The following is a 144179-nucleotide window of genomic DNA, read 5'->3' on the forward strand; positions in this document are numbered from 1 at the left end:
TGCCGTTTTCAGATCATGAGACGTATGAGCAAGCCATCAAAACAATCCGCAAGTCTAACAACACACCCTCCATACCAGTCTGCATGATGGCACGAACCCTTCGTGGGAAACCTAAGCCTATCAACTTTCAAGTCCCAACTAACAAAAGGGAACTCTAGGAGATACTGGAATACTTAACGGACAAGCTAGCTGGCAATCCAGCTGCAAACTTCAAACCACTCCAGGATCTCTTAGATAAATCCAAGTGGCAATGGACCAGAGTGCATGACTTAAACCTCATGTATAACTAGGCCCTAGTTCGTCCTGACCAACGACAAGAGATATACCAAGCCCAGGAGACGATGAGCAGTCTAATGAAGAGGATTCTAACGATGAATACGAAGACTGCCAATCCTTCAGTGATAAAAGTGAGGGTGAGGTAGATACCGTGGAATATGACACTGAAGGACAAGAAATAGAGCAAATATGAGCAGACTCCAAGCCGTAAAAAAAGAGTATCTTCAGGATAGAGCAAGGAGTCATGTGCATGGAATGTGATCGTGCCTAGTTGGAACACGTAGGAGCCATAGACCTTGAGCAAGCAGGCCTAGCCCAGCCAGGAATGACATCAGTGCTTAGGACAGAGTTGTCGTCCGAACAGCGCCCACCAGGGGAGACCACCTCTTCTAGCGAGGACGGGGAGTTCGACTCTGAGTCGGAGGTTAGTTCGCATAGTGATCCAAAAATCCCTAGGCCGCCCATGGCCAGACGCGCCAAGGGGGACCTACCCGTCCACCTGAGGCACAGACGATTAAGGCAGAAAAAGGAAAAACAACCTAGGGATACAGGAACGGAAGAACAGCGAAAACCGCAAGACCTCCCTAAACGATTTACGAAATTTAAAAAAGGGGATAGGATAGTAGTTCTATTAGGTGCCAAGCGTCAAGGGCAAACGAGTGAACGGATCGAGGGACCAGCCAAGGTCAAGGAGGTGAACCTAGCCCAGGAAGGGAAAAGACCCCGACCAGTCTTCATTGCTGATGACTTGACTGAGGAAGAAGAAACGAATCTTGTCGCTCTCTTGCAAGAGTACATAGACGTGCTCGCATGGTCCTTAGAAGAGCTTAAGGGGGTAGATCTGAGTGTCGTGACTCACAACATACCCATGATGCCAAACGCAATGCCGATCAAGCAGCGACTGTACCCTATGAATCCAAAACATGCTCATGCTGTCAAAGAGGAGATTGATAAGCTGATGAGAGCGGGATTCATTTACGAAATTGAACACACAGATTGGGTATCGCCCATAGTCATCCTGATGAAGAAGAATGGAAAAATCTGAGTGTGCATCAATTACAAGAAGGTGAACGCTGCTACTAAGAGGGACAACTATCCATTGACGTACACCGAGCACATGCTTGAGAGAGTGGCAGGCAAGGAAGCCTACAATTTTTTGGACGACTTCTCAAGGTACAACCAGGTGCAAGTGCATCCTGCAGACAAGCACAAGACTGCCTTCGCCACTGAGTGGGGCGTCTTTGCTTACATAGTCATGCCCTTCCGGTTGACTAATGCCCCTGCCACCTTCCAACGCCTCATGTGCACCATCTTTAAAGACATGCTTCGCAAGGAGTTGGAAGTCTTTGTCGACGACCTCTGTGTCCACTCGACCTGGATCAAACACTTAGACAAACTCCGCACAATCTTTGAGCAGTGTCGCTTATATCATCTCTCCTTGAACCCCTTAAAGTGCCAGTTTTGGGTAAAGCATGGATGCATCTTAGGGCATGTGGTGTCAAAGAACGGCATTGCCACTGACTTCTCGAAAGTCAAGGTTATTGTTGACCTTCCATCCCCGATCAACTATAAGGGAGTCCAATGCTTCTTAGCCCATATGGGATACTATCGGGAGTTTGTGCTAAATTACGTGTTGATGGCCAGACCTTTATACAAGCTGTTGATTGTCTTTGAATGGACTGAAGCATGCCAATGAACATATGAAGAGTTGAAAAAGACTCTAACCACAGTGCCAATTCTACGAGTCCCAGATTGGACCATTACCTTCCACATGCATATCGATGATTCTAAGTTTGCCGTGGGGGCAGTGTTGTGCCAACCTGGTGAACACAACTTAGACTATCCAGTGAGCTTTGCTAGCAGACAACTCACTGAGATGGAAATGAACTACTCGACGACAGAAAGAGAAGGATTAGCCATGGTGTTTGCTATGAAGAAATTCCGGCAATATCTATTGGCCACACCTTTTACCTTTTTTGTGGACCATCAAGCCCTGCTCTATCTAGTAAACAAACCTTGCGCTACAGGACTCATAGCTTGGTGGCTCCTTCTACTCTTGGAATTTGACTTCTACGTGGTTGTACGAAAAGGAAAACAACACTACATGGCTGACCATATGTCACGCATTCCCACCACGAGAGAAGCCGCTAGACAAGGCATTGTTGACGAATTACCCGACGCCCATTTATTTAACCTGTCCAGCGAGAGAGATTTATTTAAGACTGATCTAACGCCATATTAGGCAGATGACATAGTCCAAGTGCTTGAACACAGATTGCCTGATCAACCAATAGAAAAAGACCGACTTAGGCGATTAATCCTTTAGATCCAGCCCTATCAGCTCATCACAGGCCAACTCTATAGGCTGGGGCAAGATGGATTGCTGCGCAGATACGTATGCGAACATGAGATGCGTGATGTGCTCTCAGAGGCACATAGCGGCATTGCTGGAGGGCACTTTAGCGGAGATACGACAGCACGAAAGGTGTTGCAATCTCAACTGTGGTGGCCCACACTTTTCCGCGATGCAACGTGATTCGTCAAGCATTGTGACGAGTGCCAATGGACAAAAGTCCTAATTCGCAAGGATCAGATGGAGTTGACCCTAGTTATTGCACGATAACCCTTCGAAAAATGGGGAATTGACTTCATAGGACCCATCAGTCTTGCGGCACAGTATTCACAGGCCAAGTACATCATTGTGGCCACGGACTACCTCACGAAATGGGCAGAGGCAAGAGCGACACGAAAAAACGATGCTAGGACGACTGCCAAGTTCTTATGAGAGCAAGTGATCTCGCGATTCAACTGCCCCATCGAACTGGTTAGTGATTGACCAAGGCACGCACTTCATCACCGAAGTGATAGCGCATTTCCTATCCACCTTTCTCATCATCCATCGCAAATCCTCGCCATACTACCCTCAGGCAAATGGTCAAGCAGAATCCACAAATAAGATTCTTATCAATGTCCTGACCAAGGTGGTCTCAGCCTCACACAGCGACTGGGACAACAAGCTCATGGCAGCTTTGTGGGCTTACCGCACAGCTTATAAAACGGCTGTTGGTCAAACCCCCTTCAGGCTGACCTATGGAACTAAAGTGGTTCTACCATTAGAATTCTTCGTTCCTATCCTGAGAATAGCACTTCATGAACGATGGGAAGGGAAGGAGGCATGGATGCAACGCCTGGTTGAACTTGAACATCTCTCATAGACTCGCCTTCTAGCCACCCATGCGCTTATATGTGAGAAGGCCCGATGCAAGACTTGGTTTGACAAGCATGTCAAGCAGCATGACTTTGAACAAGGCAATTTAATGCTCCTCTACTCAGTTAAGGGGCATAAGTAGAAAATGAAATTTAGAGGTCTTGGACCTTTCAAAGTTCGTGCGATCAGCCACACAGCCAATGTCTAGCTCGAGACCTTAGACGGTGAGGGCATAGGCTTCTTCAATGGCAATCATGTCAAGAAGTACTACCCTCCCACCCATCCTTTGTACGAGCCCCCGATGTTAGAACCGCCTATCAAGATAGGAGTGGCCACAATCACTGAGATTGATGATGAGAATGAAGAGGCCGTAGAGCCCATATACCTCCATATCACAGTCACTGCAAAACAAACATGCGCTTTCAATGCTTTGATAGACGAGGGAGTAGACTTCAATGTCTTAACTCATGATCATTGGACTCAACTTGGCAAACCACCACTTCAACCCACTAATGCGAAATTAAGCCCATATGGGGCCCATTCCTATGCACTTCTTGGCAAGTGCAAAGCCGCCGTTTCTATCAAGTCTGAGACTGTCCCAATGATTTTTTACGTGTTGCCAAATGCTAAAAACGTAGGCACGGAGTCACTGTTGGGGAAAACATTCAAAAAGCAGACTCACTGCAATGTTGATTATGAGTCGCAACGCATCCACCTTGCAATAGGCAACATTCTCATTGGCACATCTTTCAGTAAGGGCTGCGCAACCTCATCACTGTCTGCAACACCACTGGTAGAAATATCTGTAACCAAGTCCAAGGAGGGGGGTAGTGCACGGCCGCCACCTCCCAGATTTCATGAATCACAACCCACAACAGCAAAACCTAAGGCCCAACAGCCTAGATTTCAATGGCAGCCTAAGCAGCCGCAACCGCCGCCTAGGAGTCGATGCTCGTATCCTCATAAAACAAAAAACTCTAAACCTAGAAGGCCAAGACGCAATCACAGAAAGTGTCACATGATCAAGCAAAGATGGGTCCCTAAACCCTCTTGCATGCGCAAGGCTACTACGTGGGCAACACCTGGCTGTGGATCCCTAAGGCCTACACAGCCAAAGGCACTACTCATACACCACCCTCAAGCTTGATCAACCCAAGTCCCATAAACCCTCCAAACCATAAGCCGCAGTGCTCTCCAAAACCATAGCCATCCGACTCATCCACGCCTAAACCCAAGAGAGTCACACAAGCCTATCGGCCCAAACAACAGACTCCGTCACAAGAGTCACCACCTGACCAAGTCAATCCGACTCCCCAAATCTAACCTGAAAGCAGCAGTCCCTCCGTCGTGGCTACTCCTAATCCACCCATAATCCAAGCAGCCCCGCAGACTCAAGAACACTCCCAACCACAGCTCTTTGTTGCCACAGGCTCTAGTTCTAGCAAACCTCGACCATCCATCAACCTTACGTCCTCCTATGAATGCAAATCCTTTTTAGTGCTGGCCGCCAACCTCGCTGAGGACACCGGGATGATGTGGTGGAATGCATTAAACGACTAGACACCACCTTCATGTCACTAGCATTAAGCTACGACTGCTTGGACTTAGGACTATTGGAGGAACCCTTTGCAACTGAAGTTAAAACGATGCCATGCTCCTAGGAGACCTTTGAATTCACATTTGTAAAAGCTTCTCGCTCCACTACTGAATTGCTCAACAGCAAGATCTCCAAGGAGCAAGCCATCAAACAGTGTCTCATCACGTCATATGATCAGCGAACCACTTCTACTATCACTGATCAAGAAATCATAGTGTTATCAAAGCTCGCTGATACTGACTCCCCGTTCTTGAGGCATTGGCACACTCTTAGGCTGCAATGGGAAGTTGAAGGGTGCCGCATAATGACCAATGCTGAGCAGCACCGCGCTATTAAAACAACGGAATACGACCCCACATATGTCGCGCCAACCTCGTATAGAGTATTAACCACTCTTCGGGGCCGACCCATGGAAGAACACATCAAAGGACACCCCTACCTCGATCGCTTGTTGACTGAGGAAGAGTTACACATTGCTAGCCGTGTCAGCTCTGGTGACTTCCTAACAGATGTTCTCACATACATCACGCAAGTGGAGATTCGACCCTTTGATCCAGACCGCAAAGCTCACTTAGAATACAACCCCCAGTTCTATGATTGGCTCCTTCACAAGTAACTCCTACACCACCATGTCGAACACCCTTGCCCTTCTGACCCTAAATCCTAGGAAGGATTCTTCTCAAGCTGGAAGGGGAGGGGGTAAGGTGAATCAAATCAAGCCAATTAAATCAAAATTAGTGAAACACATAAACATATATTATGAAAAATGGATGGGGTAGGAAAAAGGGCATGGAAACTTTGAAGTAGCAAAGTCAAAGTCTGAAAAGGAAAATCTACATTGGTTCTTAATGAATTCATTCAAAAATTATAGAGTTTTTCTTTTTCAACAATCAACAAATTACTATGTGGAAAGCACTAATGAAAATTACGGTTTATGACAGGAACATAAAATGTCGCAACAAGACCGTGCCCACCGACTCCCGTTCATGGAGGAGGAAAGAGTGCAGTATGGCATATCCCTAGAAAACCGCACCTACAATCAACTGAAGTTTCGGACCACCGAAACATTGAAGGAGTAGTGTCGAAGGAGGAAGCAGCCAAGAGAGTTGTCGAGCAGTGCAACCTCACCAAGTACCTAGAGAAATTTGCGCAAGATCTTGACCACACGAAGTATGTGGAGTTTCTCAGGACATACGATCCTGACCAGGAGTGCGGCACCGTGACAGTGGGAAGGGGAGAAAATGCTAAACAGGTATAGGTGTACTTGAACCTAGTTTTGGTGGAGAAGGCGTTGGGATTGGAACCGAAGATAGATTAAAAACAGAAAAGGGATATCTACACCATGCTGAAAATGAAAAGAGAGGAGGTGCTAACCAATGACGGTATCAGCATCCATGACACCCTGATGCTGAAGCCAGGCTACAGGCAAAGCTAGTGCACGCGCTCTTCTCTAGCCAATGCTACAACGCCTTAATGCATCGAATCAACATGCCTATACTGGAGAATGTAGCAACCCACACCTTAGATGAAGTCGACTAGAATGGGTATGTCTACAAAACCATCGACCAGGTGGCTAAAGCACTGACTTTGAGAAGTACGCCAACAGGTGGAGAGTCTCCAGCTTCCAAGGCCACAGAAAGGAAGAAGGCCTCGTCCAAGGCCTTATTTATCGGCTACGGAAGCATTTTGACTGCGCTCATCCAGGAGGCAGTAAAGGAGACATAGAATATAGAAGAAGGATAAGGAGAAATGCCAGATAGGTCGCCCCCTCACCAGGACAAAGAAGGGTCCACCGACAGATTTGAGACTGAGGAAGAAGGGGAAGAATAGGAAAGCAAGAAGACGACCAAGAAACCTAAGAAGAAAACAACCCAAAGGAAGAAAAAGGATGATGAAGGCCGCAAGAAGGAGAAAGAGGACTTGGAAAGGGCAAAAAAAGAATCCCTTAAGGAGACCAAGGAGAGGGAGAAGAAGAAGAAAATGAAAAGAAGGAATTACAGAAGGCAAAGAAGGCGTCAAAACAGGAGGCTGAGGAGAGAAAAAATAAGGAAAAGGAAGAAAAAGACAAAAAGGAGGAAGAATGCCGAAAAACAGAAGTGGAAAGGCAAAGAAAAGCCGCTAAGAAAGAAGAGGAACTAAGAAGAAAGGAGGAAGAAGACCTGGCTGAGGCTACACGCCGGTCTATCGAACAACAAAGTAGGGCAGATGAATTGGGGAATTTGAGCCCACAAAGAGAATAAGGGCCTGGTTCTAGCAGTCAGGCGCCGGAAATTGTGCCACCCGCTATCATTGAGGGCAAGGGCAAAGCCCCAATTCACCCGATTCCTCCCCTCATGGTGCCTCCCACCGAACTAACCACCATCACCCCCAACATCTCGACCAGTGCCGATGTTTCAAATTTCGTGGCATGGATGCAATATTTCATCAACAAAGAAATGGCCCAAGGACAAAGCACCGAAACTACGGCCACAGGGCAAAAGAGGCCAGTCACTAATGCAGAATCAAGGCAAGACCCTAAACGGAAGAATGTGGAAGCCTCGACATCACCAATCCACACAATGATGACACCATTAGCTAACTACGACGAGTACGTCGTCGAGCTACTCTCCCAATTGGAGAAAGCTAAGGAGGAACGAAAGATAGCTGTGGCTGAGTTGGCGGCTGAAAAGGAGTCAATAGCTACCTTCCAACTTAACAAAACTAGGATGATAGCCATGCAGAAAAGGGAGATCTCGGATCTCAAGCAAGAAGTGAAGACTAAGGACGATAGGGAAGAGCGCTGGAGGTAGCTACTAAACAATGAAACACAGGAACTTGTGAAAATGTAGAGAGAACACAAGCTCCTGATCATGCAGTATGAGGAGCTCATTGCAAAAACCACGAAAGTCGAAGCGCTTATGGGCTAAGCTCAATGCCAAGGACGAGGAAAGAAAACACAACATGGAGCAGCAGTAGAACGAGATCGAGTCCCTGACCGATCAGTTGAACTCCAAAAAAGAAGAACATGAGAAATTGGTCAAAGAATAGGAAGACCAAGAACAAAGGCTCATGACCCTGGCTCTAAGGCAAGGAGAGAGCCTAGAAGAGATGAACAAGAGAGCAAAGAAGTGGGCCACGCAGAATGAAAGAAGGGTGAAGACACTGACACGGCACCTTGCTCTAGTGGAAAAAGAGAAGATCATCGCAGAGAACAAGGCAGAAGCCGCCCACGTGGCCTTTGGTGCTGCCCAACAAAAGGCCTTCCTCAACACAATCATGGATACCACCCGCCCAGAGGAGGGAGAATTATTGGAGATGGCACAAAAGAAGCTTAACATTGCATGCAGAGCCCTGCATGCAAGACTGCAGATGCCACCCCAACCTGCGGAGGTTAGACTGAGCTTGGAAGAGCAAAGGAAATACCTACTGCTGGCCAGCCTAACCCCCCAAGAAATAGATGCCATAGGATTTGAAGAGGGAGCACAACAAGGAGACCAGCAGGGGAGGAAGCAGAACTCGAATTCGACATGGGCAGATTCAGAGAGGATGTGATCCCACAACCCCCCTCACCGTAGTCTCAAGAGCAACAACAGGAGGACCCATCTGCGGAGAGACAACCCCACTTAAAGAGAGACACAAGAAGCTAGTCGAAGAAGCTAGGAAGCAGTTAAGGGCCAAGCTAGCCGTGCAGCCATCTGCACCCCTCCCACCTTGCCCTGATGGCATCCCAGCTGGATTCCACGCAGAGCTAGTGGTTTGGGAGAGACAAGAAAAAGAAAAGGATCCATTCACCTTTAGCTTTCTCTTGCCCAACAGCCTACGAAGGGTCTTGCCGCTTAAGGTGATGAAGGAGGTGATCGCGATTGGTGACCAACTAGGGCAAAAGTGGCTAGAAGAGAGAGTGAAGACCCCCACCTCTTGGGGAACTGAAGAGGCCGACTACTGGCAAAACAAAGTTTTTGAAGTTCCACATACAATACAGGGCTATAAAAGCCAACCCCTGTGGAGAAGGCGAGTATGCGACATTAGTATGCTCACCTAGATGGCGTTTTATAATACGTTGCCCTTCGAGAGGAACAACCCCACATACATGGCATACCCTCGAAGGGTAGGTGTGGATTTTGATGCCACCTTCCACGGGCGTTACGACTTTCCCATTATCTATAACTCCAATGTAGTATCCTTCGAACATGCCCTCCTCTTTAACTCAGAAAGCTTAGATGATTCTATGATGCACTTCCTCGCATATTTCTCTTCATGCCCCTATCTAGCTTTTGTAACTACATGTAACTACCTTAGATTACTTAAGTTATTACTTAAGCAGGACCCGACTCCACAAGAGCACGGCTTGCCTCCCCTCTTCTTCGACCCTAACACCATTGACAGCTGTGCCATGGCTCGTCTAATGATGGGGGCTAGTCTCCTCCCCTCTTTTTGCCTAGCCCTCCTAAACGACACGAATGACAGCTAGTTTACTAGATGCAATCACCCTTTTCTCTGCACCACCTCTCTCCATGTACGCATGAATCTGAAAGGATACATGCAAAGCTACCAATTTTTGAGCAAATCCATCCGACCCCCTTCCCCTCCTCATTCAGATGAAGAGAATTAGGCCTTGGCTATCATTCCACTACTATAACTTCAAAAAAAAAAGTAAAGTAAAAGCAAAGAAAAGAACAACATGAAAGGAAAAGCACGAAAAACACTCTCCACTAACTGGACAACATAGCCCACTTGCAGAAGCACTTACCACCACATAAACCACGATCACTGCACCTAGGGGTTCTCAAGTTCGGCATGCCCGGTGGCTTCAATCGGCCGACTCCACTCCTAACCCCCTAGCCCTTTTGCTCCCTTGCTTCACGCTTAGGGCACATCAAGGGCAGGACATACCTAGGGAGGTAACACTCGCCTATGGTTAGACCTGTCACCCTAAGCCACTTGCACTGCACCTCCCTTGGCACAAATGGGGTCCTCAAGTGTGGGACATCACCCAGGCCTGCCTGCGGTTAGACCCATCTCCCCGTTCCACTAGTACGAGCATAATGCACTAACACAATGAGGTAGGCACTCCCCTTAGGAACAACACTGCACCTTCTCCTTTCAGGCATCACAAAAAGCAACAAACCACCAACTTCCGAGGCCCCCGTCAACCACGCAATATCCATTTGGCTTCTCCGACAAAAATCATTTCACAGCTTCCACAAGCACTTGAGTCTCCAAGTGGCCCTCACCTTTACACCACTTGGCCAATTGCCTGCCAACCTACAAGAACACAGAAGTGCCATGGGACTGGCACCCGTCTAGGAGGGGGGTAATGCTAACTCCAAGTCGAGATGGCGGAAAAAGGAAGGAAAAAGCAGAAAAAAAACATGGAAAAAAAGCAAAGATATGTAGGCGACCTCCAAAGCTAAGCCGGGGCAAAAAGCGCAATTTTAAATGAAAGGCGCCTCAAAAAACTTCAGAAACTCTTGTAAAAGAGTGCCAGGCTCCCTCCTGTGCCAATTGTAAAATATTAGACGGGTGTAGGCTAGAGGTATAAGGCTAAGAGAGGAAAATGGAAAAAGGACCTTCCCACAATGGCCGATCATGTAAAAAAGGGATGGACGCCCATGGGATTTTTAGGGTTTGTATATATAAAGTTCAAAAAGTAAATGGAAGCTCATTCTTTGGTGTGTGGCTAACAAGAGCTCTCTTCTTCTTCTCTTCTCCTCATCTTCTTGCTTGTGTGTGCTCTTGAGAGAGGGAGTGTGAGAGTGTGAGGGAGTGAGTGTGTGAGAGTGAGGGATCAAGAGGGTGAAGCTCTTCACCATCTCCTCTTCTCTTCTTCTCTTCTCTTCTCTTTTCTCGCACGCGCGGCTATGGAGGATGGAGCTTGGAGATGGAGGAGGCTTGAGGATGCTTGAGCTCGCATCTAGGATCGTAGAGCTACCGGGGTGTGCGAGAGAGGAGGCAACTCGTATCGGCATCAAGGTAAGCTCACTACATTCATAGGATCGACGACGCGTCGGCTAGGTGAGAGATAGCCATTAGAGCTCGCTTGAAACGCTTGAAGCAATAAGCGGTCCGTGGGTCTTGGCGGTTGAGCGTGAGCTCCCACTACATCTATGATTTATGCAAACTTGGCTCTTCCAATAGGCATAATTCATACCATCAAGCTTAGTGATGTTGAAGATAGCACCTTCAGTGGAAGAAGATGCCATACTGCATTCCAAAACAGTGCAAACAGTTCAAAACTACTTGTTGTTTTCTACTATAAACATCCGAAATATCACCAAAACCAAGGCAATTTGATCACAAACTAATAGCTAGTGATGCTACCCACCAAGTACCATCAAAGGTACATAAAATCAAGATGATTCATCATGAAAAATACATGATAGTCCATGCATAATTGCTTGCTGTAATATTACAACCAAGTACAATGAGAGCAAACAGTAGGCAAAATGAATGCACCAAGTCAACCACTAACTGTCAAAGCATAACCAGCATCAAGTGGGCATAAATCAGGATGTGACAATCATACAAACATTGAGAAAACACCCAAGCATATCAAATAAATTTGTCAGTAAGCCGTCACACCCTTGTGTAATAGAACAAAGTGTACACAACACTCGCAAGACCTGACACAAATACGTGTATGCTCAAGAAGTGCAAAGCCCAAATCAGCCTAAGTACATATGTGAGGATCATGGCATATCGACCATGCAACATCCAAGTGAAGATCCTAGTCTCAAGTGTTTGAATGTTCAAGTAGCATAAACCCACCTGCTCTATGTCCATCTAGCATATCAAGACTCTCACAATGGCACAAAAGCCGTAAATGTCAAGCAAGAAAGCTAGAACAAAGCATGTAAGAGTGCACCAGTGACAAGTGTCCAAGATCAAGCATCAATCAGACATCCCGAGCATATAGGCTCCGTAGCATCCATACCTAGCATCCATAGACATCAAGTACATCCAAACTGTAACTCTGGCAAGCCAATAAATAGCCAACGTAAGCTCCATATGGTCAAATGCCAAGCCCAAGTAAGCCGCAATAGCAATCAACTCCAAGACAATGTAACTAGCATGTATAGAGATGGCATAAGCCAAGCATGTTAAGACCGGTGTCAGACATAAGCAAAGTATATGCCATAAGTACATCATAGATGGAGATCCAAATGGTATGTCAAGTGAGCTCAAGCTCAACCAATGATCTGAGAACAAATCCAAGCTCTATGTCAATCCCTGAGAGTCACTACATCAATGTATACATCCAAGACATAGCCCGAATCCAATAGGCATATCCAAACATAAGCAAATGAGCTTCATCCCTGAATATTCCAGTAGCAAATAAATGTCCAAAATTGAGCAAAAAATGGCTCAATCCAAGCTCAAAACCATAGGCAAACCATAGGCATACTTTCCCATATGTATAGGCACCAATTGGGCATAATTGGGCATCAAATGACCATGTAGCATAAGTATAAAATGTAATGGCAAGGGGCTACCTGTGGACTGTGTAAAATAGTCAATGGTTGAGAAAATTCAGCCCCAAAAGAATCTCACATCATAGGCATATATTCTCCTAGCATTCGGGGAGTATTCTAGACCAACCGAGCAACCAATGTCAATGCCAAGGTGGTCCAAATATAAAAAGCTAATGTAGCACTATTGTGGCTTGTAAACTATGTATAATAGTCCCAAACATGAAGTAAATCACATCAATGCTCAATGCCAAGGCTCGGGATCAAATGCCAGCATGAACCAAGTGTATAGTGCCTAAATGAGGCTGCCAATGACTAGGATGAGCTGTCTAGGGCTACCATAAGCTAGCGCAAATTCATGCTGATTGTATGGGATTGCTGCTCACATTTTTGTGTTGAAGTAGGGTGGTAGAAGGATTCAATGGTTTCCAAGGAAGGCTCACATCAAGCCTTGAGTGCCCCACAAAGGCCTACGTCAAGATATGGAGCCAGCAAGATACAATGGTGCTACCCCCTTCTTCTTCTCAGACCTGTAGACTTATAACTAGCATGGAACCCTAAAGAAGATGAATGAATACATTCGTTGGAATGCCCTAAGGATGCTCAAAGGGGTCGGGTAGGTGCTCAGGAAGCTGGGGGTGACGGGAGCTCGAGAGAGTCGGCTATGGCTGCAAGGAAGGAGACCCAATGAGTTTAGGTAATCAATAGGAAGCTGAAGGAGTCACAAACCAAGTTGGAATGCTCAACCAACCATGCTCTGATACCAGTTGAAAGGTGAGAAGGATCCTTGCCTTGGTAGAGCTATGGCGGGAGAGCAAGACCAAGAAAGAGAGAGACACAAAATGGGAACTCGAATAGTCATAATGTGCGATAGGCCTTCCTTTATTCAAACTGTCACTAAAAGAGTAAAGAACAAAGTGACGATGGTGGGTGCCCACTACATACAGTGTGCAGTTGCGGGTGCTATCAGTGTAGTAATACACGGGCGGCTAGGCGGAGGCACCTTTACCCCCAACAAGTATTGAAATCCATTATGCATGAGGCTCTAGAGGAGAAGGAGAGAGAAGTGGTAGATGAAACCCTGAAGCCATCGCCAATTCACCTAGATCCATCACCCACCTGCAACCAAGAAGGAGCCCCTCTTGCAAGAACCAAGAGATTAGTAGTAGCCAATACAGAGTTACACCGAGGGGCCAAAGGTACCTCACTTAGAAGTATTAACCACTTTGACACCCTTAGCCATGCACCATAATGAAGATCAAGATGAACTGGAGAAGGAATTTCAAAGCCAACTCCACAAGGCAATTGAAGACAAAAAGGCAGCATTTGCAAAGGAGATGAGGATCTCCAAGAGTTGTATGATGAAGAGAGGGAGACTCGCATCTCCTTGGAAAACATATGCACCTCCAACTCCCATGAAAATAAATGCCTAGAGCTAGAAACAAAAGAGTTGAAGAGGCAAAAAGAACATGCTATGAAGGAGTTGTTGAGATATTGGCAATTACACCTGGCTTAGCCTCTTTGTTTGGAGCAGTGTGGGCTCAGGATGCAGAATCCCATATGCACAGTGATGGAAAGTGCATCCTAGTCTATTCCTATAAAGCATTGTCCTTGCTCTCATTTTTTAATGCAATGTCATAGTACTTTTTTACTTTTAGCAAAGTGTCTATGTCATTGTCAATACACAAGATTGTGTGTTTATGAGTCCAAGCTTCCATCTTGGAACCTAATTCACTTGTGTGGCATTTGGTCTTGATGTCTGTTACCTCATGAGCTCACTCTTCCTCTTTCAACCTCCACAGCCATGCTCTAGATCCGACATTTTAACATGGTATCAGAACCAAGTCAGGCATGGCCTAAGCTCAACTCAACTCCTCTCTTTACTCTCTCAATCTCTCTCAACCTTAGTTCAAGTCAGTGCAGCTCATGATTTCATCTTCAACTTTAGCTTTAACTTCCACCTTATGGCAGCCATAGCCAACATGTACCCTGTCCCACTTAGAGCCTTCATGATATCTCACTCTACATGTAATATTTCTCAGTGCTTTCTTCTATAGAGTTGTTCCTTTGCTCGAGTGCTAGTTCTTGGCACCTCAAAGTGCAACATTGGCCACTATATGCTCAAGTATTGCTGAAAATTGAGATCACTGCCCTATTGTGCCTATTGTTGTTTGTACACCTATTGTGATGCATGCAGACCGGGATCTGATTCAACATAATAGGGATTCGGAAGCCCATTACCTAAGCTTCATTTCCATTAAAAAAACATTTGGAAATGATTGAGTATAGAGCACACATAGAGAGAAAAACTAGGTCCATGTCCTGCAAACCCTAAAGCTCTATACCCAACTCACTTGAAGCTTCATCTTTACTTCATTCTCTCTCATGCCACTCAAACCAAACCTCTACCACTTGTATCCACTGATAATTGAAGCTTCTAGCAAGCATTTCCCATCAAATCAACAAGAAGGAGAGAAATCCAAGCATTAAACTCTCAACATCAAGTGCTTGAAAGCATAGTATCTATTGATACTTATCAAGTGTTATTTGACACTATATTCCTTGTGTCCTTGGCACAATCAAATCTTCTGTTGCTCAAATCTAAGATTTTTTTTTTGTGCTAATTTGCTGCTCCAACATGGGCAAAGACTCTCCAACCATTCAATTCAAAGGGGTCAGGTTTCACACTTGGCAAACCCACATCAAGCTCATCCTAATGAAGAAGGGTCTTTGGGCCATTACAAATGGCAAAGAGAAGAAGCCTCAAGATGCAAACCTTTTAGTTACTTGGAAAAATAATGATGACAAATCACAAACCATCATTAATCTCGAATTGGATGGTAACTACATCCACCATGTGGGTACCTGTGAAACCTCTAATGATACATGGAAGAGATTAGATACTTTGTTTGATGCACAATCAAAGTCATCTAAGTATGGATTATTGATTGAATTTTTTAGGCTAGATATGAAATCAATCATATCTCTTGCAACTCACTTAAACTACATGGAAAGTCTCTTAACTCAGCTTGTAGGAATTGATCTCAAGACGGATGAATATATTTGTATTGGTGTGTTGTTAAAAAGACTGCCTCCTGACTATAATAATGTATCAACTACATTGATCAACATGCCTAGTCCTAAACTGGTTGACATTAAGGCCTCCCTACTAGAATAAGAAAATAATATAAAATCCAAAGAAGAACAAAGCACCTCTAAAGATGAACCAATGTTATATGTAGGTACTAGGTACAAGGGCAAGAAAGATCAACTGGTATATGACTTTTGCAAAAGGATTGAGCACACGAAGAAATTCTGTCATGCCAGGAAAATGTCCCAAAAGGCCTATCTAGTTGCTATTAAAGAAGAAGAAGAACAACAACAACAAGAAGAACAAGAACAAGAAGAACAAGAACAAGAAGAGGAAGACCACTAGGACAAGGACAAGCCTCATCAATTCTTCTATTCTGATAGACTTTTTTAGCCTTGTATTGCCTAGCCCTAAAGCTTTTGACATAAGCTTGTAAACTCCTCATATAACCTTGTACTATAGCCTCTGTACACTTTGTGAGGCCCCTGTTACAGCCTCTAGATGTCCACCATATCTTTGGACCCACAATTATCCTTTTCTGCAACAGCCTTTGGTGTTTACCATGTTTGTGGTGTGCGCACACTTTGCAGGTGATTGCTCATTAAAGCCTCTACACACTTTGTACTTCTATGGTTGTGATTGAGGAGGGGTGTTGAGATATTGGCAATCACACCTGGCTCAGCCTCTTTGTATGGAGCAGTGTGGGCTCAAGATGCAGAATCCCATATGCACAGTGGTAGAAAGCGTAGCCTAGTCTATTCCTATAAAGCATTGTACTTTCTCTCATTTTGGAATGCAATGTTATAGTACTTTTGTACTTCTAGCAAAGTGCATGTGTCATTGTCAATACACAAGATTGTGTTTATGAGTCCGAGCTTCCATCTTAGAACCTAATTCACTTGTGTGACATTTGGTCTTGATGTCTCTTACCTTATGAACTCACTCTTCCTCTTTCAACCTCCATAGCCATGCTCTAGATTCGACATTTCAACATGAGATACAAGAGGCAAGGAACCAACGGGATGCGGAGAACAAGAGAAAACTAATGTAGCTACACAACCAGTTGCAATTTGTTCTCCACAAACAACACATACTTAAACAATAAGTGAAAAGAAGAACCTAAGAACAAGAGCAAATGCATACAGTGTGGCATGAACAAAAGCAAGTAATCACACTCTAGCTCATTACCAAAACCAAGGGTTAGAGCTGATGAAGGAAAAAGCAAAAGAAGGAGTGTCTCAAAACGAAGATCAAATCAGAAAGTTAGCCTATAAGTTGGCCCACGCTGAGAGTGAGTGTCTTCTAGCAAAAAGCAAAGTCACAGCTATCGAGACAGGAATGTTGGAGCAACAATGTGCATTCTTACAAACAGTTTTGAATGTCATGCAACACTAGGAGGAGAAGAGATGGTGGAGTAGCTCAAGAGAAAGTTAGAATTGACAAGGAGAGCTCTACAGCATGGACTCCATGGCAAGGCACTTAGGACTAGCACCAGTTTGGGACTAAAGGAGCAATGTACTCACCTACTCTTAGTTGGCTTAATTGCACAAGAACTCACTCTCCTAGGGCTTGGGGACCCATAACGGCCAATGCAACCACCACAATAGGAGCTACTAGAGCTAGACCAAGAAGGACCCGATTTCGAACTTGACCATCAAGAGGAGGAACAAATGCAGGAATCAAGCCCCCCTATGTAGCCACACCAAGTGCAAATAGGAGAGCAAGGGGAGGAAGCAGGGCTACCCAAAAAAATGGTGGAGGCAAGGCACAAGTGCAGGGAGCAAGTGGAACGTTGTCGGAGCGCTTGGGGTTGAAAGTCTACCATGGGGGTAAGAGACAGTAGGGTGAAGGGAGATTCAAGGAGAGGAGTAGATGGAAGAGAAGGGGTTTAAAGAAATAGAAGATGCAGAAGAATACTCATAGAGGTGAAGCCTATCAATTTATTTCTGCATCATGAGAAGATAAATCTCTTGCAGACAGAAACATGCATAAAACAATACCTTCCTCTTTGCTACTTAGACTGCTAATCTGATGCTTCCGTTGGCTCCAAACGGGGGGTAAACTCAACCAAAATTCTCCTAGATCACTCCTTCTTCTCCTAGTTTTGGAGTGCTATTCAGTGCCTAAAAACTACGACCACATGTCACGCGATCTTGCCAATTCTTTTTTTTGCATAAAATTTTCCAAAAATGATTGAAAGTCACTTGCTTTTTTTTAAAGGCATGTCATCCTATTTTAGAAATTGTCTACATTTTTTGGATATTTACAAGAGATAATATCTAAAATATTAAAAATTGGCTAAACTTGTCCAAAAATCTAGTATTTTTGAACCATCCACACTATGGACACTAACATTAATGACTAATATGGCATTGTCTCTCTAGATCAATAAGAAAGCTGAATGACGATGTACTCTAGAGTTTTTCACACTGTGACCACGTAGCGGCACGACAATGTGCAAGTAAAAAGTTTCAAGCTAGGACACCGCAAGCTCCTCAAGTGCCCATCCCACAAGGTGAGGAGTGTGATCCCGTCAACTGGGGCCATGAACTTGTGGTGTGGAAGCAATGGGAGAACCACAGACCCTCCGAGTTCTCTTTCACCTTCGCTCACTCATTGGATAGAGTATTATCTCCTAAGGTGGTGGAGGATGTCATCAAACTCTCATCTAGTCTGGGAAGGAGATGGCTAGAGGAATGAAGGAGACACCCCACAAGGTGGTGGTAGGAGTGTGCAAACTATTGGGAAGATAAGGCAATGGAGATACCCCAGAGGGTAGAGGGATATGATGCATAGCCAAGGTGGCACTGAAACATCTGGGACTCTAGCTTAGAGGCCTAGATCATGTTGTTCTACAGTGCCCTACCTTATGAGTGGGATGATCCTATCTACATGCCCTACCCCAAAAGAATTCAAGTTGACTTCAATCTGGAGATGCATGGTAGATACAACTTCCCTTTGATCTATAATGTAAACACCTCAATTCTTGAATAAAGAGCTTAATTTTTACTAAAAGGGACATGTGCCCATCTATAGCAAGTTTTCTTAATTATTTCTCCTCATGCCCTAATCCTACTTTCATCACCACATATAATTGCCTCCGCGTACTACAAGTATTTAAAGCAAAAACCTATTGTAGAGAAAGAGCATCTATTGCCCCTCTTTTTTGACCTCAATGCTGGGATTGATAGCTGTGAGATGGTGCGCCTCATGATAAGAGCCACTCTCTTGGCATCATTTTGCATTAACCAATTAGAGTACATGAGTGATAGTAGACTCATTGGGTGTAGCCATCTGTTTTTTTCATCCACTTCTCTCAATGTAAGAACCACCTTAAGGGGGTATTTGCAAAGTAGGGCATTCCTCAGTAAAGCCCTCAAACCACCATGTAGTTTGGCCCTTGCTCCACAATGGAATGCCTCTTAGCATGCTCCTTGAGTAAATTTGTTCATTTAAAAATAAATAAAAAGAAAAAAAAGAAAGGGTAAAGGAAAAAAAGGACGAGGACAAGATGGAAGGACATAGGAAGCAAAGAATCTAGCAAGGGAATCAACCATCTGTACCCTACGAGTGTCACAAGCACTGCACCTATGGACCCCCCTAGCCCATTCCCCACTGCACATACTTGGAGCACCTTAAGGGCAAGACACACCCCTAAGTCACATCCACAACACCAACTTGTGTACAAGAACTGGGTCCTTTAAGTGTGGAACAACACCTCAAGCTTGTGCCTAAGGTTCAACCCAACTCCCAGGTTCCACTGGCACAAACCCCATGCACTACACTTTGAGATAGGCATACCCCTAGGTAGTGCACTTTCTTTTCTTTTCAGGTATATTTGGCAACCCGTGATCAACCACTGGTATCAAAGGCTGCCATCATCCACTCAATCTATCCTCAACATCCACAACTCTCCATCCATTTTGATGTGTCTCTTCTCTATAGTCAACCTCCCAAAACCCCATCATCAACCCACTTGGCAAACCTTCAAACACCTGAGCCATCCGCTCAATCCATCATTGACATCCACAATTCACCATCCATTTTGGTGTGTCTCTTCTCCATAGTCAACCTCCCGAAACCCCATCATCAACACACTTGGCAAACCTTCAACCACCCAAGCCCTTATCAACAAATGCCATGGGATTGGCACTTGGCTAAGAGGTGGCCAATGTTACAACCCAAATGGAAGCCCAAGATAGAAAAGACCCAAAAAGTCAGAAATGAAAGACAGTCCAAGGCGAGAAAAGCGGAAAAGAAATACAAGCTTAGAAAAATGTAGGAAAAGCCTTAATACTAAAGAAAGTGCACAATAATGAGGGCACCGAATATTCTAGCAAAAAAAGTGTTGGGCGCATTGTAATTCATTTTATAAAAGAGCGCCAGGCTCTCTCCTAAACAATTTGTAAATGTAGACGAGCATGGGCAAAAGAATTGTGAAAAGAGGAAAAGCCTTAATACAAAAGAAATATGAAAAGAGGAAAAGCGAAAAAGAAATACAAGCTCAGAAAAATGTAGGAAAAACCTTAATACAAAAGAAAGTGCACAATAATGAGTGCACCAAATATTCTAGCAAAGAAAGTGTTGGGTGCACTATAATTCATTTTATAAGAGAGCGCTAGACTCTCTCCTGTGCAATTTGTAAATGTAGATTGACAAGAGTGAAAGAACTGTGAAAAGAGGAAAGAAATAAGAAAAGAAGATCTTGGCTAAAATAGCCGGTCATGTAAAAAGGGATGGGCAGCCAAAAGAGGAGGAGGGCATGTATAAAAAGGCATAAAAGGGAATGGAGAATATCATTCTTGTGTATGGCCAAAAGTAGATCACCTCCTCTTCTTCTTCTTCTTCTTCTTCTTCTTGCTCTTACTTGCTTGTGCTTGTGCTTGTGCTTGAGAGAGGGAGTGTGAGAGTGTGAGGGAGTGAGTGTGTGAGTGTGTGAGGGTGAGGGACCGTGGTGGAGAAGCTCTCCATTTTCTCCTCTCTTCTCTTCACTTGTCTCGCACATGTAGCAATGGAGCATCGAGCTTGGAGCTTGAGAATCAAGCTCTCTTGAAGCTTGCACTTGGATTGTGGAGCTATTAGAGTGCTTGAAGAAGGAGGCAACTCAGTTAGGTATGGAGGTAAGCTCACTACACTCGTAGGTGTGAGAGCATGTATGCCTATGTGAGAGGTAGCCATTGCACTTGGCTTGAAACGCTTGAACCAATAAGCAGTTCGTGAGTCTTGGAGGTCGAGCATGAGCCCCCATGAATATAAATACATGCAAGGACTTAGCTTGAGTGGAACAAGTCATCCAAGTAAAAAATATCAAAATGTGACATGTTTACAGAAAAGAAATGTTTACGACTATTGTAAGGGGGTTTTCACAATTTTGTTTGCATTCCCTTGTTAACGGATCTTTTTTTTGTTGTGAATACCTAGATGACTATATTTGGAGTTCTATGATAAATTTATGGCAGAAATAGTTTGTAACTAAGCACAATGCCGATACAAAAGAAAACGAACTCGAGAAAGACATTAAAGTAAATAGGGAGAAGATTGATTATGGTTGTTGGATGTATGCGAGAGGACTGAACGGAGAGTCATGGGACTACTGTGGACTACTCAGCTAAGAGATTTCACTTCGATGAGTGTTGTTTATTGCTTGCTTAGTGAGTTCTATCATGATTTTGGGGTGATTCTATTACGTGTTATGCTCCTTGATTAAGGGGTTTGTGAGGGTAGATCTAGGGTATTTCTTTCTCACTATTGTAGGTAATTGAAAGCAAGGATTTTGGCTGAAAACATGGATCTTTTGAAGGGAGGAACATGGTATTTGACAAATACAAGATACTTTGGTTTTGATCTAATTTATGTATGTTGGAAGTCTTATACTAGATTAGAATTACATTGTTTTGAGCTTGGGATGATGTATAACAACTTATAAATCTTTTGGACCAAATCAAATTGTGCTTTTTTGGAGCTATCATGTCAAATTTATGGTTTGAAACGGATTGCATATGTTACATTGAATTTGAGCCAAAGCTCAAATATGATAAATACAAATTGAAGTTGGGATCTTGACTATTCCTTGTGTTCTCGTCATTTCGATTGTTCTTGTTTTCTTCTTTTGTGGATTCTCTTGCTTTCCTTATCTTAGCTCTTCTTGCCAAAACCTCGACTGTTTAGGCTAACCACATCTAGTCTCTTGATAGCATTTGTTGCTAGCAACTCATGTACAACCTATTTTCACAGTCTACCAAGCAACGTCACCGTCTTCTATGTAGGTAGTTGCTATGGTTGCTACATACAGTCCCTTTATAGCCTATTCTTGCAATCTATAGTAGTCAATAGTCTTTCAAGGTAGCCAAAAGGCTACATTTTATAGTTCTATCTATCACATGCATCATCCTTATCATTCTTAGTCTACAACCCACCCACTATCTATGAGTTGGCACTACCTCTTTCAGCTTGATCTAGACCATAGATCTACATTTACAGCTATTGATTATTTAGAGAGGCTAGTTGTTGTGTATTGGGATCCATGTAGAGTACATCACACTCTCTAGGTTGTTTATTTGCCTCAATCCTTTAGAGAAATGGGAGTTCAAGGTTTTGTATTAACTTTGTATAGTGTGTTTATTGCTTTAAGCATTGCATTCATTCATTATTTATTCTTCAGTACTCATTGTCTCCTAGTTACTCTTCACCTCTTCGTTCTTCTATTACACATTGATGAATATTTATTAAAGATCATGGAATATTTCCTTATTTGAGGTGGTTGTGTGCAACATGCCTAAAAGACTCAAGAACAAGCTTATTGAAAATATAAAAGCCTCTTTGAAATGTGCATTATCACCTCTAATCACATAACCATATGAATTCCACTAGTCAATTAATCAAACCTTCTCATCAAAATTCATGAGTGGAAACTTGGAATGCCTTTACATAACCACTCCTTGCATTGTCTTGCCAATTAGGAGGATGCATGTAGATAGAGCAATGTCTTTTAGGTAGCGAAATGAAATGAATAGCTGGTGTGATAGCAGGCCATCAACATCTATCCCTTCAATATTGTTATTATCGTCATCATCACTTATTAATGTCATGTTTTTTCAGTAAGTGTTGAGCACAACCAAGCAAAAGGCAAATGCATTTTTGATAATTGCATCTATTTGAGTGGGGTAGGCATTTCAATCAAATGATAGAACCTTAGGTGAAAGGAAACAAATGAGTGTATAAACTATTGTTCATTCAGAAGACCCACCCAAGTATAGACATTCCAATGTGGAGGTTGTTGGCCATATCATGCGGGTATTGTTAAAAACTATTGAGATCATTATGTTTTTGCATGACATTTTTATTGATTCAATGCAAAGAGTGCCTTTTTTCATGTGGCATAAGCATTCCAAATAAAGTCGCGTATGCATGGTTGTGGGATGCTAATAAAATCCATTTCTCCATTTGCAAATGTTTGTTATTCCAAATCAAATAACTTGCTAGTGCTAATGCTTCTTGCATTTAACCAATAATCATCCTTCTATGTTGGTTGCATGACTTTGAAGGTTGGAATAAGGGTATTAATGGCCATTTTTGCAAGAGAAGAATTTTGCAATATATGACTTTGAAACCACATTGGAGAATGTTGTGAAGAGATCACAAATGTTGCTATGTCTTTGGAAAGCATGCATACCATCCTTGTGGCAAGCCAAATATAATGCATATAACTTGCAGGTCACTCTATTCTCATGATCTTCTATATACTAAAATTTCACTTGCAAGTTTGATGTGTTTGTGTGAACATAGATTGTATATTGGGAAGGTGCACACATAGTGGTAAACATTTGTCATCATTTGTGGAGGAAGGATTAGAAGAGGAGCATTCACAAGTGACTACAGAGGTAGTATTCAAAAGTCATTGCTAGCAAGTTCATGTCTTGCCCTTCATGAAGGATGTGGAAGCTCAACATCAATGAGTAGATTGAGAAGCATATGAGCATTGTTAAGTCCACAAAGCTCAGTATTGAGTTGTTGTTTGAGGGCATAGCAAGATTGTCTGATAATAGTGGAGTAGCTTGCATGACCATGGAGGACTTGTGCTGAAAGGCACAACAACTCAGGAGTCAACACATATTTTAATATTTTAACTTGAGGGGGGCTTTTGGAAAACCCTCATGTGATCTGAACATTAAAGTGACAACCAAAATTGATTGGAAGAATTGCTTTCTTGAAAAGCACCTCAGGGAAATGGGCTCCAAGCATTTCATTATAGGAAAGATGAGTTAGGTTGAATTCACAACAGGTTGAATGGTTGAAGCTAAATACATATCGTTGGAGTAGTTTGCTTCCACAAGCAATAGGTAGACAACAGAAAATGGTGAGTGACTTTCGTCCGCCGACTTGAGTTTGAAAGACTTATGCAATTGGCTGAAGTCTCTCCAGCCTGCAAATCTTGAATTGTTCCCTCTAGGTCAAGTTGGCCACAATTTTTTTTGTCCCCCGGACACTCTCTAGATTACACCCCGGGCTCCATTGCTCGTCCGTCCAGGTGTTTGAACTCGGCCAGACAAGAGAGAGAGAGAGAGAGAGAGAGAGAGAGAGAGAAGGGGGGGGGGGGGGGGGGGGGTGTGTCTGTCCGTGGGTGCAACTGTCATGGCGTCCATGGTTCCTTCGTCTTTTTCACGTCTTTCTCTTCTGTCTCCTCCTTCTCGGCCTCCCTTCTGCAGCCGCCCTGCGAGAGCTTGCCAGAATAATAAAGTACCCCAGCGAACGAGACCGGGCTTTTTGATTGGCTCCGCAGTCTCCATAACCACCGAGCTTCTTCGGCTTCTCAGCAAACCCAGCGATTCCGCCAGGTGCACTATATGCCTTAGCTGAGCTCACACCAGGTCTCTCGCTCCGCTTGCCAAGCAATTTTATGTCGCTCATTGCCCCAGTCCATTCGACTGTTACACTGTGCGTTAATGAATCTCACAAATAGCAAAAGCGTATAGGGGACTTGCTAGAAATTTGGCATGCTGATGATTCAGGCCCCAGTTCGATATGACATGCTGTTCTTTCCGATGAAGTTGACGGTTTTTCATACTACCGTGATCCATTATTTCATGCTCCGTAGCTTTATGTCATTCAAAAGTTTAGCTCCTAAGTAAACTTGCAAACAGTCCGATTATCTGCAAGATCAATGATGCCTCCGAGCACGTGTCTGAGGATCAGGGGGCGTTTTGAGCAGTTCTTAGAACACTTAAGTAAGAAGAGGGCTCATGCATCGGAACTATATATGAGCTTGATACATTGTATCCCAAATTTGAGTCCTTTGTCAAGCAGGATGTAGATGGACATCTGGGTATACCCTGAGAGATGTAACTCATTAGGCCCGATTAAGAGAGAGCTGCTAATATCCAAAATTATCATCGTTTTACACGGCAACCCCCCACATTAAACTCAACATGTAAGAGCACCATGCAACATGGAGTGCATGTTTTCTGTCATGTAATCTCTTTTCCGTTGATGGGTTCCAAAAGTGAGGCATAAGAACTCAAAACTGACTTAGGATAATCTGTCACAGGGAAAAGTATGGTACAAACTTTGCAGCATACAGTAGCACAAATTGAAAAAGCAATAATCCTCTCCTTAATAGACAGAGAATTGACATGCCCCTGCAGATCTGACCATTTATATTCCTTCAGTCCCGCAAATTGCTCTTTATCCTATTGCTGCCAATTATTGTGTTTTGCATCAGTCCAGTCTCGTTTGGTTTGCGTTTGTGTGATTGCATGGTCAACCTATCAGTCTTCATATCAAAATTCCAGTTGTGCCCAGCACTCCTGGTGTTCAAAACAGCGTGTTTGGGCTGATAGCTGTCCACAGCAATTGATCAATTGCTCCACTTTTTGGACTTAGTGTTCAGCAAGTTCAGCAAATACTGCTTTTGACTGGCAGGGCTTTTTGTTGGGAGTCTTCTGCATACATAGGGGCCCCATTTTGTTTATGAGTCTCTGCACACTACAATCATTTGATATTCAATTATTCGAGTTTTAAAAGTGCTCTTGGAAGCAAGGTTATATGCGCTGCGGTTTTAAGTGCCTCTTCCCAAAACGATTGCAAGAGATTGGCTGTGGATAGCATGCACCGAATCTTCTCATATAACGTACGATTCATTCGCTTAGCCACACCATTAGATGATGGATTGTAAGGAGCTATAAGCTCTTATTTAATCCCATTGTCATCACAATACTTATTGAATGCTTTAGATACATACTCTCCCTCATTATCTGTTCTTATGCATTTTAACTTTGAGCCTTTTTTAGTATTAACCAATGCATACAACCTTTTAAAAGCATCCAATGTCTCGCTTTTCTGCTTAAGCAAGTAGACCCATAGCTTTCTAGAATGGTCATCAATAAAAGACACGAAATAACGGAAATCACTATGAGTTTTTATTGGCATGGCGTAAACATCAAAATGGACTGAGTCCAAGATACATACCTTCCTAGAGGCTCCATGAGAGTAGGGACTCTTTACATGTTTACCAAAAACACAATCATCACAAAAGTCAAGCTTACCAATATCTTTATATGCTTACCAAAAACACAATCATCACAATCATCACTCCTATCAATCAGGTACATCTCATAATATTGTCTCACATGTCCAAGACACTTGTGCCATAACTTCATGTGTGACTGTACTTCAGCAACTGCAATAAACTCTCTAGGAAGTGCCTTGCAATAGAGATAATACAGAGTCCTCTTTTTACCACCTCTAGTGACTAGCATAGATCCTTTCTGTATTTTCCACATACCACCATCAAAAGTAGCGAAGTAACCTTTGCTGTCTAGCTACTCAACAGAAAGCAAGCTCTTCTTGATGGCAAGAACATATCTAACATCATTTAGAATCAATTCTTGACCATTTTCTAGAGCCAAGTGTATGGTGCCCATTCCTTCAATATCACATGCATAATTGTTGCCAAGGTAGACTTTTTTAAGATTACCTTCTGTATAAGTAGAAAAACACTCCAGAGATGGAGTTACATGAAAAGAAACATCATTGTCAACAATCCACGATTGTGATAAATCATCATGAGTTGACAACAAAGCATCTATCACATCTGTTTCAATGATATATGTGTCCTTAATTGTCATAGCAAGCGGATCTGAAAATGTAACCAGCAAATCAACATCTTTATCATCTTCTATTTTCTCAATAACGACACTAGATACCACATTTACTTTTTCTATCTCTTTAGGGGTAGAGTTGCTATCCTTGTTATTCTTTTTGCCTTTTGCATTAGCCTGCTTCTTACGTTCTTGTTTCTTTTTAAAGTACCTACAATCGGGCTTTTTATGGCCTTTGCGACCGCATTGATAACAAGTTACATCTTGCTGTTTTTCCTTGCTTTTGTTGCAGTTTTTGTTTTTATTTGCAGCATTATACATTTTTTCAGGTCTTCCTCTTACATTGTAGGTTGATCCACCGTTTTTCCCACTTGCCTTGCGTCTAATCTCTTCATTTAGAATAGAACTACGCACACAATCAAATGTCAAGTTGGGGTTATTGCTCAATGATACAACCAATGCTTCCCATGAATCGGGCAAGGTCATGAGCAAGAAGATAGCCCTCAATTTAGCATCAAAAGCTGGCAAACATGCATCTTGTAACTGACTCAAAATACCAGTGAAAGCATTCAAATACTTTGAGGTAGGTTTGGACTCATCAAGCTTCAACTTGACTAACTTCCGCATGAGATGTACCTGATTGATAGGAGTTGTATTCTCATAAGTAGCCTTAAGTTTCTCTCAAACTATATAGACAGTATCAAGCCCCTTTATATCAACCAATATATTATTTGTGACGGCCATTTTAATGTAAGTAATGACATTTTTATTCATTTTAGCCCAATCCTCATCTGACAAAGCAACATGCTTATGTTATTCTAAAGCATCATCACAATCCTTTAGAAAGAGTATACCTTGCATATGATATTTCCAAAGATCAAAACCATTTTTGTCAAATTTACGAATCTCAAAGAGATTCTTTGTCTCAGATGTAGATACACTGCCAGTTATCTTTAGCAATACACAACTGCAATGAAGGGTTGAATGCTTTTAGCCAATAGCAAGGCTTATGAATTGTAACAGCAAGTACACACTCTTGTACTTTCAAAGTGCGAGATGGAGACAGGATCGAAGCTCAATATAGAGTGAAGTAGACAGTGTGAGAGTGAAGCATGATACCCAATGCAATAGATTAAAAATAGTGTAAACTGAAAGTACAAGGTACAACCCTTAAACCTAGCGTTGTAGGAGGTGTTTACACCTAAATACGATAAGTGTCCGTAAGTGTGTGACATAAGTACATACGAAATAAGACCATAAGTTTGGGGGAAAAAATCTCTCGTACCGAGAGTAAAAAGTGCCCTAGTGTTCTATCGATCACCGACACTCCTATGTGAGCATAGGCATAAGTGAGGCGTAACTGAAGTATCCAACAAACCCCCCTGGAGTGAAGAGTGATTAAAAGTACAAGGATCATCTGCCACCAAAGGAGATCAAATTTAAAGCATTGCGAAATGCTTCAAATTTGTCACAAGGAAGAGCTTTGGTGAAGATGTTTGCCACATTGCTGGTGGTAGGACAATATACAAGGCTGATATCACAATGGCACTCTGACTGTTAGTGAACAAAGGAGTAGGCTCCGTAACATATACATTCATATTAACTAGCAAGCGTCCAATCCATACGCATTTAATTGTGGTAGTGAAAGCTGCCTTGTATTCAGTTTCACATGACGATGTAGCTACAATGGATTGTTTCTTGCTAAGCCAGGAGATGCAAGATGAGCCAAGAAAGAAACAATTGCCACTAGTGGAGTGACGTGAGTCATAATCACTAGCCCAATCAGAATCACTGTAAGCATGTAACTGCAGTGGTTCCCCCTTGGCATAAAGCAATCCAAGAGATCTAGTATCTTGTAAGTAATGGAAGATACGCTTAATAGCTTGCCAATGTGACATGCGTGGCTAATGCATATATCTGCTTAGGGTTGAAACTGCAAACTGTAAGTCCGGCCTAGTGTTGCATAGGTAAATAAGACATCTAACTGTTGGAGCATATGTGTGTATATCAAACAAATCACTGTCATCATGTAATGACAGCTTTAGTCCAGGTTCCATTGGTGTACAGATTGGCTTGCAATCGTGTAAGCCAAACTTCTCAAGAAGTTTACCAATGTATCTTGATTGTGATAAACTAATACCTCTAGGATCATGTATGAACTGAATGCCCAAGTAATAATGCAAAGACCCTAAGTCTGACATGCCAAAAGTTTGCTGCAAATTTTGTTTGAATGCTGAAATCTGATCAGCATGTGTCCCTGTAAGCAAGAGATCATCAACATATAGACAAATGATCAGCATGGATCCCCCTCTTTACATATGTAAAGGGTAGACTCAGATGAGCTGTTTATGAACCCTTGGCTAAGCAAGAAAGCATCTATCTTTGCATACCAAGCTCTAGGAGCTTGTTTCAAACTATATAAATCTTTTTTCAGTTTGCAAACTGTGTTTTGATCCCTCAACTGCAAAACCAATGGGCTGCTGTACATATACTTCCTCATGAAGTTCCCCATGTAAAAATGCAGTTTTAATATCCAACTGATGCACAATTCATCCATAATGGGCAGCCAAAGCAACCATAGACCTAATGGTCTCAACTGCAAAACCAATGGGCTGCTGTACATATACTTCCTCATGAAGTTCCCCATGTAAAAATGCAGTTTTAATATCCAACTGATGCACAATTCATCCATAATGGGCAGCCAAAGCAACCATAGACCTAATGGTCGTCATTCGGGAGGTAGGAGCAAATGTCTCCTCATAGTCAATGCCTTTTTTTTGTGCATAGCCTTTAGCTACAAGCCTTGCCTTATATTTGTCAATGGATCCATCTGCATTCCGTTTCACTTTGTAGACCCATTTTGTTCCAATGGCTTTTTTTCCAAATGGCAAAGACACTAAATCCCATGTTTAATTCTTAGTTATAGAATCCAATTCAGCTTGCATTGCTGCCATCCAATGCACACTTTGTTGTGTATCCTCAAAACATTCAGGCTTCTCATCATTAAGTGTGCTTGCTACCATAACAAACTCCATGGTATTTGTAGTATCATACATACGAGCTTGCCTTCTAGTACGACCAGCCATGGGTGCATCCAGATGACTATCTTTCATAGTTTATAAATACCATCTAGGCATTTGTCTTGCCTCATGACTGTGCATAAGCTCTTGCTGAATTTCAGTTTCAGCACTTTGCTGAATATTCAGATCAGGCAATGGCTGATTTTCTACATTTTCCAATGGAGTAGCTAGCTGAACATTGAGTTCACTTACTGAAACTCCATTTGATCACCAAATGTAATCGGCAATAGCCCTTCAAATACATCATGGGCAGCCTGATATATGTCTAAACTAGTAAGGGACAATTCCGATTTTTCATCAAATAGTACATCCCTACTGACAAACACCTTTTTAGAGACAAGATCATATAGTCTATAGCCTTTGCTTTCACTACTATATCCCACAAAAATGCATTTGACAGCCTTGTTATCCAACCTTTTTTTGAGTACTTGTGGAATGTGTGCATATGCAAGGCACCCAAAGGTACGAAAGTATCCAACAGAAGGTTTTTGGCTATTCCAAGCCTCAAAAGGTGTAATTTTCTTTAATACTTTGGTGGGACATCTGTTCAAAACATGGCAAGCACACATGACGGCTTCCATCCAAAAATTGTGTGGTAAGCTCTTTGCTTTTAGCATACATCTGGCCATCTCCACGAGTGACCGATTCTTCCTCTGTGCAACCCCATTTTGCTGTGGAGTATAAGCAATAGTGTACTGATTGACAATGCCCTTTTGCTTCAAAAAAGAATTCAGCATAGAGGACATGTATTCCCTGCCTTGGTCTGAACAGAGAGTCTTAATTTTACAACCAAATTGGTTCTCAACAAGTGCAACAAAAGCCAAGAATGCATCATACACTTTTGACTTTTTTACCAAAGAATAGACCCAGCAGAATTGTGGAAAGTCTCGTCAATAAAAGTCACAAAATAGTAACATCCTTCCAATGGCTTTGTTTGCATAGACCCATAGACATCTGAATGCACTAATTGTAACCTGGCTGTTGCTCTAAAAGCAACATCACGGGGAAACAAAAACCGATGCATTTTCTCCAAAATACATCCTTCACACAATTGCTTAGGAGGTCTCTCTAGAAGAGGTAATCCCATAGAAATATGAAACGGGGAAGAGGAACGGGGAATAGGGACGTGGACGCCAAACCTAGGGAACGGGGACGTGGACGCCAAACCTAGGGAATGGGGATGTGGGAATGGAAACGACATTTAAAAAATTAAAATTCATGAAAAAAAATTAATATTTCACTCCCAGGTGGACTCTGGAGTGTTAAAACTTAAAACCAAGGTATATAATCCACAAGGACAAATCATTTTAAGTTTTAACTTTAAGATATCATGCATCATTCTAAAGCTACTCATTAGAAATTGAATTGCAACTTACAAGGCTTAAGAGGTAAGCTATTCAATTATAAATAATAAAATGTATAATACATATGCCATAAATGATAAAACAATGAACAATGAACTAAACTTTAAAGTCTAAGTTGAAAAAACATGCCTATGGTCCATTATCAAAAAACTTAAAAGATTACAAATATGAAGTCTAATATTTAAAAGAACGTGCTTATTGCTCCAAAAAAGGCTACAAATATAAAGTCTAATCTCTAGACTAAAGCAAAATGCAGCATGCCAAAATAGCCCAAAGGGCAAGTGCAAGACTGTAAGACTCAAGTACAAATATAATATCGGCATGGCACAACTGTCAACAGCCCAAGTGCCACACTGTCATCAATGATCATAATATCATATACAATGTACATGTGTCATGTATTATGAGACTCATGATAAGTAAACTAAATCAAAGATCATCATCATGATCTGAGGTTGCTCTAGCTACTCCTGAAGGGCCAGCCTCATCATCGTGTGTACCATGAATTGCTGTATCTTTCTCAACATCAGCATGTGTCTCCTCTTCTTGCTGCATCTCCCACTCTGTGAATGGATCGGGCTTTGTTGTCATACTATTACATAATATCCTCAAATTAGCACTAACGAATACTAGATCGTTTGCCCTCTCCACACCAAGACGGTTCCTCTTCTTTGAAGCAATGTGAGCGTATATACTCCACAATTGCTCCAAACAAGAGGAGCTAACTGACTGACTCAAAATACAGATGGCTAGTTGCTGCAACTCGGGATCATCCGAACCATAGTCCTCCCACCACAAAGCTGCCCCAATCTTACATTGATCCTCCTGTGCATCGCCACAACCAAAAGAACCCCGAAAGGTCCTATAACATGAAAGCTGATCTTTGATGTTTTGTCTAGTGCCATGATTAGGTACTAGACAAGACAATATAAGTCTCCATGCATCCATAACCTCAGTGTCATTCTCTTGACCCTTGCCCTGGAACTCAGGATCCACAACAAATGCAGCTGCATGCATGGGTGAGCTATAGGAGTTCCACCTTGTCACAACTAAATGGCGTATCTCCTTATACGCCTCATCATTTCGTGCCAATTCCTGCAACTTTTTATTCAGCCTATCCATAGCCTCATATACCTTGTCAATGCAAGGTTGCATAGCATCCATAACCCTTAATAAATGTACAATAGGTAATACCATAGCATCTATCCGCTTTACATCATCCCAAAAAGTGGAGTTATTCACTTTTTCCAAGCATAAGATACTTGTAGGAGTATTTGCCAATGTTGATGAGGTAAACGCATCACTAAGAAATAACTGCCTCAAGGCACCACTGCATTCTCTTAACCTGCCTAGCATCAAGAAGTTAAAGGCAAATCTGGTATCAAAGTATTTTAAAAGTGTCTTCTTCGACTGCAAAGAGAAGTGATGGCGAAGAAACTGGTGATTCAAAAAAAAGCTAACCATTTGAGTTCCTTGCTCTATGACAGGTGTAATCCATGACACGTTACCAATATCCTTTAGTAGGTTGTTCAAGCAATGAGCCATACAATATGAAACTGTGATATGCCGATAATATCCCTAGATAATAGCACCTGTTGCTCTATTTGCGGGCTCTCCATCTGCAACAAATCCCACAACATGCTTTGGGCCAATAAGCTCAATACTTGTAACCCACTTTACTGCAAGTACATTTGCTGACTTTCTGGTCCCCAATGCATCATGTGAAGATATGAAATACATTTCCCCACGAGAATAAGCAACCATACCATGAATGGATCGCTTGCTTGTACCACTCCAACCATTAGCAATCAAGGAAACCCCATTTTCAGTCCACATGCTCTTTCTAGTCACTGTTGGTTGCTTAACAAGGCACTTTTCCTTGTCGAGCAAAGTGGTGCGTAAGGTCTTTGATGATGGAGGTACATACGAAGGGCCATACTCACCAATCTTCTTGCACATCAATTTAAAATACTCTGACTTGGCTGCACGAAATTGAATGTGGTCATGATAAAAAAAGTGTGTCACTGATGTATCCACCTCTTCCTTGTTCTTGGGATTCCAACTAGCATCAAGTGTGCTCTGTCTACGTGCAACATGTGGCGCTGTTGATGCCATGGCCGATGCAATGCCTGCAGTAGGTGTGGAGGTAGCACTTCCTGATACTGACCCTACTCTAGATACATCTGATGGGGATGGTGTCACAAAAGTTGCAAGGTTAACTGCAACACGTTGTGGTCTAGATGCAAGATAAGCTTGTTGACTTGCTATACGGTTACGAAGCTCCCTTTGCTTCTCCAAGGTCACGTTCGGACAAAGTTGTACCTTTGAATTTGGCTCATGTAGGAGATGAGCTCGGACCATATTATGCATAACTATTAAAACGGAACAAGTGGCAATTGGTATTCCATATTCTAATATTTAAGTAACTTTGAAAAATTAAAATCAATAAAAATTCAAAATACAAATGCTCGGCTCAATGGATTACCTTGTTTGCTCCACTAGTTCACTTGTATGGGTAAAGCTTGCAAGTCCATGGTTGAGATTCTCCACCACTCAATGGGCGGTCAGCATTTACTTCTTCCCACCATGACCAATCATCGGACCTTCTTCCTTGATCACCAACCCGATGAGCAGGGCGGGAAGATGAAGCCACTTCAGGCTGAAAATTGAAATAAAAATGGCTCGAGAGAAGTATGAACTCGAGTCTCGAGAGAAGGGAGAAGGCTCAAGAGTCAAGACTCACTCAAGAGTCGAGAGAGAAGGGAAAAGGAGAGAAGGGAGAAGAAGAAGAGAAGAGGAGAAGAATGGAGAACTTGGAACTTGGAGAAAAAGAAAGACTCAAGAGAAGAGGAGAAGAAGGAAGAGAAGGGAGAAGGTCCAAGGAAGAAGGAAGAAGAGAAGGGAGAAGGAAGAAGAAAGAAGAGAGGTTGGAGGCGGGAGGAGACGGGGGACTACGCGGCACAACAGAGAATGGGGAGTGTTGCAGACTGGTCATGGGGGCAGGAACGAGCAGACGATCTCGAGCGGGAGTAGCACGTAGGAGCTGAGAAAAACACCTCATGGTGAGGTTTAAGGCAGTATGAAAAGCCAAGTATGAAGGAGGTAATGAGTTCAATGTAGTAGATATCATCTGTGCATCTGAATAGTACTCATCAACATTCATAAGTTGCTCACGCAAGTCCTGAATTTTATTCAAGTGATCCTAAATAGAATTACCCTATCCATTTTCAATGTCTCTAGCTCTTTCTTTAAGAAAGAGATGCGAGTCTCATTCTTACCTACAAACATCTGTTCCAAAGTTAGCCAAGCTTCTCGTGAAGAAGTTGTTGTATGAATATGGGGGATGATGGACCGCTAAAGTGCCAATGCAATCAGCGACAAAGCCTGTGCATCCCATGTATCCCATGCTTTTTGGGCTGTTGATCTTTTGGGAAGTGGCTGAAGTGGAGTAGACTGAGGTGCCTGCTGTCCATGTCCTCCTGGAGGAGGAGTAGCTGGAGCCACAACGTCGGGCCTAACTTCTTCTCCACTGACATAGTCCCAAAGATTTTTTGCCACAAGCACATTCTTCATCACGAAGGACCAAAGTGAATAGTTGTTACCATCCAATCTGTCCTCCTTGGATACATAGGTAAAGACATCTCCTCCCTGATTTGCCATGATAATCAATTACCAAAAGAAGCAAAAGAGCAATGTTCAAGTTGGACCAAACTGGAAATCCCAAAATTGCTAGAAATTATAGCAGATAACTTGCTGCAATTAGTACACTCAGGTGTACTCTGTCAAAACTGTCTGTAATGCACGCAGTCCAAGGTGCATTCAGTGTTCAGCAACACTGTATTAGCAAAATCCCCAAAATTTATTGCCCCAAAATTGTCCAAAATAGTCTATCAATGGCTGAAACTGCAGTACATGTATCAATGTCCTCAAAAAGTACAAAAGTTCCAAAATTTCTTGTAGTTTTGCTCATAAATTTGTATCGTGTCTAGAATTCTGTATCTGAAGCCCTCTTGTCCATAGATGTATTCTGGAATGAAAAGGTTTAAAAAAAAAAAAACATTTGAAATGTCAGTCGACCAGGTATAGGTGCAGACGGCACTCCTTGCTGGCATGGCACAAGATGTGACGGGCTCAGGCACAGGTGGCAGCTCTTGATGAGTTGCAGATGCATGTACAGGCGCTGGAGGAGGTCGTGGCGGGTGGTGGCAGAGTCCAGACGGCGGGTGGCGTTTTAGGTAGCTGGCGCAGGCGAAGTTGCTAGCGCACAGCGGACAGGGTGGCGCTAGGCGTCGTAGCCAGACTGATTACAGACGGGCGGTGTGGGGGGCGGCTCTCAGGTGCAGGTAGGGTTTGCCATAGGTGGGCTGTGCTGGTTACAGGCGGGCTTGGCGACTGCAGGCATCGTCAGGGGTGGATGGACCGGAGGCGATGTGGCCCAGGTCGTCTCAGCTGGCAAAGTTGACCAAGGGCATTGTTGTGCAAGACAGAGGGGCAGGGCGTCTCCTTTTGAAGGGGCATTGGCTGACTGAGCGGGAGTAGGGTGGCTCCAGTTGATAGTGGACTCTTGAAGGTTGAGGCTGGACCCTGCTGTCTGCTGAGTTGAGTAGCTGGAGCAAGAAGCTCCCGGAGGCTAAGTGGAGCTAAGCAGAACCTGAGCTGAGCTGAATAGAGCCAAGGCTCTGATACCAAATGTGAGGTGGAGACAAGATCGAAGCTCAGCACCACAGAGTGTAGTAGACAGTTTGAGAGTGAAGCACAACACTCAATGCAATAGACTGAAAAGAGTGTAAACTGAAAGTACAAGGTACAACCCTTAAACCTTAGGGTTGTAGGGGGTATTCACGCTTGGACACGATAAGTGCTTGTAAGTGTGTGACGTAAGCATATACGAAATAAGACCATAAGTTTGGGGGAAAAAACCTCTCATACCGAGAGTAAAAAGTGCCCCAGTGTCCTACTGATCACCGGCACTCCTATGTGAGCGTAGGTGTAAGTGAGGCATAAGTGAGCGTAAGTGAGGCGTAAGTGAAATACCCAACACAAAGTGTCCAAGAAGCAGATGTTTACCTGCAAATTTCAGTCTCAAGTACTGATTACAGCATATGCACGAATCAAATCTGATGCATTTGCATTAAGGATAGCTTTCATTTCAGTAGTACATCACCAAAATTCCCAAATGCAATGACCCAAATGCTGTATTTGCCACTGTTTCACTGCATGATGAATATTCAGCAATACATGTACCAAGAGAAGGTGCCCTTTTTCAACATTTGAAGCATCCAAAACTCTAAAGACTCCCACCCAGCAGTGAATCTGCTGCAAATTTCACTCTCCAGTCTCAAAATGACTAAAAAATACATCACCAATGTGAAAAGCCCCAAAATTTCTGCAATGAATCTGCTTCAATTGCATAAATACATCTTCCCGAGCATCACATATGGGCTAATGTTGCAGAAATTTCACGATTTCTGCAAAAATCCCAAATTTCGGGGTCCAACAGTGCACGATTTCCAAGAAATTGTCTCATCCCAAAGTCGAGCTCAAGCTCAAATGAAGATCCGGAATCAAAGACAAGCTCAATGTCATACCCCGAAGGTCAATACTTCATTGCATATCCAAAGACATAGCTTGAAACCAATAGGCATAACCAAATTGGAGGTAAAATAACCTGTCAACGAAGGTAGCATAAATCCCAACCAACAACAAAGTGTCCGCATCCAAATCAAGGCTCAATAGCTCGCAAATAGCATATCCGGGCATAAACCATGATGACCAAGCATTGATATATCCAATAGGACACCCGAATGTCAACAAAGAGAATTATGCATACCCCGATAAAACCTTGCTGGCCCAAACAATGTACAGCAGTAAATCCCTGCATAAATCGAGCTATGGAAGCTCAAACCAAGTCGCAAAGCATCTCAAAACATTGGGCAAACATTCCCAGAGCATCTGGGCATCAAATACCAAGTCTCGGCATAAGCTAAGAGCATGACATTTTCTTGCTATAAATCAACTTAGATCTGTTGCAGAAAATGTTGTGATTAGAATTTGCAGATCTGACATCCCCATCGCGTCTAGAGCGTGCCAAAACCCCTAGTAGACTCTTAGCTTGCCTAAATCGGGTTCCGGATACCCGAGATATGAGAAAAAAAAGGGATTTTTGAGCCAGATTTTGAAATAGGCGCAAAAAACGTGAGCTGCTACTGTGGGGCCTGCTGGTTATGTTGAGGATAAAGGGGCAAATGGGGGTATACAAGGTGCCTAATGAAGCCAAGGAGCACCTGCAAAGAGCCTATGAGGGCCGGGGAGAGGTGGGAGATGAAATCTTACCTCGGGGGGAAGAAGCCATAGTTGGCATTGAAGCTCCAAGCCCTAGGTTTTCAATCCGGGCTGAAGTAACCGAGCCAAGCTCCATGATCAAGCTTTGATCCAAAGCTCTAATACCAGTTGAAAGGTTAGAAGGATCGAAGCTTGCTTGGAAGTGAGCTATGGCGGAGAGCAAGAGCAAGAAGAGAGAGACACAAATGGGAACTCCAACAGTCACAATGTGTGATTGGGCCTTCCTTTATTTAAACTGCCACTAAAAGAATAAAGAATAAAGTGACGATGACGGGCGCCCGCTACCTGCAGTGTGTAGTGGCGGGTATTGTTAGTGTAGTAATACACAGGCGGCTAGGCAGAGGCGCCTTTACCCCTAACATGATGCAGTTGCTAGTGCTATGAAGGGCATACCTTATGCATCAGCTTGTGGTTGTTTGATGTATGCCATGGTTGCAACTCGCCTTGACATTGCTCATGCAGTGGGAGTTGTTAGTAGATTCATGTCTAACCCTGGTAAGCCACATTGGAAAGTAGTGGAATGTATCTTTAGATACTAAAAAGATACACGAGAGAATTGTATATGCTATGGAAAGGGTATACTAGAGCTGTAGGGATTTTGTGATTTGGACATGGTAGGAGATCTTGATACTAGAAAATCTACTAGTGGGTATGTCTTTACTTTGGTTGGTGGGGGCTATTTCTTGGTGTTCAAGGTTGCAGAATATTGTGGCATTGAGTACTACCAGAGGTTGAATATATTTCAGCTCACAGAACCTTCTAAGGAAGCTATTTGGCTTGGCCGTTCGGTTAAGGACTTTGGTCTTTCTTAACGTACTCAGTGGTTGGTTGTGAGAGCCAGAGTGCTGTATGTCTGGCTATGAATGCCATGCTTCATGCATGTATCAAATACATAGATGTTTGGTACCACTTCATTCCACAAGTCTTGGATAATGGTCTTGTCACATTGAATAAGGTCAAAACCCAAGATAACCTTGCATATGTTTTCACTAAGAATCTTGCAAAGGCTTAGCATGAGCATTACATCCGATTAGTGGTAGTTGGCTAGCTTAAAGGTACCACTTCGAGTGTTTAAGTGGGAGGTTGTTGGGTGTAAAGTCCCTTATTTTCCATGTGTAAAAACTTATAGAGGTGTGAACACACCCTTAATTTGTATCCTAATATATAAATAAATTTTATTCTTTGTGTACCATGACTTCCTGGTACACTCATCTTGGGATTCTCTCACTCTCACTCTCAACATTGCTCTTGCTCCATTTCTGTCTCGCATTCCATTGTGCACTCATCCCAACAAACGTTGTTGGGTGCAAAGTCCCTTAATCTCCATGTGTAAAAACTTATATGGGTGTGAACATACGCTTATTTTGTACCCTAATGTATAAATACATTTTATTCTTTGTGTACTGTGACTTGTTGGTACACTCATCTTGGGACTCTCCTACTCTCACTCTCAACACTGCTCTTGCTCCATTTCTGTCTCACATTCCATTGCATACTCATCCCAACAACAAAAGCTCCTCATTTGAGTCATCAAAGCCTTGAAATTGATGGTAAGGCATCTTCCAAATGTGCAATCACCCAGAAATGCTACTTTTTGATGGAAACAGTGTGGAGGTCAAACAACAAACCACCATAGGAGGTGTGGATGGGGCCTGGGCCATTTGCACAAGAAAAGACTATTGCCTACAAGCTAGAGAGGTGCCATTGCCTCTAGAAGAGGAAAATTGGCTGCAAAAGCTGATGTGGCAGCAATAAATGCTACCTCTTGGGGGATAAAAGCTGCCGCTTACACCAATTAGCTGAGGATTCAGCACCAAGGAGGGTTGCTTCTGCCAGAAACCTCTAGAAATGGCTGCATTTGGCAGCAAATGCAAGGTGTTGGGCCTGCGTTTGATGGCTGGGTATGCTCCTTTGCAAAGAAATCTGCACTCTGTGCTCTCATTTAGGCGATGATACCGTGTGAGAGTGTGCAATGGAGAAACACGAACACAGAGAGAGAGAGAAAGCAGAAGATGGAGGAAATACTACACTGACTGTAAATGAATGCTGAATACAATGATGAGGACTGATCAGTCCCTGCACACAGCCCAAGGAGTTAGTGAGGGCACCAAATTAGGCTGAGATGATGGCAGCACCAATGTCAGAGAGTTTCTGAGAAACAGAGTGTGCTGAATCTGCAAAGGAAAGAGTGATCAGCCAAGTGTGGGCTGTGGCTATAAATAGCTAAACTCCTCCAAAACTAGCCGATTGCTGTTAAGGCCTCTAAATCTGACCGACCTGCTCTAGATGGTGGTATGGCTGCAATAAATGCAGTCCGACTGCATAGAAAAAATGGGAAAATGATGATAATCTCTCCTAGGCAGTAGTGGACCAAAAAGACAATGGGAAGAGGTGTCAACCAGCTGACAGGCCATGGAAATGCACAATAAATGTGCCTAAAACAGAAGAAATGCACTCTAGAATGCCAGAGCTCCCATGTCGCCGTTAGACTTTGACAAGAGCTCACAACCAGGAGATGAGAGACTGACATGACAAGTCTCCGTGTCAGGCAACAATGCCTCACAGTAACATACTTGACCATTATGTTAAAAATGCCTTTGAGCATATATGATGATGGATTCCCTGCTTTCAGCCAGACCGCCAAAGTGTCCCCTAATGTGAGGTCGGACTAGGAGCCAATCCCATTCTTTGTCAAGTAACAACCCATCATGAACTTGAAAGTCAATCCTATCTCCACGATTTCAAAATTGCCAGACTTCAGTTGATGCGTAAGGGAGGTCCCTCTTTGGAACCTTTGTATCTGTATACTTGTATTGATGAGACTCACCGACCCCACCTCACCACCCTCTCAACTCCCTCTTTGGCATTGGAGTTGCACAACACCAGAGAAAAGAGAAAACAAATGAACACAAAGGAATTCTGCAAAGGGAGAAGCCAGAGATATGCTCGGAAAATGAAATCCATATACTAAATACGAGACAATCATGTAAAATAGTGAGTACGTGGGCACTAGCACCGGCTCCCTCTCTCCAACAGGGCTTGCACCAGAATCTGGAAGTATGATTGTGGAGGAGGGAGCCTAAATATATAGGCCAAAAATATGCTATAAATGTGATCAAGTCGGCCATCATTAAATGCAGGTGGTTGGCCAATAATAAATGCTAAAATCACCATAATAATGACACATAAAAAATACCTGAAATCACTACAATGTCCAGCCCACTAAACCACATGTCCAAACTCACTCATGAGTTGACAAAATCGCTAACTACTTTCGAAGTTAATAGACATGATAGACATCCTTGGACAGTTTTGGGTGTGGAAGGCACGCAACCATTTGATGGTGTGACAGCTCATAGAGAGAGCCATACCCAAGGTGTCCAAAGTAGAAATACCAAAGATGCTCATCATTCATAGGTTTCCATGTGGCTGCCAATATCTGAAAATGGTTGAACTCAGAGTTCTTGGCAGTGGGCTAGGAAAGGAACCGAGTCATCATATAGAGGCTAGTATGTAGTGCCTCATTGCAAGCAAGCAATAACTTAGTTTGAGAGTTTATGAATTCGATTGTGGTCTGTTAAGAAGATTGCTTACCCCAAACGACCAAGCTGCTAAACAAATAAAAGGTTCACCCCAAGTAGGGTGACATAGTACACATTGTCTAGTGAAGTGAGATTCCGCCCCTTGTTAGTATCAAACTTGATGCGACAAAGACCACAAATCTTGTTTGAGGAGCTGCTCCCACATTGGACATTCCTAGTTGCAGGGGCTTGGGGGACAAAAATGTCATGGATGAGGGTCATATGATTAATGGCTCCACTATCTACAATCCAAATAGGGAAAGCTATGCTCGGTCAGGTAGAGTGGGCCTTTGCGGTTGCCTTGTTAGGAGATAACTTGCGAATATGGACTAAGCTTGCATTCTCTGATGTCTCTACGAAGACGAGGTGGGCATGTGGCCCAACAAAACAAGTCAGATGTGTCCTCTAGAGTTGAGAACGAAAATGGCTGTGATGGTTGACTGGTGGCAGTATGGGTTTGAGTCCTCCACTACCCTTGATTTTGGTCACTACCACCTTACCTCCCTTGTTGGGGGACTACTAAACTAAGGGGTAGGGGTTTGATTCTTGGGATTTGGTTGTGTGCCTCTTGGCTTTGATCAACACTCACCATCAAAATGGCTAGCCTTTTGATAGTGTTGGCAATGCCTATTTTTCTTAGGTACATTTTGCTACCCGGTTTTAGAGCAAACTGGGAGTTCCCTTGTGATTTGCTAGATTGGTTTTGATTTTGGTTTTGCCTTCATGCCTGGCCCTTGTTGCCCCCTCTTTGAGAGGTGGTAACAAGAGCCCCCTCTTAAGGAGGATTGTAATTTTGAGTTTTGGGGCTGTAATTAAGAGCTCATCAAGTGATAATGCATTTTTTAGCTCAACAAAGAGGGCATTCAGTTCAAAATGAAGGTTGTGAGAGAGCACACAAGGGTGAGCAAGAGCAAGCTGAGAAGGCAACACTGCAAGCTGAATGCTTGGAGAGTGGAGACAGGAGCTCAGCACAAGACTATTGTTTACAACCCATAGCTTCCTTCACTGAGGATGATGCTAACATAGTGGTAACTCCTCAGCTAATTTTGTTTGGAATATGTTAGTTATTTTGTGCTCACTCATGTATAGATATGTAAAAAGTTTCATTATTTGTATGCGCTTGACATTATCATGTTTGCCCATTGGTGCTTGGTCCATGTGAACATGATTGGACATGTAAGAGTGCCAAAATGTCTCATGGATCTGTGCTTGATAAAAAGAGAGATGTAGAGGACTCGAAAATTAGAGAGCATAAGTGGCAGCCTATGATCAGCTGAAATGATGGAATAGGTTCAACTTTTGCCCCTGGCAAATTAGGAAATGCATATGATTGGCCAGTTGGTTAGCGACCAAATTCTAGGTGCATAAGAGGCCATACAAATGCTAGAAGGATGCCTAGATATAGACCTAGACAAACTCTCTTAACAACCCCTTTCAGCATGCTAGCATTTAATGTATTTTATGCTGGTCATTCCTTGCTTGTGAGCTTTGTCAAAGTCCGTCAGAACAGTGGAGCTCTGACAGCACTTGCAAGTTGCATTTAATTTTTAGCCTTGCATTTCGGTTTTAGTGTGTTCACATTGTTAGTTAGTGATCCAGTTCAGTGCATTTCAGTTTGTGCTAGTTTTTGGCGTGGTGTTCACACTGGCAAGGGCAGCAGCAGCATTTTGGCCTGGCCAACTGCATTTTATTCAGCCTCGAGGGCTGGTTGGCCAACTTTTGGCACTGTTTCCTACTTGTACCTGCCCCTCCCCCTCCATTGCTGGTCATTCTTATCATCACAATTGCTGCAAGCACTATGTGTGCGTGTATGTGCGCGCGCGCTCAGCGTGGATACTCTGCTGTTCATCAACTTGATGTAGTGCTCTCATTGATGCCTCAAGCTGCATGCAGGTTGCCAGCGCATGTGCACACACGTGCACACACTCTTTCATCCCTCTCCACAACCTTCATTCTCTGCCATCCATCAGCCTGAGGTTTTGGTGAGGACTATGACGACCACAATAGTCCAGATTGTGAATTTCAAGACCGACATTCTCATTGGATAAATCATTGTGAAGGCTATCATGATCAAGAAGATTGCGAGGACAGAAGAGCGAAGATTGGATCATGGATCAAACAAAGATTGGCAATTTGACCAATCAAGAGAATCAAAGCGTGTTTCAAAACCTACTTGGTCTTAGTCACGCTCCCTTTCCTCTTTGTTTCTTTAAGGCCTCCTATAAAGGACCTTGCTTGGCTGTAATGTCACCCTTTGTGGAGATGCTTGTCCTTTCCTCATTGCTTAAGGAATGTTTCAATGGTTCCAACTACTCCCTATTAGCAAGTTTGTTAGCTCATCTATGAGTTTGTGCATGCCTATCAGGGTTGGGCAAATTGCCTTTTATTTAGACATTATTTTAGTGATTTTTGTGTGGCATTTGGGGCGATTTGTGCTCATCAGCCAATGTTGAATGTTGGCCGACCTGTTGCCATTTTAGGCCTATTTATTTTGTGGCTCCTTCTCCCACTCAGTCATCCTCATTCTTTAGGTGGTCTTCCTATTGGAGGGAGGAGCCAGTGTTGGTGCCCATGCAGCCAGTGACTCATTGTTATACGTGTCATTCTTGTATTTGGTATATGGATTCCATTTCTCGAGCACATCTTTGAGTTCTCTTCTTTTGCAGTGTTTTGTTTTCTTTCTCTTTTGTCTTGTGTTAAGCAGTTTCTTTCAGCACATGTCTATGCTTCTATTGCTGCACCACTTTTGACATGGTATCAGATTCCAAGATCTAGGTTCTTGTTGTGATTTTTCGGTTGATTACAGGCTTTTCTTCCCTTTGCTATTCAGGGGACTTGTTGCTAGTGGTTTCCAACCTCTCTATACTCCACTTCTGTATGTGTTTTCAGACTAGCAACGTGCATTTTCAGCTTGCACATGGATTCCAACCTACAATTTTCAGTTTGCTGCATTAAATGCTCAATCAGCCACATTTTTCATTTTTTGCCCCTAACTGTGGCTGGGCAATTGTTTGAACAAGCCGTTTTTCCTGTTTTTGGGAGTTTTTGACTGTTTTTTCTTCATTTTGCAGTAGTTGCCCTTTGTTTTTAATCAGATTTTTGGTTACACAGCATGGGACTCTCATTTTGTGACGTCTTTGTTGTTGGTTTCTTTGTATTCTCTCTTTGTATACCCTCTATCCTCTATCTTTTCTTGTTCTCCTCTCCGAATGGCTCCTCCGTGCACTTCTACAAATGATAAGCTACATGGACCTAACTATCTTACTTGGAGTGTTGTGATGAAAGCTTGGTTTTTCTGCAGAAGCGGATTTGGTATGTGGAGCTATTCCTTGGCCTCAACGTCCTTTTCCTCTTCTTGAAGATTTTGATCAGGACAACCATGAGGAAGCTGTGCTTACATGTTATTCGGATGATGCACGTGCGTATTCTGCACTACTTCAGTGTATTTCTAAAGAAGTTCTATTGGTGGTTACCTCGTGTAAGACATCCCCAGAAATATGGTTGAAGCTTTAGATGTTGTATGAGGCACCTTTCACCATGCGTGCAATGACCTTTTTGTTAGCAGAGTATTTGTCAGCTCATGTGTGAGTCTGAGCTTGATCTGGGCTGGGCATTTTTATTAGGTATTTTAGGTATTTTTCTGGTGTGGCATTTTATGCCAGTGGAGCATTTTATGCACCAGTCGGCCAGCATTAAATGCTGTTCGACCAGCATTATTGCTCCCCACTTTTTCAACCTATTTATACTCAGTGGCTCCTCCTCAGTCAGTCACTTCATCTTCACCATCTGCAGACTCTGTGGAGAGAGGAGCCAGTGCCAGTGCCCACGCAGCCAGTGACTTACTGTTGTATGCGACTGTCTCGTGTTTAGATATATGGATTCCATTTCCCGTGCATACATCTGAGTTCTCATCTGTATCGTGTTCTTTCTTTTCTCTTTTTGTCTTGTGTTTCAGCAGTTTATTTCAGCACATGTTTATGCTTCCACCGCTGCTCCACTTCTGACATGGTATCAGTTTTCAGGATTTGTGTTTCTGCTGTGTTTTCTTGCTGATTTCAGGACTGTTTTGTACCCCTGCTGATCAGACGACTGCTGTCGCAGCCAGGCGACCTGTTTTGGGGCTGTTTTCAGCCTGCGTTTTTTGCAGTTTTGCCATCGCCTGCTGCCTCCGCACCCTCTACTGCCTACGCACCCTCTGCTGCCTGCGTTTTTCATCTGCAGCTGCTGGCGACAGTTTTCTACCTGTTTTCTCCAGTTTACAGCCTGCGTTTTGCTGATTCAGCATCTCTCGTGGCTGGGTGACTGTTCCTTCAGGCCGTTTTTGCTGTTTTTGGCAGTTTTTGACTGATTTTTTTACTTTCTGCAGCAGATTTTGTCTTCTATTGATCAGATTTTGGGTTCTATTGCATGTGAACTCTCTTTTTCTGTAGTCTGTGCTTGTGTTTTGGCTGTGTTTCCTCTCTAAATTCCATCTCTTCTCTACTTCTCTTCTTATCCTCTCTATATGGCTCCTCCGTGCACTTCCACTGATGATAAGTTACATGGACTTGATTATCTCACATGGAGTGCTGTCATGAAAGCTTGGTTTGTGCATCTCGTTGGGACGGTCCTCTACAAGCTCCCCCCGGAGTTGGATGGAGTGGCCAATGCTTTGCGGGCGCAGACATCATCGACTCCTGTCAGTTTTACACATATGACCTCGATGCTTCTTGAGCATGAGGCATCCTTGAGATTACAGGGGCGGCTTCCGGCACATTATGGAGGTGAGGCTTATGTAGCTTTAGAGAGGGGTGACGGGAAGAAGAAGTCGAAGGCCCAGTGTTACCACTGTGGCAAGAAGGGACATTTGCGGAAGGACTGCAAGAAGTTAGCGGCTTCCAGGAAGGAGCAGACGACGAAGCGAGATGCTGACTCTACCGATGAGTCCTCTCCTTCATCAGACTCCGACTCCGATCCTCCGACCAAGGTGAAGTCCCAGGCTCGGAAGGGATCCTCTTCTTCGGATCGCGGGAAGGGCTTGGTGGCCCCTTCCTCGGCTGCTTTCTAGTGGTGGTGATGAGGTCATCCCTCACGACTCTCTTGTGCCAGAGAGGGAGTGTGAGCGGGTGTTCAGATGGGGCAGCCGCGCCTCATCTATATTTTTATACAGGTGCACAGGTTCCAAAGAGGGACGTCCCTGACGCATCGACTTCAGTCTGGCGGAATCAAATCCTGGAGCTGGGATTGACATCCAAGTTCATGATGAGCTGGTTCTTTGACAGAGGGCGGGAGGCTTTCGTCTAGAGCTCACATGAGGGGACACTTTGGCGGTCTCGCCAAAGGCAGGGAATTCATGGTCACCTATGTTCAGAGGCATTTTTGATAGGATGGTCTTGTATGCTACTGCGAGACATTGGTGATGGACACAGAGACATGCTATGATCTTCTCTATTTTCAGGTGTTTGGTACGATCGACATCGACATTAGGTTCTCTCCGAGGCACCTTGGTGGTGGCTTGATCACCCACTGCTTGGGTATCCATGGTTCTACTTGGTGGTTCTATGTTATATAGTTTCTGATCCCTTTTCATTGTACTATTGTATTGTATCAGATCACTCATGATCTGAGAGAGGGTGTTAGCAGAGTATTTGTCAGCTCATGTGTGAGTCTGAGCTTGATCTGGGCTGGGCATTTTTATTAGGTATTTTAGGTATTTTTCTGGTGTGGCATTTTATGCCAGTGGAGCATTTTATGCACCAGTCGGCCAGCATTAAATGCTGTTCGACCAGCATTATTGCTCCCCACTTTTTCAGCCTATTTATACTCAGTGGCTCCTCCTCAGTCAGTCACTTCATCTTCACCATCTGCAGACTCTGTGGAGAGAGGAGCCAGTGCCAGTGCCCACGCAGCCAGTGACTTACTGTTGTATGCGACTGTCTCGTGTTTAGATATATGGATTCCATTTCCCGTGCATACATCTGAGTTCTCATCTGTATCGTGTTCTTTCTTTTCTCTTTTTGTCTTGTGTTTCAGCAGTTTATTTCAGCACATGTTTATGCTTCCACCGCTGCTCCACTTCTGACACTTTTATGGTGGATAGCTTCAACAAATGAAGTTTGAGAAGACACCATTCAGTCATTTTTGCTCTGTGTTACACAGGTATAGGACCAACTTTGACACATGTAGTTTGCCCTTCCAGAGGCACATCTAGTGGGAATTGTACTCTATAAGCTCCCCCTAGAGTTTTAATGGAGCAGTGAATGCTTTGCGGGTGCAGACGATGTCGTCGTGTTGGGGGTTGAAGGTCTTCCACCGGGGTTTAGAGCAGAAGAGGAGTGTGGGATTCAAGGTTAGGAGAGGGAGAAAAGATTGGGGTTTGATAAGACTTGGGTTTTAGAGAAGACTTAGTTGAAGAAGAAGACCTTAAGTGTTTTCTTTTACTTAGCATACATGAATGGAATGAAAGACTTTGACTTGATTATATCAAATGTATATGCGGATAATAAACCAATACATTTAGGGAATATCTCAGATTTAATCCAAATACATACTTCAAATGCAAGCTCAAACGGTTTCTATTTCATGAATACTAAAGGACAATAACTCCAAGATACAAGTATTTTGGTGGTAGACTCTACTACATCCAAGACATAGATCAAAATCTCATGAAATGCATTGACAAAGCATAAAATTTACTTCAGTCCTGTTTTAAAACAGTAATTTCCAGCCCATAAAAAAGCTCCAAAAAATGCACATAATCTCAAGAAAAAGCCTCTCTAATCATACTCAAATAAAGTCCTGATGTTAAGAGGTCAATTCCTTCACTTACAACCACATAGATCACTTGTTTTCTCATCAAAATGGACAAGAACAGTGGGCTGTCCTGTTTATGATTGGTTATATTAGTCCAAAACAGCCCATACACCTCCAAAATTCTCCCCTTTGCTTGCCCCAAAGTCACTCAAGTACTTGGGTACAAGACGGGCTTCATTGGGCCATGAATATGGTAAGAGAATGGAAGAAGACGTACATAAGAGTAGGTTGAATACTTTTTCTTAGGTTTCCCCCTTTTATGGACTGTCATACCACTCATTTTTGTCATATCAAATGGACGGGCAAGAAGAACTCTTACCTTCTTTGTTTGTATCTCCTTCTTTAGCTTCAGTTTGCCTTGAGTTTGCATGCTTTGGAGCATGCACCATAGCTTTTAGCTCACCCTCCATCTGCAGGTATGTAGGCCCAAAATTTGCACAAAAAAATGCGGGCTGCCCTCCCTTTAGCTCCCACACTATAGTTTGACCATTTAGGTCACTTATAAGTCACATAAGTTCATTATTCCAGGTCCCATACAAACCTAGTGGACTTTTGGCACTTTTCTTGATTTCCAGGCAAATATTCCTCTTGAACCAATGTGACTTAGCTTGCAGATTGTCAATTACCTCCAGTTGATCAAGTTGTGGATTTCCATAGACTTAATTTTTGTCAATTTACATGGTACAACTGAAAATTGCATGACAGTTACAAAAGAACTTATGAGATTAAGTGATATCTAAGTCGGATGTTGGGTAATAATGACTGAATTATGTATGAAAGTTTCTCATGTGAATTCTAATGAAGTTCTTTTGCAAACATAAGAACCCTATGATTTATATCATGAATAGAAAACTCTTTGACATTCACCCCCTCCTAACCTGCACATTCTCCGGCATGTGCCATTTCACAAAATTGCAGGTTAAGGAGGCTCTTCTTCTGACATATCTTCATCTTCATCCTCTAAGTCTTCTTCATCTTCCTTGTCTTCAAGTAGATGGCTCACATTCAAGCCATTAAGCTCATAAGTAGAAGACTCTCTTCGTTTGAAGAGCTTGATACGTTTGCCGGCTATTGGTACCTTGACCATGGTTCCATCTATTTCAGCCAAAGTATAAGTAGCATTATCATGTACTACTTTCACCACTTATGGTCCAAACCATCGCTTGGCTAGCTTCCTATGAGCACTATATTGATTGTCCAGGCTGCTGTCATAGACAAGTACCCAATCATTTTCTTGAATAGCTCTTGGACGGAGTCGATGATGCTTGTCAAACCTCTTCTTATTCTTCAATCTTGCTGCCTTCAGCCTTTCAATGGCTGTCTTGACATCTTCTGGCCTTATTTCAAGCTGCCTTATGCGCAAAATTAGCAGCTCTTCTCTATTTATGCCTTCATCCCAAGGCAAGATACTCCATGTGATAATAGACTCCTCAATAGGCATAATAGGTGGCTGCCCATATATTAGTTCAACCGGCATATAACCTGTTACTGCACTATGGGTAGTTCTATCAGCCCATAATACGAATGGAAGCATTCTAGGCCATTCTCTCATCTTTCCTCTGCAAGATTTTGTCAATGCTTTGAGAATTGGTTGATGACCTCTTTCACTCTTGCCATTGCCTTCAAGATTGTAGGCTGTTGTAAGAGATAGCTTGATTCCCAATTGAGCAAAGAAATGGCGAGCCTCATCAGCATCCAATTCTCCTCTATCAGGAGTTACTTTGGCAACACAACCATACCTGCAAAATACTTCTTCAAGTAAAAATCTACAAACAGCTTGAGTGAACTTTGTTGTCAAGGCTTTTCCTTCCACTTGATTTGTGAGATCTTCTCTAGCAAGTATTAGATATCTCATGTTCCAAATTCCTGTAGGCATGGTTACTAAATCAACAACCCATTTGTAATGAATAGATAACGGAAAGGTAGGCTAAAGCCCATCTCTATGCTTAACCATAGAGTACATTTGACAAACATAACTCTCGACAAAATGCTCAATGTCTTTATACATGTTTTGCCACCAAAATTTCTCTTTTATTTTGGCAAAAGTGCCCTATATGCCTCTATGGCCAGCCAATAGGCTTTCATGAAATTCTTGCATGACCGTGTCTTTGAGTCTTCTTATCTCCTAAGACACGAATAGGTGCTCTTCCTTTCTTCTTCGCATGCCTCCAAAGGTAGCCATCTTTGAGAAAGAAGCCATAAGCTTTTCTTTTGATTCTCTTGAACTCTTCATTAGTCCAATCTTCCTTCTTTGTCATAGTGCTCAGAAATTGGCCAATTTTTAGCCAATCACCTGCATAATATTCTTCTTTAAAATGTGAACAAACCAAAACAAAACATTGAGCATGCTGTCTTTCAGCTGCTCACCGTCCTTCCATGGTTGTTTCTTCTATCTTTGCTGCTGTAAATTTTGTTACAGCAGCTGAACCTGTTGTACTTGCTGTAATTAATGATGTATTTGCATTTTTTACAGCTGTACCATCATTAAGAACAGCTGTACTTGCTGTTTTCAGATCTAAACCTGCAATTACATCATCATTTTTAGCAAATATAGACTTTGTTTCTTCCTTATCCATCATCTCTTCTTCATCCTTATATCTGACACACGAAAGCATGTCAACCAACTGGATTATCTCTTCCTGCAATATGTTTCAAATCAGGATTTAAGGATTTAATATAGGCTATCCATCTTAGCATAGCTATGTCGGGAGTGGAGCAGTTGGCAATCATGCCCAAGAGTGGAAGACAAGCTGTTTCAACTATTACATGTGCGCCCATGAAGTACTTCCAATCACACTTTAATGCAGTTACAACTCCCCAAAGTTCTCTTTTAATTTGAGCATACCTTCTTTGACGTTCATTGAGAACCTTCGCTCCAAAGCGGATTGCATATCTGTTGCCCTCAAGATCATCTTGATCGACTGTCCATCTTATCCCAATAGGACTTGTGTCTACTTTGAGTATGATAGGCTGTCCATTAGAGTAATTAGCCCTTTTTAAGGTGGGGGCAGAAATCAACAATTTCTTCAATTTTCAAATAGCTTGTATATGCTCTTTTTTCCATATAAACCTTTGGTCTTTTCTTAACAGTTGATAAAGATTTTCAGCAATTTGAGCGAAGCGTGGGATCCAAATAAGATAGAAAACATATGCTCCAAGAAATCTTCTCACCTCCGAAACATTTGTGCATATTTCCCGCATTTTACTGATAGCATCAATCTTGATTGGAGAAGGCTTTCGGCCATATGGACCACACATATACCCAACCATAAGAACTTCTTCGACTCCAAAAACAGATTTACCACTTGAAAGAGTAAGATGAATTTTTTCCAATTTAGACAAGATTTGAGCACAATCATTAATATGATCGGAAACAAACTTGCGGCATCTAAGCTCACTGAGTTCTTCATTCTTCTCATGAATTTCACATCCTTTGATCGGTACATCATCAAGGAAAGGAAGAGTTAGTTGGGAAATATAATCTCTCAATACTTTATGCATGGCATTCATCATGTGAGCTACTGAATTTGTAGCTCCTTGAGGTAGAGTACACATGTGGACTAAACCAAGAGGCGTCTTCATTGTGGTAATGTCTCGGCTCTCCAAAGCAAGTTGAAATTGGTCATAATCCGAATATAAATCACCCATGGAATAAATTGCTCTACCTGCAAAAGGCTCAGCAAATTCATCAACAATTGGCCCCGAACCAACATTTCTAATAGTGACTTTATTGACAGGTTGTAATTCTTGAATAAATCGCAAAGATCCATTCTTCTTAGGCACGGTAAACCATCGGTTGGAATACGGAGCTGAAGATGGCTCCAATATTCGCATCTTTATCTTTTTATTTAAAAGCTCCAGTAACTTAGGTAAATGAGCCCTTGGTACCGGAATTGGTTTAAGATCCCTAGGAACGTGTGGGATCATGAAAATCATCGTTGGTGCCACAACACTTGGACCCACACAGCCAATTTCATGAGGCTGAAATGAAAAAGCTTTTCCATGTTTCTTTAATATCTGCATAAAGGCTTGCTTTTCAGCTGGCAAGAGAAAAGAGTCTTCACCAATTTTTAGCTCCTGTAAACTTTCAGTTGTAAATTGGTGACTAATATCTTTGGGGTCACGAAGGCTTGGCTGTTTGGATACCCTTTCTACCAGTCCTTCACTTTGGGAGGTAGTGGAGTTGCCACCGGCTTGACCTTCTTGTCAATTGTCTTATACTTCGTCTCTACTCTTACCTCAACCTTGTTTGGCTGTCCAAAAGCTTCATGATCAGCAAATCCTTGAATTATGTCATAAATATCCAATGTGCATACTTGTATGGACTGATTTCCAACCTGATTTTCTGCATGAACAGCTGCATGTATTTCAGCCAATGTATCATTATAAATCAGCCCATAAAATATCCCTGAGATTTCTTCATTTTCAGCCAAAACATCAACTTGCTTCAGCTCTCGCTCCACATGACATAAATGCTTTCTTTCAGCCCTATTCATAGCTGAAAACTGTTTATAACAGCCCACACTGTTGGCCGTAAATACCTGCAATTCAGTTTTTGACATAGCTCCCTTTACATGTGGAGGCAAATTTTTATGACATGAAGCACCGCCATAGCCTTCACTTACAGCAGTGCTATCCGAAAACCCTTAAATTCTCGGGCATTAGGAGGTACAGGATGATCTCTCAATCGATCTCTATTCCGGTGATGATTTACACATACAGTCAGAAATTGGACAGCTTTGTCATTATCCTTACTTCTTATCCGAGCATATGATGAATCATCATCAAGGGCCTTTGTCTCCAAACGAGACTCAGAAATAAGAGGTTGACCAAGAATGATAGGATAGCTGCAGGAATCTTGAACAAAGAAATGAAATTCATCTTTTACATTACCAATAGTAACCCGTACATAAGGACATGCCGCATAGAGATTGCCAGAGGAATTATTGGTTGCTTTCATGCGCCATCCCGGGTCCACATCTATGGGCCATCCGCCATTCTCATAGAGACTTCTTGACATGACGTTGATCTCCGAGCCATGGTCTATAAGGGCAACACATGGAGTCTCTCTTTCTCCAATCTTGACAACGGTTTCGGTGGTCGCCCTTGCCCAATGGGTACGGGAGTAGTGACTACTAGGAATAAAATGAGTATCAATCTCTTCTTGCATGTTGTGAAGACGAGCTTTTTTCTTATATATGGGTTGCTCTTTGGATTGAGAAGACTCCACCATAACATTCTCTGCAATAGTCTCTTCAATTTTTGCTTCATAGATGTCTTCATCTTTGGCTTCTATGGCTGCAATCAATTCTTTGATTGCCTCCAATCGAATCCCTTGAGTATTCAGCTTCTCTTCATCCTGCAAATACACATGAAGTGCTTCCAAAAAAGCATGCACAGATTCTTCAGTTTTCTCACCAACATACTGTCTTTTCCGTTTAATTACATCAATTATTACATCATGAAATCCTCGTTTTGCAATTCCGAGAATTTCACCCAATGTAAATTCAATTCTGCTTCCAAGAATCCTTTCTTCTAGGATCCGCTTGAGATCCGTCGTAGTCTCTATGTCAAACTGCAGCTTGTAGCCGGGATGCTTACCTTTTCTTTTTCCTTCCGTCTTCTTTGCTTGTGGGGCATTTTCCATATCATGCTCTGGCAGTGGTGGTGGATTTTCGGCAGCCTTCTGCTGATCCGGTTTACTTCTTGTCACAAGTTTGGTTGGCCCCGAAGAGGAGGGACCAGCAACATCTTCATCTCTTCTTCTCTTTTATTCTATCATAGCTTCATGATTATTAATTTCGGCCAACTGAGCGAAAGCTGAAAATGAATCAACTGGCTCGGTCCATCTGGTTCTTCCTTGGATGCATTGACTAGCAGTAGTTAAATCATCTTTGGATGCCTTGCCTCGCTCCATGCGATCTAAGGTCTGTATCCACACTTTAGATTTTGCATCAGCTTTACATGCTTTAACAATTTCATTAGTTGGCTCAATTTGCAGCCCATAGGTAGCTGCATCAACAGCTGTATAGGCTGTTCTTGTTGCCAAATCCTCCAGTCTTTTCTTCATGTCATCGTTACCGAAATTTGGCTCAAGAGGAAGCCCGGTTTCGGTTGCATGAATTTTACCATCCTTTCAAAATACTAATTTTTGTGCCTCAGCTTCATGGAATGCACTAGACTCCCTCTTATCATGCTGTAGGCTATCACACTAGATACAACGTCTTTTGAAGCCTTCTCGTACGGGTCTTTGGGCAGTTGTCCGTCCTCTTTCTTCCACTTTCACATCAAGCCTTTCCACCTTGGAATTGATCTCCGTTAGATTAAGATGGAGATCCCGCATGCTCTTGATCAGCTCGTCCATAACATCCTTCTTTGGAGGTGGAAGAGCAGGATTTCTTGGTTGCTCGGCCATAGAGACAGGAGGTTGAGATACAGGAACAGGCTCCTTTATGAATTCAATTGGTGCAGAGGTAGACCCCCACCTTAGGCGCATCCGCTCTCTTCGAGCAATCATATTAAATGCTTCAGTGACATCACCCCAAGCAGTCTTTAATCCCATCTCAGAGTCAGGATCTTCAAGCTGATCAGTTAGCTTTTCTTGAAGAAAAGGATCCACAGCCTTCAGAAACAATTCAATCTTCTGGCTTTCCATACCCTGCTGATCGTCAGGATCTAGTTGAGCAAATTTGCTTTCAAATTCGCGGTGAAGAGCATTGGCAGTTAGTTCCTTATTGGGCCTTTCAACCCATTCAGTAAAGACTTTCTTCGTTATGAGGCCAGAATCTTCAAGAAAGAATTCTTCTCAAAGAGCCTTCTTGAATGCAGACCATTCCGCATCTTTTTGAAAAAGACCATGAATCCGGTCCTGGAGGCCATGCACGGCCAAACGGGCAAAGTATCGGCTCCAAGCATGATGAGGAACTCCAAAGAAGACCATCTTGTTAGTATAGAGGCGGATAAAAGAGGACACATTTTGCCCATTAAATTGCTTGAGCTCCTGTCCAACTACTTCCAAAGCTTTAATGGCAGCGGCATCATTTCGCTCTTTATCTTGTCTCCACTGTTGCTGCAGTTGCAATTGCTGCTGAAATTGCAATTGTTGTTGTTGGCTCTCTTGCATCAGACGAACCAACTGTTGCAAGGCATCTCCTCCCGAACTTGATGATTCTCCCATTGTACTTTCTCCTCTGCGGCTAACCTTCACGTCGGGTTCACCACTGTCGTCGTGTTGGGGGTTGAAGGTCTTCCACCGGGGTTTAGAGCAGAAGAGAAGTGTGGGATTCAAGGTTAGGAGAGGGAGAAAAGATTGGGGTTTGATAAGACTTGGGTTTTAGAGAAGACTCAATTGAAGAAGAAGACCTCAAGTTTTTTCTTTTACTTAGCATATATGAATGGAATGAAAGACTTTGACTTGATTACATCAAATGTATATGCGGATAATAAACCAATACATTTAGGGAATATCTTAGATTTAATCGAAATGCATACTTCAAATGCAAGCTCAAACGGTTTCTATTTCATGAATACTAATGGACAATAACTCCAAGATACAAGTATTTTGGTGGTAGACTCTACTACATCCAAGACATAGATCAAAATCTCATGAAATGCATTGACAAAGCATAAAATTTACTTCAGTCCTGTTTTAAAACAGTAATTTTCAGTCCATAAACAAGCTCCAAAAAATGCACATAATCTCAAGAAAAAGCCTCTCTAATCATACTCAAATGAAGTCCTGATGTTAAGATATCAATTCCTTCACTTACAACCATATAGATCACTTGTTTTCTCATCAAAATGGACAAGAACAGTGGGCTGTCCTGTTTATGACTGGTTTTATCAGTCCAAAACAGCCCATACATCTCCAAAATTCTCCCCTTTGCTTGCCCCAAAGTCACTCAAGTACTTGGGTACAAGACAGGCTTCATTGGACCATGAATATGGTAAGAGAATGGAAGAAGACGTACATAAGAGCAGGCTGAATACTTTTTCTTAGGTTTCCCCCTTTTATGGACTGTCATACCACTCATTTTCGTCATACCAAATGGACGGGCGAGAAAAGCTCTTACCTTCTTTGTTTGTATCTCCTTTCTTTAGCTTCAGTTTGCCGTGAGTTTGCATGCTTTGGAGCATGCACCATAGCTTTTAGCTCACCCTCCATCTGCCACAGGTATGCAGGCCCGAAATTTGCGCTGAAAAATGCGGGCTGTCCTCCCTTCAGCTCCCACACTACAGTTTGACCATTTAGGTCACTTATAAGTCACATAAGTTCATTATTCCAGGTCCCATACAAACCTAGTGAACTTTTGACACTTTTCTTGATTTCCAGGCAAATATTCCTCTTGAACCAATGTGACTTAGCTTGCAGACTGTCAATTACCTCCAGTTGATCAAGTTGTGGGTTTCCATAGACTTAATTTTTGTCAATTTACATGGTACAACTGAAAATTGCATGACAGTTACAAAAGAACTTATGAGATTAAGTGATATCTAAGTCGGATGTTGGGTAATAATGACTGAATTATGTATGAAAGTTTCTCATGTGAATTCTAATGAAGTTCTTCTGCAAACATAAGAACTCTATGATTTATATCATGAACAAAAAACTCTTTGACAACGTCATCTATACTTGTGAGCTTCACATATATGTGGTCAATGTTGCTTGAGCATAAGCAACTTTGTGTCTACAGAGGAGGCTTTGGTCTCATTATGGAGGTTCTAGTGAGGCCTTTACAAGGTGACAGGAAGAAGTCGAAGGCCTAATGTTACCACTATTGCAAGAAGGGACACTTGCGGAAGGACTGCAAGGAGTTAGCAGCCTCACGGAAGAAGAAGGAGAAGAAGAAAAAGTGGGATGTGGACTCCTTCGAAGAGTTATGCTCTTCCTTGGACTTTGACTCCAATCTTGTGGCCAAGGAGAAGTCCAATGCACTGAAGGGATCCACCTCTTCAGATCGAGGGAAGGGCTAGTAGCCTCTTTCTTTGCTGCTTTCTAGTCAAGGTGCCGTGGTCATTTCTCATGACTCTCCAATGCTAGAGAGGGAGTGTGAGAGGATAGTGAGATAGGGCAGTCAAGCCTCATCTATATAGGTATATAGGTGTATAGTTTTGAGAGAGGAATGTCTCTGATGCATTGATTGATGTCTAGTAGATTCAAACCTTGGAGTTGGGATTGACATCCAGGTTCATGATGGGATGTTATTTGATAGAGAGCAGGATTGACTCCTAGCCTTGTGCTTACACGAGGGGATACTTTGGCGCGGTCTTGGCCAAAGGCGGAAAATCCATGGTCACATATGTTTAGAGGCATTTTTAATAGGATGGTCTTGTATGCTATTGTTGGACATTGTTGACGGGCACAAAGATCTGTTATAACTCTTCTCTATTTTCAAGAGTTGGTATGATCGACATCGACATTAGGTTTTCTTCGAGGCACCTTGGTGGTGGCTTGATCACACATTGCTTGGGTATCCATGGTTCTACTTTGGTGGTTCTTTGTTGTATAGACCATGATTAGCCTTTATCATTATCTCATTGTATTGTATCAGATCCCCCATGATGAGAGAGAGGGTGTTAGCAAGTTTTTCAGCTCATGTGTGAGTCTATGTATGCCTATTAGGGCTAGGCACATTGCCTTTTATTTAGGCATTATTTTAGTTATTTTTGTGTGGAATTTGTGGCATTTTATGCTAGTTGACCAGCATTAAATGCTAGCTGACCAGCTGTCATTTTAGGCCTATTTTATGCCTATTTATTCTGTGGCTCCTCCTCCCACTTAGTCATTACCATTTTCAAGTGGTTTTCCTGTTGGAGAGAGGAGCCAGTGCTGGTGCCCACGCAGCTAGTGACTCACTGTTGTATGCGTCATTCTCGTGTTTGATATACGGATTCCATTTCTTGAGCACATCTTTGAGTTCTCTTCTTTTACAATGTTCTTTTGTTTTCTTTCTCTTCTGTCTTCTGTTCAATAGTTTATTTCAGCACTTGTCTAGCTGAAAACGCAGCCTTGTATTGCGCCAAAAACTCCTCTTCAAGTTTGCCCACAATCAATTAGTTTGTGCATTGCTCTGATACCATGTCAGAGTGCAGTGGTGCGGAAGCGTGAGAGATAGAGTGAACACAGAGAGAGGAGAGGATAGAAGAGCAAGATCTGCAATGAAGGAATGCTGAATAAGAATGCAGATATGTACACGGGTACAACGCGTATGTCTGCATATCTCCACCTTGATGATGTCACCCTATTGTACACCTCGAAGTCTGCTGCAGTCAGCACGATCTCTGCACGAACTCAGCTTGAAATCTGTGATCTGAAGTGTCTGAATGTGTGCTGAAGATCTGCTATATATAACAGTAAATATGGCACAGCCAAAATAGTAGTTGGCCTGCCAAATCTGGCAGACCTGTGCCAGATTTTGGCTGATTGCACAAAAACTTGCCAAAAATGGCAAAACTGCCACATCAGCAGAGTGATTTGATCTGCAAAAAATGAGACTACCACGTGTCACAAACTCTGACAAACTGCTCTCGAATGCATGTCTGACAAGAAAATGAATGAACACTACCTAATCGGACACATGCTTGTGTCCACGGGATGATCATAACTCTAATAGGATCAGCCAGATCAAAGAGCCAATGAGACACTAGTAAAGGTGGCATCATTGAGGGGATCTCTTGCTGCCAATAGCTTGGAGTCGGGGTCCATGTGGCAAGAAATAGACCGACACTCAGCCATACCAAACTATGAAAGAAGCTCGGAGATGTACTTGTGCTAGGAAATAAAAATGCCCTATGCTATTTGATAGATCTCCAAACCAAGGAAGAGATATAGGATCCCAAGGTCCATCATGTTGAACTCTTGGCCCAATATTTGTTGAGTACGATCAACCTCATGTGTGTTGCTCTCTGTAAAAGCTTAGCTCTTCAAGGCCGATCTCACAACTCATTGGGCTGATGACATTGTGCATATTCTTAAGTAAGGCCTATTAGAATGACAAATTAGAAAAGCTCAATAGACACGCCTCTTGATCCTATCAATTGATCTCTTGTTAGGTGTATCGCCTAGGGTGGTCGTACTATAATCAACGAGGATAAGCTTCTTCGACTTGGAATCAAGTTTGCTCTGCCTTTTCTTCTTGTCCACACCAAAGATACAAAAGTGGGAAAGAGAAGACTTCTTCCTAAAGAAAGCATGGTAGGGAGTCATATCCTACAATGTCGAAGTACATGACCGATTGTGGATACGGATTGTGGTAGCTATGGCCTCTTCCCATGAGGAAGGGGGAAGGCTCTTGCACTTTGGGCCGTCTCAAGCATAGTCTGATTGGCTTGCTCCACTACACCATTTTCAGATGGTATGCTCGGATGGGAATATTCCTTCTGAATATCTTGATCCTGCAAAACTTAGAAAATAGGTTAGAACAAACTGCCGTGATTAGCTTGAACACCGCAAACTTTGAAGGAGGTTTGCTTCTCAGCAAACAGCTTCCACCCACAAAAACGTGAGTACGTTTCATTGTCGTTCTCCAAGAAATAGAGCCACATATGTGACATACTGATTAAAGTTGTCAACAATTTGCGTAAGGTACTTGGTCTTTCCAAGGCAGGCTGTGCCCATAGGTCCGCAAAGGTTGGTGTGAACCAACTTTAGCGGTGTAAAAGCCCTTTGAGTAGCAACCTGTGGATGAGGCTGTCTATGCTGCTTGCTTCTCAAGGAGTTCTTTCTCTCTCCTACATTGTTGTGTACATTAGATCCAACCCTCCTTGGCTGCGTTTGCCCACAAAGATCCTCCTCATCAGAGAAGACAAAGACCGGTGGCAGGTTCAGCATCAACATTTGATTTCTCTATCATTTCTGCTATGCATTGGGAGATATCCTTTTTCTCCCTCCCACCCTCCCTTCTCCAGTTTGCCACACCGGTACCATGGCGTTTCCACCGATAGATTGTCCTTCTAGTGGGTGCTACTATTGTAGCACAAATGGTCATCCCACCGAAGACTATCGACATCAACCTTTGCTCCCCACCCCTTCGGAGTATATGCATCTTTCACTAGGCGCTCCTTGTGCCACTCTCCTTTTTGGGCCACAAAGATCGTTCTGTATCGGCTATTACAGTATTATGCTCAAGGCAATAAGCCGCAACTGATGCGCCCTAATTCCTTTCAAGCACACAGAGGCTCTAAGACCTTACGAGGCGATAAGCCCTCTTGGAGACCATCCCATTGTGCGGAGGTTTCGCCCATCCACTTTTGGGTGTAGTGGCTTTCATGGCCCACATCTCCTCCATAGTCCACTCTTCTGAGAGCTCGCAACTGTTTCCCACCCTTGGCTCATCCTAAGCCTCCTCCTTTTCTACCCTTTTCCACTCAGGTTCGGGATGCCCCTTTTGGATGCTTTCTGGCTTCTTCTTCTGAGTCCCAAATACCTTCTTTGGCATGACCGACGGTGCTTCCTTCGTCGTTAGATGCTTCGCAGTCCGTGAGTCATGAGTGGTTGGATTCCCTCTCTCTCTCAGACTGGGATTCAGAGGGGGATTTTCTTACTTCGCTCTTAGAGGGGGATTTTAGTTCTTCTTCGACTTCACAAGGGACTACTACTTCTACTCCTTCCGATTTTTCAGAGAGGGACCCTATGTGCCATGAAGTTCTTCACATACCACCACCTTTCACTTTCGAGGAGTGGCTCTCATTTGAGTAGTCATTTCCTCTACTCATACCTAGGATCCAGAGGATCTACGTAGATTGGGGCCCTTGGGTCTTCAGCAGTGACTTAATGACTAGGCCTTCGTAATCCTTTCAGCATGGAGTCACAAAGCTAGTGGCTTCTTTCACGAGGTTGAGTTTTGGGTTCTACAGCTCATCGAGTCTCCTGACTATCTTCAAAGGTCTCCTTTCAGGTGGTATTCTCAGATTACAAGGTGGATCTTCTTTGTCCCTTGGTTAGTATGGAACCATCTCCTGAGATCGAGTACGGGCATATCCTTATGGTTCTCGGTACCACACAAAGTCCGACATTCCTCCTATGCATTGCATGTTTTCATCATTTTTGTACTAGGGCTCTTAGGGAAGTGAACAATTTTTCCACGAGGGACATTGTCCAAGTGGCACGTGCTGCATAAGCATTCTTCAGCATGTAGCATTGTATCTCCACCTCACTCTTCTCTTCTTGTTCCACTTTTTGGGCTTGAGAGGGGGTGTTGAGAAACCCTTCACTCGCAGTTTGCATTTTTGTGTTTCTACGTTTTGCGTTTAGGATTTGCAGCCCCAAAAAGGGGCGCTATCCTAGACTGATTGTGTCTATTTATAGGCCACTCTCTCATTCATTCTTTACGGCTGAATCATTCAGTCCGTTACCTCTTCTCTCCAGTCTCTCCACTACCCTTACACCCCTTCAAGTGGACATTGCGGTTTGTGGTTCGTAGCTATCTTCATCATCTTCCTTGTGCTATGGCACCCTTGTTCCCTTGTATTACATTCACTCCATGATTCAGATCTTTATCATTTCATTCATTAGAGTTTCTTCTCTCTTCTTTTCTCAATGTTTGCCGAGTTCACTCTGTGTTCCTCCCCGCAAACCCCACTATCTCGCTAGTATGTCATCTTCTGACAAAAGGTTGGTATAGAAGATATTGTACTTAGGAGATGGTACGTGAGTCAATAGAATCATGGCCATATCCTCTGAAGATATCATCCTCCTAAGGGACACAAGCTCATCCCACATATCTTTGAGTTCATTTTTGTGGAAGCTCACGTAAATTCGGCTTTACATATTCAAGGTCGGAGGGTTGAAATGAACTCATATGTATATGAGGAAGTAACCCGTGTAATCCCAGCCAACAGGATTAAAGTGTTGGGCCGCCATGAGAAGTATGGATTCCAACGAAAAGGGTATCCTGAACTTCCAATGAATTATCAATTCCTAAAGATCCATGACCCAAAACCCTACTATTACACAGTTCCTGTAGACAAATGCAATACAACGTTGTTCTCCCCAAACTGAATGTAATGATTGGATTATCATCACACGAGACGTTGTATAAGGTTACGCCCATGTAAATATAAATACTGTTGATGTGATCCTTCATAGAAGGAGATCCATCAACATCGAGTATTCGAAGCTTCTCCAAGGAGATCGTATGGACAAATGTCTTCTGATGGTAAAGAGATGCAAGCTTCTTCCACACCTTCGCTGTAGTCTTCAATTTGTGAACATGAACCAAGATAGAATATTGTAAACTCATAAAGAGGAAGGATCGAGCTCGAGAGTTAAGCTAATCCCAAAGGGTTGCATGATCCATCGATGATCCATCTGCAGGGCCTGCCATGTGCTGGGGAATAGAGAGAGAAATAAACTCACAAATTTGAAGGTGTCGAGATGCACTCCATCTTATATGACCATAGAGAATAGTTGGAACCATCCAACTTGTCTTCCTTAGGTAGAGAAGGAAGCATGGGCACCTATACAGCAGGTGCCATGTAAGGCATCTTCAGGCTAGTAGACCATGCCTTATGAGAAATATGAAGGGAGGGAGGAGGAGAGGGGTGCTTCAAATAAGGAGTTTGCAGAGGGGACTTAGACCTTCGATAATCTTGCCGTTGCTTAGAGGAATGATGAGAGACCTCATCCTTTGAGTCAGTAAAACTGAATAACTAGTGTTGAGAAATCTTTGAAACTTGCAATTACCTGGAAATGCAGCCTCTAGAGTGTAGGCAACAGGCCAGCAGCTCCAAGAAGGTCAAAACGCAGCAAATGATGTTGATGATATTTGGTGAGGATCAAACGCACCCTTATGAGAGTAAACATGTCTTGTGTGAGGTATCGCCAGCAGCTAGGGCAGGTGATGCTGCAGCAAATGCAGCTTGAACTGGCAACCAGGTTGAAAACAAAGACTCTTGGTGTGGGTGTCAGTTAACAATTGCAGCAAAAGGTAGGAATTGTGATGGGAAGGGTGGAAACATGCTCAAGAAAGTGGTAGACAGTGATGGGAAGCTTTGGCCGAGATGTCCTTTGTGAATACGGTGTGGGCAATGCATATGAGATAGAGGGTGTAGGTACTATTCACTTGGTCCTTGAAAACAGCCAAGGGTTGATTTTCTAGGATGTCAGATATGTACTTGGCACAAAGAAAAGTCTATTGTCGGTTGGGCAGCTTGATGCAAGAGGATATTTTACTACCTTTGGTGGATCTTGGAAGGTCCACAAGGGCTCTATGCTGATTATTAAAGGTAGCAAAAAGGGGACTTTGTACTATTTGCATTGTAAAGCATTACCTGACAAGTTTTTGGCTGTGGCTGAAGTTCATTTCATAGATGGAACTTTGGCACAAAAGGCTTGGCCATATGAGCCAGAAAAGCCTTCAGGTTCTCTCCTCTTTAGGGAGATTTGATGCAAAAGGCTCTATCTCAACTTTTGCAATGATTGCATATATGGAAAACATGTGAAGTCTCCTTAGTACTTTGGTGTCGTTAATAAGTTCAATGCTCTTGATTTATTACACTTTGATGTGTGCACTATGCCTGTTGATTCACATGGAGGTGTTGGGATAAAGGCCCATTTAACCTCCATGTATAGTACACACGCATTATTTTGCTGTACATGTGAATGCACCCTTATGTGCCCTAAGTATAAATACATTTTATTCTTTGTGTACAACACATTGGTGGTACACTCATATTGAATCGTACTTTCACTCTTCTTCCTCTCTAACTCTCTTGCGGTCACTCTTACTCTCGAACTGCTGCACATCCTCAGCTGTCAATCCAACAACTGGTATCACAGCATAGAGTGCACTCTTCTCGAGATTTGACGGGATCAGCTAACAGAGCTGACGACCAGCAGATAGCTGAAGTTTCTGGTGACCAGCGTGTCGGCGGGTAGTGGCAGGAGCAGCAGTTGGGCGACAGGGCAGTCGTGTGACAGGGTAAACGACTTGAAAAGTGACTAGTGGGGCTGACGCAGCAAACATGACCAGCAGCGTTGATGCAACGAACATGACTAGTGGGGCGCTGACGCAGTGAATGTGACCAGCGCGGGGCTGATGCAGCGCACAGCTAACGGACGGGGCAGCCGAAGGGAGCCACGTGGCCGAACAGGCGCCATCAGTCTTGAGACGGGTCAACGGACCCATCATTCTGTATTTTTAATTAATCAAAAATCATTATTTTCTTAAAAAAAAAAACTCATTCCTCTAATCGGAGTTCACGCACTGAAGGCATAGATCTCAGATTTGTGCAAATTCGAGCCCGAAAATTTGGGGCTTTTCTCGGATTTGATCTTGTCCATGTTTGGCAATGACATTTAGGTCTAAAGAAGAATGAAGGAGATAAGGAGGATAAGACAAATGCATATGAGGCAACCAAAGGCAAGGAAAAGGCCAATGTGGCCTCTAGTGTGGTCATAGAGAAGCTTTCAGATACAGAGGCTGATGTATTATGTGCAATTGATTATGATGCCCTTGTATGTCACATGTAGGATATGGAGATTACCAAGGTTGATGTGATTGATGCACTTTTGTTAGTTGATGATGGTGTCACTCAGACTTGGATTGTAGACTCTGGTGCCTCTTTTCATGTAACTCCTGCTTGGAGTGTTTTGCTATGTTCAATGTAGGCAGTTATGGAAATGTGTATCTTGGAAATAACCATGCTTGTAGCATTGATGGGATTGGCACTATACACTTGTCTTTAGACAATGGGCAAGAGCTTGTGTTGAAAGATGCCAGCTTGGCATTAAAAAGAGTTTACTATCTATTGGTTAGCTTGACTTGCATGGCTACACTACACTGTTTGGTGGTGGTTTGTGGAAGGTAAAAAAGGGTTCCATGCTGATTGCAAAAGGAACCAAGAAGGGCACTTTGTATTGTTTGCACTGTAAAGCCTTGAATGACAAGTTTCTTGTAGTTGCTGAAATTTGCAGTTACTTGGAGTTATGGCATAAGAGATTAGGCCATATGAGCTAGAAAGGACTTGATGTTCTTACCCCTCTGAAGAGGGTTGATGGAAAAGGCTCTAGACTTGATTTTTGTAATGAGTGTCAGTTTGGAAAGAAAATAAAAAATTCCTTTTACTTTGGTGTCTCTCGTAAGTCCAATGTCTTGGACTTAGTGCATTGTGATGTATATAGTATGCCCATGAAATCGTTGGGTGGTGGTGCATATTTAATCTCCTTTATAGATGATTATTCCAAAAAGATTTGGGTATACTTGTTGAAAAAGAAAAGTAAAGCGTTTGCTGTTTTTAAAACTTTTCATGCATTTGTGACCACTCAGATAGGTACAAAGCTGAAATGCTTGATAAATGATAATGGGGGTGAATTCACATCAAGTGAATTCAAGTCCTTGTGTGACTTGCATGGAATTAAGAGGGAGCTTACAACCCCTTACAACCCTTCTTCAAATGAGGTGGCTGAAAGATATAATAAGACTTTATGTGAAAGAGTGCGGTGCATGCTGTCCACTGCTAATCTCCCTCTTGAATTTTGGGGGGAGGCACTCAAAACCGTAGTTCACATTTGCAACCGCTCTCCAAACAGGTCCTTAAATAATGGCATCCTTGAGGAGGTTTGGTCTGGCAAATTTGTCTCATATGACCATTTACGCATATTTGGTTGTGATGCTTTTGTGCATGTTAGAGATGAGCTGAGGAACAAACTTGACCCAAAATCCACCAAAGGCATTTTCATGGGCTATGGTGATGAGGGTGAATTTGGCTGTAGAGTGTGGTTACCTCAGTCCAAGAAAATTATTCGCAGCCGTAATGTTGTGTTTAATGAGGCAAAATTTCTGAAAGGTACTTTAGCCTCTAATGAAGATATGAAAAAGGTCAAATTTCAAAGTTTGCAACCACCTATTATTTCAGAAAATGAGTCTCATGGTGCTGTATTGCAGGCTGAAACTGATGATCAGCCGGTTATTTTTGAGCCATATGATGACAGACAACAAATAGAAGCACAAGGAGGTCATGGACAGTAAGATAGACTTGTTGATTATGAAAATGTAGGTGCTGGTAATGAAAATGAGGGTGTTGTATAGCATGAACAGCATGCTGAAAATGGCTTACAGCAACCAAAAAATGCTGAAAATAATATACCTCCAGATGTAGACCCAATTCTTGAAAATATTGATCATTGGGTACGTAGGTCTACACACGTAAGAAGGCAACCACATAGGTTTGACCTCTCCTTGCATTATGTGATGCTTACAGATGAGGGTGAGCCTCTTACATAAAAAGAGGTCAAGTCATGTGAATTCAACAGTAACTGGGAGTTAGCTATGCAGGAAGAGATTAAATCTCTATATGCACATGATACTTGGGATCTTGTGTCATTACCAAAGGGAAGGAAGATCTCTTCCAAAGAAATGGGTGTACAAAGTAAAGACAGTTGATGGGAAACCCAAGTACAAGGCATGCACAGAAGGAAGAGATTGACTTCCAAGAGGTCTTCTTACCTGTTGTGAAGATGATCACTCTACGTGTGTTTTTTGCTCTCATTGCTGTATTGGACTTAGAGTTGTACCAAATGGATGTAAAAACAACTTTCTTGCATGGTGACATTGATGAGGAAATTTACATGAAACAACCCGAGTAGTTCCTGGAAAAGAATAGATGATGTGTAAACTAAAATGCAGCTTGTATGGGCTGAAGCAAGCAGCACGGCGGTGGTACAAAAAGTTTGATACTTTTATGCTATCTCATGGGTTTACATGCAACCATGCAAATCATTGTTTGTACATGAAAAATGATACAGATGGCAGCCCCATTATACTTGTTTGGTATGTGGATGATATGTTGCTAGCTGGGAAAAGAAAGACTAGCTTAGATGCTTTAAAAAATCAGCTGAAATCAGCTTTCTCTATGAAAGATATGGGAAATGCAGAGCACATTTTGGACATGAGGATTCGTAGAGATAGAATGCAGAAATTGTTGTTTTTATCTGAAGGAAAGTACATTGAAAAGGTACTAGACAGATTTAATATGGCTAAAGCTAAGCCTTTTGGGGTACCCTTACCTCCTTATCTTAAGCTTAGTAAAGCCAACATTCCAAAAGATGACATGGAAGAAAATGCTATGAAGGGAGTGTTGAGCTAAAATATGCATTACTTGTTGATTAGCCTCTTAAACAGTCCCAAAACACACTAAAAATGCTCTTTTAGAGTAAAACCCTAAAAAGGGGAGCGGTTCGAGAGAGTTCAGTGGAAATTCTAAAACAAAGACTAGTTTGAGAGAGTTTAGTGGAAACCCTAATTTTTGGGGCGTGCTTCCACATCTATAAATAGACAGGATGCCCCCATTTAGCCATCATACTTGTTTGTAGGTTACACCAGCCCACACACCCTCTGCTACTGTTGGTGCCCAGTTTCCAGCCTGCAGTCCATCTCCATCTATTGTCCAGCCATCATCGACTGTAGCCACATTATCTTCAGCCTGTCCATTGCTGTAGGCGATAGCTCTCAGCTACTGGCGACTGCTCCAGACTGTCCCAGACTACTCTTCATCATCTCCAGGGTCAGCTAGCCTGTGTTTTCAGCATTGCAGGCCCAACACTGTTTCAGCCTGCTGTTTATAGCAGATTGTGCACAGTTTCCAACTTGCGATCGGTGGTAGACTGCTGCGTTTATCAGTTTCCAGCCTCCAGACTGTTGCATTTTGGTGACCAGCCTGTTGCCATTCACTATATAGAACTCCTACACTCCGACTGGTGGTCATAGACTTGGGATCAGTCTTCAGTGAACGTCACACTCCGACATTGCTCTGCCCTTGAGCACACTGTACACTCTTACATTCATTTACAGCATTCATTCACTTCAGAGTTATGTTCTCTCTCCCTTCTTCTGTTTGTATTAGATTTTTTGTGTTTGAGTTTTGAGTTTTGCGCTTAGAATTTGGGTTTTGCTCTCTGTGTCTGTGTCTGTCTCTTTGTGTTTCTGTCGTGGTCGTACAACCCTAGGAGTTTCTTTCACATGGTATCAGAGCCGGTGCTCTTGTAAAGAGTATCCTGCGGATATTGTGGAGAGCTAGTCTTTGTGCGAGGCACACAATACGGCTCGTAACCGAATCACAATGTCCCAAACACCTTCTTCTCCAGTTTCTATGGTGTCTTATCAGACTTCTCCATCATTGGAGGCCCTGAGATGACATTATGGACTCGGTGAGGAGGACGACACTCCACCTTCACCAGATTTCACTAACATGATAGAGGAGAACTTTGAGGAGTACTATTGCAACAAGTATGGTGATGTTTACACCCCTCCTACCAGTTTTGCTACCACATCCGGACCGGTTGGTGAGGCTGGCCACCTCTTTGATCATGGAGGACATACGACATTTGGAACGTTTGGCGATCCATCTTCATCATTTCAGCTTGGTCCAATGCCAAGTCCGATGCCAGGTTTATACAATTCTTTTGTGTTGCATAAATCAAAACCCTCGTTTGTTTCTTCTTTTGAGGTACAGGATTTGGATGGCTTTGTGTATGTGAACTTCAATAGAGGGGGCTCATGAAGTAGACGAAATTGGGTACATCTACATCTTCTGTTTCATTTGAGCATATCACACACACTTTTCACTTCCCTCCCATCCCACCCTCTTCTATATCATACCTCTCATCATCTTTCCAAAACCTTGGATTACACTCCACATCTGCATCATACACCCTAGGGGTTGGATCTTCTATCTGTGCTCCTAGCACCTTTTCCTTCTCCATCCCATTTTCTACCTCTTTGCACTATGGTACTTTGTTAGGGGCAATGCCACCCTTTAACACACTGCCTCTCACCTTTCAGTAAATGAGCACACCCATAACTCTTGGGATGATTGTGATGGGCATCCCCCTCACTATCCCCAGCTTCACATCTCCCATGACTACTCATACGCAGGGGTTTCCATCTTCAACTTATGGTGCGTCTTCACACTCTCCTTGGGTTTCTCATGTGGCTATCATGCCCATGCCTAGTCAACCCATCCCTACCTATGGATCCACCTTGCACATTACATGCATGCCTGGTGGGTACTCTGGGGCCCATTCCCAAGTGTACTCCACTTCTCCATCTTATCCACACTACACTTTTTCACACTATCCATCTTTGAGCACTACCACTCCTATTGCAATAGCCAAGAATGCCTTCACGGATAAGATACGTTTTAACGGGTCAAATTTCACCACTTGGTCTAATTTCATGCAACAAGTGCTTGAGTCTTAGGGTCTTTGGGACCTCGTCATTGATCTAGAGCCTATGCCGGACCCTCGACTAGCTCACCCTGATTACATCCGTCAATGGAGAGCCCGCAATGCCACAGCCAATGTTGAGCTGATGCAGGGATTACTTCTTGAGTTTCACTCTCAGTTGTAGCACTTCCCGCTCGCGTCAGAGCGTTTGAGTCACCTTCTCGACCGCTATGCGGCTCGTGATCGTACTCGGCGCATCAATCTCGACTTTGAGCTTCAAGAGTTCTCTATTAAGAAAGGGGATGATCTGAAAGTCAAGTTGGCTGAATATAGGCGGTTACTTGCCGAGTTCGCCACTACTGGCTCTCCAAAGTCACATGACGATTAGGTTACATTCTTCTTGAATAAGTTGCCTGCATAGTTACCCTCGTACGTAGTATGAACTGGTTCGTACTATACGGTTTGTACTGTACCGTACCGTACGAATTCGTACAAAAAAACAAGCACTTTTTTTTTTGCATGGTTGTTGTTGGTGGTGGTTTGGGTTGTTGATTGTTGTTGTTGTGGTGGTGATTTTGTAGCCTTGATTGATCAACCAAGAAAGGGGGGTGGAAGCTTGATTAGACTCCTCATACATGTTTTGTTATGATTTATCCTAGAGCCAAAGGCCATACATAAGGTATTCAAGCAATTCCATACGTTTCTAATTGATGTCCCATCATTTTTCACAATATGTTAGTATCATCGATAAATAAATTCAGCACCATTTGAGAATCATCAAGTAGCTTAATCCTATTGATTTTACCTTTGTTCACAACTCATTTTGCACCACCCAACCCAAAGCATCAGTACACATTGCTAATAAAACTAGGCCAGAGGATAGCTTGGCCTAATGTACCTTTTGAGAGTATACGAATTAGTGAATGTACCATCGGTAGCTACTTTAGCCTTAGCAATGCCAAACAAAACCATAACAAAATTCATAAATCTTTTACCAAAACCTTTGGTGGTTTGTTTGGTAACTGTTGGTCTCACAGGTTATTTTGGCCTCTTGTAGACGTTAATAAAGCATCTCATGTCATTTCATCTCTCTCTCTCTCTCTCTCTCTCTCTCTCTCTCTCAAGCATACATGCCTCTTATTTGTATGATCATTCATGTATGATGTATCCACTCCTATGTATGTACTTTTAAGTTGTAGCGCATGTTGCGCATGCGGCATATGCCATATAGGTTTTGGCGTCTTACCCTCAAGTATTCATCTTATATACTCCAATAGCATTGCTATTTAGACTTTAAACATCTGTTCTATCATCTATAGTTCAAAATAATGAAGTTATTTTTTTTTCGTACTAATATCGCACCGTACCTTATAAAATCTTAAGGTACCATTTGGTACCGTATTTTATCGTACCGTACTGTACCGTACTTTTCGTACTTGATAACTATGGTTGCCTGACAAGTACTTCAATTCCATTCAATACATCATCTCTCAACCTAGATTACCAACCTTCTATGAGTTTGAGTGCTAGCTTTTGCGTTACACGAGGCTGTATGATCAAGTCCATAAAAAATCCTCATCATAGCCTTATTTAGAGCAGAGGGGGTTGGTTGTCTCTTCTTCAGGAGGGACAACCACTAGTGGCAAGAACTCGCTAGATGCGAGAACTCGCTAGATGCGAGAACTCGCTAGATGCGAGAACTCGCTAGATGCGAGAACTCGCTAGATGCGAAGGCAAACCAATCAAAGGGTGACTCCTTTTTCTCAAATGGAACCAAAGAATCTAGACCTATCTGGTAGCAACTCCCTAAGAAAAACCGGTTTTGCACACATTGCCAGAGAGCAGGCCATGTGGACTAGGAGTGTCGCTCCAAGGCCCAAGGTCTTCCACCTAAAAAGCCTCAGTAGACCACTGCAACTGCACAGTCTAGTGGGGCTACGCCCTCCGCTTCTGCTTCATCTTCTCCTTCAGCACCCATTGTTGTTGCTGTTGGACATGTGGCTTGAGTACAATCTCAATAGTCCATCTCTTTCACTATCCCTGAGGGACTGATTGATTGGTCTGTAGGTTCCGATCTCGTTGCATTTCATCCATCTATCTCACATTCCTCCCCACCTCGTCAGGCGCTCCCTTGGCAGAGTCCTGCTACTGGACGTACGTAATAGTGGCCACCTTCTTAGCCTAGCTTGTCTCTAGGTCCTTTCAGATATCCTAGGTCAGTCCAACATTCATTTTTCGCACTCTTAGAGTCGGGCCCATAGGATTCATTATCCTTAGTTTTTCCATTTTTTTTTGTCTTCCGCTGCATTTACTCACACATATGCACATTCATTGTATTTATTTTGAGTTAGATTTACTTTCTGTTTTGTTTTGCTTTGGAGCATCTCACCATTAACCTTTGTGTTTGTAGATTCTCATCTCTTTTGCAGGGTTTTGTCTTTCAGTGTAGGACTAACTTGCAGATTGCTTTGGTCCTCCTTGGGTTAGAGATGTGGAGATGCGCACCGTTCCTTTCATGGTTTCATCATCCTAGGAGTGCTTGCTCTTCTTCCAGCATGGCGGTTTCCCCTCCTGAGGTGGATCGTGCAGCATCTCTCTCGATACTATCATGGCGGTGACTTCTACCTTGTTCTTCTAGCGGGGTGCCTTATCCACTTTATCTTCTTTCATTCCTTATGGTTCTCGGCACCATATGAAGACCGACATCAGGCTCCTCTTTCTTCTTTGGCATCTACATCCAAGTTGAGAGGGGGTTCCTTCCCTTCTTGGAATTCTACAGGCTTCAGCACTTTGTCTTTGACATCGGCTTCTTCCCCCTGTTATACCTTACCCTTTACATTGCATGATTACATCATCCTTGTACTAGGACACTTAGGCAAGCGAATAATTTCCCCATGAGGAACACTGTCCAAGTGGTACGTACTGCATGAGCATTCTTTAGCATGTAGCATACTTTGCATCTCATTGTACAGAGCACCACTTGCGTGGATCCTAAGCTGTTTCCACCGGCAGCAGTTGTTGTTACCACACCACCATCCTTCTTCATTACATGGATACCTCATCACCTATTTTTCCTCGTCATCGACACCCTGAGTGGATGGGTTAGCTTGTATTGTTTTATGATGTGTTGGGTATACTCTCTCTACTCCCGTCTTCTGGGTCACTTTTACTCAATCGGCCGCATCCTATCAAATTTACTTCACTTATTTAAAAATAAATAAAAATCCATGTAGTTCCATCCGCCTTTGTAGGGTTTAGTAGGCCACTGGGCAGCCGACGTATACCCTTTGCCCGATGCCCTGTTCTCTCTGGGGTGACTACTTGGATTCCCTTGGTAAGATAATCATCGCCTCTGTAGTCTTGGTAGGCCACTGGGCAGCCGACGTGCACCCTTTGTCGGATGCCTTGGCTGCTTTGGGGTGGGACGCCTTGGGGTTTGGCCTAACCTTTCGCTTTAGTTTTGGGCCTGAGAGGGGGTGTTGAGCTAAAATATGCATTACTTGCTGATTAGTCTCTTAAATAGCCCAAAACCACAAAAAAAAGCTCTTTTAGAGTAAAACCCTAAAACGGGGAGCGGTTCAAGAGAGTTCAGTGGAAACCCTAAAACAGGGACCGGTTCGAGAGAGTTTAGTGGAAACCCTAATTTTTGGGGTGCCCTTCCACATCTATAAATAGATAGGCTGCCCCCATTCAGCCATCATACTTGTTTGCAGGTTACACCAGCCCACACACCCTCTACTGCTACTGTTGGCGCCCAATTTCCAGCGTGCAGCTCGTCTCCATCTGTTGTCCATCCATCATCGACTGCAGCCAAATTATCTTCAGCCTGTCCATTGCTGTAGGTGATTACTCTCAGTTGCTGGCGACTGCTCCAGACTGCTGTTCAGCCTGCTGTCCATCATCTCCATGGTTAGCCAGCCTGTGTTTTCAGCATTGCAGGCCTTGACACTCTCAGACACTGTTTCAGCCTGCTGTTTATAGCAGATTGTGCACAGTTTCCAGCCTCCGATCGCTGGTACACTGTTGCATTTACCAATTTCCAGCCTTCAAACTGTTGCGTTTTGGTGATCAGCCTGCTGCCATTCACTATTCAACACTCCTACACTCTGATTGGTGGTCACAGACTTGGGATCCGTCTGCGGTGGACGTCACACTCTGACATTGCTCTACCCTTGAGCACATTGTATACTCTTACATTCATTTACAGCATTCATTTACTTCAGAGTTGTGTTCTCTCTCTCCCTTCTTCTGTTTGTGTTTGAGTTTTGAGTTTTGTGTTTAGGGTTTGAGTTTTGCCCTCTGTGTCTGTGTCTGTATCTTTGTGTTTCTGTCGTGGTCGTACACTCTGTGTGTTTTCTTCACAAGGAGTCCCTTATGCATTAGCTTGTGGCTCTCTTATGTATGCTATGGTTGTTACTCATCGAGACATTGCTCATGCAGTGGGAGTTGTTAGCAAGTTTATGTTAAATCCTGGTAAAACACATTGGGAGGTTGTCAAGTGTATTTTTCGATACCTCAAAACTCGGAGACGATTGCATTGTGCTGTTGGTTGATGAGGTGGTAGCACCTGTAGATGAGGATGCTTTTGTGGAGGGAGTAGAACACAATCCTCTTGGTAGGGGGGATGCCAAAGAAGACATCGGGTGATGATGGACATTAGTAGGAGCAAAATGTAGTCTTTAGAAGTTGTGGATGACAATGAGAAGTTGCTTTGATGAAGATGGCAAGTGTACAACCAATTGCTAACTATTGGATAAGAGTGTGATTAATTTGAAGAAGAAAGAATTAAAGTTTGGGGAACATGTAGAATTCCAACATGCTCTATTTATAGGGTATTTTTGAGAATTTGTCCTGCCATGTAATAAGTGCCAATAATGACAAATAAAGCCTTTTTGGAGCTATCGAAGGACACCAAAATTAGGAATTAATGCAATACAACTAAATAATAATGCATCTGTTAGAGGATGGACACCTCTTGGACAGGTGGGCAGGCATTGTGGGCAGGGTGGATGCCAGTTTTGGGTAGTACATGCAGGACAGTGCAGCTTGGGCAGATCAAGTGAGTTGGGCAACATGCACATGGGAAGCAGGTGCATTTAGCAGCAGGTGCAAGTAGTAGGCATGTCAAGCAGCATCATTACGGGTAGTCAAGAAGATCATGGGCAGCTTGTCGGATAGGCTGCCACATCAGTAGCATCTGCCCACATGATTAGGTTGACTTGATTTGACTGGCAGATAGTCATATTCTTGTGAGAGTGTGCAACCAAAGAAGAACATGAACATAGAGAGAAAGGAGAAGAGAAAACATGGTAGGAATTGAAGATAAATTTGCATTGAAAAAAATGCTAAATACAATGGACCAAAGCATTGGCGAGGGCACTGGACCAGGCTGAAAATGATGGCAGCAGCAGAGACGGTGACAGAGATGGAGACGGAGTAAGCAGCCTGCAGCAACTTGCAAAAGACAGAAGAAGATGATGATGTGTCTACTGTCAAGTGTGGGCTATATATAGCCAACAGCCCCAAAATCTGGCTGAGCAGCAAATAGGCAAAAAACATGCAGTTGCACTGCATAAAATCTGGCTGACTGCAGTAAATGCTGTGAAAAAAAGCTGATGTAGCAGCAACATGGCAGATCGCAACACAGCCTACAGGGGCTGCCCATACTGATAACGTGGGAGCTTTCGCTCAACTGCCAAGACCAATGGACCGCTTATTGCTTCAAGCGTTTTAAGCTGGGTGCTATGGCTACCCCTCACATAGGCATACACACTCTCACTCCTACGAGTGTACCTTGATGCCTGATTGAATAGCCTTCTCCCTTAAGCACTCCGGTAGCTTCAGGATCCGAGATGCGAGCTCAAGCAAGCTCAATCCTCTACCTCCAAGCTCCATCCTCCATAGCCACGCGTGCGAGACAAGAGAAGAGAAGAGAAGAGAAGAAGAGAGGAGAAGATAGAGAGCTTCTCCACCACAGTCCCTCACCCTTACTCACTCCCTCACTCTCACACTCCCACTCTCAAACACAAGCATAAGCACAAGCAAGGAGAAGAGAAGAAGAGAGCCACTTTAGCTGCACACCAAGAATGAGCTTTTCTATTCACTTTTTGACATGTATACATGCTCTCATCCCTTTGGGCATCCATGCCTTTTTTTACATGACTAGCCGTTTTAGCCAAGGTTTTCTTTTCTCATGTCTTTTCTCTTTTCATGGTTCTTTTACTTGTTTCCTTCTATATTTACAATTTGCATAGGAGGGAGCTTGGCGCTCTTCCATAAAATGAATTACATTGTGCCCCGCGCTTCATTTGCTAGAATATTTGGTGTACCTTGCTAGAATATTTGGTGTACTCATTATTGTGCACTTCCTATATTTTTTTAAAGCTTGCATTCTTTTACACTTTTCTTGTGTAGGGTCGTCTTCCATTTCTGACTTGGGCTTCCTTGGCTTCCTTGGCTTCCTTTTTGGGCTGTATGGGTTGTATCATTACCCCCCTTCTAGTTGAGTGCTGATCCCATGACACTTGTGGGTAAGTTCTCGGGTGGCTGAAGGTTTACCTTGTGGGTTGGTGATGGGGCTTTTGTAGGGATTGGATATGGGAGAGATACATGTCAAAATGGTTGAGGCTATCGAGATCGAGGGTATTTTGAGTGGGTAACGAGGGCCTTTGATGTTGGTGGTTGATCGCAATCGCATTTACTTGAAAAGGAAAAGAAAAGTCCCCTGTGTAGGGGGTGTGTCTACCGTACTGTGTGGTGCATTGGGTCCGTGCTAGTAGAACTGGGAGCTGGATCAAGCTCGGGGTATTGTTCCACACTTGAGGACCCAATTTGTGCGTAGGGGAGGTACGATGAGTGTAGCTTAGGAAGACATGCCTAACCATATGTGAGTGTGACCTCCCTAGGTATGTCCTGCCCTTGATGTTCCCTAAGCGTGAAGTGGGGAACAAAATGGGCTAGGGAGTTAAACACGGAGCCGGCCGACCAAGGTCACCACACGTGCCTAACTTGAGGACCCCTAGGTGCAGTGATTGTGGCACTCATTAAGTGAGATCTTCTTTTCTCTTCTTGCTCTTGTCTTTCTTTTTCCTCTTTTCATTCTTTTTTTCTTTTTCGTGTTTTCATGTTTTTTCCTTCTTTTGCTTATTCTCTTTTTATTTAATTAATTAATTTATTTTTTGAATGTGTATGAGAAGCTAATCCTTGGATTTCAGATCGTGAGAGAAGGAGGCTGTGATTCGTACCCTTAACAGTTTTGGGCACTTCCATGACCTTGTCTTCCAAGTAGTCATGTGCCTTTGTCCCTCATAGTGTTGGATGTTTTTCTCTTTCTGTGTTCCACTACTCCCCAATCCTTCGGCCCATGCTCATTACTTCCTCCACCACTTTAGGGGATAACACCCTATTGAGTGTGGGTGGGTATCGGAAGGTGAACTCGAAGGGCTTGCTCTTGTTCTCCCACTGCTCGCTCCCATACCATGAGTTCTAGGTTCCAGTTGACTGGAAAACATTCTTCTCTCTGCGGAATGGGGACTCTTGGGATTGCTAGGGGTTGCCCTTAGTCTTTGTTGTGCTTGCTCTAGCAGCCTCTTCCTTTTTTTCCTGGCCTACTCTTTTTTTTCAGCCATTGTATCCTCAGGTTGTACTTCTTACTAGGCTTACGGTCTCGAAGAGAGTGGTGGTGGGACTTGTACCTCATCTTGTTGCCTTACTTTAAAATCTTGCCCCTCTTCTTCTAGTAGTACTTGTTGCTCTTCCTCAGTCATTGGCTCTTGTGGTCGTTGTTCCTCCTTAAAGCGTAACAGCTCCATCTCTTGGACCGTCAGCCCTGTCCTCAATAGATACTCTCGTTGCTCTTGTTGGCTCAAGCTGGTTTCCGCTCGTTGTGGTTGGACACATAGTCTGTGCTTTATGGCTTTGTGGGTGATCTCTAGCTTCCTCTTTAGAGTTTCAATGGCCTCCTCCTTGTCTGACTGTGTGATGTCCAAGATGGTACTGAGGAAGGCGCGTTGTTGGGCTTCTAATCTCGTGGGTGCAGCCTTGGCCCTGCTTTCAGCTAATACTTTGTCACCTTCTGCATAGGCTAGATGGCTTGCTAGGTCTTTTACTCTTTCTTCACATTGGGTCACCCACACTTTGGCCTTCTATTTCATCTTCTCTAGGCTCTCACTTTGTCTTTGGGCTAAGGCCGCTATGATTGGCTCTTGGTCTCTCCACTTTTGAGTCACTTTTTTCTTCTCCTCCTCCAATTACTCGATCTCTCTTTCTAGCCTTCCTTGCACCTCAATCCCCATTAGTAGTCTATATCTCATTTCTTCCATCGCTCTTTGATGCTCTTCTCCTACCTGAGCTCTCTCTGCTTCTCCTGCTGCGAGCTGATCCATGCCTTCTTGAACTCTTCTCATCTGCCCTACTAGGTCATTGTGTTGCACGATTAGTAGCTTGTATTGCCTTTGTAAGCCGATCAGCCTTTGTGCTTCTTCTGCGAGCCTTGCTTGCCACCTGTCTTTGTCTCTTTCTTTGGCCACCTTTAGTTCGCATAACTCTTTTCAATAACTGGCCATTTGGCGAGTCCTATCGAGTTGAAAGGCTGCTAGTGTCTCTCTTTCCGCTTTCAATTCGGCCATTGCAGTTTTCTTTTCCTTCTTAGCCCTCTCTAGCTGTGAAAAGAGCTCTTTGATGTACTTGTCCTAGCCCATAGATGGTGGCACCGCTATAAGAATGGACGTTGTGGATGCGTCTATTTTTAGCTTTTTTGGGTTTTGTCTTGATTTGGCATTTGTAGCTGGTCTCTTGGTTCCTACTAGAGAGGCTTCTTCGTTGGGTGCAGGTGCAATCTCTTGTACCTTGTTGACTAAGTACTGTACCCAGGCCATGAGGTTACTTCTATCCACTGTGGTTGAGGTGCCTTGGGTGGATGTGGTAGTTAGGGTAGTAGGCATGAGAACGGCTGGGATTGGATATAACGGGTTCTTGCCCTTGCCTTCTATTGATGGTGGTGTTGTGGTTTCTAGCACTTGGGCACTAGTGCTTGGGCCTTCTTCTCCTCGCGGGCTCATGGGAGCCAACTCCTCCTGTCTGGAGGGCTGCTCTACCGACATTGTATTGCTAGAGCCATGCCTTCATCCTCCTTTCTTTGTAGCTCGTCTACCTCCTCTTTTGCTCTTCTCTTTCTTTCCTCTTTGGCTCTCTTAGACTCCTCTTGGATCCTTTGCAGTTCAGCTTCTTCTTTCCTTTCTCTCTCTTCTTTAGCCTTCTTTGACTCTTTTTGTGCCTTCTGCAAGTCGATCTTCTCTCATTTTGTCATTCTCTCCTCGGCTTCTTGTTGCCGCTTTTGGGGAGTCTTCTTCTTTGACTTTTTAAGTCCTCCTTGGCCAGATTGTGTCTCCTGTTCTTTCTTTCCACTTACTATTCTCTTGTTGGACTTCGTACTTCTGCGAGGGTGTCCTCTCGGGTATCTCTTCTACTTCTTCGCCTACCACCTCTCCCATTGCCTCTTGGATGAGGGCCATTAGTACTCCACTGAACCCTATGAATGAGGCTTTTGAGGCAGGTTTCTTTCTTTCTGTTCCAACTTTTGATGCTAGGGATTCTCCGTCGGTTGGGCTGCTCCCTAAGGCTAGTGCTCTGGTAGATTGGTTGATTGTCTTATACACATAGCCATTCCAGTTAATCTCGTTGGGCGAATGGGTTACCAGGCTCTCCAACAGAGGCACTCCAATCCTGTGCATGAGCGAGTTGTACCTCTGGCTTGAAAACAACGTATGGATGACCTTGGCTTGGAGTCTCACTTCAGGATTGGGGATCTCCTAGATGTTGATGCCATCGTTTGTTAGGACTTGGTCCTTGTTCATGTTGAGCATGGCATAGACATCTCTTTTTGGTCTCCTCTCCACTTTGAGCGCTAACCCCAGTGCCTTCTCCACCAAGGCCTTGCTAAGCTCTACTTGTACTTGTTTGGCCTCTTCACCTTTGCCCACTGTCACAGTGCCACATGCTCTATTAGAGTCGTAGGTTCTCAAGAACTCTATGCACCGATTGTAGTTGGCCTCTTGCCCAAACTTCACAACGTACTTTGTGAGGTTGCATTGTTCTATGATTCTTCTGGCTGCTTCCTTCTCGGCCACCACCTTGTCGACATTATGGATGGTCTTGAACTTCAGCTGATTGTAGGCTCGGTTCTCGAGGGTGATGTCGTATCCTCTTCTCTCTTCTTCCGTGAACGGAAGTTGATGGACGCGGTCTTGCTATCCTACTGTTTCTAGCTCCTGTCGTAGCACAACAAGCTTCCATTAGTTTATTTGCAAGATCGTCTTCTCCATAAGAAGACAAAGGAATTGCAACACAATTTTCTCTTTAAGGAATTCATTTATTTTAAGCAAACATTTCCTCCTTATTCTTTTTAAGCATAAAATCACTTTTCTTGGGCTGCGTGCCAACAACAACCAGTAGTTAGAATTCATCTCGTGATGCATGCCGAAGCCAAAAAATTGAAAAGCCCCAAAGTTCTCACACCACCAGTGTTAAAGAAATTGTGGAATGTTGCCAATTTCGGTGGAGATTCACGCATGGGAACTTGAATTGGGCAGAAGCCCTAACTTTCCTTGGAGAAATATCAAGAAATTTTGCTAATTGGGAAAGTTGATTGAAAATCCCCAAATTTCTTAGCATGGAGTGTGACAAATAAAAAATTTCTTTGAAATTAGATATGAGATGACAGATGAGAAATTGCAGAAATTTTTGAAAACCTAGAAGTTTGGGAATTTAGGGTTTCGGCATTTTTTCTCAAACCTGCAGAAAATTGTGGGCAGGGCTGAGAATATTACGAGCAGGGCTGAGAGAGGCTGTGTGTGTAGAGTTACGTGCAAGATTGCAAATGGGACTGTATACAGGCTGAAAATAGCAGCAGCACCTCCTCCAAAAGAACTTCTCTTCCTCGGGCTGAATGTTGGCGGGTCGTAGTAGGACCTTGGTGGAGCGGCACCAACTGACGGTGGCTGTTTGGGATCTGTGTGTAGAAGCTACTCTGATACCAAATTTGGGAATGGAGGAAGAGAGAGAGTGTGCACAAGACAATGAGCAAGAGTGGGCAGCAGTTCCACACTCAAAAAGATATAAGTGCTAGAATGATAGAATGAAAGTACAATGGGTCCTAAGTAAAGTTTGACCTATCCCTAACTTAATGAGAGTTCATTTAACTCTAGAACTAACTCTAGAAGTGGTGACACAACTTATTAATGTAGTTGTGTTCACACTACAAACTAGCTGACTAAAACATTGGGCACTGCCTATAGAATTGGCAAATTCTAACAAGAATGCCTACTATCTGATTCAGCTCCCAACATAGAGCCATTTCTGCTCACACTTGAGTGGTTCAGCCTGGGGTTAAGTGAAAGGTGGTCCTTAGCTTCTGAGCCTCAAGAATATGCATACCATACAACCAGTTCACACTCCTCAGGTCTACACGAGGAGCTATCCAGGGCTTTAGTCCAAGGGAGAGGATTCCCCCTGAAGATGATCTCACAGGTCCTTTTTATAGTCTTGCTTAGCCTTCTCTCTGAACCACCTTGACTTAAGGCGATCTCCCATTAACATCTATAGGCCAACAAACCCATCAAATTGGCGGTTAAACTGGCTGTCCAACAGGTAACCTTGGTACGTGCCTAATCCTATGGCATAGAGATATGACAGGAGGTGTTCTTATGGCTCTTTGAGAAGGCCATGATAGACATTTTAAGAATGCAAGGTTTGATGCATGTATGGAATTTTAGTGGTTTGTGGTACTTGATGTTCTATGCATAGTGATAATTTAAAATTGACTATGCTTAGATCCATCTATTATCAACCATCTCTTATACACCAAGGCAGTAACATCTAGTTAACTGGTTTTGGGGGTCTCCAAACATTCAATGCCATTCCTATTCAGCATTTTATTGAACCAGCATGCCAACTTTGTATACAAAAGCTTACTGGTTCAGTGTGCCACCATGTCTTATTGACAGTTGTTTTTTGATGTCTAAATTTGTTCTATCTATAGCTGTATAACTCATGGTTGTCATGTTTAAGCATGTATTTAGCTCACTGAGGTTCAAGGGTTTGGCTATATTTTCATAAATTTTCCTTTACTTTTCATATTCTTGTTTTGAAGGAGGGAAACTGGGTCTGCATCGGTTGGAAATAAGTTTACAGGAGTGCAAGATGTGGTCGATGCACTTTCATTTGATTATCAGCAAGCATATTTTCTCACAGGTGTCTGAAGGGAAATGTGCATGCAAAGACAGAGAGCAAAGTGTACTTGTATTTAAATATACCAACAGTTGAAATATTTTTATGATATCTAGTGTAATGTCTTATAGGAAAGCTTACCAGCTCTATGTATAATGAAGATTGCTATTTTGCGGATCCAACAATCAGCTTTACTGGTGTGTAACCTCTTGACCAATTTATGGCCTTTATGCATAGTGTTTGAGACTAGTTAGTGGTTTGCCTAATATTGTATAGTTGCATGCATTTGAAACTACTTATACTAGCGCAGCATAGCTACTGGTGTCTTTTAAATGCATATACCTCTCAGCTAGAACCCTAAGAGGATTTGTTTTTAATGCTTCAAGTTACATTCTGTTTGTTGAAAGTTGAGTTTAATGTCTTTGTAATAGATGCATTTCAGGCATGCTGTGAGGAATTGGGACTAGCCCTATAGGAGCCACACCAGCAGACTGTGAGGGGATAGGGCAGGGTAAAGCTCTCCCTGTCCTCATCAAACCACCACCAATGGCACCACCTCTACACCCTCCTCTGACCCTGTAAATATTTACCTCCAGTGTAATGTTGAGAGATCTTTCTCTTCATCAAGAGGAGTCTACCACTCCTACTTGTGAGTCCTTAATGAAGAAGACAAAGGCTATGCTTGCCAAATGAACATGCAAAGTAGGTAAACTAAGCACTCGGAATCTGCATCTCTTACACTAAGCACCTGCATTCTCCCCTTCTTGTACCTTTGCAGCACTATGTTCCAACGATGCCTGCTCCTATAGCTGCAACCAATAATCAAATCCTCTGACTTGACATGTCATCTAACTCTGCAAATTAAGACCGTGATATATTTCTTGTATCACCAGAGGGATAAGACTCTTCAAAGGCTGTCTGTAAATTATCATATAACCTGTAATCGTGCAATTCTTTCCTAATTGCTCCAGACAAACACCTCAATTACTGATATATGTCCAACACCCCGGTCATGTAGAGCATGATTTGTATGACATTGATCAGAAAATATGAGATCAGTGAAGTCAGAAAGGGGGCACACAATCTAACTGCAACTGTATACATGAAGTGCATGAGATCTACAAGTCTGACCAGAAACAAGAAGTTGGATAAACTCAGACAAAGAGTATGCAGGCTTCCTGTAACTGTATGTTACTGAACTCTGCAGATACGATTATGACAAGAGGATTTCAGGCTCTGACATACTCAAGAGATCTCATCATAATGCGAAGTACAGCAGACTCGAGATTCTTTAAAAATATAATATTCCTTCGCTTCTTTTTACAGGCAGCTGATTTGTGCTTCATTACCTCTCTTTCAGCCTACCAAAGTTAGCTGCCACCTTATGCATGGATTTTAGACCACTTAGTCTCCTAAGTGGTTAATATGTCAATTCTCATGTCTCCTTGTCATGTCCCGAACTCCCCTAGCATGTTAAATATCTACCAAAGTATCTCCTCTAGGCACCTCCCACAGCTAGATTTTATCTCCAGACAATGCAATCTTTCTCATCCTAGTAGCTGCATTTAGGCATGTAGCAGGAAGCAGCTGCAATAGACCTTAAGGTTAGGACGCATCATAATCTGGAATGCTTTTCACACTTCCAACAAAATGATGAGCATGGAAAGCTAAAGTTTGGTTCCTATGGGCTGACCTATAACTCTTCAGTCTTGTATAAATTTACAGGTAGAGATTTATATGAGCAAAACTTGAAGCTTCTTGTACCATTTTTTGAAGAACCATCACTAACTCTCTTCAGCATCGAGGAGGTATTTCAGAACCTTTTATACTTGTCCAAATGTGCAGCTCACGTTAGGAGTGCAGTTAACACAATGCTTGAAATGAATAAGCCACAGAAAATGCACAGATGGTGAACTCTGAACTTTTTCACTTTGCATATAAAAAGGGAACGGATGAACGGAGCACAATAAAGGCAAGCTGGCAGTTGAGGTATGTCAAGTACTTGTGTTACTAGGGAGGCTTTATAGTGAAGCACATCTGAAGCTGCGTTATGCCCATTTCCTGAATCAGAACATTCCTCAAGCTTCCATGGAGACCTTTCATATGTGTCGATGGCTGCACAGCTTATGCATTGGATGAAAATTTCAAGGTACAATAATGCCAGCTATTTTGTAATGTTGTTCAACTTCTTGTAAGGAAAGTTCGTGTGTGATTCTTCCGGGGAAAGAAAGTTGTGTATTGGCGAGATCCACTTGATCTAGAGTGTTTTTCAAGTTTCCAGATTACTAGCCATGTTGAGAGCTGGAGCATCACCCCCTTGCAAGCTCTCTTACAAATCTTCAAGTTGAGAAAATCTCCTTCATAAAAAGAATTCCAGGTACATGTTTTCTCGGTTTATGCAACAGTCGGTCAAGTCTGCAGTAAATATCTCCATGTGAGCCTGCATCCTGCTGCTCTGCCTCAATAAATCTGTCTTTCAACTTAAGCACGGGCCTTCTGATCTAGAAACTTCCATTTGCTCTACTCCCTTGCATGTGGTATTGAATTGATAGTGTTTGCACAGTCTGAATACACATAATTGGCTTGGTTCTTTCTGTATGGAGGTTGCGGTGGTTTGAGACTCGAGAAGTTGAGAATCAAGATCCAGCAAAGCGATAGTTTCATGTGGCAAATGATAGTGCAGATTCTAAGAACCAAGATTACTTTCTGTCTATCAAATGGTTGTTGGCCTGTTGAACGGTTCTCAAGTATGTGAACGATGGAAAAGGTGCTTATGATTTCTACAACTATAATGGTAAGAGCATAACTCTAATGGTTAAAGAGTTTTGCCGACATCCTCATATTTGCGTGCATGGGTTAGATTGCATACTTGAATGCTAGCGCCGTTTCCAAATGCTTCGTATACACAGACGGATGCGGCCATATAACACGCACAGTTCTTTGAAATGAACGTATCGAACCTCTCCCGATTTTCACCTTGTTTGAATGTTTGTTGGCCTGCAGCGATTCTTTCCACCTCCTGTGCGTTTTGTTCTCTCGGCTTTCTTGTAGGGGGGGACTGCTGTTTGTTGTATCAGACAAGCGTGCTAGCTTTGTTCTCTATGCCCAGTATATTAAGTCATTGGATTCTTAATTCTGCCTGTATTGGATCACAATGTAAATAGGCCCATCGAGTGTCATCTAAAAGTCCCCCCCGCCCCCCCCAAAGCAGAGCTTCAAGAATGTTTTTGTAAAATATTCAAATGATATATACTCCATGAAGCTTTTAACAAGGAACAAATAACATTGGCGGTGTTTTGATACTTTTATCAAGTAGACCTAGTTATAAATGAAGGGTTTATAGATGAATGACAGTTAGCGGCCAACAAAGTCACACTCAATAATGTATTGTATTGAAGTTTTACAAAATCCAAAAAAGAAAAAAGATTTACATGGCTCAATTGTGTGGCTCGTATTAAGCTTTATGTGTAATATGAACAAATTTGCAATACAACTTTACATGGCTAACAAGAGCGACATCATTCTTGCCAAATTGCCTCTAAATTGGGGTGGGGTGTGCTTTGCTTTTGGGGGTTATCACCATGTTGGCCCCTTTATCCTAGCGTCATGTCTACTAGCTTGCAAGCCGTTGGCACTGCTTAAAAATGTCCAATATTCCCTTCATTGAGATAGTAGTTTAGAACATAAAGAACTATGCATTGATCCAACATTTTTGGGGATAACATTTGTTCAAAGATTCATTGATGTTCATAATGCTATAGTTGGCTTTAATGACATATTTGATTAGTTGCAATGAACATTGCTTTAATATTTTTCATTGATTAGTTTATAGCATACTTTATCTTTGGCATATTTTACATTAGTAACTGTTATATTCTACATGGATTCAACTTTATATATTATTCAAGGAGTCAATACTAGAATGTGGAGTTCAACGTCTTGATAGTCATTAAAAATGATTACAATTATTGTTGATAGTTCCAAGAAGATGAAAGTTCTAACATGGATCGTGGTGTAATGCTAATAAAATAGTTTTCTAATACCATCTATATTGGTTGGAACTCTAAAATACAAGTTGGAATTTTGTTATGCCCTTACAAATACCAATGGATTCTTTGAGTATTTTAGCCATAAATCCAACATTTCATATACAATTTGAATATCAAGACCATTTGCTTTGGGAACTTGCCTTTTTTTTTGTTGGTTGACATAAAAGTTTCTTGTGAGCATTAACATTGTGTACCATGTGAATATGGGAAATGGTAGGCCCACAACTTAGCTCATTTGCTTTTTGTTACTCACTTAAAGAGAAAACTCACCTTTTATCTCTTGTTCTGATCTCTTTTATAAATGTACCCCTTATGTACATGTAGGTCATATAAGCTAAATCATCTTGCCATGCAACTTGCATAATAGGATATATTTAAAAAAGCAATCAACTCCAGGTTTGCTATCATGTGACTTATATTGTAATGTCTAAGAATAATTGAATTATAGCTTGTGCCATAGCACACTTGCCTTTTTGATAAGTCAAATGAGAAAAAAGTTAGATGCCATCATGTGTGAATGCCTCAAAACAACATATACATGGTTGATTTGTATATCTCATGCAATTGATGGTGTATATGTTAATTAATGAATGAATATGTAAATATTGAAAAACGTGTAACAAGCAATTGCACATGCATTATTAGTTGCATCTGTGTATAGGTGATTCATCAAACATACCATAATCATGCTTTTAATGAGCTACACTTAACATAGCTGATTGAGTTACACTTTATAGTCAACACGAAGTAGCAAATCAAACTTATTAGGAGAATTTGATTAGAAGGGGGTAGCATGCCATCATGCTTGTGGTTGGAGTATACACAATTTGGTGATGACCAGTAAGCAAGTTGTACATAGGATCAACTTGGGTGAAGGAATTTACCATGTCAAAATTATCATGTCAGTATAATGCCCTTGTCCTTGATGGTGACATGGTTGGTGTCCTTTGTCAATAGGAAAATATCTTTGAAGAATTTCATCGTCATATATTCCATGGGTTTATCCAATGTGTGACAAGCAAAATGGAAGCATAGGAGAATTGTAAACTTGAAGCCATTATTATACCATTGTAATGTGCTACATGGACTTCACTCCAAGCATTGATGAAGATACTTGTGAAATCAAGTAGAACTTGTGAGACATTGTATGATCACAATAGCATCTGTTGTCTTCTTATTAAAGAGTATTGATGATTTGTAAAAGGTTTGCCATACTTTTTGTCATGTGACTCTCAATGTGGTTTGTTATAACTTCATAAAGATTTGATGCTTCTCTATTTTTCTAATCTTGTTTTCCACTATGTTCACTCAGGAAGTGCATTTCTTTACTTCCACCTATTGTAACCTTGTATTGTAGATCATGCAAAGCTCCATATATCATGTGTTTCATAATGGTAAACTATTCTTTATTTACATTTAGCTTGTTGAGGAGTACTTTCATAGAAGCAAGTGAATTGAGTAAGTATTTTGGCTACATCTTATAAGAGTATTCTAATGTAATGCTAGCAACATGCCAATGACTTTAGCACTAGATGTAAGAAGAAAAACTTGATTTTGTCAAAATCAACATAGACAATTGGATCTAACATTGATTTTGCCACTTCGTATTAACAAATAAATTGATCTTGAGCACCTCCTAGTACTTTGTCTTGCAAACTTGCTACCATAGATTAAAACTATGTAAAATATATGTTTTAAAAAAAAGGACACCACATTTAGTTCCATTACACTCTATACAAATTAACCATCATGACATGCAATATCTCTAGGTCAAAATATATATTGCTGAACTTTATATGGATAGGGATAGCATACTCTTGATCAATCTCTCTCTCTCTCCTTTATTGAACGAAAACTAACCTATGAACTTTACCACTTTTCTACTTTCAAAGTATGTAGTAATTCTTCTGCTTCGAGTCACTAAAGGGATATAGACTCATATGTAAGTTGGGTTCTAATTCACAATAGAGATGGTGAAATAAAATTAAAAAAGGAAATTTTTAAATAGGCGAGAGTACCTAGTGTATGAAAATAGACAAGAGGAGAGAGGTGAAGAAACCAAGAGCACACGCAAAAACAACGGAGACTTGAAAACATAGAGATAGGATTGGAATCTTCTTTTTATTCCACTCAACACCATGATAAAAGACTAATATGAAAGTATCACAATATATGTTCACATAGTCACTCTAAGGAAAGAAGAGGTGCACAATGAATATGCCATAACCAAGGGTGGACTATGTGGATATAATCTAGCTCTAGAATTATTGGTGTATTATCATGTTAGTCACTTAGCATGCCAGTGAGTAATATCTTGCCACATCACCAAGGCATGTAGTGGGTGTCGGCTCATATAGAGTTTGATATCTCAACATTTCCTCTCAAGCTCAGTATGAGCTGATGAACTCCAAGCATGGTCTTGAAGTGTTGAAGCTTCTCAACTTCCCAAGGCCTTGCTAATATAAGCTAAGTCAATATCACTTGTCAGATACCACTATTGAATGAAATGGTAATGGATCTCTATGTGTTTGGCCCACGCATGATACACTGGGTTCATGGTCAATTGAATGCTACTAATGTTATCATTGTAGATGATAACCTTGTCCATCTGCATCCCCAAATCACTAAGTAGCTTGAATAGCCAAGCTATCTCACACATTGCAATTGTAGCACCTCTATAGCCTCTATACTAGATAAAGCAACTATCGGCTATTTCTTGCTACTCTAAGTAACAACAGCATTGCCAAAGGAAAACACAAATCCATAAGTAGTAGACATCATGTTTGAAATACTACCAACTTAATTTGTATATGTGTAATCATGCAAGTCGAATGATATGGCTACACTGTAGAATGATGCATAATCTAATATGGACTTGACATAGTGCAATGTATGTCACACTGTATCTAAATATCACTTTCATGGAAGCTACATAAATTGACTCTCCAAACCAAATATGTAGTTAAGGTTTGGCCTAGTGATAGTGAAATAGATAAGGCTATCCATAATCTTTCAATACATAGTGACATCCTCAATCAAGTCACCCTCATATGTACTAACCTTAGAATTAATATTGAAAGGCATAGAAATAGGCTTGCAAAAAGATATAGTATACTTCTTCAATGTATCTAGAATGCATAATATCTCTATGAACACCATATACCTTTGGGAGTCTTGATTATCTCTTTGTCAAGAAAATATCATAGCTCTTCCAAATTCTCCATCTCAAATTCAAGCTTGAGGAGACCCTTTACATGGTCGATCTATATTTCACTATCACCCAAAATGATCAAACAATCCATATATATAGTAATGACCACAATACTTGAATCACTCTCACATACAGAGTGAGTGATCACCATGTGCTCTGGTAAAATCCAATGTTGACAAGGTATTCTCAATTCTATCATGCAATGCTCTAGGTACTTGCTTCAATCCATACAAGACCTTACAAAGCACGCATACATAATTTGGGCAATTCTCATCTACATAACTAGGTGGTTGCTCCATATAAACTTCCTCTTACAATTCCTCGTGTAAGAAAGCACTCTTAATATCCATTTGATGCATGGTTCAACCCTCTGATGGAGCCACTACTATAATAGCCCTTATAGTAGCCATTTGAGCCATTAGAGCAAAAGTTTGCTCATAATCAATACCATGAGTTTGCACATATGCTTTGGCTACTAGTTGTGACTTTTAGCACTCAGTAGATCCATCTGCTTGACCTTGTAAATCCATTTGTAGCCAATAGCTTTCTTGCCTTCAGGTAAAGGTGCAAACTCCCACGTGCCATTCTCATTAAGTGCATTTAGTTCTTCATCCATAGCATGATTCCAATATGCATTACCCATTGCATTCTCAAAATAAGCAAGTTTCATATCTTGTACAACCTTAGCTATGTATACATAGTGATGAGTTACATAGCTATCATATGTCAATCGCTGCATTAGCTTTCTTACTCTACTTGACTTGCATGGAACTAAATCTCTACCAAGTGTTTTAGCATTTGTGTCTTCTACACACCACATGTTTTAATAGACAGAATCCCAAACTCTTTATCCAAGATCTACTCAGAGCCATCTATATCCACATCAACATGAGAAAAATGTGATGATATATGTGTCATAATAGGCGAGTCTTCAACTTTCTCTTTACGTTTTTTTGATATCTATGGTGCACTTGGTGGAGTAACCTATGGCCTCAATCTACCACTCCAAGGTCTATCAATAGAACCATGACTAGGAGACTCTTGTAGTCCACTTAATGTTTGTGACTATCGTAGGCTTAGGGGAAAAAATGGAGGTTTGGGAGATAACTGAACCTCCAGCCAAAATAAGAGAGTATAGATTAGTATATCGGCTACTCATTTCATAAAAACAATACCCATGCTAACTCACACCTTACATGTAATAGGGTTACAACATCAATATCCCTTCTGCTCAAGAGAATATCCAAAAAATACATACTTTTTTGCTTTGAGATCCAATTTTCTATGCAACTTATCAGGAATATGCACATAAGCAACACATCCAAATACTTTCAGATGGGACAAATTCAACTTTCTACCTGTAAATTTCTCTTCGAGTAATCATATCATGTATAGTAACAATGGGCGTTCTCTTCATAATGTATATAGTAGTAACAACTACTTCACCCCAATAGTAATGATGCAAGTTCTTTTTAATATCAATGTGTGAGCTACCTTTGCAATATGCCTCTTTTTTCGCTTATTAGCAACTCCATTTTGCTGTGGAGTATATCTAGATGTATATTGCCTCTGTAAACCATTTTTTTTGTAAGAAATCAGAAAACTCATTGGACATAGATTCTTCCCCTCCATTCAATCTTAGGCATTTAATATGCAACATTATCTCCTTCTTAACTAAAGCCTCAAAGCTTTTTAAGTGAGCGAATATCTCACCTTTCTCATGCATAAAGTAAATCCATACTTTGAGCGAGTATGATTATCAATGAAGGAAACATAATACTTACAACTACTAAAAGTTGAAGTTTTTGTAGGATCCTACACTTTAGAATACAAATTTAAGTAGCTTCATGCATACATAGTTTTCATGTGAAAACATAGGCCTTGTTAGCCTTTCAAATTGACATGATTTACATATTTTATGCATCCCATTAGCTCTAAACTTAGGTAAACTATCCACAATCTATTTTGTTTGTATGTCTTTTAGTTGCTATACATTCACATGATCAATTCTTATATGCTAAATTTTAATATTAACAATACCTGAACCTTGTGTAAATATGGAAGCACTCATTTCAGGTTGACTTACATCAAGAGTAAACAATGTGCTAGTACATTTTCCTTTGGCAGTAAACTTGTAATCATTTTTAAGATCTTCTACATAATAAGCATAATATGTAAACTGAATGTACAATCCCTATTCTACCATATGACAACTGAAACCAATTTTTAAAAAATTTAGTATATGTAGCATCAACCAAATACTTAGTTTTACCATCTTGCATACCCAAAGGAACACTTCCAATATGAGTAATGGTGAGCTATATCATCCCCTATCACATAGTCCTCGAGACTCTAGATCTGCGCATCTCTCTAAACCATTCTCCATGAGAAGTCATGTGGTTAGAGACACTTGATTCTACATACCATATATCATTCTTTGATGCTATATAATAAACAATTCTTCACTAGTGTCATTATTATTTTTGCTACTGGATACATAATTGCATTGCTACTTTTTTCCATTTCTATATCTCACCATTCGTTTTGAAGAAGTTTTTAAAAATGTTGCCTTTCTGACCACAAAGCCAACACTCTTTATCACTAGAATTCTATTGCCTATTAGAATTTGTAACTTAGCCTCTTTGGCTCCTCCTTCCTTGGGATTGTGCATTACTCCTCTATTTTGCTATGCATTATAACTTTGACTATGGCTACCACCTTGGCCTCTTCCATGATCTCTACCTTTGCTAGTAGAGTTAAAGTCATTTTTAGACTTGTTCTTGCTTTGAGAAGAAGAGAGGACTTAAAGCCAAGGTTCTTCTCCTTGAGTATTAGTATAGAAGTCAAGCTTTTAAAATCATGGATATCATCCATATTTATAAATGATTTGAAGATCTTATATTCATCTCCAAGTCCATCTATATATACATGCACAACATCATCATTATAAACTACCACACTAATAGATCCAAGAGCTACCACAATACTCTTGATCTTCAAGGCATAATAGTGAATGGAAAGGTTCCATCTTTTCACTTAGTTTAGCTCTGACTTGAACTACAACTTTCTAGCCTTTGTATTTACTTTGAACAACCTTGCTAAATTCTTCCATGCAATAGCATGGATATCAAATTCTTGAAAATAGCCCATCATGATATCTATGATATTGATAGACAACCAATATATGACTTTACTTTATGTCTTCTCCCAATGTTTCCTAGCCTTTACTTGTTCTATAGTAGTATTTTGTGTAGAAACTTTGGGTGTTGTTACCATGTCTTCTCTTACTCTTCAAATTATTTTTCATCTTCAACTTTCATGCATAATAATTGTTCTTATCAAGCTTCTCACTATTAATTTAGTTAAAATTGTAATGCATTTTGACAAAATAAACAACCTTGTAAAAAATTGTAACGTGCAAGCAAGTTGATACTAGATGCACCATAACTAAATGAATGGAGTGAGCCCTGAAGTGGAAGCATGGAGCGAAAGCAAGAGCTATGGTGGAAGGAGAAAGAGCAAGAGAGAGAGACACACACAGGATGTGGGAACTTGAACAATCACAATGTGTGACTGGCCTTTCCTTTATTCAAATGTCACTAAAGGAATAATGAATAAAGTGACAATGATGGGTGCCTACCACTTGTAGTGTATAGGTGTGTGGGTAACTAATACATGCTACAAGTACTATCAGTGTAACTAATACATGGGTAGCTAGAAAACGATGCCTTTACCTCCAACAACCTTGCACTTAAAGGCGAACGTGTCCCTAGTGAGGAAAGAACAAAAAAAAAGTGACAAAGTACAAATGTACATAAGTACAATAGGATGAGGAAAGATTTCATCTCATCCAATGCCCATCAACTTCCTAAGGAAGGCAAAGCACTGTGTCCTTCAGGTACTTCATGATGATACCCTTGACAGCATCCCAATGCCATTTGCCATATAGCATGCCACAACTCCCATTGCAATTGTTATGTTAGGGCAAGTGGCTTTCATTGTATACATCAAATTGTGCACTGTGGATGCATAAGGGATGTTGGCCATCTCGTCCTTCTGCTCATCAGACTAAAGATAATGAACTTGAATACTATAGTCCATCAAATGGAGGAACAAGACAATAGAACCTATGAGAAAGTATTTTAACAATTGACTACATGCTTGGCATACTCTTCACAAGGAAATTCAACTGAAACTCCATGCAATAGCATACAACCAAGCACTTTTGTTATAGCAAGAGTTCTATCAACATGCTATTTATAGTGTGTCTTCCAAAAATGTAGAGGAAGTATAGGAACTAAAGAACTAGTTGGGATTGGTAACTAGCACCTTGTCCAAATTTGACCAAGGAAGAGATCTTACACTAATGGCCTCAAAACCAACTGGAACAACTCATGCATTTTTTCTTTCAAGCCAATATGAATAGCCCTCCTTCTGAATGAAGTAATTTGTAATCGCCAAATACAAGTCATATTTGACGTCATACATGGGACATTTCCTACTATAGACTAGTGGGGGTAGGGATCTTCAATCCACCCTTGAAGTCAGGGCTCAAAAGTACCCATTAGATACGATGGACTACTATGGGGCTCAACCTCTAGCACATAGAAATAGACAACTAAACAATTTTCATATTCATTCTTTAGAGACTTGTAGTGATAGTCCTCCAAGAGTATGGTGTTTCTGGCATCAAATCAAGGGTTTTTTTCCCATACTTTTTGCAATCTCTTTTAGGCTTCTTCAAATGTTGCTCATCAACATGAGGGATCTAGCAATTTTTTTTTTACCACACTTCAAAATATTTTTGAGAGAATACGTCTGCTCATGCGAAAACACGAATGTAAGACTTAATCAATAGGAAGTCTATATAATGACACAGAAATACCAATGGCCTTTAAGTAGCTTTACCCATAAGAATTTTATTATTTGCCAATGTGTAGGGAAAGCATGTAGACAAAATCCGCATAAGCTTTGGCTTGATGTAACAACTCCAAACCATGATACTTGCTTTGGCCTTAAATGATAGCAAGAACTGTTTAGCTAGTAAAAATCCTCGCTAATCCAAACTATTTTGGACTCCCCCAACAGAGCCAGTCCTATTTGAAAGGTTCTTATGATTTGTTCAAGAGCATTGCATTGAGATCAATGATTATCAATATGCCCTTGGTTATTGCAGGGACATCATCTGGAAGTTTACTTTTCATGGCAGACCTCTTCGAGCCACTAGGCTCTTAGGCCTACAAAATAAGTTAACAAATTAGGTATGTGCAGGAGACTAAACAAATAGCTAAACTCAAAAGTGGTTGAGTTACATAATATCTTCACCTAGTCTTTGCTCATTTTTTAGGAATCATAGTGGGCTCCCCTTCTCCCTCCAACTCCCCCTTTTTCTTTCCAAAGACAACAACCGTATAGAAGGCTCCTCCTCTCCTTTCAATTCCATGTTTAGCTCTCCAGACACAAGTATCATAGTGGGCTCCTCCTCCTTCCAACTCCCCCTTCTACTCTTCATAAACAATAGGCTCATTGGGTATTTTTGCATGCGTTTTCATATCATCCTAGTGGTTGCTTGCTTTAGGGTCCCGGAGCACCCCTTCCTTGATATCACTAGAGTCGTTTCCAAGACCCTTAGGTTCATTGTCTATAACATGGTTATTTGCGTATGCCATATTAGCCCCCCAATCTACAAAGTTGAGAAAGATGAACCATAGAAAAAGAGAGAGAAAAAAAGTAGACAATATGAGAAATAAGCAAATACTTACTTACTCTCCTAAATATATCCCTTGTGCACCCAACTCTTGGCCACTTCCAGGATTTGATGATTGCATCAAGCTTTCACAGAAGTGTCATTTGTCATGAGAGTGGTAGCCAAACATAGGGGGTGGTATTGGTGCTACTTCTACATGCCAACATGAAAGAAACCACCACATACATGGAGTCTAAAGACTCCCCACAATGAGAACAAGTCCCCAAAACATGAATTGTGTTGTCTTTATCCACAACTTGGGGTCTAGGAAACAATGTGAACCTTCCACCTTCCTCTAGTTCTTCAATCAATATTTTAAGAAAATTGCTTTGGGTCTGAGCCTCTTAACTCTTGGACACGAGTAAATCACATTCCATTTGCAAGACATACATGAAAATGTCATCAGTAGAGTACCAAACAATACCAATATTATCAAAAAGCACCAAAACATAAATCAAAACGTAGCAAAATACACCAAAAAACATACCAAAATGTTTCAAGAGGTATCAAAATGCACAAATAGTTGGGTGTAAAATGCATTATTATGTGTGTAATAAAAGTGTGCAAAAAGTATTAAATAGTACCACAAAGTACCAAATAATATTTGATATTTAAAAATAAAAAGGATCAAACAGTACCAAAAATACCGAAAACCACCAAGCAATATGGGGATCCCCCAACAAGGAATAGGGGATTGCCAAGTGATGGAGAGTACCAAATAATATTTTATATTAAAAAATAAAGTACCAAAAAGCACAAAAAATACCGTAAAAGTACCAAGCGATGGGGAGTCCTGACATTCTTTCGATGATGTAGCTTGAACACTAAGAGCCATTGTTTGTCAGGGAGATCACAAGTCTCGAGCAACCCTCCCCTGAAGGCTCAAGCCATACTCCTCGTGTAGTCCCCATGCTATAAGCAAATTTGCCAAGTATTGGTACTCATCCCTTTTGTTTTTCCCTACAATGAATAACTATCTAATTAGTTGTTGTGTGATACCTAAAATTCATCCTATAACTAATTATATGTGACCATGTAAGTGATGATGTGATTTCTCATCAAGTGTTCAACAATCAAGGGAGGAATTAAGCACTGAACCATGGGAGATTTACTAGTAATTGTAAAGAGGTGTCACATGTGTGCAAGAAATATATGAAAATACCCCTTATCTACCCCCTATTTATGGGACCTTACCTTATAAAATGTACCTTCCTTCCCTTAAATAACCCCCTCCCTTACACTCACATGGTACCATACAGTAAACCCTAGTGGACCCTTCGGGCATCGAACGGTTTGGACCATATAAAGTGAAGTGGCACATGCCTACATATTTAAAGATGCTAAAGTGCATATATAATGTGTCAAAAGGCGCTATTACTAAGAGTCCTTTCATTTACTGAAAGGACATGGCCAAGGGGTACAAATCTACTTGTTGGAACAAAGCATTTGATAGACACACCAAAGATCCAAACTTTTAGACCATTCTAGATTTCCCCCTAACAAACATCCACATGTGCACATTGCATGCCTTGTGCAAAATAGTTGAGAAAATTTCCTATCTATACATTGGATTTGCATGTAAATTGAAATCCCAGAAGGCCAACGATGGTGCTATTAGGGCTATTGAGAGGGTTTTGTCAGATATTGATCTCCGTGAGGGGGATGTTGTGATCAAGGAAAATCCTCACAGATCCAAAAATGGAAACAATATTCCTAGAAAATCCTTGATATGACATCCCCCCATCCAAAATTCGCCCCCCCTCCCCCCTCAACACACACCACACCATGCCGCGACGCGCGGCCCCCCCCCCCTTCATGACACGACACAACACGATGTGCCCCCCTCCCCCAACCCAACATAACATGACATCCCCCCCCATGATACGACGCGAAATGCCCGCCCCACTCCCCAACATAACATGACATCCCCCCTCCTCCCCATGACACGACACGACACGATGCGACACATCCCCCTCCCCCTCCCCAACATGACATGACATTGCCCCCCCCCCCCCCCCCCCCCCCCCATGACACGACACGACACGACGCGATGCGACGCGACGCGCCCCCCTCCCCCTCCCCAACATAACATGACATCCCCCCCGTCCCCCCCATGACACGACACGATGTGTCCCCCTCCTCCTCCCCCTCCCCAACATAACACGACATCCTTGGCCTCCCCCTCCCCCGCCCCATGACATGACATGATGCGACGTGCCCCCCTCCCCTTAACACACACACCCACCCACCATGACATGCCAACCCCCCCCCCCCCCCCCCCCCCAACACACACCACACCATGTCGCGATGCGCCCCCCCTGCCCCATGACATCCCCCCCTGCATGGCATCCCCCCCCTCCCATGACACGACACGACGTGATGCGCCCCCCTCCCCCAACCCAACATAACATGACATCCCCCCCATGACGCGACGCGACGTGCCTGCCCCCCTCCCCAACATGACATGACATCCCCCCCCAATGACACGACGAGACGCGACGTGTCCCCCTCCCCCCCCCCCCCACAACATAACATCACATCCCCCCCTTCCCCCCCCCCCCCCCCCCCCCCCCCCTCAACATGACACGACACGACATGATGCGATGCGACGTGACGCGCTTCCCTCCCCCTCCCCAACATAACATGACATCCCCCCCTCCAAAATTGGCGAATTGGCGCCCCCCCCCCCCCCCCCCCCCCCCAAAAGAGGTTTTTGGGCTTCCATGGCAAGCCCAAAAAGGCTCTTTCCATGTTCATCACAATGAATGGAATGTGCTACACAATGTAGTCAAAGACTACAATGATAAATGGAAGAGAAAGGAACAAAAAGACTAATGTTTGGCAAGCATTAGACACAGTTTTTCTATATTGTGATGAAATAATTTGGTCCATTGAAGACCTTCTGGCCTTTAAGAAGGCCCTCCACAAGTTCAAAACCTCCATGAAAGATGCCTTGGGAGAGAACATTTTCACACACTACATGGTAAGGAAGTTCCTTTGACTTTAATTTTTTTTTTTTGAAAGAAAGGAAAAGAAAATATGAGGCTTTAGTGACACATGGAAAAGGGATCACTACCAAGCGATATGGGGTCCTTCCTCTCCGAGGGTGGTGTTTTTTTTGCTTGGTAGTGACTCTCCCTAGAACTTACTACTTAGCACTTAACTAATTCCATCTATTTTCTAATGTGTAGCATGTTATTATTAGCCATTGCCCATGGTTTGCAAGGGAGTAGGCGAGTTTGTCGATTTGGTCTACCCAAGGAATGGAGGTCTCATAACCAAGCAAGGACTATATACTTTATGCATACAAGACACGCTGGTAGTGCAAAAAAGGCACATAGTGGAGTGGAAGTTTTCCAATGGTTTTACAAATTAATTTGGCATAGAACGAGGTTAGAAGAAACAAAAAGGATGTCCCAAAACTCAGACCTTGCTCTTGCATTAGAAAGATTGAAACACAGATAAGAAGCATACAATAACTCATGTGCAAATGAAATTTTTTTACATTGGCAAGCCTTTACGGAGAGACAAGGCTAGAGATGGGTTCAAGGAGTGGATAAGTAGGCCTTTATTCCTCTCTAAGTGGCCTAGAAGGGGACATGTTCATCTTCTTTGTTGACATTTTCTCATTCTCATCACCTGAGGTTGAGAGCTATATAAGTGATGATGGCTCTGTTGGAGGTAGTGACTCTATACCCAACACCCCTAGAGGGGAAAACTCTATAGGAACAATACAATTCATCCAGCTCAAGAATTCTCATTTTGCATAAGGATGCAAGTTGCCCAATTCTTAGATCCTTGTTGCAATGGCATGAGAGATATACAATATGTACTAAGGGACCCTAAAAGATTGGCATCCATATCCAATGCCAAACACCTGCAATGCAGGCCACTTTTTTACCTGAATTATTTTCTCTCCATTTACCTTGAGCATAAAAACAGGAAGCCTTGCATTGTCTAGAGAATATTCCCTATGAGAAATTATAATCTATAATAGCAAAGTGATTCATTCATATCAATATACAATCTTTCTCTGTAATACATCACTCGACAACGTGTTTGCACATATGTATCTTTCTATGATCCAATTTTGCAATATATTGTGAGAGAGTGACATCTTTTTTGTGGCTTATTTTCTTGGAATAATTTGGTCGCCAATGTCCTTAAGCCCCCTACTTGCAAAGGAAGTCGTTGCTTGTCACTGGCAATTAGCACCTTCTTGCAAAAAAACATTCTTAGAAAAGAAGCCATGAACCATTGTAGTCGAAGAATAAGAAGAGAACATAGACTAAATACCCATTGATTTTAATCACTTTCAAGCAATTGCGATGTCCATAAAGGGATTGGGCCACCCCTCTATTCTTGTGGCATTGACATTTTGTGCCATCCCATGTAGTTTTCTATGCCAAGCCTTTGCATTATTTCCCATCCTTCCTCTTCAATAGGCCATTGCCACTACTCATAAGGCTTGGCCTCTACTTCAAGCCTTTTGAGGATCTCCTCACCCAACATCCATTTTGCATCTTTGATCATTCGCAACATCAGTCATGAGAGATAGATCTATATCATACACTACCCCTCATCAAATTGGGCCAAGGCAGCAAGACCATAATCCTTGTTATAGATGTCTAGTGAACTCATAATATCAACCAACAACACATAATCCTGTTCATCTAACATCCTCAGCATATGAACCTAGTGGTAGCACATCCTCTAGGTTGGCTTCATCTTTGCTAGAGGTGTTTTTTCTTATATGTCCATGGTGGAGAAATGCATGGTCCTCTCTACTACAAAGGAAAGTATGTTGCAACCACTAAGCCTTCTAAGAAAGCTCTCTAGCTAGGCTATTTGTTGGTGGCAAACCTTGGAATTAGTGATGTGGTCCCTACACTATATTTAGATTCTATGAGTTCTATTAAGTTGGCTAAGAATTCAGTCTTCCATACAAAGATGAAGCACATTGAGGTGCATTGTTGCTTTATTCGAGATGTCATTGAGGATAAGTCCATTTAGCTTGTCAAGATCTCAACAAACCAAAATCTAGCAAATCTACTCACTAAATATGCCTTACTTCCATTTTGTGAAGCCTACATTATTAGCAAAGTCGTGCACTTTTTATATTCTTCTTCTAATATCCACCCAATTTTCCCGCCAATTTGTGCATATCTAATTTGCATGGTCCCATGTTAACTACTTTCCTTCTTTGGAGCCAAGTATTTCCTCACATTCATTAATGATTATATTCACTACACCTTTGTCTACTTCGTAGCATTAAAAATCCAACACTTTGCACCACTTTAAAGTGAAGGAGTGGCTTTGAAATAAACTTGATCAAGAGATCAAAGTTCTACAAACTGATCATGGTGGACAATACTCCTCCATGTGTTCAAAGAATCTCTCCAACATAGATTATATGCATCATAATGTTATTTTCATCTAGCTTCATTTACATACAATTAGATTGTGAATCATATGTTTTCTACATGGATTATTGGCCTCAATAGCATGGGTCAATATCTTAGCTACCTCAATAGTGGGGGTCAATACCTTAGCTAGCAACTTAGACAACATGCAATTGGGCCTCCACTCCATCAAATAAAGGGTATACCATGAACACTCCCACGAAATTATATGCCAAAAATTTTGTAAATGCTACACCATGCCATTGATATATGCATCAAAATATATAAGGTTTCTTCCTAAGGGTTTAATTAGATATAAGAATGAAACAATGACACATGACACATGGACTTGAAAAGGAAGGATTGGACTTGTTACCTCTAGTAGGTATAATGTTAAAATTACTTTACTACTAGGAACCTTTTCATATTCTAAGAGTGTATTGATACGAGTTTCCCTATCAATTAGTAATGGTTTTACTAGAAATCATGATGATTATGAGTCAATTGAAATAGATTGATTGATTCAGAACCTTAGAATTGATAATGTGAGCTTGGAGACATGTTAATGATCACAAATTTGGGATTGAGAATAAGAGTTGCACATCTCACCAATTTGTAGAATATGGTGGCTATCCAAGGCTTGAAGTGTGCAAGTCTTAGTTTAAATCAACTATGTTGGATAATAGTGAACATGATGTGTTGTATGCATTGTCCAGCTTGCATGATTCCTTTGATGAGTTCACACATTTACAATACTCGTAGTGTATTTGAGCTTGTGTGGTTTCAACATGTGAACACAACTTTAAGAATATTAAAGCTACAAATTGAAGCCTTGGAGAATAGTAAACATGGTTTCACATGCCAATGGTGTCTTGGTGTAGTGGTTTGAGTGTGGGTATAGTTTGAGGAGTGTGTGAGTCCCAACCTTGCACCTTGCATCTCCAAAAGCACAATATATATTTGCTTTCAAACATGGTTTCACACATGCTTTGATGATGTTTGAGCTTAAGGATAAGCTTGCATGAAATTTCCCAGTGAGTAGTATGAAAAAAAAAGCTCTAACTCCCATAAGTGATGCAATTAGAAGCTTTTCTCTACACAGTAGTGGCCAATATAAACAGTGCTCATGGTAGCTTGATTTGTGAAACAAGCACTCCTCCAAGCAATCTAAACAGAATAAGCCTATATTTTGTGACATTCCACCCTCTAGAGGTTAGTCATAAATATATGTATATATCATGTGGGTTCAACAACAAAAGGGATTTTTAAAATACTATTTCTACATATTTTTCATTTACAAAAGGGTCCCATATAAATGGGTCACTTTGAGTTTGACTAGAAAAGGGTTATGTTTTATTAAGGAAAAATGTGTGTGTGTGCAACCTCGGCCATTGGTCAAGGATGATGAAGGTAGCAAGAAACCCCCCTTTCACAAGAAGCCCCAGTATGAAGAAAGCACCTAGCATAAAGAGCTAGGGAAAGGCAAAGAGCAATGTGAAGTAGAAAAAGTCTTCAACTACACACTATGTTTTTCCTCGAGTCAAGTTGGGGGGAATTTCTTCCTACAAGCCAAGCTATAAACTCATCGAGAGTGGGAGTGGTTTGTGAAAACATGAGGTTCATTGCATCCCACAACATGTAAGGGCTACCACATGAGTTGCCTTAAGAAAGGGTATTGTGTCAATATTCAGAGGATGTATAAGAAGATTTACCTAGCCGATATCATCATCAACAGTAAAGTTAGCTCTATCCTAGTATGTGCATTTTCCACATTAGATCATGGAGGCATTGATGTTGAGTGGGATGATTTCGCTCAGCACATGTCTCTCTTTCAGAAGGGATCCACTTCTACTATCACAAGTGTCATAATAGAGGAGATAGATCATCCAAATTCTCTAACATCAGGTGATATACTTAAAAACTAGGTTGTCCAAAAATGTGGAATTATTGAAAGGTAGCAGCATGCATTGGCAACATGTAGGTGTCTTCTAGAATATGTAAATTGTGCTTTTCTTAAGGAGTTAGAGGAACCCTTGAACTTGGAGACAAAGGATGAGAAAAAGTGTGCCACAATCACAACCACTTTTGATTGGATTCTTAAGTAAATTCAGTATTCAAAAAGCTCAATTCTTATTAATGAGCTATAAAAAGAAACCTCTAACATGCAACAAAAGTTAAATGCTGTTAGAGAAGAGCTACAAGTAGCGAAGTGCACGCATGAAAGTATTGTAGAGCATATGAAATAAAGTGGTGGGTTTCTATAGAAGACTATGTTCATGGCAAAGAATTTGTGTTTTAATCAATTAAGGGTACTTCACCCCAGCTCCAATTGAGCCTCCTAGAGTCCTTAGCAGTCTACTCCTTGACATTTCACAATAATATGCATTAGCTATATGTATTAATATTCTTTGTGCTTTCGTACCAAGTATATATTTACTAGTCTTCTTGTGTATTTTCTATGCAACTGTGTGTTTTGTGGCCTAGTCTTCAACTTGGATGCTTTGGATATTGTGTTTACACCTTGCATGTACACATATCACATGTGTGCATCACATCACTTCTCAGACTCCAAATTAAGCATGGCCCATTCATGTAATAAAAGTAGAACTTATGACTAGATGGTTGCAATGGGTTTAAAACTACCTACAAGTATCTTTTCTATTTTGTAACTCTTTCGGTAGAGTCTCATTTACTTTCACAATTTTCATTTAGGCTTTATAGTTAAATTACTAATTGGGTAATGTTCACTACAACTCTTTTGGTATAGTTTCTTGCACTTTGCATTCAACTACATTCTTAATATGAGATTTTCAGTTTGCATATGTGACTACTTGTATGCTAGTAGCAATTTTACTATTGGGACTTGTTTTACTATTACCAGTGTCTTAGGAGCCATTAGTACTGGTATGCTAGTAAGATATTCTCTAAGTAATGAATGTTATTACTACAAAAAATTCTCCTCTCCTTCCCTCCCCCCCCCCCCCCCCCCCCCCCAACACACACACACACACACAATAACAATAGGGGGTGAGCCTTCCCTCCAAATATTAGCCTCTTTAGTACTAGAATTACTATGATCTAAGCAATAAATAGTTGTATGTTTGTGGTATCTAGATGGCACCAAAATAGTTTTAAGAAAGAAGCTACTTAAGTACTAGGAAATATTTAGTACTAGTTAGTATTATTTAGTACATAGATTAGTACTCTTTAGACTATATCCTAATTTAGTACCATATTGTGTGGTACCATGGTAATATGGCATTGTTACATCACACCTTGACAATATTAGTACTATTTTATTGGTACTGAATACCTTTCATAATAATAGAAGCAATATATTAGTTTTTCTCTAAAATAAGTACTTTTCCTTAAGAAACTTGTCAGAACTACAACACTATTGTGTTTGCTATGGCTAGTACTTTGTGAGCTCAATGGTGTTGATATAGCTATTTTAGTAATAACACATTGTTGTGATGATAAATTCTTGTAGCTACTATTGTAGGCACTTTTGGTCTTGCTAAATATGTTCACACCCTAGAGTATAGGGGAGAAGCAAGTAGAGGTGTGTATGGATCTACACAAGGCTGTTCTACAAAGCTTGATGATGTAGATGACTCCTATGACTAACAGGAATGTATGGAGAAAGCCTTGAGTAGCAAAATTGAGCTTTTAAGCTTTGAGCATATTAATTAAAGGGGTGTGATTGAGGTGCTAGGTGGACCTCCTCTCCCACAAGTGGCAAATGACTCGTCACCTTTGAAGACATAATGCTTCTTAGATTCTAAATGTGCGTAAAACTAGATCCTAGATCTCTAAATGAGAGTGTCCACTATATTTCCCTTTGCCTATATACACTATATTCCCCTTTGCCCATGAACATTATATTACCCTTTGCTTATGAATGCACTACATTTTATTGTGTTGAAATTATTGTAAGATGATTGTGTGCACAACTATGCATCCACCACCTAGAGCGAACTAATGAGCTTTTCCTTTAAAGCTATCCTTTGTGCCTATAAACAAGGGTATTCACATGGACACTCAACATACACTACTTTTGGATTGCATGCCATCTATGGCATTTCTAAATCCGATGGGGAGAACTTGTTGTGTCGCCACATATCATGATCATTGCACAGACACAAGGTTGGTACATATATTGTTGTCATACTTCTAAAGGCTGTACAGATTTAAGGCTAATGTTTCATAGTTCCTGTATAGATGTCCTTATAAAGGTCTTATCATTTTGAGGATTGCTTTGACAAATAAAAAGGACAACCTCCAAGAAATATTAGATATTATTCCAGAGCAAATTTGCTAGTGCTGAGAACATACAATGTGTCATAGATCTCATCAAAGCTAATCTACTACACAATAGTCAAGGAGAGAATTTTGATGATCGCACCTCATCTTGCTAATTCCATCAAATTAGTGTCCCCCTTCCATACATAGCTTAGTTGGTGATCACTATAGATTAGTTTCAAACAATATCATGTATATAACAATGTATCCACATTGCATACAAAGTTCTTGTGAGAGTAAAAACTAGACATGTTTATATATTTTTGGCAAAGTGTTTGTTTTACATTAGTCTTTTTCTTTTATCTATAGTACAACAACCATGGGATTTTGGTAACTTTCAATGTGAATGATACTGTATTAATAGTAGCTATAATAAATAGTATGAAGTATGTGGAGTATTTTAATCCATGCAACTCTCGATCTAGATTACAATAGAGAGAAATGACTCCATTGATTGAGTTCTTTGATTTCAATTAAATTTGTGCCTCCATTCTAGGTAGTTATTGATTTTAAACTATTTTATACCTCCATGTACAATTTCAAGTTGTGCTAGTATATATTTTTTGAAATAGTACTATTTACTACTATTTACATAGCCACTATATTCTAGTAGATAGATAGAGTGTTCAAAAAAGCTATTTGAGAAGCATTTACAATTCCTATTGCCTTACAATTCATAAAGGTTTATCCATACTTATTTAGTACTAAAAGCTTATTTAGTATAGAAAAATCAATGCCAAATATTCTTGTGCAATGCTAAAATTATTAAATTAAAGTGAAGAAAATATTTGCAAGCATGCTTTAAGGCACTATAGAGTGGGACTTGATATAAGTTTTACAAGAGCCTATTTGAGGTGGAATACAAGGCTATTTAAGTAGTCATCATTTATACAAAAAGCGAATCAAGGGGTGTTGTAGGTGTCTTTAGTGAAAGAGTTAATCATAAAAAAGCCACTTAGAATGAGAGGGCAGTATCTTCAATGATAGTTGCATGAGTTTGGGATTGTTGACAATTGCACATTTGGGGGTTGTCACAGTACTTGCATATTTGGGCCATTTGGCAGTTGGGAACGAATGATAAATTTACCAAGAAAAATCCAATTTTACTATTTTTCTGACTTACTAAATTGAATTCTAGTTGAAATAATGTCTTAGTATAAGTGTCGACTATCTTAGTATAGCTTTATTCATGTTCAATAAAGTTAATTTTATATCATAAATATATGAGTTAGTACTATTTATGTTGGTACGTATAATGTATTTACTATTAAGTACTATTTAGTAGTTAGTATTAAAGTCTTTTACAAAACACACACCCACTACTCTTCTATGTGCTTAATGGTGGGTAGTTGGGTGAGAGAAGGATACTAGTGTCTTATTACACGATATGAAGGCTCCTTGACAAGCTCAATAGAACATTGTCCCAAGCTAGTCCCACATTCGATTCTTGTTCAAGATTTAGTGGGTCCTCCACCTTGTCTTTTTCTTTTGTCTTCTTGTCTTCTAGTCATTCTTTGTCCTACTAAATAGCACTCTAATTCTCTATTTTGACCTACCAAGGAAACTACAATTTAATCCCAAAATAAACAAAAAAAAGTAGTTGTACATGTTGTTCTCTTTTGAACTATGACAAAGATACTGATAAATTGTAATAGTGGTTTCTTCTTCATTCTGATTTGTTTTCATCTTCATATATCTCTATCATATCATTTGATTTCCTTATTTCTATGAAAGATACTTATCATCAGGATATTACTTTTCAAGATGATTGGAATAAATTAATTGCAAACAATTGGATTCCTATTGATTCACTATCTTACAATAATGGATTCATCTTTTATGAAAAGAGATTGTGTTACAATTCCATTTAGATCTTTTGTTTTGCATGAGATTCATTGTCCTCCATATCAAGGTCATAGAGGTATTATATCTACTTTGCGTACATTGACTATAGATTTTTATTGGCCACATATGGACACTGATGTATCTAACTTTTTTTCTGAATGTTTAGTCTGTCAAAGAGTTAAAAGACATCATGGTAAACAGTATGGTTTACTAATGCCTTTATCTATTCCATCACGACCATGTGAACAGATTTCCATGGATTTAATTACTGATTTACCTAACACTAAAGCTAACTATAATATGATTTGGATTGTTGTAGTCAGGTTTAGCAAACAGGTATATTTCATTCCATGCAAGAAAACTTTAACATCTCAAGCAATTCAATTGTTTTTGAAATTTGTTTTTACTAATCATGGTTTACCAAAAGTTATTATTTCTGATCAAGATTGTAGATTCTGTAATAATTATTGGATTACTTTGTTTGCTAACTTAGAAACAAAGATTGATTTTTCATCTGCATTTCATCCTAAAACAAATGGTCAAACAGAAGCTACTAACAGTACTATTTTAGATCTTTTACGTGCTTACACTATTTCAAAACCACATACATGGGATACATATCTACATTTACTTCAATTTGCATATAACAATACACCACATACAGCTAAAAAGAAAGCACCATTTGAAGTGATTTATGGTTATAGATTGTCTACACCTGTTGCATCTTTATCAAATAAAATTCAGACTGCTAAGGAAATTGCTAACATGCATGCTACTATTTTTTATGAAGTTAAAGACATGATTGCCAAAGCCCAGCAATCATATACAAAGAAAGAAAATAAGAAAAGATAGGCCATGAATTTTAAAGTTGATGATCATGTTTAGTTACGTATAGAAAAACGTAGATTACAAAGTGTAGATAAACACCTAGTTGTGAAATTAGCACCTAGATTCTATGGACCATTCAAGATCATACACAAAATCAATGATAATGCATTTAAGTTAGAATTACCACCACATTGGAAAATTCACAACACCTTTCATATTAGCTTACTACGACCCTTTAGAGGCCAATTACCTGTACACCCTGTCTATGAAAACCCACCTTTTCTAGATGAAGAGATTGAAATCCTTGAGCCTGAAGCTATTATAGATACTGACTTTATGACCACTAGAACTGGCTGTAGATATTCTAGATATCTAGTCAAGTTTAAAAACCATCCTATTGAAAAAGCCCAATAAATGCATGCTAGAGACTTAAATGCCTTTCCCACTCTGTTAGCTCCACATTGAGCTAATAGCAATTGAGGAAAATTGCTATCCCACCCCGGGGATATGATGCTAGGAGGCATATTTTACGATGGATTCTGTGCCACGATGGATTCCATGAGGTTTTACGGTGGATTCTGTAAACTTTTATTACCGGGGCTCATACACAAAGTGGATTCTTTGTGCGAGAAGTCGATGGAGATGCCTATCCTTTTCAGGTGTTTTGTTAATTTAGTGTGTACATGGGTGATTCCATAGTGGGTGATTCCGCAAAATACATATTTAAATTAATAAACGTTCATGAGTTTAGAGTGCACACTCGTCATAAATTAAGGTTAGGATTGATTTCTAACCAATTGATTTATTTAGCTAAAGACTGCTAGGTATTCACTTTTGTCGGTTTAATTATATTATTTTACTAACGATTGTGAATGCTTGAGTTGATGTGTAGAGATAGCAGCAGTGATGGTGGAAAGCATTGGAGGATAGCGTGTATTCGAGTTATCATCTATATTTTGATGGGTGCATTACTTAGGCATGGTGCTTATATTTTGTCGTACCTATTTATCAAGGCATTTGATATTTATTTATTATTTTTGTATGCGCATGGGTGCACGATTAAGATATTTGTATTTGGACATTGTATTTGGGTACGCCTAACTTCTTGGGCGCCCGCCCATTAGCTTTATTTCTATTTGGCACTAAACTCAAAAGCCAAAAGCATGCTATTTTGTAATTTGGGCTATTATTTGAGCTTGAAGATGATTAATACATAAAATACATGCTTTGTGCAGTGCTCACACAATGCATGGGGGGAGATTGCACCCAATTGGTCTCTTGTTCATGTTGTGCAAGCTTCTTACATTGATTTGTGTGCAAAAAGTAGAGTTCTTTTGTTCTTGGAAACCTTCTGACTCTCACTACGCGCGCTTACGGTATCCGATCTCTGCACCAACATGAGATTTGTGTGTTGCTTGTCTGAACTTGAAGATTTTTATTGGAGATGTGGGTGAGTCTTATCATTTCTTTGTGCATAAATCTTGTTCCTATCCTATTATTTTTGGGTAGCCATTTATTGCTGAGTCTCGAATGGAGACTAAGGTTCTAGACGATGGGTCTACTTATGCACAGATCCGAAGCAAGGATGGAAAGAGGGCTTTCCAGTTGATGATCGTTTATGTCAACCATTAGCAGAATATGGATTCTTTGAGGGATTCCTCTCTTCCAGTAGGAGAGCTAGATTTTTGTTAGGTACCACTTCTTGCGAGATGATAGTGGTACAAGTCAGGGAAAGCTCTCGCCTCCTGGTAGTGGCACTTTTTCCTCATGTGTTCATGGTGTATCCACTGGAAGTACTTTGTGTTTTTTTCAGCATATTTCTAATATGCCTAGAGCTACGAGCAGGCAATATGTGAAAATGAAAGAAAAATAGTTGAACCTTGGAGGTATTTTGCAAGAAGAAGATAGGACAGATGGTCTCTATGATGGGCTTTCATGCTCAAATACTATGCAAGAACTTTCACTATTGCTGAATACTCACAATCAAGAGTTGTCATATGCCTTACACGTTCATTCTCTGGCGATGTATTGTGAAATTGCCAATTTAATGCTTCAAGAGAATCTAGGTGCTGAGGATTCTCAGCAAAAAGTGTTCTTTGCTGAAATGTTTCAGCAAAAAGTGTTAGATGTTGTTGTTTATACACAACACGATTTGTATTTACCATGCTATTTTAAACAAGGGCTGAAATTTGCAGGTTGTAGTAATGAAGCCAAAGTTCAGACAACATATAAGACAGTCAACAAGAAGGTTAGACTAGTTGCAGGACCACTAACTTTGGACAGTGATGAGATGATTAGAAGAGCTACTATGCAACCTTCTTTATGAGATCCTGCCAGTATTGGTCACAGGTTTTCAACTGACATACTGAAAGAGATGAATGTAGGATTAAAGATTTTCTACTTCCAAAAGAGATGAGATGTTTTGAAGATCCATCTTCAACCCCATATTCCAATAGATGGTTCAGAGTTCCTAAGAAGAATGGGACATTCAAATGGGGTTTCTAGATCCATCTTCAACTCCATATTCCAATAGATGGTTCACAGTTCCTAACAAGAATGGGACACTCATATTTATATAGGGGAAAAGGGTTACTATTTGAAATGTTGGTGCATGATCTATTGTGGATGAGTTTGCCGAAGCTTTTGCCGGACGTGCTATCTATTCACTTGGTGATCTTTATTCCGGATATGAGTAGTTCCAGCTTGCCTTTGAAAGCAAAGATTTGACTTGATGAAGACACCTTTAGACCTTGTTCGAATGTGTATGCTTTCGCAAGGAGCTACTAATTCGGTTACCCATATGATGAATGGGATGAATAAATTCTTACGAGATTTTATTCCAGATCTTACCATGCTTTTCATTGATGATTTGCCTATCAAGGGTTTCTTGGAGAAAGAGAAGGATGATTCTTTAGACGATCATGGATGCAAGTTCTTTGTGGCTTCACATATTAGAGATGTTGAGAGGATTGTTTGCAGGCTAGAGGATGTAAATTTGACCTTGTCAGGGTTGAAATCTATTTTTGAAGCCATATAAGTTTTGATTGTTGGACATATGTGTGGATTTTTTGGCACGAAGCCTTCCCTACAAAGGTTGATGCCATAGAAAAGATTATAGAGACTTTCTCTTCTAATTTCGGAGGTTCACAGGTTTCTTGGAGCTTGTGTGTTTTATCTTATTTGGATTCCTCATTTTGCTCATATTGTAGATGATCTCTACTATCTCTTGAGGAAAGAGCAATGTTTTTCTTGGGAGATGAGACATACTAATGCTTTTCAAAATCTGAAGAAATTATTGAGAGCTACACCGACTCTTTAGAAAGTAGATTATGAGTGTGGGAGACCTATTGTTCTTACTGTTGATACTAGTCCTATCGACATTGGATGGGTTGTTGGCCAAGATGATGCATATGGGAATAGGTATGCTATTTGGTTTGGGGTGAAAGTCCTAAACGAGCGGCAATGTAGGCATCCACAGATTAAGAGGGAGCTCTTGGGAGTTGTCACGGCTCTCAAGAATGACAAAGAGTACTTCATTGGAGCTGTTGTGGTGGTCAATACTAATTGTTTTCCTCTTCTTGGTATGATCACAATTTGTTCTACTCTAGATATTTCCATGCTTAGGTGGATTGGATACATAAAATCTATGAATCTTGAGTTTAGACACATAGAAAGTAAAGAAAACCCAGTAGCTGATATGCTTTCACGAGCGAGGTTTGATAATATGGATTTTTCTTGCATTGATAATGCTAATGATGGGGTTGATCTTTCAGCCATGCTTGTTGATCATATTTGTCATGTGTCTACTTCGGAAAGCTTTGATGAGTCTTTGTATACAGGAAAGTATTTATAGATTGGTCATTATTTGAGTACCATGTCTAGATGGATGGGTTGATACAGACCTCAAGAAGATCAAGAAAAAAGCTTATGGTTTCTTCTTGCTATTAAGATTCTATCTAAGTATGAATGCAACATGACATTGTCTTCTAATGGTCTGTTTTCTGTCATGGCTAGTACTCTAAACAAAGTTGGGGCAATGTAAGTGGGGTCATATTTGGAAGTCTTGATGGCACATCTTTGCTTAGCATTGGTCATGATTCGACAACCCTCTTGTTCCCATTTCATACACAGAGCATACCATTTCTGTAGAAATATGGATTCGGATTCAGCTAGCTTTTTCAGCTCATCAAGTTCATTGATGATGGGTGACATTGGAAATCTTGTTTTCTTGAAGGACATGATTAACCATTGGCGTAAGGCTTGTTCTCAAGAGATTTTAATGGCAAGAAAATCTTCTAGAATCATGGGAGTTTTTGTGAGCATGAATTCAAATTTCTCCCAAGAGCAAGGCAAAGAGCATACATCATTTGCTATTTTTTTGTCAAGCATGCCTAGATCGAAGCATTCATAGCTGCTAGCAAATAACATGAAAAATGAGTCCAATCTTTTAATATAGGTAACTAAGTCATTTCCCATGTTCATGGCCATATCAGATTCCAATTCAAGAATGGATGAGAGTTGATAAGATGGTTTAAGGCATATGGATGGATGTGCTTTGACCAATTTGGATTACTTAGCTATGGTTGCCTCTACTATGCGGTGGTCATTAGAGTGTTTGTTATTTGTCACCTGTGATTGAGCTTGCAGTTCAAGAGATGTGTGGATTTCCATTTGTGTAGTGGGTGGTGCACTAGAGTTATTAGGGTAAAGCCTATCCATAGTGGATCTAACTTTTGGACAATATATCCATTGAGTGTACACATGTTGAACATATTTTTGCTCACTTTGGTTTTTACCTCTTACTAGCTTATGGATATGTGTATATTGTTTGGGAGGTTGCAGTGGATGGGCAAGTGAGCCATTTGTGGATCTAGGCAGCCACATCAAGGTGTTCTCTCCGAACACCTTTTTTATTAGATAGTACATACAAAAGATGATCAGGAGTCTCTCAATCTTGATAGAAACAATACATTTCCCTTTCCTAGTAGTGGATAGGATTTCCCTGCAAATGGACTAAGTTTGGTATTAGTAAGTTGCACTTGGGACTTCCTAATGAGGGTCCAATGATATTATGTGAGGATATTGTTGTCAACTCCCCCGTTTATTTAGGCATCAAAGATGTGTGCCTTTTGGGCTATTATCATTATAGCACAACTAGGATGGTGCTATTGTTTCTTCATCCTCATCCTCTATGCTTGTGATACTTGCTACTCTAACTTTCATTAGTGGTGTTATCATTGGAGGCTCATATAGTGGGTGTAATAGAGGGTAGTACTTCTTGATGTGACTACCATCTAAAAAGCCTATACCCGCTCCTTCTAGGGTTTTGAGCTCCATGTCCTTTGTTCGACTAATATTTTAGACTTTTAAAGGTTCCAACCCCCTAAACTTCATCTTTTATTTGTGACCCTTTACAAAGTACAACAACACTAAGTCTCCTTGTTCAAAGTCATGTTGTTTGACATGCTTGTCAAAACAACTATTGTGTCTGCCTTCTCATACATTAGGGCATGGGTTGCAATGAGCCAAATTTTAGATAGGCATTCTAGTTTTACTAGGCAATTTGTCCATGCTTTCTTGCCATCACATTTCTATTGGATTGCTATTCTCAAGCTTGGAATGAATAACTCAACTGTTAAGATTGCTTTAGTTCCATAGGTCAGCTTGAATAGTGTCTATCTTATGATTGTTTTGTAGTTTTTCTTGTAATCCCATAATGTTGCTTAGCTTATTGTCCAATCACTGCATAAGGCAAAGACCACCTTAGTTAGGATAGTCACTAGGATTTTATTTGTAGCTTCAGCTTGAACATTGGCTTGATTATAATACAGTGAGGATTTTTGATGGATTATCAAGAAGTTGGATAATAAGTGGGAAATTACTTCATTGATGAAGTTGTGCTCCGATCATCACTGACTAATTCTATGGGACATTCGAATCGTGAGACCACTTTCTCCAAAGAAATTCAGTAGTGGTCCTAGTGTCTATTTTTTAGTTACCCGAGCTTTAGCCCACTTGGTGAGATAGTCTGTGGCTACAATTATGTACCTTGCTTGTGAATAATGTGCCTCACATCAGTTGATTCGATGAATGAAATCAATCCCTCATTTGTCAAATGGTTGGCATACTATCCGTGTGTTCAACTCCATCTTATCCTTACGAATAGGGACTTTGGTTTGTTGACACTCATCAGAGTGCTTCACAAACTTACCAAGCCACCACAATTAAGGGTAGATCACCTTACATATTGTAGTATCCACATTGAAGTGTCCTCTAGTAATTCCACCATGAGTTTCTACAAGCACATCATGCATCTCATGCTCACGGACACATCTCCTCAATAGTCCATCATGTCCTAATTAATAGAGTTAGTTGGCAACTAATTGCTAGTATTGAATTTTTGGAATGAGACATTTTAGCCTAGCCTTCTCAATGGAACGTTCAAGTAATCCGTGTTCTAGAATATGGACTATGTTATCTACCCAATAAGGTGTAAGGTGTGCTCTAAAAAAATCTATTTTTTTGAACATTCTTAACATATGTGCATCATCCGATAGGTCATCTAAAATGCCTTGTCCAGTTGCTTTTCTTGTGGTTATGTGAGACACATAGTTTACCATGTAATGTTGTTTTCCCTTTCATACTACCATAGAAAAATCAAATTCTCATAGCAAAAGTAACCATCAAGCATTGTGTTCTTTTGCCACAGGGTCTGTTCACAAGATAAAGCAATGCTTGATGATCAACAAAGAAACTAAATGGTGTAGCTAGACGGTAATGTCAGAATTTCTTAGTAGCAAACATCATAGCTAGCCATTCCGTCTTTGCTGTGGAGTAGCTTATGTCCATGACTGTGATTTGTTTGTGTACAAATCTCACTAGGTAATCCAAAGCTATGCTGTCCAGGTTGGCATAAAACTCCCTCCATAATGAACTTTGATGCATCAATGTGCACATGGAAAGTAATGGATCAATTTGTTTGGAACTCATAGAATAGGTGCCATCATCAAATCCATTTTCAATTTTTCTTTAGTGAGTTGGCACTCCTCAATCTATTCAAATACAATTAACAACTTGTAAAGTAGTCATGCAATGAGTATGTAATTCAATACAAACCGTTGATAATATCCTGTGTGGCAGAGAAAGCACTGGTGAACTCCCTTATAGTTGGTTGATGGTGGTAAATTGACAATCACTCTAACTTTGGAAAAGACAGTACCAATGTCACTTTTTGACACCAAGTGTCCTAGGATCCATGCTTTACCCAGAACTGGCATTTTAAGGGGTTTAGTGAGAGACAATATTGTCTACACCATTCAAAGACTATGTGGAGTTTCTCTAGGTGCTCCTCCTAGAAAACTGGAATGAACACATAAATCATCAACAAAACTTCCAACCAATTTCTAAGAATGTCCTTGAAAATAGCACACATAAGAGGCTAAAAGGTAGCAGGCACATTAGTCAACCCAAATGGTATGACTATATAGGCAAACACACACCATTCTATTATGAATGCCATTTTATGCCTGACATTTGGGTGCATGCCTTGCACTTGGTTATAGCGAGAGAAGCTACTCAAGAAACTATAGACTTCCTTCATTGCCACTCTCTCAAGAAAGTGTTTAGTGGATGGTAATGGATAATTATCTTTATTTGTCATTTCTTGATCTTTTTCTAACTTATGCACACTCAAATCTTTTCATTCTTCTTCAAGACAATTACTATGGGTGATATCCAACTCGTGTGTTCAATCTCATAAATGAATCTAGTATTCAACAACTTGTCTATTACTTCCTTTGTAGCATGAGCATGCTTTGGATTTTATTGCGTACAATATTTGTTTCACTAGTGTTGCATTGGGGATCATAAGAATGTTGTGAGTCATTCCTTTCAAATCTTCTAAGGACCAAGTGAGTACATCTACATACTCTTGTAAGAGACTAATGAGATTGGCCTCTTCTTGCTCAGTTAAGTCATTGGCTACGTACAGGAGTCGAGGCTTGTCCCATTCCCTTACCAAGTGAACTTTCTTAACTTTAGTAGGTCCTTCAATGGGTTCACTAACTTGTCTTCCTCATTTGGCTCCTACTAATACTACTATGAGATCACCCTTCTTATACTTAGTGAAGCGTTTGGTTAAGACGTATGGTCTCTTTTGTCATTTAACTTCCAAGGACTTGGATTGTTTCCTTCTCTCTTCCTTGAGCCTCTTGCACCTCAGATGGATTGGGAGGTCCCCTTTGGTGCATTTGGTCTTAGGTGGTCATGGGATCTCTAGATCACTCTGATAGCTGACTTCTAACTTAGAGTTGAACTCATAACCTTCACTAGAAGGAGTTTTCTTTGATGATCATAGCTCCAAGACTGATTCCACTCTAAGCAATGGCGTGGTGCATGATTGAACTAATCGAGCTCACTCATAGTCCACATTGAGGTCCTCTAACTAGGTGTGATGCCAATTTACCTTTATGAATCCTCTTTCCACTCTAAAATCACTGGCCTCTCAGGGTTTAGAGTCTACTCTTATTTGCTCAATCACTCATCCATCTATGTTGTACTCTATGGTCTCAACTTCTTCTTCACTTTTCTCACCATTAGAATAACAACCTTCATACTCATTATCCGAATCCATCACTCAGGGTTTAGAGTCTGCTCTTATTTTTTCAATCACTCATCCATCTATGTTGTACTCCATGGTATCAACTTCTTCTTCACTTTCCTCACCATTAGAACAACAATCTTCATACTCATTATCCGAATCCTCATAATAAGAATGTTCATCGTTTCCATGGTTCCCATTTATAGGACTTTTCTCAGCCGCAATGAGAGCTGGTTGTACAATCAATTTAGGTCATGCACCTTAGTCCATTTCCACTCCGAATTCTCTAAGCGATCCTTAAGAGGTTTATAGTTTGTAGTTGGGTTACTGGCTATCCCTCTTGTGAGGTACTCAAAGAGTTCTATGGAGTTCAACTTCATTAGTTAGTACAAGCTAGGTGATAGGTGTTTGTTGGTTGATGGAACCCTTGGCCATCATAGAGAGAGGTATTGATAATGTAGCATCATTCTTGGGTAACTCAGAAGCTATGACCCCGTTGGGTTTACTAGCTATTTCTATAGCTTTCCTATAGTCATCCTCATCCTCAAAGAATGGGAAGTCGAGCGGTTGCCAATATATGCATCAAATCATGCTCATCCTCTAGGTAAGGAATATAGTTAGTTAAGGTCCATATTTGTGCTTTCCTTGTGAGTCACCCTTTAGTATTGTAGAGATAGCATTAAGGTCAACTAGTGAGGTTTTCCAAGTGTCCATCTCTACTCGAATAACTTCTATTCTATTGCCCAAGAATATTAGGCTATTACCCCAATCCTCTATCACTTGAGTATTTCTCACCCATCGCCTACTTAACAGAATATCATAGTTCACTCATGAAACATAGTTCACTCCCTTCATGACTATGAAGTCAACCAAGAATTGGATCCTGCTATCTTTAGAGGCCAATCCTTTAGCACTTTGAATGGTCTCACTTTCATTCCATTTGCTATTGTAACACTAAACTATGCAATTCCAATAGTTAGTTTCTCCAAGCTTGTAGAATTGTGTGGATAAGTACACCAACTCCTACTTCTTTGTCCACAATTACTTTCCATGTGGCATCACGTAATGCAACAATGGGTAAGACTTTGTGCATTTCTCTACCCTCCCAAAAGGCATTCACTTGTAGATATTTAGACAATGGGTCTAGGGTGAAGCTTGATATATGCATCTCTGCATCATTATTCCACAAGTTGATCACTCCATGTCTATCGAGTCTTTCTACCCACTGCTTCAATACTTGCCATAGCATGGGGTTTTTACTAAGAAATTCTGGTAATGGCAAGGTTATAAGAGTTGATATTAGTGTCATAAGAAAATTGGCAACCTTTTCTTTTTCCTCTAACTCAAGACCTTTTTGCAAATGCTCTTGGGAAGTTCATCTTCTCGTTGCATCTAGATTTTTCTTATGTGGTGCAATATGGGGTGTTGATATGCCTCTTGATCTCGAGTGCATATGGGAGACTGGTGGACTCATGCTAGAGAGCTCACTAGTTGCATCCTCTATGACAAGCTCTACATCTTGCAAGTGCTCTTGAGCTCCTTTCGGCCACTCTTTGACTTTTTCTATAACTTCTAATTGGTGTTTTGGATTTGGATATTCTCTAACCTTGGTACTCCTCTTTTTTACTCTCTTAAGAACATAAGTTTTTTCCTTTGCATACCTAACCTGTTTCCCTTTTATCAATGTGATGGCACTATCAATTTTTAGTATTATCTTAGCATTTTCCCTCCTCCTTCTCCTCCTGTGACTCTTCTTTCCATTAGACATTACATCTAAGTTTCTAGGTCTAAGTAATGATATTTAATGGGATTGGTGTGGCTTCGCCATTAGTTGTTTTGACACTAAAGAGCCCTAGTGGTACTAATGGCACAATTTTTGTATTAGTGGAGAATTTTATCCAAGGTAATTAGCTTACAAATGTGCAACTCCACACTCTAAACATCTCAAGTCAGCCTTGTCCTTGTTTATGTGCTCCTTTTTAGGGGAACATAATGAAATGTGCCCTAGATGCCCACAAGGTCAATATGCTAATGGCTCTAAGTTCATGCCCCTTCCTAAACCTCTACCTCTTCCCCTGGCTAAAGCCATAACGAGCACTGGTCCAAAGTCCATCAATATAGGATTACCCTCCTCATCATAGGAGACATAGTGGTTCACATACATTTCATCCTCTATTGGCTCTTCTACAAAGTATATAGGAGACATACTAGTTCAGATGCATTTCATCCTCCATTGGCTCCTCTAAAAAGTGTATCAGAGCATCACTTCATGGATGGATCACTATAGGTCTAGGTGGCCTAGGGATTTTTGTGGGGTCGATGTCAATCCTAGGGGCAACTAGCCTTTGAGATATTGGGAACTAATAAAGGTAATGAAGCTCCTCTTTCAAAGTTGGGCTACCTATTCCCTAGATAGAAGGGCTAAGTATAGGATTGTGGGTATGTGGGACTTCTCGATAATTGATAGTGTATCACATCATATCCAGATCTACCACAGTTAGCACAAGGCCATAATCTAGGGTTGGGACATTTAGTTGGAAGATGGTTCCTACCACAATACACAAATTGCATGTGGGATTGCACTAGTCTCCTCAACATCTCTTGTAGCTTGGCCAACTCTAACTTCAAGTCAGATATCTAGACTTGGTTTTGGTTAAGGTTTTTCCCTTTTCTTGCATGCTATGGCTTGATGGCTCTCACTAAGGGTTGTGATTCTCTTAGTGTTCCTAAAGGTGGTATTCCTTGTAGTGTCGCCCTTGAGCTTCTCTCTCTCAGCATGTCATCCACGTGTATTATCTCTTCAAAGATCATGGATAACATGTCCCTTTGTAGGTTTGAGCTACTAGCTAAAGCCTTATAGAGTTCTTTGTTTTTGATTCAGTTGATAAACACGATGGATATTTCTCTCTCATTGGGTCACTCCATTGTTGGAATCCTCTTGTCGAGACTTCTCACATGAGTGACATAGTCTCAGATTTCCTTCTTATAGTTTTGGCTGACATACATCAACCTAACAATTAGGTCACTTGAGTATCTGGATTTGAAAATTTTCTTAATGAAAATATCCTTTAGACTATTGAAGTTTTTCTGCTCAACATTGTCTAGGCTAGTAAACCAAGTTTGTCCCTTGTCTCCTAAGCAAAGTCCAGAAGCTTATGCATGCTAAGTAGGGTCCATGAGGCTATTTGCCTAATATAACTACTCAAACTTCTCAACAAAGTTGTAAGGATCATTATCTACTTGATATTTTGATACTTCTCAAGTTGCTTTTAGAACTATAGGTATCTTGGTCTAGCTTCTAGCCTTTGATGTGATTCCTAGTCTATCTAGCAATGAAGTTGTTAAGGCTACTTCACTTTGCTCTGTAGCAATGTTATCTAACAATTGCTTCATTAGAAGCTCACTCAATGTAAGATCCACTTCTAATACTCTCTCCCTATTAGCATTTTCTCCTACTTTGTTTCTTCTTGTTGCGATGGCTATTGGACCTCATTTAGCTCTATCTCCTAGCATAGCCTCTAAGCATGTTGCTCTTGTTGTAGTTGGCTATGCATTCTAGGGAACCTCTTCCTAGTCTATGAGATTAGCTATGATTTCATATGTGGATCTCACATGGCATGCTATTTTCATTTGATGGACGTAACGTGATATGAGTTTATGTATGTCGACTAGAAAATCTCCTAGCTCAAGATCTTGGTTGCCTGTGTTTGTGCTAGCACCTGCCATATTGGCGATCGCTTGAATAAGTGTCAATGAGGGTGATTGGATTGGCTAAGAATGTGTCTCAAATTGTGGTTCATTCCTTTCATCACTTGGTTTTCGGGTGGTTTGAGGTTGTTTACTTCTCAGTGTTTAGTTTCTTGTTTTGTTTTCGTAGTCCCAAGGGATCTGAATGTCCTACTGGTGTGTTCATTTCTTAGCTTAGTTTCCCTTTAGTGTGTTCCTTGTTAATTAAATCACTTTACATGTTTATGCTTACTCACACACCTGGATGGTGCAATGTAACATGATTTGTTGATAATCGGGCTTTCAAAAATTTTCACCCAAGTGCCTACAATGAAATGTGAAACTTTCAATGAAATAATCTTGACACACACCTTTCCAGTTAGTTCCATATGATTGCAGCACTTTTACGTGAGTTGTGATCACATGTGGAAATCAATTTTGATCCTCTATGTGGTCTTGATGGGTCGTCCACCCAGACAATCAAATAGTATATCTTTTGGGAAGTAACTTGCAAGTCATCGATTGATTTGGTCAATTCTTGGACTTGTTAGGGTAGATTTTGGTAATTTTCAAATCTTTTGTTGAGATATTGGCAATCACACCCAGCTTAGCCTCTTCGTGGAGCAGTGTGGGCTCACGATGCAAAATCCCATATGTATAGTTGTGAAAAGTGCAACGGAGCCTATTCCTATAAAGCATTGTACTTGGTTTGCTCTCTTTTTTAATGCAATGTCATAGCACTTTTGTCTTTCCAATAAAGTGTATGTGTCATTGTCAACACACAAGATTGTATTTGTGAGACCAAGCTTCCATCTTAGAACCTAATTCACTTGTGTGACAGTCACTCTTAATGTCTATGTCCTCATGAGCTAACTCTTCCTCTTTCAACCTCCATAGCCATGTCCTAGATCCATGCATTTTAACATGGTATCAGAGCTCTAATCGAGCACGACCTAGCCCACCTCACTTCTCTCTCAACTCCTCTTCACTTCTGGTCACCTCATGACTTCACTTCTAGCTCCAATTTCACTTGTATCTTCAATCAAGCTTGTGGTAGCCATAGCCAACCTGCACCCTATCACATTAGAGCTCTTGGATCTCTCAAAGTAAGTCATATCATGGTGTGCAGATCGGTCGATGTATGCTCACGTAGTGAATCCCGGAAGGTCCCCAAGAACAATGAACTCTATATTTTTGCACAAATTACAATGTAAAAAGCATGAACGACAAGAGCAAGAGACCAATTGGGTTCAATCTCCCCCCATGCCTTGTGTGAGCGCTTCACAAAGCATGTATTTTATGTATATTTCTTCTTCATGCTCAATAATAGCCCAATTTACAAAAATATATCAAGATTTTAGCTTTTGAGTTTGCTTTTACAAAAATAGGAATAAAGCTAATGGACGATGCCCATAGAGTCTGGCACGCCCAACACAATGTCCAAATAGAAATAACATATCCGTGCGCATAGGTGCATACAAAATAATAATAAATAATTGATGCCTCAATAGACATAACAAAATATAGGCGTGGCACCTATCAAAATATAATCCATAGGTCGAATACTTGCTAGACTCCAATGCTTTCCTCCGCCACTGCAGCTATCTCTACACATCAACTAAAGCATTCACAATCGTTAGTAAAATAATACAATTAAACCGACAAAAGTGAATACCTAGCAGTCTTCAGCTACATAAATAAATCAACTGGTTAGAAATAAATCCTAACCTTAATTTATTACGAGTGCGCACTCTAAACTCATAAACGTTTATTAATTTAATATGCATTTTGCGGAATCACCCGCTATGGAATCACCCATGTACACACTAAATTAATGAAACGCCCGAAAAGGACAGGCGTCCCCATCAACTTCTCGCACAAAGAATCCACTTTGTGTATGAGCCCCGGTCATCAAAGTTTACGGAATCCACCGTAAAACCTCACGGAATCCACCGTGGCACGGAATCCACCGTGAAATATGCCTCCTGGCATCATACCCCCGGGGTGGGATAGCAATTGACCTCAATTGCTATTAGCTCAATGTGGAGCTAACAGAGTGGGGAAAGCATTTAAGTCTCTAGCGTGCATCCATTGTGCTTCCTCTACATGATGGTTCTTAAATTTAACTAGATATCTAGAATACCTTCGGCCAGTTCTAGTGGTCATAAAGTCAGTGTCTATGATAGCTTCTGGTTCAAGTATTTTAGTCTCTTCCTCTAATAAAGGTGGGTTTTCATAAACAGGGTGGACAGGTAATTGGCCTCTAAATGGTCTCAATAAACTAATATGAAACGTATTGTGAATTTTCCAATGAGATGGTAATTCTAACTTGAATGCATTGTCATTAATTTTATGAATGATTCTAAATGGTCCATAGAATCTAGGGGTTAATTTGACAACTGGATGTCTATCTACACTTTGCAGTCTACGTTTTTCTATTCTCAGCCAAACATAATCATCAACTTTGAAATTCATAGCTTGTCTTTTCTTGTTGGCTTGTTTGGTATATGATTGCTGGGCTTTAGCAATCATATCTTTAACCTCATCAAAAATACTGTTATGCATACTAGCAATATCATCAGCACTCTGAATTCTATTAGGCAAAGATGTAACAGGTGTAGATAATCTATATCCATAAATGATTTCAAACGATGCTTTCTTTGTAGATGTGTGCGGTGTATTGTTATATGCAAACTGTAATAAATGCAAATCAAATGAGTGTCCCATGTCTGAGGTTTAGAGATAGTATATGCACGTAAAGGATCTAGAATGGTGCTATTTGTGGCTTCTGTTTGTCCATTAGTTTCTGGATGAAATGTAGATGAGAAATCAATCTTTGTGCCTAGATTAGCAAACAGAGTAATCCAAAAATTGTTACAAAATCTAGAATCACGATCTGAAATGATAACTTTGGGCAATCCATGGTTAGTAAAAACAGTTTTCAAAAATAACTGTGCTGCTTGTGATGCTGTTAAAGTTTTCTTACATGGAAGGAAATATGCTTGTTTACTAAATCTATCTACAACTGTCCAAATCATATCATGGTTAGATTTAGTATTTGGTAAACCAGTAATGAAATCCATAGAAATTTGTTCCCAAGGTTTAGATGGAATAGATAAAGGCATAAGTAATCCATACTATTTACCATGATGTCTCTTAACTCTTTGACAAATCAAACATTCAAAAACAAAATTAGATACATATGCATCCATATGCGGCCAATAAAAATCTTCAGTTAACATACGTAATGTAGATATGATACCTCTATGACCTTGATATGGGGGACAATGAATTTCATTCAAAACAAAAGATCGGAATGGAATAGTAACACACAATCTTTTTTCATAAAACATAAATCCATCATTATATGAAAATGAATCAATAGGAATGAAATTATTTTGAACTAATTTATTCCAATCAGAATGAAAAGTAATATCCTGGTGATATGTATCTTTCATAGCAATCAACGAACCAAAAGATATAACAGAAATATTATGAATGGCAAGTCTTCTACTCAATGCATCAGCCACTACATTTTCTTTTCCAGGTTGGTATTGAATGATAGGATGAAAACTTTGAATAAAGGAAGCCCATTTGATATGTTGGTCAGAGATTTGGGGTTGACTAAGTAAATGTCTAATACTTTGCTGATCGGTCTTTATCATAAATTCTGAACCCATTAAGTAGTGTTTCCACTATCTTAATGCTTGTACAACTGCTAATAGTTCTTTGTCATATGTGGAATATTTCATCTCAGAGGGTTTCAGCTTACAACTAGAATATGCTATAGGATGATTGTCTTGCATTAGTACGGCTCCTATTCTTGATCCACTAGCATCAGTCACTACTAGAAAGAATGGTCTATTAAAGTCAGGCAACTGTAAAACAGGGGCATTGGTTAATGCATGTTTTAGTAAGTCAAAGGATTTCTGTTGATTTTTGGTCCATTGATAAACAATTCCTTTCTTGAGAACTTTGGTTAATGGTAAAGCAAGTAATGAAAAATTACGTACAAACTTCCTATAGAAACTAGCAAGACCAAGGAATAAGCATAACTCATGCACATTTTTAGGAACGGGCCAATTCAGTATTGCATCAATTTTCTTAGGATCAACTTTAATTCCTTCAGATGATACAATATGACCTAAATACTCAATTTCTATCTTAAAGAATTCACTCTTTTCAGGATTTGCATACAGTTGATTTTCTTTCAATAACTGAAAAACTAATGACAAATGCTCATAATGTTCTTTCTCATTTTGACTAAACACCAAAATATCATCAAAGAAAACAATTACACAATACTGATATTTCAGAAAGATACGGTTTATCATTCTACTAAAGGTAGCAGGTGCATTAGTCAATCCGAATGGCATGACTAAAAATTCGTAATGACAAACTGTGTTCTGAATGCAGTCTTGAATATGTCAGACTTATCTAGCCTCACCTGATGATAACCAAACTTAAGGTCAATTTTACTAAATATAGAAGATCCTTGCAGTTTGTCCATAAGGTCATCAACTCTAGGAATAGGGTACCTATTCTTTACACTGATCTTATTTAAAGCTCGGTAGTCAATACACATATGATAGGTATTATTCTTTTTCTTGACTAACAATACAGGTGCACCGAATGGAGAACTGCTAGGTCGAATCAAGCCTCTATTTAGTAATTCCTCAACTTGACTCTGGATTTCTTTTTGCTCTATCTGGTTGTGCCTATATGGTGCTTTGCAAGGTGGTTGTGTGCCAGGGATCAAATCTATCTTATGGTCTTCTAGACGTGAAGGAGGTAAACCTGGTGGTAGGTCTTCTGCAAAACAGTCCTTAAAATATGCAAGAAATTCCTTATACCTAGGGTGCATATGATTTTCCTTTACTTGCAATTCATTCACCCAAATGAGATATGATTTACTACTCTTGCGTAATGCACGTTTTGCTTGAGTATGCGAAAGCAGTGGAAAAACATTAGATGCATGCATACCATATAATGTAATAGATTTTCCTTGAAAATTAATATTCATTGTGTGTGTGGAATAATCTATATCTGGATTATGCTAGTGTCGCCAAGGCATTCCTAAAATAATGTCACTCGACTGTAATGGAACAACTAAGAAATTTCTTCTTTCAGTGTATGAACCAATTTGAATCTCTAAGTCTTGGACTTCCTGTGTACCATTATACCTAGTACCTAAAAATGCAGCTTTTATGCGATAATGAGTAGGTACAGTCTGTAATTTCAATTGCTTTACCAATTTTGCTGAAATAAAATCATGAGTACTACCGTCATCATGCAAAATAGTATTTTTCTTTCCATGCACTAAACATTTCATAGTCAATAATGAATGTGGAGTAGGCATACTTGGTAAAGTATCGAAAGTAGTAGTAGTGTCGTCCTCATCTTTAGTGAAAGCAGGCATATCTTCATGTTCGTCTTCATCCATGGCTCCAAGATAGTTGATATGAGCTGGTGGCTTCTTTGAATGACAATTTGCTGCGAGATGTCCAGGCTGGTGACATTTATAGCATACTATTGGCTTGGCTTTGGTTACATTATTTGCAATGGCTGGAAGTCTAGGTACATTTGGATTTACTTGTGGAATAGGCTTAGGATTTGGGTTGACATTGGATGGTAATGCAGGTGGTTTAGCCCAATTCTTGCGGAAAGATGATGAAGAGAAACGACCTGGATTAAATCTTCTAAAATTGGAATTGAATTATTTAGATCCATAATTACCATTGGCCTGGAATTGCTGTGGTCGTCTGTCTCTACCTCGTAGCTTATCTTCAGTGTCGTGAGCTAGTGAAATGGCATCCTCAAGGGTAGCAGGCTTGAACATGTTCACTTCAGCGTAGTAATGCCCAAGAAGTCCAGGCATATACTTCCGCTTATGTGTCAACTCTGGTACGTCTTCAAGCATGCGTAGCTATAGGAGTGCATTCCAAAAACGCTCTGTATACTGAGGTATAGGCTCACGATCTCGTTGTTGAAGTAGATCCCATTGCTTGATAGCCTTCTCATGAAATTGCGGTGGAAGGAAATTCTGCATGAACTTCTTCTTGAAATCTTCCCAAGTAGCAGGACATTCTATGCTCTTGCGTACTACAGTCCACCAAAGTGATGCTCTGTCTATCAAATGATTAGTAACACACTTGATTTTATCTTTTTCTGGATAAGTTTCCTCATGGAAATAGTCATCAAACTAACTAATGAATGATAAAACAGTCTTTCCTTCTCGTATGCCATTGAAAGTGCGAAATTTGAAACTTCGTTTACTTATCTTTGAGTCCTTGCGAATTGTTTGAGCTTCAAGAGTGGCGTTGATAGTACATCGAATCAAATCTTCATCTTGAGGTTCTTCTTTGTCGGTAGACGCTCTTTGTAATTTTGCCAATTGCGCTTGCAATGCTTGCCTAGCCCTTCGTTCTTCTTCCAATTGCATCATGATTAAGTCCAGCTTTTGCTCCATCGTAGGCTCAGGTAGGTCGTCTTCAACCATAGGATCATCCATATGTGGCTCCGTCATCCTGTATAACTCAAAAGACCTTTCTCACTCAAAATCAGGTTAGCGGGATGAGCGTAGCTCAAATTCGGGGTTACAAAGCTATGTGTTTTTGGGTATTTCTTCCTCAATCTTCAGAAAATCTGCGATTTTTCCTTCTTCGTATGCTGAAAATACTTCAGCAAACCTTCGTATGGGTAGAATACCTTCCAACGAACAACTTTGCAGTTCGGAGTTTCTACACAGGAACAACCCTTCTAGGAGTTTTGAGTACAAGTCAGTTCTGACTCCAGTTGACTAGTCTGACTTGTAGAGTTGAAGAGTTGCAGACTTGCAAAACTTAGACGACTTAGTGAATTTGCAGAACTTGATCACAGTTGACTTGTAGAACTTGATCTATGAGGCACGGGACTTGGAGTTTGTTGACTTGCTTGTCTTGTCTGACTTGAGTAGTTTAGTTTGGCTTAATGGATTAAGCTTGAAGCTTAATCGTCTGATTTTCATGGGAGGGGGGGGGGGGGCGTTTTTCTCAGGCAGCGAAAAACGCAGGCAGATCTTGAGATACTTCGTTGACGATTTTTTTATAAAGATTATTAAGCTCCTTCTAAAGCTTAATTCAAGCTTAAACTTTGGAGAGAGAAGAGATATGGAGTTTCTCACTGTATATCCACGACTTGTTTATGGAGATGAGGAAGTGGTCCTCCGTCTGTATTGCCTGGTCCTTCGCGATCTGATAAGAGAAATAGGGATTCTTGATCGCCAGAAGTCTGCCTGTATCGACGGTTCGTGACGAGATTGACCGTAGAGCCCGATCGTTCCAGGAGCTCCGCCTTCGCACGAGATGGGTAGCGATTGGAAGCTCTTGATCTCAGCTCAGCTCTGATACCACTGGTGTGCAGATCGGTCGATGTATGCTCACGTAGTGAATCCCGGAAGGTCCCCAAGAACAATGAACTCTATATTTTTGCACAAATTACAATGTAAAAAGCATGAACGACAAGAGCAAGAGACCAATTGGGTTCAATCTCCCCCCATGCCTTGTGTGAGCGCTTCACAAAGCATGTATTTTATGTATATTTCTTCTTCATGCTCAATAATAGCCCAATTTACAAAAATATATCAAGATTTTAGCTTTTGAGTTTGCTTTTACAAAAATAGGAATAAAGCTAATGGACGATGCCCATAGAGTCTGGCACGCCCAACACAATGTCCAAATAGAAATAACATATCCGTGCGCATAGGTGCATACAAAATAATAATAAATAATTGATGCCTCAATAGACATAACAAAATATAGGCGTGGCGCCTATCAAAATATAATCCATAGGTCGAATACTTGCTAGACTCCAATGCTTTCCTCCGCCACTGCAGCTATCTCTACACATCAACTGAAGCATTCACAATCGTTAGTAAAATAATACAATTAAACTGACAAAAGTGAATACCTAGCAGTCTTCAGCTACATAAATAAATCAACTGGTTAGAAATAAATCCTAACCTTAATTTATTACGAGTGCGCACTCTAAACTCATAAACGTTTATTAATTTAATATGCATTTTGCGGAATCACCCGTTATGGAATCACCCATGTACACACTAAATTAATGAAACGCCCGAAAAGGACAGGCGTCCCCATCAACTTCTCGCACAAAGAATCCACTTTGTGTATGAGCCCCGGTCATCAAAGTTTACAGAATCCACCGTAAAACTTCACGGAATCCACTATGGCACGGAATCCACCGTGAAATATGCCTCCTGGCATCATATCAGCTCACAACTTCTTCTATGCACCTCTTCATCACTTCAAGATGATCCTTCGTGGTACATTAAAGTATGACATTGAGCCTCCCTAACTCTAGCGTTGTGCGGATTTCCTAATGCGATCTAAAGTGCACCTGCTGACCGGTCGTACCACAGAATCTACTCGTGCATGCTACGATTTATCGTGTGCCTATAGGGCATTTGAAGTCCACCACATGAGCTTCCTCATGAAAAAATTTCATCCCAAATGCTTCACTGTACCTATTGCAACCAAGAAAAAACTAGTCGATCTGTTGAAAACCTAAAGGAAGCCATAGCTCATTTTCATTCAAGCTCATAAAACTCTACATTTTCTCTCTCTTGGCACTCAAACCAAACCTTTGCAACTCTGATCCACTAAGTTACTAAAGTTCCCAATGATAATTTCCCTCCAAGTGAGCAAGAAAAAGATTCAAGAAAAGATCAATCATCCATAGCCACCAAGTCCAAGCTTTTTTTCACTCCATGTTCTAACTCCTCCACGCACACTGAAGGTCCCAACACTCTAGTCTAACTAAGCACTAAATTTTCCATCATCAAATCAAGGAGGTGAAGATATAGTTTCAAAAGATCTTGAAGGATTTTGAAGATTTGGGAGTGTGACAAAAGAAGATACAAACACGGTGTCTACTGATACCAATCTAGTGCTCTTAGCACTTGTGTCTTTTGACACGATCAACTTCTCTACTAAAAATCTGAGAAGTTGTGCTAGTTTGCTATTTCTACAAACATCTAGCATGGGCAAAGATTCTCCTACATGTCAATTCAACGGAGTCGGGTTTCACACCTGGCAAAGCCTCATCAAACACATCTTGATGAAGAAGGGCCTATGGGCCATTATCAATAGATAAGAAAAGAAGCCCCGTGATGCAACTCTTGCAGCTACTTGACAAAATAATGATGACAAAGCATAGATCATACTTTGATGACAGCTACATCCATCATGTAGATGCCTGACACGTCCCATGACACTTGGGATAGATTAGGTACCTCATTTGCTGCACAGTCCAAATCCTCAAAGTATGGTTTATTGATTGAAATCTTTTGACTTGATATGAAACCTAGTACATCCTTGGCATCTCATCTAAATTACATGGAAAGTCTCCTAACCCAACTTGCAGGGATAAATCTAAAGATGAATGAATATATTTGTATTGGTGCGTTGTTAAAAAGCATGCCTCTTGACTATAATAATGTGTCAACTACATTAATCAACATGCCTAGTCCTAAACTAGTTGACATTAAGGCCTCCCTACTAGAGGAATAAAAGAAGATAAATCCAAAGAAGAACCAAGCACCTCTAAAGATGAACAAATAATATATGTCCATAATAGGTACAAGGGAAAGAAAGTTTAGCAATTAGGCACATTGAGAAATTTTGTCATGCCAAGAAGAGGTATCAAAAGGCCTACTAGCTATTGTTAAATAAGAAGAAGACCATGGAGCAAAGGAAGAAGAAGAAGAAGACCACTAGGAGAAGGACAAGCCTAATCATTCATTCTACTCCTATTCTGATAGACTTTTTTAGCCTTGTATTGCCTAGCCCTAATGCTTGTGACATAAGCTTGTAATCTCCTCATATAGCCTTATACTATAGCCTCTGTACACTTTGTGAGGCCTGTTATAGCCTTTGGATGTCCGTCATGTCTTTGGGACCCACACTTAGCCTTTTTTGCGACAACCTCTGGTGTATACCATGTTTTTAGTGTGCCCACACTTTGTAGGTGGTTGTTCACTAAAGCTTCTACACACTTTGTACTTTTTGGGTTGTGATTGAGGAGGGGTTTGAGAAATTGGCAATCACACCCAGCTTAGCCTCTTTTTATGGAGCAGTGTGGGCTCAGGATATAGAATCCCATATGTACAGTGGTAGAAAGTGCAACCTAGTATATTCCTATAAATCATTGTACTTGCTTTCTTTTTAATGCAATGTCATAGTACTTTCTTCCTTTCAATAAAGTGTCAATGTCATTCTCAACATAGAAGATTGTGTTTATTGGTCCAAGTTTCATCTTGGAACCTTATTCACTTGTGTGAGAGTCAATCTTAATCTCTACCCTCATTGCTTTTGTTATATTGCCTAAGAATAGTACACCATTACTCTAGTCCTCTATGATCCTTGCATTGCGCATCCAGGGCATGCCTAACAAGATGCCACAGTCCACCCCCTTCATAACTATAAAGTCAATGGCAAATTGAACTCTTGCGATCTTCAAGGGTCAGTTTTTTAGCACTCAGAATAGCCTTAGCTTCATTTTGTTAGCTAGCAAGACATTAAACCTAGCATTCTCAACATGCAAGTTACCCCAAGCTTGGAGTACTATGTGGCTAAGCACACTAACTCCTACCCTCGTATTTACAATTCTATTTCTTATGGTATCTCTGAGAGCTAAGGCCAATAAGACAACATGCATTTCCACGCCTTCCCAAAAAGCATTGTCATGCACAGATTTGGGCATTGAGTGTAGCATCAGATTTGGTATTTGCATCTCTGTATCATGTTTGTGCAAGTCTACGGTAGTTTGCTCCATCAAGCCTTAAACCCACTATTTCAACTCTTGCCACAACATCGAATGCTACTTCCTAAGCAGGTCTTCTAGGATTAGCATCACAAGGATGGTTACTAGTCTAGTGAGGAGATTACTAGCTGCTTGCTTTTCTCCAAATCCTAGATTTCTAGGCCAATGGCCTTGACTGATTTGCTGGCCCCTAGCGTTCGAGATCTGTCTAAGCGACACTAGATGGATACTTGGAAGACAATACCAGTCGACCTAGATGTCATCTCAGCCATGCTGAAGGGTGATGCCCAGATCAAAAAATCTTACACACGATTGACTAAGTATATCCCTTATCTAGAAGATGAGGGAGAGTGGATGCACATGCTAGCCACTATTGATTTGCAATTCTCGAATGGTGAGGAGTACGGGAAGGTTGCTATGGTAGTTGATAAGCCCAAAGACAAACCTACCCATTCACCTAAGGCATTGAAGACTGAAGGAGGAAAGGAAGAAGTAGTCCAATGAACCACAGGCTAATGAGCAAAGAAAGCTACAAGACCTACCAAAGCAATTCACGAAGTTCAAAAAATGTGATAGAGTAGTGATCTTGCTGGAAGACAAACATTAGGGGCAAGCTAGCGAACCAATAGAAGGAGCCGCCAAGGTCAAGGAGATCAATTAAGCCAAGGAATGAGAGACACCCCAACCTGTCTTTATAGCTGATGACTTGATTGAGGAAGAGGAAGAAAGTCTCATTGCTCTCTTGCAAGAGTATATAGACATGTTGGCTTGGTCCCTCAATGAGCTAGAGCTTCAAGAGAGTAATGCAAAGCTATAAGCAAAGCAACCATAAGCTTTGGGCTTACCTATGGAAGAACTACAATGACAACTTCAAGAAATTGAAGAGACTAGCCTACACCAAGATACATGTCCATCAATGCAACTTTCATGGTCAACATAGGAGAGAATGAAAGGTCTGTCTTCTAGAGAAATTTGATGGCACAAGGTTAAAATTGAGAGGTTTTCACCAATAATATGATTATTTATATATATATTCAATGAGATCGTTACCGAAATGATGCTTCTAAAGTCAGAGCATGGTAGGAACTCTCCGGTCAAGTATAGCTCTCTCTTTGTTTTGCACCGTGGTTAAGAAAAAATCCCCATTGGTATATAATAGTCTCTACCACATTTGGAAAATTAAACAAAGCAAGAGTAGTTGAAACAAAGATTAGAAATCTACACCAAGGGTTTAATGAACCCCCCCCCCCCCTCGGTCTATTTATCAAAATTTTGAAAACTTGCATGTGATTTAGCATGGCATGAGGATTATTTTATTACTCAATCACTACAACAAAAAGGCCTCATACACGCACATTTAGACGTGATTTTTGAATACAGAGAAAAACTTACGGGCACATCTATCCGCCCATCTATTTGCGCATCTATCATTCTGCATCTATAATCACATGTATCGACGAATTTACACGCACAAATAGATGCGCAATAGACGCACATATACACGCGCATATAGACACGCTTTTAGATGCGCTTTTACAAGCACTAATAGACGCGAATGGAAAACAAAAAAAGTCATTTTTTAAAAAGGATGTTTAATTTTCTTTTTTAATTTGAATTATGCAGCAGTGTATAAGCACGTGTAGTCTGCATTATAGACGCGCGAATAAACGCGAATTACCTGCAATTTAGACGCGCAAAATAGAACTCGAAAAAAAAACCAGAGACTCTTACGGGCACGAGAATTGAAAGTAAAAGTCCATGTATTCATTATATATCAAACATTTACAAGGGAAGTTTTGAGTGCTTGCAACCTAAAGCGTGGCCGCAAGCAGTAGGCTCAAAGAAATATCATACATATATAAGAAAAGAAGGCCTCATGAGGAGGTATGGTGCTCCTCTACGAATCTGAAGAGGAAACATCCTCGCTAGTACCACCATGGCTACTAGCGTCGCTATCTCCCTCCTCGCTGTGCTCCACATCCGGGTTCGCCTACACACACAAAAGATCATGGTTGCTTACATAGACAAGGTGGAGAAAAATTTATAATTAGTTATACTTTTAATAGGAAATTAAGAAAAACATACCTCCTTTGGTTGTCAAATCCTCATGGCCCGGTTATATTGGTCCTCAGTGATGAGACCCTCCTCATAAAAGTGAAGCCATGTCGCTCCGCGGTTATGGCCTCAATGGTAACCTACCTCTCTAGGGGTAGGTGTCCTACCAACGATGGTAGTCTACAAAACATTTAGAGATATAAAAACAATTAGATATCACAATATATTAGACTAAAATATATAAAGAATTTAAAGAAATATAAATTTAAAAAACCAGAAATCAAAATATACTTACAAATTCTGCCTCCCACGACTCTCTGCCGCCCGATCCGTAATGCGACGATCCCATTGTTTCCATTTGGATCCATCGCACCTCTGCGTGCTGGCAACTCTTCACTTTCTCAGCTGCTTTCTCCTTGGCTTTCTTCCACTCTATGCAGTGGTACATAGGTGGTTGGCTGTAGGCTCAACGCCCCTCCTCCAGCTTCCACAGTGAGTCCCTGGCCCGTGTCATGAGGTGGGATCTTTTGTTGGGAAGCATATCCCTCACTTTTGTACGTCCCCAATCATCCGAGAATCGCTGACCCTCAGGATTTTGGTACCTCCTATGGTCTGCCCTCAACACCTCCTTCCACAAGCCGCTTTTCTGATTTTTGAAGGCAATGAAACAATGTTTATACGTCGCATGCACGACGCTCCTCATGTACGCCATTGCATCTCTTCCCTCATCATCATGAAAGATGCCACCGGCATCTGTAACTCTATAGTAATGGCGTACAACCTCCTCTACATGATCTACTGGTGAGGGTGATTGCTCGCCACCTCCTAGGCAACCCCCACACAACCCTCATCCTCCCCCTCGACTCTCCCTCCTCCCTCTCTGTCGACTGCCCTCTGCCTCGCTGGACGCACGAGCTTCTACAGATGCTTGTGCTTCAGTCGATGCACGTGGAGCACATGGAGTACCTGGAAATGGAGTACTTGCATATGGAGTACCTGTATGTGGAGTACCTACATGTGGAGTCTGGGAAGTAGTGCCAGGCAAAGACGCCAGAGGCGTCCCAGACATGACACTGAACACCTCGTCCGCTGTGGGAGAGCGGCCAAGGTGTATGGTCATCTCTCCCATGAAGTCTTTCCTACTAGGAAAATCTCCAAAAAATGCATTGACCCCCTACCAAAGAAGGCCAATGTATCATTCATGCGATCCACATCTGGGTCATTGCTAGATGAACCAGGATACGACATCTGCAAAAAAAACACAAGAAAAAGACAAATTTATTTGCATACAAAAAATATAGGAGGATATTGTGCAGTACAAGTAACTCATGGATGAGGGGCGGAGGTGACTATCCATAGACTAGAGGGCACATTGAGGCCTATATGCCTAGGTGAGGGCTCTAATTCATGAGATCCACATGTAGAATACACAAGTTTCAATCTCACTTTATGTAAAGAATGCAATGTTTGTATAAATGTGTATAAAAGTATACCATTTCCTAATTTGTCACTTTTAGATCTAAGTAGACTTCTATTTAGGAGTTAATCAATACCACGCAATAAGATTCTGCTCTAGGTGATGTCACACAATAGGACCTTGCTCAAAAGTATTTATTATTGATTGTAGCCTTATAAACTTGAATATAGAAAAATTTATAAAAGACTATGACTAGGGTGTCCTAAATTGTAGCATAGCTTTCCTATTGCATACAAAAACACTACATTGCAGTTTTTAAGCCTTTGACATAACATTGTTGTTCTGTCCAGCACGTCTATTTGCACCTCTAATGTGCAGCACAGACGCGCTGCCAGATGGGCATCCCAGGTCAATGCGCGTCTACAATCGCGTGTAGACTGCAAGTCAACCTTCTATGCAGCGTGTGTATCATCGCGTGTACATTGCAGAGCACACGCGCCAACACACGCGCTCTAAGAAGCGCTCTCAGGCGCTCTGAGAGGATACATTTTTGTGCGTCTATGTCCGCATCTACACTAAGATGTAGACGCACTATCAGACGCGCTGGGTCGGCCGATTTTATGCCGACGATAGCCATTGACGATTTACATAATGCAATACATAATGGAATCACAAATCCTAAATACACAGACAGAGCAAAGAGAGGAAGAGAGAAAAAGAGAGAGAGAGAGAGAGAGAGAGAGAGACTCACCTTGGGTGTTTGGTGTGGCGGGTGGTGGCGCTTCTCCTTCTCCTTCTTCCTCTCCTTGGTAAGTTACCCTCTCTTGATGCTTGTTTACTTGCTTGCTACTTCTTCTTGTTCTCCTCTTTCTTGTTCTCTCTTTCTTCCTCTCCTTGGCTTTCCTTTTTTCCTTGTTGTGCGTTTGAAATGAAAGAAGAGGTGAGTCATGAGGAGGTGAGGCATGAAGAGACTGCATGTCAGCTAAACTCAAGATTTAGAACCGCAAAAAACGCAGGAAAGGAAAGGCGCAGTTTGAAAAGAAATGATTTAAGTATGGTGTGAATTTTGACGTGTGCGTCTATTTTCGCGTGTATATGTGCGTCTATTTTTCAGATAGACGCGAATATAGACGCGAAAATAGATGCGTAGGTAGACGCGGATTTAGACGCGCATTTGGAATTTATCATAATTTTTTGTTTTTAAGATAAGTTAAGATAGTGAAATTTTCTTAAGTTTTGATAAGTTAAGATAAGTTTTAAGATGATGATTTTTGTGTATTTAAAATTAAGATCTTATGTAAACATATGAATGAAAAATATTTTGATGTTGTCATGAATTAGGTTTAATCATGTCGACGTCGTCATCACCTAGTGCGGTGCAAGCTGGTGAGTCAATGAGCACATCCTCAAGTGAGGATGAAACATTGCATCTTCATAATCAAGATGCATGGCTACGACGAAAAATTAGATGCATGTGTGATCGTTGTCGAGGGTGTATTTTTCGAGCATGTCGAATTGCAATGTCACACCTCAGCTTGTATGGAGAATGGGACCAAGAAAAATCACCGGTATTCATTGTTTTTTTTTTACCACTAAGATTTCTAGTCTATGTTACGGGGATTATATATCAATGTACATGAAACTTGACCCTTTTGTGGTTGAGCAAGATGCGGTGCCACATCCTCAGATGCTCCCTCCCGAGCGTCGAGAGGCTGCAAAACGTCGACACGAGGAGGCAGAGTCTTCAAGAAGAGTAGAGACTGACGACCATGATAGTAACCCTCATGAAATGCCCCATCAAGTCGTAGAGGATGAGATTTTGGACAACATGGTACACCATCTATTTTCACAACCGGTTCAGGGAGAAGGTCACTCTACGAAGCCAGATGATCCACTATATGTAGCATCATCTACTCCGTTGTATGAAGGTTGTATGTACTCCGTTCTTCGTGCGTCCCTCGATATACTTAACTTGCAAAAAATTTATGGATGGAGTAATGTCAGTTTGGATGCATTATTGAAGTAGGTATCAATTCAGTTTGGCTTATATATGAATCATAATATTAATTGTTAACCTCTCTATTTTGAAATCAGACAGAAATATATGTTGGTGGTTTTTTAACTCACTTTTAAAATATATGTAGGTTATTATAAAAAATGCTTCCAAAAGGAAACAAATTTCCAACTAAGAGAGAGAAAGAAAGACATTACTTGACATCTCTGGGAGGCCTCGATTATGTCAAGATCCATGCATGTGTCAATTATTGTGTCTTATTTCGTGGGATTCATGAGTTCGCACGAGAGTGTCATGTTTGTGGCGAATCAAGATACGAAGTGGAGATGAAGTCAATGGATGTGCCTCGTAAGGTTTTGCGATATTTTCGGATTGTTCCATGTATAAAACTTATGTTCAAGTGTAAGTCTATTGGAAAGCTCATATCATGGCATGCTAGTCATCGTTCAAGTGATGGAAAATGGAGGATCCCTGCAGACACACCCACATGGCAACATATAGTTAATTTGTGGCCCGTTTTCAAAGAAGAGCCAAGAAATTTGAGATTTGGTTTAGGTATGGATGGAATCAATCCATTTGGCATCAAAAGCACATCGTACAGTGTATGGCCAGTGGTATTGGTGAACTATAATATTCCTCCATCCATGGCAATTAAAAAGGGACATGTGATGTTGTCCCTTCTGATTACTGGAAAGCACAAGGTAAAAAACATGGACATTTACTTAGAGCCTTTGATTGAAGAGTTAGAAATGTTATGGGAAGGTATTGAGGTGCAAGATACAAGTGCATGCACATCCTCTAGAGATTTCACATTGAACGCCATGTTGTTGTGGACCATGCACGACTTTCCAGGATACGGAGAGTGTTCAGGTACATGTATATAACTCTACATTTAAAATTCAAGACTTGAATCAATTGCATTTTATTAATTCACTTATTTTTTCAGGTTTAACCATGTCACGATATCATGCATGTCCTATTTGCGGTCCCTCTCTAGTTTCCTCTAGGCCGGCACGTTTAAAGAAGGTTATCTACGACAATCATCATCGATTTCTTCCTATTGACCATCCCAAATATGTTCTCCCTACTAATGGAATGACTCCACAATCTCTAACCATTCGAGATTGGAAGGAGAGATGGATTAATGCCGACAACCACCCTCCACATGGCATGAGTCGGTAAGAAGTGCATTTCTCTCAATTGACTTTAAAGTATTTAGCATGATGAAATGTTTACATAATATATTGTTTGTTTGTTAGGTTCTCTATATTCTTTCGTCTTCCGTACTGAACTGAACTCAAGATCAATCACGTGTTGGACCCCATGCACATATTCAAAAATGTTGTATCTACATTATGGGATCACTTGATAGGGGCTCGCGATTCAGTTAATGTAAGGGAGGATTTATGTAACATTGGTCACATGAGACGAGCTTGCCCACAAATTGGACCCAGAGGAAAGATTGAGCTATCCCATGCACCTTGGATATTGTCAAAGAACGAGGAAAAAATAGTGAAGGAACAAATATATAGTTTTCGAACACCCACAGGATGTATGAGATGTCTCAAGGGAGCCTTCATAAAGAAAAAGAAAAGAGGTGTGGAGCAACTATCTGGTTTGAAGTCCCACGATTGGCACAAAATGATTCAAGTAAGGGTATCTCTAACCATGAATATAGTAATTAGTGGTGTAACTATGTGTAAACTTTGGGGTATGATGAGTTTTTCCTCAACTAATCATTTGCATCTATGAATATTGTTTACATTCAGTTCGTACTTCCTACTAGCATATCCCATTGTGCCTTCAAAGATGTACGTTCTCGAAGGGTTTCGAAAGCAAAGTCACGACCACAGAGGTCCTTGAGAAATTCCAAGATAGAAGATCAATTCAAGCGAAAAAGCAAGATGAGAAAATGATGTCAAGTCTCTGTTTTTATTTCTGCTAATAATTGAAGACGAATAGAAAGTCAAATTAGCTTGCAGTGGCAACTTCCACAACACGTTCTCCACTTTCTAAAGTTCCCAGATTAAGCTGTACAATTGAACCTTGTATTGCATGAAACAGTTCAACAGCCAAAGCTTAAAACAAGCTTTTGATCTCTATAATAGAATTACAGCTTGCAGACCTGTTATGACTCCAATGACCTGTCCACAATATTTTTCAGAAGACGAATCCAACACCAACCTATGCCACACTTTACAACTCTAAGATGCACTTGAGACATGAATCCTGAATACTTTGCCACTCCAAGCTATAGCATCAGATACGATTTTGATCATTTCTTGCACATGCAGGCTAGTAATCTTTAGGCATTAGCTTAAACTGAATCAAATTAGATCCTCCACGTGATTGATGATGGTCAAAGCCAAGAAACAAATTTTGTCCAGTCCATCAGATGCATTTAAAATAAGCTCACGAAGAAAAATATCTTTGTTGTTGTACAGAGATTTAATGATAATATCCATTAGACACGATACTTCAGCCTGGAATTCAAATTTCTCTGCCTTGGATCTGAAGCTCTTCCAGATATGGATTCAGACTCGCTTTTTGCAATTTCAGCATCTGTCTTTCTGCTCGATGATTTACTAATACGCCATCTGCCTAGTTTGCACCAGTCAGGTAAATGATCTTAGAAAATCTCTGGATGATACCAAGCTTGACTAGGCTACATTTGGTGCTACAACAGTGAGCATGCACGTTTTATGTCCATCAGGCTTTCTCTCCCCGTTCTGCATCCTCAATCCAATCACATAGTACAGTCTTGGTGAATCCAATCTTTAACACATCAATTGACTGCTTAACGTTATCTCAGTGAACTCGAACATCCCTTTGTAGCTCTTCGATTGTCTCAATGTTGTAAGCCAAAACATCAAGAAATGATATCGCCATATTCTTAGCAACCTCTGTACAGAATCTCTTTGTCTACCAGCAAAGCTGAGATTAAAGATGCGTGTCCTTCCATAGTTGTAACAAGCCTATAGTCATGTTTGATGCTTCCATCCCAGCTGTTATGCAGAGGTGCACGGAAAATCAAGCCGATCTCCTTATTACGATTGTGTCTTCAGAATTGCAGGAGCTTTTGCCAAAGCCAGTCGTCGTCGCTGCTTCCTTCTTTGTCATCCATGCTTCATCGCTACCTCGGCTCTGATGCTTCGTCTCCTACTGTCGTTCTTCTTCTGCCGTCTTTGCCATCACTCTAGGCATTATCCAAGAAGCTGATCAATCACCGAAACGTCCTCCAGCGCCGAAACATCCTTCCATATTAAACAAAAGTCGTATTTCTGCTCTTTAGAGCTTCAGCATCTACCCACTCTCTCTCTCTCTCTCTCTCTCTCTCTCTCTCTCTCTCTCTTTGTGGATCTCTGAGAATTGTCTATCTCTCTCACTCCCTCAGTGGGTCTCTCAGAACTCTCTGTCTCCTTCACGCAAGCTTTTTCCCACGCTCTTTCCTTCGATCCTCTGTTCTCCAGCTCATTGTCCCAGACTTGCTTTTCTGATAATGGAAACAGATTTTACATCAGGTTTGCACCAATGCACAAAAATTAGCTCATTGCTCACTCATCGCCTGATTCCCCCTCGTTGCCGTCATCCTCCCTGTTTTCTTCCGCCTCCTCTTCTTTTTTTAGTCCTCGTCTTCCTTTTCGGGTTCTCTCTCTGCTTTTTCCCTCCCTCTTTAGCTTTTGAATCCCCCTCCTTAGCCTCCTTAGCTTCCTCTTTTCCCCACGCTACTCCATCACTATCCAAGGATAATCTTGATTGCTACCAATTCTAATGTTTTTAAGTCTCTAACTTTGCCAACTGCTCCATACGATCCTTTACCTTAAGTGCTTCCCCCACAAATGTATGCAATATGTCGTTCTTCCAATGTCTTTTCAGTTCTGACCATCAAATCTGCTATGCTTCCTGAACTGGTTCAGTTTTCATACACCCTATTTACACACGAGGCTTGGCTTTTGTTTTGCTAGGCTGTCCCAAGCATGTCAAGATTTACATGAACATCATCATCAACTTTGATGTAGAAATCTTTTCAACATCAATGGCTCTTGCGGCTACTAAAACCAGTGTTAATTCCAATAACAAGAAAGGCTTTTACAGCTTCATTAGATCTGTTGGTTACTTGATTCATAAGCAAATCAGAGCTAGAATGAGATCTAGAGATTGCCAACAATACTCAATCAAATCCCTTCTTTGTAACCTCCAAGTGCATCTCTTGACCTCTCCACATTGCCACAAGCTTTCAAGCCACACACATAAGTAATAGCATCCTGACCGATGCTTTTGAGTGTCATCTCATCAAGGAATTCCAATGCTTCTCTATCACAACCATGTTTTGTCTAATACTTCTTGGGCTTTTCCAAGCATACCAGATTTTACATACATGTCAACCAGAGCATTATTGATAAATTCTTCTTGTTCCAAACCCTCTTCACTATACTGCCTACACAGAACAAAAGTATAATCACAACAACTAAATATGTACAAAGTATCAAATCTCACACACAACTTTTGGGTGGTTTTCACACCTCAAATGCGCAGCAATACGACATCCACCCCCTCTAATCCTGCGCATCCTCCGGATGGGCCAACTACCCATGATTGTTATCATCAAGATCTACAAACAGATCAATCTCTTCATTATGCATTTCCGGTAGATCAACAAGATTATCTGTCATATCATCTGTCTCTTCCATTGGAGTTTCTTGTCGTTGCTCTTCTCTTGAAAATTCTTCCAATGCATAGTCCTCATCATCCCTTTTCTTGAAAATCTTGATTCTTTTTCCAGCAATAGGCACTCTAAGCACTGTCCCATCCAATTCAGTCAGCTCATATGTTGCATTATCAAAGACATGTCTGACTATGTACGGCCCAAACCATCTTTTCACCATCTTCCGAAGTGCAGTATGCTGATTTTCAAGGCTGCTATCAAAGACCAAAACCCAATCTCCCTCTTCTATTGCTCTAGGCCGCAAGCGATGCCTGCTGTCAAACCTGTCCTTATTTCTTAGTCTAGCAACCTTCAACCTGTCAATAGCTAGCTGAATATCCTCAGGTCTCCTCTCCAACTGTCGAATCCCAAGAGCTAAGAGCTCCTCTCTCGTCAAATCCTCCTGCCAAGGTAAAACTGACCAAGTAAAAGCACAAGTCTCAATCGGCATAACAGGTTTCTGACCATACATCAACTCTGTAGGCATATATCCTGTGGTAACACTATGAGTCGTACGATCAGCCCATAAAGCAAATGGTAGAAGTCTCGGCCATTCTCCAATCCATCCTCTGCATGCTTTGGCTAATGCTTTCACTATCAGCGGATGCCCTCTTTCACTCTTTCTGTTTCCCTCTAGATTGTATGCTGTGGTTAGAGCCAATTTGATTCCTAGCTGAGAGAAAAACTCCCTAGCTTCATCTGCATCTAGTTCACCACGATCCGCAGTGATCTTACCCACACAACCATACCTGCAGAAAATTTCCTCCAATAAGAACTTACACACTGCACTAGTGGTCTTCGTTCTCAAAGATCTGCCCTCAACATGATTGGTAAGATCCTCTCTAGCCAAAACAATGTATCTCATTTGCCATAGACCCATAGGCATGGTAACCAAATCAACTACCCACTTATAATGAATGCATAGCGGATAGGTCGGATGAAGCTCATCTCTATGACGCACTACTGAATACATCTGGCAATCTCTGCAAGTCTCAACAAAGTGAGAAACATCTCTATACATGCCTTTCCACCAATATTTCTCCTTGATTTTCTCATAAGTAGCCCACACTCCTCTATGACCAGCCCAAGGACTCTCATGAAACTCCCTCATCACCTGTAACTGTGTCTCTCTATCACAGACAACCCGCAAAGGTAATCCGCCTCTTTTCTTCGGATGCTTTCAAAGAAATCCGTCCTTAAGAAAATATCCATAGGCTTTCCTTCTGATCTTCTTAAACTCTTCATCTGTCCATTCATCTCTTTTGCTTAGTGTACTAAGGTACCTGCCAATCTGCAACCAATCTCCAACATAAAGTTCTTCTATGAAAGCCACAATATCATAGACATGACAAACATGATCAACCATAGTGGCTGAAATTTTTGCATCATCCTCTTCTGCAAGTAGAGTCTCCTCATCATCATATCTGGCTCTAGACAACATATCTGCCACTCGATTATCCTTCCCTGCTATGTGTTTAAATTCTGGATTTAATGACTTGATGTATGCAATCCATCTCAACATAGCTATATCCGGAGTAGAGCAACTCGTGATCATACCAATCAATGGCAAGCAATCTGTCTCTACCACAACTGAAGTTCCAATAAAATACTCCTTGTCACATTTGAGAGCCGTGACAATCCCCAATAACTCCCTCTTGATTTGCGGATATCTCCTCTGTCTCTCGTTTAGGACTTTCGCCCCAAACCGAATAGCATACCTATTTCCATCTGCATCATCTTGACCCACAGCCCAACCTATGCCAATTGGACTAGTGTCAACTGTCAATACAATAGGCCTATCACAATTATAATTCGCTTTCTTGAGAGTAGGAGCATTCTGCAATAACTTCTTCAATTTCCGCATGGCTTTAGTGTGGCTCTCATCCCAATAGAATTTTTGCCCCTTTCGAAGCAGCTGATACAAACAATCTGCTATGTGTGCAAAATGAGGTATCCAAATCATATAAAACACACAAGCACCAATGAATCTCCCTACCTCCGAAGTGGTAGAACAATACTCTACAATCTTGCCTATAGCATTCACCTTATCAGGTGAGGGTTTCTTGCCATAATATCCACACATATGCCCAACAATGATAACCTCATTCACTCCAAAAACAGATTTTTGCCCTAAAAGTGTCAAATTCACTTCTTCTAACCTGGCCAAAATCTTCTCACATGCTGAAATATGATCAGCCACAAAGTATCTACATCCCTGCTCATTTAGGCTCTCATTCTTCTCTTCTTCTGCACACCCCTTAATGGGCACATCATCCAAGAAAGGCATAGTAAGCTGAGGTATGTAATCACGAAGGACCTTATGCATGGCATTCATCATATGCGCAACAGAATTAGTGGCACCTTGAGGCAAGGTACACATCCTGACAAGCCCAATAGGAGTTCTCATGGTGGTTATGTCCCTGCTTTCCAAAGCCAGCTGAAACTGATCATATCCTGAATACAAATCACCCAAAGAATAGATGGCACGTCCAGCAAATGCCTCTGCAAACTCATCCACAACTGGACCTATACCAACATTCCTGATAGTAACTCTGTTCACTGGCTGCATGTCCTGAATAAATCGAAGAGTACCATTCTTCTTTGGAACTGTAAACCACCTGTTTGAGTATGGTGCAGATGAAGGCTCAAGGATTCCCATCCTGATTTTCTCATTCAATAAATCAATCAGCTTTGGCAAGTGTGCTTTAGGTACTAGAATAGGTCGGAGATTCCATGGAATATGAGGAATAGTAAAAATGACCATAGGAGCAACAATATCAGGATTCACACATCCAATCTCATGTGGGACAAAAGAAAATCCCCTTCCATGATGCTCAAGCATATCCTGAAAGCATTGCTTCTCTATGGGTAGCAAGAAATCACCATTTCCAATTTTCAATTCAGCAAGCGTCTCTGCTGAAAACTTATGACCAATATGCTCCGGATTCCTCAAAATTTGCTGTTTAGCAGCCCTCTCTATTTGCTGATCACTGTCAGATGGAAGTGGTATAGCAACCGACTTCACCTTCTTATCCACAGTTTTGTATTTCGTGTCAACCCTAGCTTCATTATGCTCTTCTGCATTACATAAACCTTGCTGTAAATCAGCAATTCTGCACTTCAATGGCTGAATATTCTCAACCCTCTGCTCTATGGACTGCATAGAAACAGCCCCAAACTCTGAATGCTGAAATATTTCAGCAGTAAACTCTGTTGGCTGAAAATTTTCAGCCCTCTGTCTCTCTGAAAGCTGATCATAATCAGCTGGAAACTCTGTTTGCTGAATTTCTTCAGCACTCAACACTCTTTGCTGAGTTACCTCAGCCTCTGACTCAATCTATGACATAAAATCTGCAATTTCATGAAACATGTCCAGGGATTGCACTAATACAGTACCATGACAATTTAGCATATCAGTTTTCAGCATATCTCTCATCTCTGTCATCGTATCTGCATAAATCACACTGTCATACATTCCATCTATGTGCTCATCATCCTCCAAAATTCCTGCATTTTTCAAATTTTTCTCCTTCCTGTATATATACTGCCTGGTAGCTCTAGGCAACCTAGAAGTCTTCTGATAGCTCATCGAACTGTTTGCTGAAATCCCAACATAACCAGAGGAGAAACACTGCTGCTGCCAGGAGGCGAGAACTCCAATCTCCTCTCCTCTGTACCACCGTCGTCTCGCGAAACGGCGGTACCTAATGAAAACCCGAATCCCTCACAGTGGATAAGGGTGCATCTCTGAGAGTATCCCTGTTTCTAACATGGTTCACACATACAGTCATAAACTGAACTGCTCTCATACCATCTTTACTGCGAATCCATAAATAAGCAGATCCATCATCCATGACCTTTGTTTCCATGCGCATCTCTGTAATGAATGGCTGACCAAGAATTATGGGATAAGAGCATGAATCTTGCACAAAGAAATGAAAATCCTCCTCTACATCACCAATAGATACCCTGACACTAGGACAGGCAGCATACAAATCACCTGCAGTGTTATTGGCGGCTCTCATACGCCACCCATGCTCTACATCCATAGGCCATCTGTTACTCTCATAAACTCCACGAACTATGAGATTAATCTCTGAACCATGATGAACCAATGCAACATAAGGCACCTGTTTCTCTCCAATCTTTACCATCGTCTCTGTAGTTGCCCTAGCCCAATGGCTCCGCGAAAAGTG

The 144179-nt window shown here is 41.2% G+C and overlaps 1 protein-coding gene across 4 annotated transcripts; it reads left to right on the forward strand.

Annotated features, from left to right (window-relative positions):
- The first annotated feature begins 24220 nt into the window (after positions 1-24220).
- On the forward strand, positions 24221-84703 carry LOC148017920 (uncharacterized). 4 transcript variants are annotated; one of them, XM_087662230.1, is made up of 8 exons: positions 24221-24454; positions 81187-81287; positions 81395-81460; positions 82971-83071; positions 83209-83252; positions 83334-83412; positions 83525-83640; positions 83867-84703. In XM_087662230.1, the coding sequence occupies exons 1-7, from the start codon at positions 24252-24254 to the stop codon at positions 83609-83611; spliced, it is 681 nt and encodes a 226-aa protein (XP_087518356.1). In that variant the 5' UTR covers positions 24221-24251; the 3' UTR covers positions 83612-83640; positions 83867-84703. The 4 variants fall into 4 exon arrangements, with proteins under 4 accessions (XP_087518356.1, XP_087518357.1, XP_087518358.1 ...); XM_087662231.1 differs by having other exon boundaries at positions 83545-83640; XM_087662232.1 differs by having other exon boundaries at positions 82989-83071.
- The last annotated feature ends 59476 nt before the right edge of the window (positions 84704-144179 follow it).

This window comes from Lygodium microphyllum, chromosome 21 (genome assembly GCF_053477565.2).
Source record: "Lygodium microphyllum isolate KBCC chromosome 21, Lygodium_microphyllum_v1.1.10, whole genome shotgun sequence".
NCBI lineage: Eukaryota > Viridiplantae > Streptophyta > Polypodiopsida > Schizaeales > Lygodiaceae > Lygodium > Lygodium microphyllum.

Bases quoted from the DNA above. Each gene is read 5' to 3' on its own strand.
- LOC148017920 (XM_087662230.1), top strand. From the start codon at position 24,252: ATGGCGTCCATGGTTCCTTCGTCTTTTTCACGTCTTTCTCTTCTGTCT. The intron at 81,288-81,394 runs GTGTCTGAAGGG...AATGTCTTATAG, and splicing joins GCAAGCATATTTTCTCACAG to GAAAGCTTACCAGCTCTATG. The intron at 83,253-83,333 runs GTATGTCAAGTA...TTCCTGAATCAG, and splicing joins AAGGCAAGCTGGCAGTTGAG to AACATTCCTCAAGCTTCCAT.